Raw genomic sequence first — 144179 nt, 5'->3', positions numbered from 1 at the left:
TAAGTAAAACACTAAGTGTGCAGTGTGTTCACTAAGTAAAACACTTAGTGTACATTGTGTTCACTAGGTAAAACACTAAGTGTTCAGTGTTCACTAAGTAAAACACTAAGTGTACATTGTGCTCACTGAGTAAAACACTTAGTGTACATTGTGTTCACTAAGTAAAACACTAAGTGTACAGTGTTCACTAAGTAAAACACTAAGTGTGCAGTGTTCACTAAGTAAAACACTAAGTGTGCAGTGTTCACTAAGTAAAACACTTAGTGTACATTGTGTTCACTAAGTAAAACACTAAGTAAAACACTAAGTGTGCAGTGTTCACTAAGTAAAACACTGAGTGTACAGTGTTCACTAAGTAAAACACTTAGTGTACATTGTGTTCACTAAGTAAAACACTAAGTGTACATTGTGCTCACTAAGTAAAACACTAAGTGTGCAGTGTTCACTAAGTAAAACACTTAGTGTACATTGTGTTCACTAAGTAAAACAAATAATATACAGTGTTCACTTTGTATAACATTAAGTGTACATTGTGTTCACTTTGTAAAACATTAAGTGTACATTGTGTTTACTAAGTGAAACATGTACATTGTGTTCACTAAGTAAAACAAATAATATACAATGTTCACTTTGTAAAACATTAAGTGTACATTGTTTTCACTAAGTAAAACACTTAGTGTACATTGTGTTCACTAAGTAAAACACTAAGTGTACATTGTGTTTACTAAGTAAAACACTAAGTTTACATTGTGTTCACTAAGTAGAACACTAAGTCTACATTGTGTTCACTAAGTAAAACACTTAGTGTACATTGTGTTTACTAAGTAAAACACTAAGTGTACATTGTGTTCACTAAGTAAAACACTTAGTGTACATTGTGTTCACTAAGTAAAACACTTAATGTACATTGTGTTCACTAAGTAGAACACTAAGTCTACATTGTGTTCACTAAGTAAAACACTTAGTGTACATTGTGTTTACTAAGTAAAACACTAAGTGTACATTGTGTTCACTAAGTAAAACACTAAGTGTACAGTGTTCACTAAGTAAAACATTGTGTACAATGTTCACTAAATAAAACAGTTACAGTTTTCACTAAATAAAACACTAATTGTACATTGTGTTCACTTAGTAAAACACTAAGTGTAAAGTGTTCACTAAGTAAAACAAAACAAAAATACACAGTGTTCACTTAGTAAAACATGTGTACATTGCATTCACTAAGTAAAACAAAGAATATACAGTGTTCACTTAGTAAAACATGAAGCGTACATTGTGTTCACTAAGTAAAACAAATAATATACAGTGTTCACTTTGTATAACATTAAGTGTACATTGTGTTCACTTTGTAAAACATTAAGTGTACATTGTGTTTACTAAGTGAAACATGTACATTGTGTTCACTAAGTAAAACAAATAATATACAATGTTCACTTTGTAAAACATTAAGTGTACATTGTGTTCACTTTGTAAAACATTAAGTGTACATTGTGTTCACTAAGTAAAACATGTACATTGTGTTTACTAAGTAAAACAATATTCAGTGTTCACTTTGTAAAACATTAAGTGTACATTGTGTTCAATTAGTAAAACAAAGAATATTCAGTGTTCACTTTGTAAAACATTAAGTGCACATTGTATTCACTTAGTAAAACGTTATATGTACATTGTGTTCACTAAGTAAAACAAAGAATATACAGTGTTCACTTTGTAAAACATTATATGTACATTGTGTTCACTTAGTAAAACATATGTACGTTGTGTTAAGTTATTATAGTATGCTCCCTACGTATAGTTTGTTCACTTAGTATAGTGTGTTCACAACTTTGGTGAACTCTCTCCGATTACTGTGTTGCTGGTGTTATTTGATGAATACTCCCAGTTTCGTGTTGAACAACAGCTACCCTTTAAATGTGTGCCCATGTGTGTTTTCATCAGCATGTACACTGTTTCAAGTGATGGTTTAGATATAATAGGAATATAATCAGAATATTTGAATATGCCAAAGTGACAATCAGTTGATCTCAGTTTGTTTTGTTTAATATACTCACAAAACTAATGTTTAAGTTTCTGTATAAGGAACTCATTTCGTTTTATATCTGTATTTTACAGTTTCATTCATTTTAATTTTATTGATCTAGGTATCCCTATGTTATGGCACAGTTTAGATTAAATCATTCATTTGGTTATCACAATAAGTGAGAAGTGTTTGATTGCAAGCTAATATGTTTCATGAATAAGAGACCGGCAGTATAAAAGTCCGGGTTCTCACAGCATTAGACTGTTCACCTGTTCCAGCCAAACACCCCTTCTCACAGCATTAGACTGTTCACCTGTTCCAGCCAAACACCCCTTCTCACAGCATTAGACTGTTCACCTGTTCCAGCCAAACACCCCTTCTCACAGCATTAGACTGTTCACCTGTACCAGCCAAACACCCCTTCTCACAGCACTAGACTGTTCACCTGTTCCAGCCAAACACCCCTTCTCACAGCATTAGACTGTTCACCTGTTCCAGCCAAACACCCCTTCTCACAGCATTAGACTGTTCACCTGTACCAGCCAAACACCCCTTCTCACAGCACTAGACTGTTCACCTGTTCCAGCCAAACACCCCTTCTCACATCATTAGACTGTTCACCTGCCCAAGCCAAACACCCCTTCTCACATCATTAGACTGTTCACCTGCCCAAGCCAAACACCCCCCAACCTTGTATTACATGGTCTCGAGATCTGATGTGCCTTTGTTCCCAATGTTGCAAATATTTGTTTTAATGCATCAAGGTGTATTTTAGATTGCAGTTGGTATTTGATATATGTAAATTACAAGATTACAGTGAAGCAGACCGACTGTCGCTAAGTTGAAGCTCTGAGCTTACGCAGAATAATCTCAGCACTGTTATGACTGCTATTCCTTGACCGACTGTCCCTAATTGAAGCTCTGAGCTTACGCATGACAATCTCAGCATTGTTGTGACTGCTATTCCTTGACCGACTGTCCCTAAGTGGAAGCTCTGAGCTTACACAGAACAATCTCAGCACTGTTGTGACTGCTGTTCCTTGACCGACTGTCCCTAAGTTGAAGCTCTGAGCTTACGCAGAACAATCTCAGCACTGTTGTGACTGCTGTTCCTTGACCGACTGTCCCTAAGTTGAAGCTCTGAGCTTACGCAGAACAATCTCAGCACTGTTGTGACAGCTATTCCTTGACCGACTGTCCCTAAGTTGAAGCTCTGAGCTTACGCAGAACAATCTCAGCACTGTTGTGACAGCTATTCCTTGACCGACTGTCCCTAAGTTGAAGCTCTGAGCTTACGCAGAACAATCTCAGCACTGTTGTGACAGCTATTCCTTGGCCTATAATTATGGCTGTCATGTTGATATGCTGCATATTTTGGTGTATTTCTCTGACAAACTCCGATTTTCTCTCGCTGGACAGGCAAAAACATGATTTGGCCCTTTACCCCTTGTTGATGTTTTTAGCCCTGAAGACTTCTTTCATGCACTGAAGGGCTGAAGGGCCATAACACTTATAGTATTTATGTACGATGCTCACTAATAAGATTGATTGTGAAGGTTCGGGTTAAATACATTACAAGTGTAGTTGCTACCTTCCAACTTCCGGTTTGGCATGGGCAGCGCTTACACTGTGATAGTGATCACATATGAATCTGCCATGAACAAATTATCAGAATCATTATCAGAGATATTAATTGTGTGTCTATTTTGTTTTTATACAAGACATTGGAATAAATTTTGTACATTTTTATACATATGTGACCGTTTTAATTTGTAAAGCTGAACTGAGATATTGCCACAAGCAATATGGTGGACAAGCCATCAGTGCCCAGGAACATTGCCATCATGGCAAACAAGGGACATAATTCTGCGACTCAGCAGTGAGTGAGTGAGTGAGTGAGTTTAACGACGCTTTTAACATTATTCCAGTCATATCACGGCGTGTCAGCGTAATGTGGGAGGAAAGCCCGAAGTGATGCAAGTCTCAGATGTTTACCACTTCGGTGAAACCCACAAGCACCGGTGTGGTGCTGACAAACCAAAAAACATAATTGGGGCGAACTGGGACTCGAACAATCATAGGTTTCTAGCGTGCCCAAAGGACGCAACTCTGCACAGCCAATCGCGGCGCCTTAGAAGACTGGGCCACCCGTGCCCCCTCAAGTAGCAGTGCCTCAGTCCACAGTGGGTGAGGCATGTTGTTCTCTGCATGGGCTGGGTGGTGCCTTGTGTTATAATCACGTGGACCTGGGTTCGATTCCCTAGTTGGTTCCATCTGTGAAGCCCAATCTTGGTGTCCAGCACTGCCAGTATTGCTGAGCAGCATGAAATACAGTTAATGCACTCATCCGTATTGACCCCACAGCAGTGGGTCTCATGTGGTTCGAATCCAGTAGACCACAACTGAGAACACAATCAACTCCGTTATCTGTGGAGATATCTAGGTTATCTTGTTTGTTGTTTAACACCGCACTCAGCAATATTCCAGCTATATGATGATGGTCTGGATCAGACAATTGGGATACGATGACATTCAATAACCAAGTCAGCAAGTCTGACCACCCGAGCCTGTTAGTTGCCTCTTATGACAAGTGGATTCGCCTTTTCCTTTTAAGGCAAGCATGGGTTGCTGAAGACCTATTCTGACCCGGATCCTAGGTTATCTCACTGGTAATTTAATGGACAAGCATTTCCAAATGTATTTTGTATATTTTACATATGTCCCCATGGAATTTTTAGTTTTAGCCAGAATAGGTAGCCAGTAATCTCTGTAAGAGTTAACACATTAGGATTAGGCGGCAGTGTGTGGTTGCCTGGTGGATTGTTGCCATAGCAACACGATGGCGTGGATAGTTGCTGAAGCGGTCCACCAGTGGTTTACCCGACCTAACCAGGCCTTATACAAGATAAAATTCAGTATGTTGTTTTGCGAACATCTGCTACATTTTGGGCTAGTTGTTTGTGTTTCATAAACACATCTCATGGAGCTAATCTGCAAGCAATATTTTCATGTTTTACTTCAGCAAATTCAAAGCAGGTTCCTTAAAACAAAGAAAAGATTTGAAACAAGGTAGGGGCCAGTTCTGGGCCATAGGTCAACAGGTCAACGGTGATGTTATGTAAGACACAAGTGAGTTCAGCATGTTATCTTTCAGGGTCGTTCCACCGAGTGATGTTAGTGCTAGGTCAGTGGTAAGGTAAAGAAGTCCATGTCCCTCTTATCCTGTGATCAAGGTTAGGTACTCTGATCTCCATCAGTGTGGCTGGCCTATCTTGGTGAGACACAAGTTGGACAGAAACAAAAGCCTCTCAAAATTAATTCAAAGTTGTCTGTCCACACAATCTCAAATAAACAGCTTGTGGAGATCATTAATATCACTTTCAAAGTAAGTTTGGTATTCAAAGATGAAAGTGTGCTCCAGATGAAGAGACATTACCTTTGATTAACACACAGTCACACAGTAATGTTTGAGGATGTTTTCTGGAATCCCAAAGGGTAAACAAGCATGGGGTTCTGGGGACCTGTTCTGCCCTGGAAACCCCACAGGGAGACAAGCATTGGGTACTGGGGACCTGTTCTGCCCTGGAAACCCCACAGGGAGACAAGCATGGGGTACTGGTTACCTGTTCTGCCCTGGAATCTCCACAGGGAGATAAGCATGGGGTACTGGGGACCTGTTCTGCCCTGAATCCCCACAGGGAGACAAGCATGGGGTACTGGTTACCTGTTCTGCCCTGGAATCTCCACAGGGAGAAAAGCATTGGGTACTGGGGACCTATTCTGCCCTGGGATCCCCACAGGGAGACAAGCATGAGGTACTGGGGACCTATTCTGCCCTGGAATCCACACAGGGAGACAAGCATGGGGTACTGGGGACCTATTCTGCCCTGGAATCCCCACAGGAAGACAAGCATGGAGTACTGGGGACCTATTCTGCCCTGGAATCCCCACAGGGAGACAAGCATGGGGTACTGGGGACCTATTCTGCCCGGGAATCCCCATGGAGTCAAGCATGGAGTACTGGGGACCTGTTCTGCCCTGGGATCCCCATGGAGACAAGCATGGGGTACTGGGGACCTATTCTGCCCGGGAATCCCCATGGAGTCAAGCATGGAATACTGGAGACCTATTCTGCCCTGGGATCCCCATGGAAGCAAGCATGGAGTACTGGGGACCTGTTCTGCCCTGGAATCTCCATGGAGACAAGCATGGGATACTGGAGACCTATTCTGCCCTGGGATCCCCATGGAGACAACCATGGAGTACTGGGGACCTGTTCTTCCCTGGAATCCCCATGGAGACAACCATGGAGTACTGGGGACCTGTTCTGCCCTGGAATCCCCATGGAGACAAGCATGGGATACTGGGGACATATTCTGCCCTAGGACCCCATGGAGACAAGCATGGAGTACTGGGGACCTGTTCTGCCCTGGAATCCCCATGGAGTAGTGTGGACCTGTTCTGCCCTGGAATCCCCATGGAGACAAGCATGGGATACTGGGGACCTATTCTGCCCTAGGACCCCATGGAGACAAGCATGGAGTACTGGGGACCTGTTCTGCCCTGGAATCCCCATGGAGTACTGGGGACCTGTTCTGCCCTGGAATCCCCATGGAGACAAGCATGGGATACTGGGGACCTATTTTGCCCTCGGACCCAATGGAGACAAGCATGGAGTACTGGGGACCTGTTCTGCCCTGGAATCCTCATGGAGTAGTGGGGACCTGTTCTGCCCTGGAATCCCCATGGAGACAAGAATGGAGTACTGGGGTTACATTCCCACCAAAGGATCCTCACAAAGCATGGGGTTCTTGGGCTGTATTCTGTCCTCAAATCCTGGCAGTGGCTCATACATCAACAAAAAAAGAATTGCAACACATCTTAATATTCATTTTTTAATTGTTTAAAGATGATATTTTCAACAGGTTAAGAATAGGTTGATGCAGCATCTCTCTCAATCCAAGCCTCACAAACACTTGATAAACACGATTCACACAGTGTAACCATGGTAACTTTCAATAAACATTTGTTATTTTAATCTGACTAGTACTTCTTGCATCATGACACGTCTCACATTTTGATTGAATGGTTCCTAGGATACTACAATGTGTCCCATGGGCCTATTGCTATACAGATTCAAACTGTTTCCATGGTAACAGGGTACATAATGATTAACCATGTACAACTAATATACCTCCAATCTGTAAAGATGACATTCGTATAAAGATCTCCCTGATATGTAATTAGGAATATTTCATTTGGCACTGCATACATTCCTTTCTTCAATTTGCTATATGACCGAGTCACCATCTTGACATTTAACGATAATGTTTGTTTCGCCCCACTGTTCCCAAGACATCCTCAAAAGAAATTCTATTCACTGCTTGGGCGAGTTAGTTGGGCTTATTGCCACTTTGAACAGTATTTATTCAAATTACAGCATGTCAGCTAAATGTGTGAAGAACAACCGAAGTAATGCAGGTTTTAGCCGTTTACCACAATGGTGAAAATTATGAGAACGTTACGATATTGACAAACCAAGGAATGGAATTGGCGTAAATGATTTAAAGCCACAGCTAACTAAGGGATGCAACTCTGCACAGCAAATTACAGCATCTTCAATCATTGGGCTATTCAGTGAGTGAGTGAGTGAGTGAATCAGTTTGGTTTAACACCACATATTTCACTTTTTTGGTTCTATTAAAGCGTATCAGAAAAGCCAGAAGTGATACAGGTTTTAGACACTAACAACCACTTTGGTGAACCAAAAGAGAATTGGTATGGTGTATCAAACAGAGACACTTAATCAGAGCAAATTTTGGATTTAAACCAGTTCTCATAGGTTTCTGGCATACCTAAGGGAGGCAACTCTGCAGTCAAATTGTGGCCCCCTAGGACAACCTGTGAACCTCTTATCTACTTCAAGTAAACTACATTATAAGTTGTCAACCGATCTTTGGGGGAATATGGTGTGATGTACACTGTGAGTGAGCTAATGTACCAACATGGAAAATATTTGCCCGCTCCTTAACCAATCAGTAGCTAGTATTTTAATGTAAGGCGAGATAAAAGCCAATAGTTACAGAGGAGAATGCTCTGAGAAGACCCATGGGACTCATTGATGGCCATTCAATACCACAAGTAGGCCTCGTGCCTAAGTTGGAAATATGAAATCAGTAATTTCTATTTACTAGTGAATTCAATAATTTCAATCTCATCAAAAGAATGGCAAAATAATATTCTAAACTATTCACTTGATACACTGAAATCACCCGACACATTCCAACTTTGATACAACAGAGAAATTGTACACATTCATATTGCAACTAGCATGAAACTAAGCAGCTTCATAAAAGAAAATGACACCTCACCAAATGCTTTGTCTCTTGTGAATGAACAATGGCTTCTTGACCAATGTAAGACTGTACAGCAGGACTGAAACCATTCACCAACAAATGTAAATGCTACTTAGTTCGTGATATGATATGCAAAAATCTCCAAACTTCAGTCAAGTGTTAACAGAATCAGACTTTAAAATGGCGTTCAACATTCACTGAGTCGGATATCATGGTGCATTGGTGAATGGTTTCAGCTTGAATCACATGACCGATGAATGACAGGCTGGACAATGTGCTTTGTGAAAGGTGGGATATGAATTTGTCATGATATACGATAAGTGCCATTTGATTCAGTCAAAACACACATCACTCTCACTTCAAACACACCTTAGCATGTGCAAGTAAGTTGCTTCAATCCAAGACTTGAGAAAAAAACAACATATTTTCACTTACAGCTTCTGGATCTATAAAACCTTAGGAGTCTGTCTAAGGACATCATGTAAGCATGGCAACAGTCAGCTTATTCCCCCGAGGAAGTAGTGAGCCCCCATTAATGGACGCACTAAGTTGCCTTTGGTGGGAATAGCGGCCATTTCATGCAAGCCAATCTCTCGAAAAGTAATCAGAATATGTCTAAACAGAAAGTATTTAACAGTTCTTAATCAATGTAAATTACTAGAAGTTCTGAAGTCTTTGAAAGGCATTTAGACACGATACACATAAGAAAGAGAATTTATGGATGTTTTTTTCTTTATAAGTATATCCTTACTCCTTCATCAGGTGAAAGCAAAATTCATTATCTAATGAAGGAGTAAGCATATACTCCGAAATGTGTTCCTAATAATACAGAAGTTGACATCTGTAAATTCTCTTCCTTAGAAGTTCTACTCATGATTTACATTTAATATGTAAAAACACTTAGATCTCCAGCTACAACCTTTGTTTAAATTGTAAAATTTGTTTGTTATTAATATCCATTCTCCTGTCTCCAGGCATTGAGCGATTCATCCACTCAGATAACAACACCAAGGACCAAAGTTTGAACTACATGCAACATTTCCAAAAAGTATCCATTTAAACAATATTCCCCACTTAAACAATATTAACCACTTAAACAATATCACCCACTTAAACAATATTACATATTGATACTAAACTACACAGGAAAATCAGCCGGGGTGCTACTCCAGAGGAGTGTTTGGCTAACGCAATGCGACTGAGTGAAAGAACTTATGATAGTTTGAATTTCGTTACTGAACTTACAACATGGAAAAGGCACTCGTAACATCGCATACTGAAGATATGCTCACACAGGCACACAGACAGACAACATGAAAAGACATTAACAAAATGGTAAAGAATGAAATACTGATGAATGGATTTGACATTTCCATTAACAAATATCTCTACTGACAAAGAATCAACATGCTGTAGTTAACATGGTTACCAAAGTAACGTAAAATAAACCTACATCTCTTCAAAATATCGGTACATTTTGGCAATACTTTCGTTGTGTTTGCACTCTTTCACCTCCAGTCAGTCATTCTGTACACATATATATCTGGACTCTTCTATTCACAGATTATATACAGTATGTACACATTTACAGCCTTGTGGACGTACATCAACATACGTCCCATCAACATGCGCCCACTAGGACACACATCAACATACGCCCACTAGGACACACATCAACATACGTCCACTAGGACACACATCAACATACGTCCACTAGGACACACATCAACATACGCCCACTAGGACACACATCAACATGCGTCCACTAGGACACACATCAACATACGTCCACAAGGGCACACATCAACATACGTCCACTAGGACACACATCAACATACGTCCACTAGGACACACATCAACATACGTCCACTAGGGCACACATCAACATACGTCCACTAGGACACACATCAACATACGCCCACTAGGACACACATCAACATGCGTCCACTAGGACACACATCAACATACGTCCACAAGGGCACACATCAACATACGTCCACTAGGACACACATCAACATACGTCCACTAGGACACACATCAACATACGTCCACTAGGGCACACATCAACATACGTCCACTAGGACACACATCAACATACGCCCACTAGGACACATATCAACATACGCCCACTAGGACACACATTAACATACACCCACTAGGACACACATCAACATATGTCCACTAGGACACACATCAACATACGTCCACTAGGGCACACATCAACATACGTCCACTAGGACACACATCAACATACGCCCACTAGGACACATATCAACATACGCCCACTAGGACACACATTAACATACACCCACTAGGACACACATCAACATATGTCCACTAGGACACACATCAACATACGTCCACTAGGACACACATCAACATACGCCCACTAGGACACACATTAACATACGCCCACTAGGACACACATTAACATACACCCACTAGGACACACATCAACATACGTACACTAGGACACACATCAACATACGCCCACTAGGACACACATCAACATACGTACACTAGGGCACACATCAACATACGCCCACTAGGACACACATCAACATACGCCCACTAGGACACACATCAACATACGTCCACTAGGACACATATCAACATACGCCCACTAGGACACACATCAACATACGTACACTAGGGCACACATCAACATACGCCCACTAGGACACACATCAACATACGTCCACTAGGACACACATCAACATACGTCCACTAGGACACACATAAACATACGCCCACTAGGTCACAGATCAACATACGTACACTAGGGCACACATCAACATACGCCCACTAGGACACACATCAACATACGTCCACTAGGGCACATATCAACATACGTACACTAGGACACACATCAACATACGTCCACTAGGACACACATCAACATACGTCCACTAGGGCACACATCAACATATGTCCACTAGGACACACATCAACATACGCCCACTAGGACACACATCAACATACGTCCACTAGGACACACATAAACATACGCCCACTAGGTCACAGATCAACAAACGTCCACTAGGGCACATATCAACATACGTACACTAGGACACACATCAACATACGCCCACTAGGACACATATGAACATACGTCCACTAGGACACACATCAACATACGTCCACTAGGGCACACATCAACATATGTCCACTAGGACACACATCAACATACGCCCACTAGGACACACATCAACATACGTCCACTAGGACACATATCAACATACGCCCACTAGGACACACATCAACATACGTACACTAGGGCACACATCAACATACGCCCACTAGGACACACATCAACATACGTCCACTAGGACACACATCAACATACGTCCACTAGAACACACATCAACATACGTCCACTAGGACACACATCAACATACGCCCACTAGGGCACACATCAACATACGTCCACTAGGACACACATCAACATATGTCCACTAGGACACACATCAACATACGCCCACTAGGACACACATCAACATACGCCCACTAGGACAAACATCAACATACGCCCACTAGGACACACATCAACATATGTCCACTAGGGCACACATCAACATACGTCCACTAGGACACACATCAACATACGTCCACTAGGACACACATCAACATACGCCCACTAGGACACACATCAACATACGCCCACTAGGACACACATCAACATACGTCCACTAGGACACATATCAACATACGCCCACTAGGACACACATCAACATACGTACACTAGGGCACACATCAACATACGCCCACTAGGACACACATCAACATACGTCCACTAGGACACACATCAACATACGTCCACTAGGACACACATAAACATACGCCCACTAGGTCACAGATCAACATACGTACACTAGGGCACACATCAACATACGCCCACTAGGACACACATCAACATACGTCCACTAGGGCACATATCAACATACGTACACTAGGACACACATCAACATACGTCCACTAGGACACACATCAACATACGCCCACTAGGGCACATATCAACATACGTACACTAGGGCACACATCAACATAGGTCCACTAGGACACACATCAACATACGCCCACTAGGGCACATATCAACATACGTCCACTAGGACACATATCAACATACGTCCACTAGGGCACATATCAACATACGTCCACTAGGACACATATCAACATACGTCCACTAGGGCACATATCAACATACGTCCACTAGGACACACACCAACATACGTCCACTAGGACACACATCAACATACGTCCACTAGGGCACATATCAACATACGTCCACTAGGACACACATCAACATACGTCCACTAGGACACACATCAACATACGTCCACTAGGACACACATCAACATACGTCCACAAGGGCACACATCACAACAAAGATAACCTTCACATCTTTGGGTAAATTTCACATCACCAAGACTTTCCTGATCTTTTGATTTAGTCTTTGACAGGCATTAAGAAGTAGGGAGAACATGAGTGAGTGAGTGAGTGAGTTGAGTTTAACGCCGCTTTTAACAGTATTCCAGTTATATCACGGCGTGTCAGCTTAATGTGGGAGGAAAGCCTGAAGTGATGCAGGTCTTAGACGTTTACCACTTCGGTGAAACCCACAAGCACGGGTATGGTGCTGACAAACCTAGAAACATAATTGGGGCGAACCGGGATTCGAACCCACAATCATAGGTTTCTGGCATGCCCAAGGGACGCAACTCTGCACAGCGAATCGCGGCGCCTTAGACGACTGGGCCACCCGTGCCCCCCAGGGAGAACATGAATACATGACACTTTTATATTGATAGCAACTTCTTTTATTCTTTGTACAACATTACGGGGCTACTTCTTGCTCCTTCTTAAGGCAAAGGATGCCAGAAGCAAGAAGTAGCTCTGAAACATCGTACAAAGAATAAAACAAGTTGCTATCCATTAAAAAGTGTCATGTTTTTTATTATTAACAATTAATTTAAAAAATGAAAGTATTACTGATTGAGTTTATGTTCAATACAGATGTTGCCACATACACAGGGCTAAAATCACTAGTTGTGGCTCATGGTGTGACACAACAATAGCCTGGGGCTTGCATCCACCAGGCATTGTGGGGGACACTATCACAGGTGCCCTGCTTGTCTAGCCTAATTACAACTAGAAGTGAAACGATACAATATGATACACGATACATTTTTTCTGTATCGATACAAGACGATACACTTGCTAAAATACATTCATTGCTGCTCGTATAATGACCCCCGGGGCATTTTTGTCAGACAAAAATCACAAAATGTGTTGTTATTAAGTTCACTACTAAAAAGAGCCACAATGAACATGTGCCTACAGCTAGCTTTTCCTTTTGAACCTGCTCTGAAACCCTTAAAGTCTCGACTTTTTCATGGTTTGATGAAAATATGCATATTGTGATGCATATTGCATTGTGACCCTTGTATTGTGATACGTATCGTATCATGACCTTGCTGTATCGTTTCACCCCTAATTACCACTGGTTTTATTTGATCCCTTATGAACTTGACAGTTAAATGTAATACTTTTCATCAAAGAAACAATATAGTCTTTAAAATTAATACCTGCTCAGGAATATTCCAGCGAAATGATAGAGTCCTGTAAATAATTGAGCCTGGATCAGACAATCCAGTGATTGACATGAGCAATGATCCATGCTGTTGGGCAGCTGGGGACCTATTCTAACCCTTCCAAAGTAACATGAAGACACAGCCTTCAACACGTGTAGTATTTTAAGGCTAAAGATCCTAAGGTTTAGCTGTGTCCAGAGATCAGTCCATTATGTCCAGCTGTCGGACATCGAATAACGCTAGCCAAGTTTTTGCCCCATGTTCGATAACACTAACTTTACAAAAAAAACTGACAAGTTAAAATTCTTACTGTTTCTTGTTCTACCCCCAGAAAAGGAGAATTTCCTCTTATCCTGGAACTGGAGCCACTTAGTATCACATCCTAGAAAACTTGATTTTTAACTTTTCACACTTAAACAAATTCAGTATTATTTCCAAACCTCAAATTCCGAATTATCCTTAACCACAATCATCAGCAAAAATAATTTCATTCTTTGAAAGAGCTTTATCTAATTTTACCTGAGAAACTTTTCTAGTATTCATTTTCAATATAGTCTTCCAGGAGTCGGATTACTGATAATAAGTAGTGAGAGCCTATCTTTGTACAGTGGAATGAGTTGCCAGAAGAAACAGATGCTCCTAAATACCTCATTTGCAGTCACGTCAATAAATTTAAATGCAGCCACAACAAAATATTGGATTTCAATCCCTTCCATAACAGCCAAACAAGAACTTAAGAGGGTACAGTGCACAAAACAATTCCACAAATCCTGAACAAAGTACAAATGACTATTTGTAACAGTAAGTAATATCAGCTTTCAGCTGCTCACCTGAAATGTTTATAAATGAAAGTACATAGAGACCTGATATGATGGATGGCATGTATTGTGCGCCTTCGATACAAATATGACAATGATGGAGGTAGTAACTTGTCCAGGATTCCAAACTAACTGTAAGTGCCCTTGGCAGGCAATTTGGAAAAAAAATGTCATTTTGCTCAAATAGGTCAGTGAAACACAAGTCACTCCTGCAAAGCCATGAAATTATTACACAACATTAAATGGGAATTTTGTAATTACAATTTAGGAGATTTTACTGACATTTGCTGCGGACTGGGGCCGAATATTGTCCTCGGAGCAGATCTTGATAAATCCCTGGTGCCATTGATAGAAATAGGACAGCTAGGGCTGTAATGATTCAGTTAATAATCAGTAAAGGTTCATCCCCATGACAATGTGAGGCCATGTGTTTATATGAAACAAGTAGGACAGTATTTCGAAAATTAGATGTAGTACATTTGTCACTTTCTTTTCACCCTCAAACTAACAGTGTCGTAGCCAGCTGGGGAGAGGGGGGGGGGAGAGGGCAACTCCCCCTAGATTTTTCATAGAAAACAGTTTTATTTTAATCAAAATTTGGCCTTGAATAATAGATGCATTACAAAATTGAAATGTTTAATTCGTACATCATCCCCCAAAACACAAAACCTGGAGGACTTAGTTGTCTGCCAAATACAACAAATGTTATATTTAGGATAACACTTTCTGAGTTAAGTACAGTTTCTAGTACTTTTGGGTTGAGTCCAACCGGAATTCGAACCCACACTAGTGGAAGCCTTGGTGGCTGAGTGGGTTAGATCGTGGACTTTGTGTTCTGACGATTAGGTACCTCACTCAAGGAGTGTGGGTTCGATTCCCAGAAGGGACTCAACTCCTAATACGTCAGAATATGTACTTTACAAAGAAAGTGTTATCCCAAATATATTATTTGTTACATTTGACCACTTTCTAAATGGTAGTGTGTGTTCACTGCCAAAAATGTCAAAATCTCTCACATTCAGCCCTTGTTGACAGCTGCAAACTACACAGGGTTTTGTGTCTCGTGTTGTATCTAATATTGTTACAACCTTAATACACTGTCCGAAATAACTGCCTGCCCGCCTTTTCTGTCAGCCTGCATGAAATTTTCTTCCACCTGCCCGGCAGAGAATTTTAAGACGATTTAGTAACATATTCAGTTTTATTATCTTTGAGTGAGTGAGTATGGTTTAAAGCCGCTTTTAGCAATATTCGAGCAATATCACGGCGGGGGACACCAGAAATTGGCTTCACACATTGTACCCATGTTGGGAATCGAACCCGGATCTTCGGCGTGACGAGCGAACGCTTTAACCACTAGGTTACCCGACCGCCCCTTTATTATCTTTGAAGATGGGCAGGCAACATGTATGGGTCACCTGCCCGACTGACTTGTTGGGTTTTAATATTATTTCAGACATTACAGGCTTGGAATCTGGACAATTTGTTACAGCCCTCATATGAACATGTCACAACAATGATCGTGAAATGTATGCAGATGATGGGTGATGGCAAACTAATGGAAACAAATGTTATATTTGGAATAACACTTTCTTAGTAAAGTACAGATTCTCGTACTTTTGGGGGGTTGAATTCCATCAAGGAATCAAACCCACACTGCCAGAGTGAGGCACCTGATCGCCAGTACATGATCTAGACTATCAGTTGTCGGACTATCATTTTGTGGAAGCCTCGGTGGCTGAGTTGGTTAGATCGCTGACCTTGTGTGCTGATGATTAGGTGCCTCACTCTGGCAGTGTGGGTTCGAATCACGGATGGGACTCAACCCAAAAAGTACAAGAATCTGAACTTTACCAAGAAAGTGTTATCCCCAAAATAACATTTGTTACATTTGACCACTTTCTAAATGGCATTGCGTATTCATAATGGAAACATGGTCAGTAAAACAATTACCAAGAACTAACAATCCGCGCAAGGACACTACACGGATGGACGATGAACAAACCCCACAAGGACTTCGCAAAATGGCTGAAGAAATCCCCTTGTAAGTAGATGTGGAAAGGTACAATGATATTTCAGTGCTCCTTTTCAACAACCAATGAAAGACAGTATGAAGCCATGAAAATTAAAAAAGTGTATACCATTATCCTGTAAATTGCATTTTTTAGGGTGACCAATACTTCTTGGCTATGTCTGGCTAAAACTCTGGTTGTAATATTTTATCATGAACATCAAAATTGTGCTTACTTGGGATTTGTCTTTCCTTGCATACATTTTCTCACCATGGTTGCCCACAAGTCTGAAGAAGGTTTACACCAACTAAGAGAAACTCTGAACCTGATGCACAAAATGATCTTAGCGCTAAGGTGATCGTAAGTCCCATACTTAAACATAGGCTTACGATAATCGTAGCTATAAGATCGCTTTGTGCAAGTGGGCCCAGTGTGCCGTTGTACAAAGTGACCTTAGCGCTAAGGTGATCGTAACTCCCATACTTAAACATAGGATTACGATAGTCATAGCGCTAAGATCGCTTTGTGCAAGTGGGCCAAGGTCACTGTGCAAGTAAATGCCTGATGAAAACAAATAAAATGGTTCTGCCTTCGACACAAATGTGCAGACAGTACTCACAGTTAACATAAAGATAGTTACACAAGATGTTATCAAGATATATACATGTATATCTAAAAACGAAATCCATCAAGGATATGTAGATTTACAATTATTTACTAATGGCATTTATGGACTGATGATGAAAGTAAGACGGTATTTGGACAAAGTAACCAAACCTGCCAAGTTTATCACAATCCAACAGTCCAGGGTGTCGTTGTACAAAACAACCTTAGCGCTACTACTGTCATAAGTCTATGTTAAGGTATGGGAGTTACGATCACCTTAGCACTAACATTGCTTTGTACAACAGTCCAGGTGAAGTACATGATAGAACACCATGAGAATACAAGCTACCTTATGATTGGTGCATCTTACAAGACCAAAGCACTACTTCCGTCGTACCCAACAATCTGACACAGGTAAGATGGTCGTAATCATCAGACTATGACGGTCACGCCACCAAAATGTATCACTGACTTAAGATAATGACTTAAGCACCATTCAACCTTGACTTCTGATATTCATAGCACTATGATCTATTTGTGCCCGATGCTTGTAACCACTACATAATGCTGCTTTCCTGAAAACTGCCCCCCAACACTATATGTACTGACACTAGCATTCACAAACCATCCAAAACCCGGAAGCATGTTTCATGCAGTGTTGTCCCTTTAAACTCAAATTTCTATGTTCAAAATATATTTAGTCTAAAATTGAAAGCAATAAAAACTGCAATCTAGATTTCTTGTGGGTATTTTGTATGAGTAGAAATTAAGGGATGCTTGAATACACCTTTTACCACTAGATTTGTATTTACGAAAACATTGACACCTTTTCAGTTTATCTTGTCTACTTAAACTAAATCAATAATTTTGAGCAAGCCTTATGTCCAATCAGTAAACTTGTGAAATCTAAAGCTATGCCTATATGGCCATGTCGTCATGGTAACCATTACCAATTCATGCATATTTTCCCGTACTATCTCCAAGCATATTCATGCCTTCCAAAGTATCTAATGCATTACAGAATGTTCAATGTTCAACTAAGGCACTACAACCCAAACAGAATGGTCTTGTTTTCAGGCAGCAAAATATCCCATAATAAGCCTCCTATTTGTTCTATTGACAAAAACAAAATCTTGTCATCCATATAACCATGGTAATCATGCCAGAGAACCAAGAACAGTCTGTTACTTTAGCTCTACTCCCATTCATATTTCATTTATTCAATCGAATAAGCTCAGCTGATATTATGTACGTCTTTCTTAAATCGAAAGAACTGTAATCCAAAAATGGGTTTGGGCAAGAAGATTTAAAAGTTTTAAGTTTGAAGAAAATAATTTTGGAGGCTACTCTACTGTCCTTGGATTCAGTGAGTTTGGGGTTATCTCCGCTTTGAAATTAGCGAGCAAGATTACATGAACGCAGTTTTAAAGTTAAACATAACTTCAGTAAACCAAGGCATGTCTCCTTCATTTTGTAGGATTCAGGTCTTTCATCGCAACCACAGGTACAGACAGAGCTGACAAAACACATATTCCTGAGGCAAGTACGTTAACTGACTATAAAAGTCCAGTTTTCACCCTTGCCGAACTGGGCTGGAATTTCTTGGCTCAATCATCACCAATTGCACCTACGAGTTAAGTCCCTTCAATGTCCCTCCCATTGACCAATCAGATTTGACCTCTCATATCACATGCATTTGCTTCAAACAAAATGGCGGCACCCAGTCAAGACGATCTGATTGATAATAAAGATCTATATTGTAATAAAAGTGGTCTTACCTCGCGAAGTGCATGAAATCACTTGAGCACCTTGATTAAAATCATGAAAACATTTGGAAAATATCTGTTGACAGTACGCATGCTTTGCAAATCCTGCAGTTGACCGAAATCTGCAATTTGAAATCCATGCCCGGATGACTAGTTCGTAACCAGATTATGATTGGACTATGCATAGACTCGTTAGTCCAGCCAAACTGTAACTCCGGAATTCCAGCCCAGTTAGACAAGAATGGAGACTGAGCTTTTATGGTCAGTTAACACCCTTGCCTCGGAAAGATGACAAAACATGGAGAATAATCCGCTTGAGTCCAGGATTTAAACTCACGATCAAGGCCACTAAGGGACACAACTCTGTACAGCACCCTACCCTTCTATGACGGAGTCAACAGAAAATTATTGTTAATATCAATGAGCGCATCTCATCAATGATAAAGGCTGGCTGCATTTTCTAACAAGTTTCCAAACATAGTACAAATAAGGTCCATTTTATCAAAATACATCACCATCCACATTGTGGCTCACAAACAATCCTCACAATGACGATGCCATGTCATAACGTTCTAAAATAATCTACCGGTAAATACCATATATTGAGAAATATTTCTGAGCAAAAAAGGTGTAATCCCTAAGCTTAGCTGTAGGTTACAAAGCACTTATGTCACAATATATATCTAGCCATGTCTTTAATATTTGACTATCAGTGGACCAAAAAACTGGACCTGTCAATGGCGCTTCCTTTCTTACAGCACTCTATAGACATTTTCATGGAAAATGTTCCTAGTCTTTGCAACACCCCACAATCAGGTTCATGTACCTAACTTGACTTGTACTCATCCAGATCTTCCAAATCAATGTGGTGGCCTGAGTTACTATAGTTTGACTGTGCCGCTATTGTGGCCTGTTTAATGGCAATCCGATATGGACCACGCTTTTTCTTATTAAAGCGGAGCTTAAAATCCTCCAGAAATGGAAAAAGTTCTGAGCACTGCATATGAGACATAGTTGACGAGCCGAACCAGGTCACATGGGCTATTTGTGCGATGACGACACCACTGTCTTTCTGAGTGACTGTAATGGAGAGAATCCTGCCTGGCCACCACGGAAAGCCCTGAATCTTCCCCCACACAATGTCCCCCACATGAAGCTGTCGACCCGTCTCCGTCACACACTTCACCACTGTCTGGGTCTGAATTTTCATCATGAGCGGTTTCATGTTTTTCACATCTGAATCTGTCTGTGGTTCTTCCACACTGAGTTCTCCCATCATGGTGCCGAGCCCGGGCGGGCCATACGACAGACCGTCATGCAAGTCAGTCGGGTCATCTGAGGGTTCACTCGCGGAACTTATCGGACTGTAGGGACCTACTCCAACAATCATGGGAGGAGGGGAAGCCTCGTATGTTAAAGATGGCTCTGGGTTCGGAAACCTTTGTTCCACAGGGAATTGTTCGACTTCAGGGAAGTGTTCTTCTGGCTGAAACCGCTGTTCTGGCACAAAATTTTCTTCAGGAAAATTTTCCTCAACTGGAAATCTTTCTTCTGGGGGAAATCTGTCATCTTGGTGAATTATTTCTTCGGGAGGAAATCTTTCTTCCGAGGGAAACCTTTGTTCAGGGGAAAATCGGAATTCTTTTGGACTTGCTTCCACACGTGAAAGACCTCTATTGTTGTTCCATGTGTAGAGTAATCGTGGCCGTGGATGTCGAACCTCTTCTTGAGTTGGCACCGAGTTCTCATTGTCCTCATCTTCTCCATTGCTAATCTGATCAACCCAATCACTGATACTTTTGTTTTCCATTTCCAAGGATTCTTTGTCTAAAGAATCTTTGTCAAAAGTTTCCTTCAAATCTTTCTCTTCATTAGCATTCCAGTCATTAATAATCACATTTGTGTTTGATTCCAGCGGACGACTCTCATACGGACTAAGATGGCGATGCTTGTGTTTCCGTTTGTGCTTCCTATGATGTTTATCTGATTTTTCATCCAAACTCTGCGCTCTGTTTTCATGGTCACCTGACTTGTTTCGCACTCTTTCCTTTGACTTTTTCATGGCCTTTTTCAGTTTCTTATGCATAACATAATTCCTATTTTCTACTGGAGGATCGACATGCTTTTCTTGAATTTCTTCCGAGCTGCTTTCCACATGATCATCAATTTCAGCACCAGGTAGACGGGGAGGTATTTTGAGCACAGCCCCATCTCCAAAGGATATCTTTATAATAGGTGTCGCTTTTGGATTCAGAGCTTTTGTTCCACAATCACTTTGTACTTGAGATTTAAGCGTAGCACTGTCGACTTCATCACTCTGCTCCGGCAGCTCAGCTTCTCTCTGTGATCTACTTTCGACATTCTGAGCCCCACTTTGAGCAGCCTTTGTTTCATTTCTAACATCCTCTAATTTATACAATCTTACTTCAGGAAATGACTCTTTTGCCTGGGCAATCTTATTGTCCACAGAACTACGTGTTTGTCTCTCTGGCCTCTCTCGTGTTTTCGCACTTGTAGATTTTGCAGGTGCAGGTTTTTTCACCTCATTTTCATTTGTTTCTTCTTGTTGATATTTTCTTTTTCTCAAACCCCATTTCAATGTGACCATCGGCCGATTTAAATGTCGTGAAGGACTCAGCTGAGGCTTTGTGATGTTCGTAACTGGTTTCGATTGTTTTGGGGAAGAAGATTTCACGGCTGACACCTTTCCATTTTCATGGATCATGTTTTTACATTTAGAACACAGAGTCTGACGGGGTCTAAGGCGAATATCACGCACTGCTTTGCTGCGAACTGGTCGCAGACTGCCTTTAGGATGCACCAACACAACTTTTTCTGTCAAAGAAACTGGATCATTGTTGTATGTGTATCTGTGTGTAGATGCTGACACACTAATTTGTCCATTTTCATTTTCTCCAGCCTCATTTGAGGTGCTGTTGACGCCTTTTTCTGCAGATTTATCAGGAGTTTTGGGTAATGAAGAGAAGCAAACGCCGTGAGGAATGTTTCTGAAATAAATGAAAACAATGAGCTTGAAAATCGGTCATTATTTGTTGACAAAATGCCTAAAATTCTAAATCCAGTTTGACAGATGAGTAAAAAATCGGTCACAAATTCCGTATTTTTGACCAACTTTAACGCATGATTTTAGGCATACCTCTTACTGCAATCCAATAATACTCCACGAAATTCTTTATTTCCACTTTTCAAGGTCACAATTATAACATCATCTAATGCTTCTTCGATCAATACAGGCACTTTATCCCCTTTCGAAAGGCGGTGGTGTTTCCGTTTTAGGTCGGCCATATTCTAAGGGGATTTTCGCCATTAGCAGGTACTTGGTACTAGTACCCTAACAACAAGTTTTAGTCCATTGAGGCCCTGAAGTGAGTTGCTGAAAGCCGGTCAAATATCTGTCCCAAGTTAACACATTTATAGGATACTTGATATTCATAATTGTAACAGTTAAATCTGCCAATATACACCACCTGTGCAAATTGCTTAAAATAAGGCTGAAAAAATGAAATTGCAGCGAAGATGAAAACTATAAACAATCAGTCCCTATATTGAGAGCATTTCACCGACAATTAGGTTCCTATTTATTACGCTTCTGTTTTGATTCAGTTTTGTACTAGTTTTGACATTTTAAACATTGGCAACTTCGTCGACGTCTGATTAAAACTATAACTGATTTTCGAAAACTTGTCATTTTAGGGAAAGAAAAGAATATATTATCCACAGGTTTTGTCACTTTTGTGCACGTGACAGACGACGCATTCAGTGAATTGTCAGTGAGAAGAAACAAATTTGAAGAGGAGGTCGTAAAATTTGTTTGATAATTTAACGAAGATTAAGTGTGGTATGCGAAAATCGAACATTATTTAAGATCGAAACTATTCATAACTTTCGAATCGTTCGATCGACATGAGAAAACATCCAATGAGTATAATTTTCAACTTATTTCTGTCCGCGTGTATATCTGACGGATCGTGAAAACAACTTTGTATACCGTCAAACCTCAAAAGGTGTTTTTTTTCACTTTTTAATCTAATACCAAGACAGATAAAATTCAATTTGTTAACCTATTGTTTTGCTTGGGTATCTTGCAATAAAATGTGAAACAAATATATGTCATAGGCTATTATGAAGTGTTTGTAAAACCCTAAAACAATAACACTAATTTGAATTTTAGAATACATTTTAATCAATCGGTATCATATCACATTGTACTGCTTTCGGGGTTTGGTAGAGTGCATTTGAATTGCTAACTTTGTAACATAACGAATAATATTACCCTTTACTTAACTGATTTCATCGAAAAAACGAATAATAAACGTTTTTGTGGATCCGAGGTTATCCGAAAATAGTTGTTTATATAATTTTAGATTGCACTCAGCAGTAGTTGTGTTTAAAGTAGTACAATTTAAGAGATCGTTGGTTCTGATTTTATAGCTCATAACACACTTCCTGGCGACTTTTGAACAATCTAATTGTGGTTATTATTTCATTTCATTGTCAGTCCTACACTAGGACGTATTAGCAAGTCTTTTTTACGTCAGATTTAGTTTGTAAACACGTGGGAATTTCCAGCTGAGAAAGCCAAGGGACGTAACTCTTTTAACATAAACATTAGCTGGAAACTCAAAAGCATCGGTTATATTTCGGGTTCGAATCTCAACATGCCGAGGCACGCACAAAGAAAAGGCTAAAGTAACACGTATGAACATGTTTTCTGTTTGTGCGAGTTTTATTAATATTTTAGTTCGTTAGAGGTTATAATGAAGTTAGCCTTTAGATTGGTTGGTTGGTTGGTTTGTTTAATGCCACACAATATTACAGCTATATGACGGCCGTCTGTAAATAATCGAGTCTGGACCAGACAATCCAGCGATTCATATCATGAGCATCGATCCACGCAATTGGGATCAATGACATGGTTCAACCAAGTCAGCGAGCCTGACCAACCGATCCTGTCAGTCGCCTCTTACGACAAGCATACTCGCCTTTTACGGCAAGCGTGGGTTGCTGAAGACCTATTCTACCCCGGATCTTCATGGGTCTAGCCTTAAGAAAGGAAGAAAGAAACAAAAAAAACAACTATAATTATTTTTCCTAAAGATGGTTATCTGAAAATACCAAAAATTATATAAAGAGTAAAGACCAAACAAATAAGTAATCTTAAAAAGAAATATATATTTCAATAAAATCAGTCGTGACATTTCAGAATAACTCTTTACATGATATATGGACAATCAACCTCTTTCTTACAGGTGTAGTTTGAACTAGTTTCAGTGCAGGTTCTAACACTTTTATCAAGCAAGTCATTTGACCCAGAGATCACTGAAGAAACAAGTGCAAGACTCCAGAATCTCAATATTTGACGAAGACTGATTTACGCAGGGTGCACAGTCACCATCTGAATGAAACTGAATGAAAATGAAAAGATCAGCCTCAATTATCTTGTGTTGGATATATCCATTCTAGGATCATACTCTAGACCATTTGCTAAACATAGACTTGAGTCTGATTCTACTGACACAATGCTAACAATAGATAGACACAATGCTAACAAGAGATAGACACAATAGATTGACATGACACAATAGATTCATACGCCAAAAATAGATTGTGCTATTTGTTATTCATACTGTACATTTGGCTTCATTCAATTATCTGCTTGTTATCTATTGCTGTTGTTGTCAATGTTAATCTGCTGCTTATCACATGTCCTGCATATATATATCTCTCATCACTTGGTTCTTGTCACTTGATAATGGTGTAAGAATCTACATTGAAACATCACTATATGCAATAAACCAGAAGTTGTTATCTTACTTATTTGTTATCAATAAAGTTGTACAGTTATCTTACTTATTTGCACACTTCTAGAATGCCAATTAACAGTTAGATTGACATGCTAGAAATGGATTGAAAAAACAAACAATAGATTGACACAATGCTATAACAAGTAGATTCATACAACACTTACAATAGATTCACACAATGACAACTTTTTTTTTTAATAACACATTAATGTTCATGAGATGTTTATCCTGGATGTGTGAATCTGGGTTAACATAGCTTTAAACAGTATTCCAGTTGACTGGGCCACTGGTTTCCCCTTGGTGTGGTGTGGTGGGGTTGCCAAGTGGTTGAAGTGTTCCACGTCATACTAAAGGTCTAGGTTCAATTTCCCCCAGGGGGGCACGGGTGGCCCAGTCATCTAAGGCGCCGCGATTCGCTGTGCAGAGTTGCGTCCCTTGGGCACGCAAGAAACGTATGATTGTGGGTTCGAATCCCGGTTCGCCCCGATTATGTTTCTAGGTTTGTCAGCACCATACCCGTGCTCGTGGCTTTCACCGAAGTGGTAAACGTCTGAGACCTGCATCACTTCTGGCTTTCCTCCCACATTAAGCTGACACACCGTGATATAACTGGAATACTGTTAAAGTGGCGTTAAACCCAACTCACTCACTCACTCACTCAATTTCCCTCAAATAGGTACAATGCGTGAAGCTCATTTCTGGTGTCCCCTGCTGTGAGATTGCTGGAATATTGCTAAAAGTGGCGTAAAACTACATGGGTAGAATTTGTAGTGTTATTGAGTGTCATTTTTAGTGTCACAAATTCAACCTAAAGCTAAACTTGTTTAGTGTTTCTCTGTTACTTGTCAGTGATGCAAAATATATACATCAAAATCAACAGTAACAACAAGATATATTACACTGTGTCTGAGTAATGTGAGAGAAGAGCTCTCTGTTGTAAAGAAGAGATCAGCAATGGTATGGTGCAGACAAACCACTCCAATCTTGGCAACGCTGGGATTCAAAACAACAGTCCTGCACAAAAAGCTCCATGGTCTTAGAGGTGAGGTGAAATGGGCTTTAACTTTGCGGCTGAGATTATTGCACTTATACAGCAACATGCATGCATGTGTGTGAGTGTGTGTGTGGCTGCTTGTACTAGTGCGGACTGTTGCTGATTTATAGCCCTAGCCGACTGAGATACCATGCCGCAGTTTAACATGACTACCCAACTCAGACACAGTATACTGACTCAAAGCTGACTAGTCCTTGTTTTAGCCCCTTAATGCCGAGCGCCAGTCAGGGTATCAAGAAGTATCATCTTTTAACGTCTTTTGGTATGATGCAGCCGGGGATCGAACCCCAGACCTCCCGCTCTCAGGGTGGATGCTCTACGACTGGACCACAGAGGAGGTCCATGGTCTCAGACCATGGAGTCGATTGTTGTGACTAAGGTAGGTTCTCATTAGGCCACAATAAACTGATTATTCTAAAATGAGGGTGAAAACGATGACAGTTTCACTTTATCATTGCACCTCCCCAAGTTAGATCCATTTCTTGTAGCCGTTTACTAAGCCGTGGTCAGGCTCGCCGATTTGGTTGATGCATGTCATTGCAGGTGAGGTGAAATGAGGTTGAACATCAGGTCTAAGATTATTGCACTTATATAGTGATGTGCATGCATGTGTGTGTGTGTGTGCGTGTGGCTGCTTGTACTAGTCCGAACTGATGCCAATTTATAGTGCTAGCACACTGAGATACCATGCTGCAGTTTCACAAGAATACCCCACTCAGACACAGTAAACTGACTCCGAGCCGACCAGTCCTTGTCTAAGCCCCTTAATGCCCAGCGCCAGACAGGGTAACAACAAGTACCATCTTTTAATGTCTTTTAGTAAGACGCGGCCGGGGATCAAACCGCGGACCTTACGCTCTCTGGGCGGATGCTCTACCACTAGACCACGGAGGCGGTTAGTGGTTATGTTGTAAACAAGCTGATTAAACGTCACTGCACACTGGTCAGGTGAATTGTTGCTCATGCTATCAACAGCTGGTTTGTATCGACCAGGCTCATTTACAGGTTGCCATAGTGATATAGCTTGAAAAATGCTGCTTGTGGCTCAAAACAACATTCACTCAATTCTTCATTCTTCACTGAAGTTGAATGTCAACATAGTAGAACTGCAGATATATCTTTGCAGAGGAATTCGATGTATACACACGAAAACCAGTACACCAGCCAGAACAGTGGGTCTGAATTGTTTATTTACAATAATTAAAGACAAAGACATAAGTTAGTTTAACAGAAATACACACTTTCACAACTTGCAGTCAAACAAATATTGATATAACACAAAGGCATCCACATAAGTGTACGTTTTAGTGCTTTTCATCCAGTATTCATCCATCTAATGAAAATTGGTTTCACAGAGAAATTTCATTTTCTTAATTATTAGCATTGAATGAATACTTAAGTGATGGCAAATTGACGTAACTAGACATCTATTACATCTTTATCAAATTTACAAACAGACTGCTTTTATACCGCTACAAATTGTTAAATGTTAAAAAATAATTCAAGATTGGATTCAATGTTCAATTTTATTGCACCTACCCAAACAATAAGGATATACAAGAACATAGATAATTCATGAATACTTGATGAACATGCCATAGTCTACCACAGATACATGTCATACACATGGAGATCAGGGTAGAATAGGTCTTCAGCAACCAATGCTTGCTGTAAAATTTGACTATGCTTGTCGTAAGAGGCAACGAATAGGATCAGGCGGTCAGGCTTCCTGACCTGGTTGATGCATGTCATCGTATCCCAATTGCATGGATCGATGCTCATGATGTCAATCACTGGACTGCCTGGTCCAGACTTGATTATTTACAGAAACTGTTCTGTCGACTAAATCAGTACACCTTCAGTTTGTGTATCCTTATTCCTTTGATACTTAGCTTGGTTTGTACAAGGAATGTCCACAAACCAATAAAAAATGTGCAAATCAAGAAAATATGCCACAGACCCTAGAATCTGCTACAGTGTCGCAAGACGATCTCAGTCCTACCTTATCTTCAGGAAACTAGCATGTTGGTCAGACTAGCTTCAACCCTCAAGACATACATTTGACTAATATGCAGTTGAGAAGTTTTCTAAATAGTTTGCTCTGATGTCCCATCGTACACAATGCACAGATTTACACATAGCATTCACAGACAGTTATATAGGGGTAACCAATGGTCACTGGTCCGGTTTGTTTTGTTGAAACTGTACTGAGTAAGAACCAGATGTTGGATCTTGCTGAAGGTTAAAATTGTCTGTAGACATACCGAACGGTTTCAAAATCATGTTGCCCAAGTCTTTCAACTTTCCTGAAATGATAAAAAATAATAATGTAAAGCTCATTTGAGAGTGTCCCAAACTTCCAACAACTGAATCCAGTCATCATTATCTAAGGATGCCTGTAAGTCGAGGTTTTCAACTTCTACAAAATACACCCGTCCAAAGACATTCTACATATTCACTTTGCCTGCACAAATGAATGTCTAGATAGCTGATCATCATTTGCAAGGGTCGTATGGGTGACACTATTGTCCCACCAGGAATGTGCTGCACTAACAGCAGTTCATACAAGTATCACAACTCAATGACACCGACTGCTAGTAATATACTCATCATTGATGGACACCAAAAAATAATGATGATGATGATGATGATGATGATGATGATGATGATGATAAAAATATTATTATTATTTTATTTTTGTTCCTGGTGAATATACGACACAAACATATTTAAAGAGGTAGAATCAAATAAAATTATCAACCCAGTCCCATGAACTTCCCATTTGAGTGAACAATGGAATTGACATATGTTTATACAATATTGCATCTGTTACAAAAATATCCTACAACATGATTGTCATAATTAACACATTGAAAAATCACTCATATTAACATACCCAACATTTCTGTCTTGAGCTTTTCATTTCTCTCCTTTATTTGGTCAGCTAGTCTCTGAAAGAAAATAATAGAGAAGTAATGTAGGTTGAAAAGATGAATAGGTCTACCCAATAGACTGGACAGTGGTCAATGACATTTTTGAAGAAACCATGCCAACAAATCCCTACATAAAAACATTATCTCCCACATCACATTCTTTAATGTATTTCTTGAACAAGCATGTAATACTCATATCCCCCGCCAATATGACATGTCCGGTTGTGTGCAAGGCAAGAAATATTTACGGTTTTCAAGGTATGCTCTGGAAACGAGCACTACCGCCATATTCTGTCTCAGTCAAAATCGTTGCCATGGAAACTTAAAAAAATACATTTTTCAAAATTACCAAACTATCAAGAGGCATTAGACCAAGTTTGGTGAAGAATAATCGCATGGACCTCAAGATCATTAATGCCATTTTCAGTCTAAGTCAAAGTCCTTGCGATGGAAACTTGAAAAGTAACTTTTTTTAAAATACCAATCTATCAAAAGGCACCAGTTCACCACAAGACCTATCTATGTGCCAAGTTTGGTTAAAATATCTCTCATGGTTTTTGAGTTCTGCTCTGGAAACGAAACGTGACGGACGGATGGAAGGGCAGCACCCATTCCTACGAGTATCCCCCTTCCACTTTGTGGCAGGGATAACAACGTGAAGGGTCTTCATGCTTCTCATTTAAGATGGTATAAAAATTCATGCCCCCTTTGGCTTTTGACTTGGTCAAGCATCCATTGCACAAATATTGCAGGATTCCTGCACTCAGAAACACTAAACAACCAGACTTACAACAGCGGAATGTCTAGCAGCATGCTGGGAAGGATCCAACTCTACAGCCTTCTGATAGTCAGCCAGAGCCTCGTCCAATTTATCTGTCCTCTCGTACAGCTCGGCTCTCCGCAACAAAGCCTTCATGTAGTGGGGATGCAGCTCCAGTGCTTTGCTGCAGCTCTTGATGGCATCTTTATTGTCATCCTTGAAACAGTGTTATAAAACATGAATAGAGTACCCATAAGAGTCATTAAATGTTTCACGAAACGTTATTCATTAGTGAGTAAATGAATCTTATCTATCTGTTACCATTGTTACAATTACACTATTTAAAGGACAGCAGACTGTTATTGAGCAGTTGTTTGTACCATGATCAGACGAAGCTGTATGGTCAAAAAATTGTATTGTGAGAAATTTGGGCCATAACAAATCAGTCATTTTTTACAGCAACTTAATGCCAGATAAAAAAGTTTGTTTATTGTTCATCAGCTTAAACCATATATTTTTCAGTTTATTTTATCACATTAGAAGATTGATTCTGTGAGTGAGTGAGTTAGATGAATGTTAGAAATGGGCTTCACACATTGTACCCATGTCGGGAATCGAACCTTGGTCTTTGGCGTGACAAGCAAACGCTTTAACCACTAGGCTACCCAACCGCAACTTCACATTGTGTTATTTTAATATGTGCATTTAACTTTGATTCCTACACATGATGCACTTCTTACAATAATATTTCAGGGCAGGTTCAAAAGGAAAAACTAGCTGTAAACACATAATTGTAGTGGCTATTATAAGAAGTGAACTTGATACACTAATAACAACATTTTTGCGATATTTGACTGTCAAAACTGAGCAGTAAGTAACTTATTTTAGCAAGTTTATCGTCTTGTATCTATATAGAATTTTTTTTGGTGTATCATATCGTATCACAATGTACCAGTACACCGATGTATCATTTCATCCGTACTGATCACCATTAGTGGACTCTTATCTGGATACCTTCTACAAGGATCAGGTTTACCCCCAGAATCCTAAATACTGAAGAAAGACAAAGTATATTTACCAGTTTCATTTGACAGGCTGCCTTGTTGGAGAACATGATGGATCTCTCTCTAGGGAAGGACAGGGGGCAGATGTGTAGAGCCTCAGTGTACAGCCGAATGGCCTCCTTGTAGCTTCCCTCCCGGAACGCCTGGTTCCCCTTCTCCTTCCCCTCCTGGGCCTGGTCCTTTCGTTCCTGAAACAGATGATTTGGGTGGTTGGTTTGTTGCTTAACGCCTCGATCAGCAATATTAAAGGTATATGACGGCGGTCTGTAAATAATCGAGTCAGTTGGTTGGTTGGTTTGTTGTTTAACGCCACACTCAACAATATTCCAGCTTTATGACGGCGGTCTGTAAATAATCGAGTCAGGACCAGACAATCCAGTGATTGATATCATGAGCGTCAATCCACGCAATTTGATCGATGACATGCTTCAACCAAGTCGAGTCTGACCACCCGATCCTGTTAGTTGCCTCTTACGACAAGCATGGATTGCTGAAGACCTATTCTACCCCGGATCTTCACCGGTTGAAACAGATGAAAGAAGAGTAAGAAAATACAACAAACATGATTGTTTCCAACTGATTCCAACTAATACATGAACTGTCCCCTATAGACTCTATGCTGCTGGTGGATAATACATATATATACATGGTTAGCTATGAGATGAAGGACCTTTCGGGTGAAAAATTACATTTTGACTGCTTATCATATTTTAAAACTACAGTATCTTAGGACCAAACTAATACAATTTATAAGTTTCAATTCACATTTATTACAGAAACACATGACATCAAACATTTGGACTCATTTTCAGCTAAGTCCTATTTTAAGACTTATGTAATAATTGCAGTTTTTTGATATATTGTCTGATTAATTGAAAGTAGACATGTATGCTGAAATGCTTTTAAATGATGTCTTTCTTACATTACGAACTATTGAAAAACACATGGCGAATTTTACAGAGGTAAGTTGACGTCAAACGTCTTTCTTTATGATGTCACAGCACAATTGTATCCCAGCACCATGAAACCCCTTTTCTCCAGGTGGGTCACATATGTCATCTATCAGCCTATAATACAATGTAATGCAGTTTAGATGCAATTATTATATATCATCATGATTATGATGTAGTCGAATAGTGATCTAATAATTCAAACAGACATACTTATTTGCATGATTTGTGTACTCCAAAACTTGCAAGGTAAATTACTTGTGTCTATTCTCAACTTGTATGCATATATAGAATGCAATATTTTGCATCCAGTAAAATCCTGCAGCTGCAAAAACAACCTGACCATGTGTTAGTTTGTCTACTCCTGCGACATGGTCCTGACAAAATTGGAGACTGTTGTTACCAAGAAAGAGTCAAACAATGATCATTACCAATTTCTCATCATCTGAAAGACTTTCTTCCACTTTCTTCCTTAATTCTTCATCATCAACTTCTTTCTTATCCTTTTCTTCATCGAGCTCCTCTTCGTCACGTCCATTTCCCCCACCCTCGGCACCTTCACTGTCAGTCTTTCCATCCCCAGCACCTCTCTCTCCACCCTCATCAACAGCAATGTTTGCCCCACCACAACACACATCGTCAAATTCTTCATCACTCCCATCATCAGCAGACATAAATTCATCATCGCTTTCTAGTCGCTGTTCGGAGAGTCTATCAGAAACTTCAGCTACAGTGGTGCCCCCTGTCCTTTTACACACTTCTCCACTCTCTTCAACCGGAGTTCCAATTCCATCCGAGTTCCCATGAATGTCAATAAATTCCTGTATTCTTGGTTTGTTTTGGGTGTTTGTGTCCCCTTGCGCGGACAGATCCAGGGAATCATTTGCATCACCTTCACAGCACTGTCCTCCTTCTGCCTCCACACATGAATCAGTCAGTGAGGTCTCAACTTCATCTCCTTTCTCTTTCGACATGATATCAAATCTGTAATAGAAAGATTCTACATTAAATGGAAAATTTAGAACTGAATATGTTTGTGTGAACAGATATTATCAATGTATATATAAGTACAGGCTGTACAGCAATTTGCCGGCCTCTCTATTTTCTATTTTAGAGGATCGACCATGATAGGCTAATGAGCGCATCTAATTACCATGGGTGCTATTACAAATAATTAGTGCTCACTTATCTAGTGATCTGCACCGGATCGTTTACCTTAATGTGCATGCGCAGCAGCCATTTTTCACTATTCGACGTAATAAGGGCCCCGCTCTTATAAGCGCCCACGGCGATATTTGCTAATATATTGGCTAGTGAACAATCCCAATTAGCACCCCTTCCGATTGATCCATGTACACAAGACTTATTTATTCGCGTATAATACGCACTCGTGTGGTATATGCATTCTTAATTATGGGCAATTAAATTCTGGAAAAATATATGTCACATATTACATTTCAGTCTGTCAGCAAAAACCACGAAATTTATCTTTCAACTCTGTTCTTTCCACCAAAATAATATTCTAATAAGAGCCCCCCTTTTTCTAATTTTGAGAGCACCCTGGGCGCTTATTACGCCGAATACGGTATTCCATAAATTTTGCAGATTTTCCAAAAATGATATTCTACGAATTTCATGACAAAAGGTGAGAAAGCTAACCCATAACCTCACAACAAAGCCTTTGGATCGTAAAGGGGTGTTTGATCAGTTAAGGGATCGGAAAGGGGATCTAAGGGCTAAGGATAGAGTTGGGGGTAACCTACCCCAACTTCATCTTTAAAGGATCAAATGAGCAAGCTCAGCAAAGCAAGAGCCACAGTCTGACATCTTGCCTAAAACAAAATGTGACCAATTGGGGAGGCAAATCTCTCCACTCATACTAGGTAAGCACAACACAAGATAATCTCCAGTTCACAGCATATTCAGTAAATTTCAGTGTGGTGAGGCACATGGGGCAGTCTCCCAATCTAACAGTTCACTCTCTCTGCTCACACACACTCTCTCACTGCAGCACTTGACAAGTATTTCTTACTTTACCCACAAACACTAGGGACATTAACCAAACACAATGACTTCTGAAAGTAATAATAATGTAGTTGTAGATGTTCCCATAGTATGGTTTACTAAGCCATAGCTGTCAACTCCTGGATGTCTAGATGAATGAGAAGTCCCCCCCCCCCCCCCGCAAAAACTGGTTTTGAATGATTTTAAGACTATCTTAATGGCCTTAGAGAGCATGTATTCTGAAAAAATATATTTGTATCTACATTTTCCAACCTTGCGTGTGAGCGTGACATAGGTGATAAATGCGTGAGAGTTGACAGGTATGACTAAGCTAATATAATATCACCTGGCCACACATATTTGGCTTGCAATTCGTCTGCCAAACTGGATTAAGCACATTTTATTGAGTTTAATTTATCTCTGGACATGGCCTGTGTGTTAACTTTTCATTCCATATAGAAATGAAGAGAAATTGGTTTCTTTTCTTATCCCAGACGTCAATTGCAGTGATTTTGTGAAGTGACTGATGTAATAATGGAGAAGAGTTGTACAGTGACTGCCACTGAAATGAAAGTCATTGACATCGTAACTGAAGAAAGTAGGCAACTAGGCCCTATTTCCACAACATTTCCATTTCTTAGACCGCTTTCGACTACCAATACAGGCTACCGGCGATGAATAGTTGCCCATCACAGAATGAAAAGAAGACTTTTTTATATCAATGTGTTATTTGCCAGAAAAAAACCCATTATGACATCATTATGAATATTGAAATAGTTACTGACATATTTCCACAATGTTCAAACAACGTAAATTCGACGAATATTCCGGGGCTTTTTACTTCAGTCCACTTCAGATATATTCAGGCTGCTCAACAAACCATTTTATATCTTAAAATATTTTTACTATACTTGTCCAAACAAATAAAGAAATATTATTTAAATGTCTTTTAAATATAAATAATAATGTCTCAAAGGTGATCATGAGAATTTCCAATACACATCCAGAAAATATTAATGATTTCTCTACATTCCTTAACTTCAATATATTATTAGTGTTACGACAAGTACGATCTAACCGGAAACGGAAACAAGTGCAAGAAGCGCCCTCTACTCAAAAAGCGTGCGTTCTCCAAACGTGAAAACACGACACAAAAGTAAAGAGCACAAGTTGGATTTCTGTACCTATAAAGTGCATCAGCCATGGCGGATGCTGCGGCTCGATCGCTTCAGTATGAATACAAAGCTGTAAGTTTTTAGATACAATGAATTAGTCGATAAAAAACATTAATGCACGAACCGCCGATTCTGACGAAGCCTAGGAACGACCTCAGTTTTCGTGCAATACGTAAAATGATTTCATTATGCTGTGCTTTTGATGATCAAATAGTATGCGTTTGACGTCCAGAGTCTCATAAGTGTAATACATTATTCTTTGTTCCGGTGTGGTTAGTTAACCAACGGTGAAGTAATAATCTAAATTTGTTAACACATCCCTTACATGGAGTCGGTTAATATATTCTTTATTAGGCCTACAATGCTCATGATACAGATGATGATAACTGCTTCACAACTGTGCCTTGTCGACCTGTTCAGGCAGTTCTTGGTGCTAGTTACTTATAATGTTCTCATATCACTCCACCAATGTCCAATTCTAAACCCTATTGCCTACTTGTATATGGGAATTCCCTTTCATTCACGGCTCTGTTTTACTGGTAGTGTTTCGATTACCATCACCCCTTTTGATTTGTTAGGACCTAACTTAGTGTTTTTGGGAGGAGTGCACTCTGCCAGTCACACTTTTTTGGATATCAAAGAGCGCTGTGTGAACTCAAGCAGCTTGAAGCTTGACTTAGGAGTTTATCTGGTTATTTAGCCAACACTTTACCATGAGACCACAGACGTTATCGCAGATAATTAGTGAATTAAATTTGATATACTTTTTACCTAGTGTCAGCACCTGATTGTTTAGCTTGATACGCATGTACAGTAGCCATTATTTCTGCTTGAAACTTGATAAAAAGTATATCAAATTTTTCTCAGATTACCTGGAATTAATTCATTAAAAAGAGACAACTAACACATACCCTACCTAATAACCTAAGGATAGTAAAGGGTGCCAAACCCTAAGGATTGTAAAGAGGTGTCTGACTGGCAAGTGGTGACCAACCGTAAGGATTGTGAAGGGTTGTTCGATCAGAAAGGGGTACCTAAACCAGCCCTTATGATTGAAATTGATCCGAGGGCTAAGGATAGAGTTGGGGATAACCTACCCTAACACAGCTAACCCCAAGAATTGAAGAGGCATACAAGATCTGTGAAGCAGAACTACAGCCAGCATTCTGAGCCAGTTAGCGCTATAGGCATGATAGAAGCTGTGCTATTTGTGGACAAAACATAACTGAACATATACAAAAGTGAATGAAATGTCATTCCCCATATACCATGATAAACATGTATATATCAATCACTGTTTTCTGTTTTACTTACTTTGAAATGCCTTTCAGCTTGTGCAATCTTAGAAGTATAGTAGACATGAAGAATATTTATGTCCATGACAGCATGAACAGATACAGTGTATCATTTTGGGTATGATCTTTTTCCAGAACTCCAACCTTGTATTGCAAGTTGATCGTTCTCTCATTGACCGAAGAGCTCGAGATGAATCAACTGGTGAAGTTATGTCCCTTGTGGGAAAGATCACAGGGACAAGAATGGGAGACAGGGCCCAGAAAACTAAACCACCACAGATGGAGGAAAGAAAAAACAAGTAAGACTCTGAAACTTTAGTGTCCATATAAAGGACAAGTAAAGTGAAAGAAATAAACATGATAAACAGAAACCAGTTTTAACCTCCAATAGGGAGATTCCCTGCCGTAGAGGAATTTTTCCTTGATGGATCAATATTTTTCTGTCCCTTTTTTGTGATCAATTTACGCTATTTCTATTTAAAAAAAATAATTTTGATCAGCATTTGTGATTAAGTATGATCTTAAGTATTTATATGTGCAAAGCTGCTACGTTGACTTCACATGTCCTTTAAGGGATGAATGTGCTGTGTTTTCGATGTATTGCCAGGTTACCCGTATATTCAACCATGCTAATTTGAATTTGGAACCAAATGTGAAGCTCTTGACTGAAGCATCATTATTTGAGTTCAATATTTTGTTTGTTGTATTTAAAGAAACACTGTATGGCGCTGAAATGCTCAAACATCATTATCCTTTATTTGCATATATTTCATTGGACGAAAATCGAAAGATACCATGCTAAAAATAGCTGTCCAATCAAATAACTCATTCTATATATCCTATGTCCCACTATGCATTTCATCTTTCTTCTTTCAATCCTATGTGGAAAAGTGCTTAAACAAATCTTATGTTAGAATCCTTCAACAAGTGCCACATACGGGAAATGGAACGGCCCTTGAAATTTAGTTACTCGCAAAAGCATGGATCGTCTTCCGCTTAGAAGTCGACCAAGCCAGTTGTCTCTACTTCCGGTATCCTCTTTGCCAGCTCTATCACTGGCATCTCAGACAGTTTTCCATCAGATGGCATCCCTACTGTGTCGGTTCAACAATCCATTCCTGATGCGCATGTCTACATCGGAACCGCCAGCTATGTCGAATGTTTGCAAGGTTCTGTCTTCACCCGGTCGACTTCTTAGCGCTCTTAGATCACCCGCTACCAGTCGTCTTTTGTCCCCCACTCTTTTGCATGATGTTCTGGCCGATGGCGATTGCTCCACTTCGTCCAAAGATACTGGCGTTCCTCCATCGACGATGACGAATAAGGCTTCCCCTGGAACTAGTAGAACAGGTTCACAATCTCCTAAGGATCCATGTAGGAAAGGCTGATCTCGCACTTCTTCCACAGGTTGCGGTTCAAAGGATAGTCGATAACACGACTGGCACTCAAAGGATTGCTTATCTTGAGATCGACTGCCTCATGATTAGGGGATCGACCTTCTAGAGATCTACACTCTCGCAAGGACACTACCACTTGCTCATATACCACACCTGTTCAGCATTACTCTCAGGATGACTATTATACAGACCTCAAATAAGAGTTCTTTTACTTTTGGACGTCCCAGTCCTCCAGTTACACAGATCAATGTCATCCACGGGGTCTTTCACACACCTATGAATATCATGATTTTCGACTAGACCTTCCCGCTTGGGATGACTTTCGGTTCAGCGATTACGGAGACCACCCACATGGCTGGAAGAGCTACACCCCGCACTTGGTTACCCTTATGCTTCATCTGATCTTAACTTCCACACCTTTGCTGCATCAGGATCAGCCCTTTGATCACCATCGCTGTGATGATGGTGTTTGTGGCCAGTGTGTGTATTGTCGTTCCCTGTCATCATCTCAGCCTGTGGTTTAGATACCTCCTTCCTCAACTGTGCTGACTCCTTCTGTGGTGCTTCTTCCATCCGTGCATCTGCTGCTTTTCTCATGGGACCATCAAGACCAGGCTAATGATCAGGTGCCGAACCAAGAACCATTTCTACAGGCACCGGCTCTCACACAGACCGTTTCTCTTGGCTCGGTTCTTCTTGGTGTGGATCCTGCCCCACCTTGTCTGCTGTTTTTTTTCTAGAACTCTGAATGGCGTTTCCCCCGATGATCTTCCCGTTGATCTGCCCAGATGTTGACCTTTTCACAATCAGGTTCACTGCTCTACTCTCCTGGTACACCTGTCCCATCCCAGATCCTCAACTATGGGACCACAATGTTCTGGTGAACTCATTGCTACTACAACTGGATTGAAGATACTTATGGTTGCTGAGCTTGAGTACCCCATTCTGTTGTACGTTTCCGGCTACCTACTTGGGATCTTAACGTCAGACTCTTCTGGATCGATTATAAGTTGTATGCTGTATAGATTGTTCTTAACAGATACATAGTTGTTCATTTAATGATGTCATACATGAAAACACACGTTTTATTTCCAACTACATGCTGTTATGTCTGCCATTTGTTTGGGTGGTCACCATGGTGATGCTGGTATGTGTTCATGTGATTTGTATTTTAGAAGCTGGAAACTTATAGTTTCCACATTGGATCGAAAGAAGAGTGTGAGATAGGATAAGTATATCAATATACAATTTAACTTTTTACCACTTTGAAGTTTGATAATGATATGAGATAACGAATAATCAACGATTTGTTGTTGGTAGAATATTGCAGCGGCATGGTTTCAGTTTGAGACTTCAGCCACTGGTCTGAAGTCTGGGTCTAATATGAGATGTATTTCTGTTTAGTAATATTAGGTCTTCAGTGTGTTAAAGTTGTAAATGTTCAGATTATCATGAACTGAATCAGAACTGCAGCACATATTGTAGTACTAGTAAACTGGCATTTCACTTTCAGACGGCGTAAGCGTGACGAGGCTCAAAGAGACATGATCAAGATGAAGGGCACGACGCTGTTGTCCGAGGGAATTGATCAGATGGTGGGAATCCTGTACAGACCAAAGACAACTGAGACCAGACAGACATACGAGGTTCTCCTCAGTTTCATTCAGGCTGCCATAGGAGACCAGGTAACCAGGACACAATTCAAAACTATCAAGGGGCAGTGGGGTAGCCTAGTGGTTAAAGCGTTCGCTCATCATGTCAAAGGCCCAGGTTCGATTCCCCACATGTGGTACAATGTGTGAAGCCCATTTTCTGGTGTCCCCCATCGTAATATTGCTGGAATATTGCCAAAAGCGGCGTTAAACCATTCTCACTCACTCAAAACTATCACAATACACATTCCACTTGCCTAAGGACATATTACTAATACAAATCGACTTGTCATGATTCTAGTTGCCTGAAACTTTTCATTACCTTATATGACAGTAGATAAACCAATCTCATAGATATGCCAAGGCATTAACTTGGTTCTTGAAATCTGTATCCAAATTTTATGTGTGGTAGATAAGCCGGACCTCCAACCTAAAACTATGTCTCGTCATGATGTGTCATCGGAAATAGAATATCAACAAATCTGTATTGAATTATGTCGTTTCACCATCAGTAATAAAAAAGTGTTGATGTATATCTGCACTTGTGTTTGTAATCTACTTAATATATAATATTTTGTTTAATCAAAATTTCATTCAATAATATTTACAATAGTTTCGGCTATACTTACCATTTCCGTGGTTTGAATATGTATCCTTTGTTTGACAACAAGGCTGAGTGGGTTAGATCGCTGATTTTGTGTGCTGGCGATTAGGTGCCTCACTCTGACAGTGTAAGTTCGAATCCCGGATGGGACTCAACCCCCAAAAGTACTAGAATCTGTACTTTTCTTGGAAAGTGTTATCCAAAATATAGCATTTGTTAGAGTTGACAGCTGTCATCATTGATGTCACACTTCATGTGGCTATGGACCATTTGGAGGTTGTTTCTCACTAAGGCTTACAGTTTTGTATGTGTATCACTCCAGCCCCGGGATGTGTTGTGTGGAGCGGCAGACGAGGTTCTGGCTGTGCTGAAGAACGACAGGATGAAGGACCGAGAACGGAAGAGGGAGGTCGAGGGACTGCTGAGTAATATGGCGGAGGAGAGGTTCGCTCTCCTGGTCAATCTTGGAAAGAAGATTACCGACTGGGGACAGGAAGAGAAGAGTCAAACATGTGAGGAAGAAACACTGTCTCTGTCCTCGTAGAAGTATACCTGTTGCATTTAAGAGTTGGTCTACATATCTATATTGTCAGTAGGGGAAAAACTGTCTCTGTCCTCGTAGAAGTATACCTGTTACATTTAAGAGTTGGTCTACATATTTGTATTGTCAGTAGAGGAAAGACTGTCTCTGTCCTCGTAGAAGTATACCTGTTGCATTTAAGAGGTGGTCTACATATCTCTATTGTCAGTAGGGGAAACACTGTCTCTGTCTTCGTAGAAGTATACCTGTTACATTTAAGAGTTGGTCTACATATCTATATTGTCAGTAGAGGGAACACTGTCTCTGACCTCTTAGAAGTATACCCCTTACATTAAGAGTTTGTCTACATATCTATATTGTGAATGGAAGATACTCTGAAAGAAGAACCCAACACATTCAATTAATGAAAAATGTGTAAAAATATCACTGTTTAACCTTTGTTATCTTTGTTTCAGCTGAAAACATTGATGAAACTTATGGTGTCAATGTGCAGTTTGAAGAATCAGAAGATGAGGTATGCCACTGCTATATTGTGTCTGCAAAGTGTGTTATGGATTTGTATTACTGTAGTAACCAGGCCCAAGTACTTACGACAGTGCAACAATGACTTTGTAAAATCAGTCCATACCCTAACTGTAATTGCTCATGCAACAGGTCCTTGATTAAATATTTAATGTGTGTACTTATGTTGCACTTGACTCCATACACAAGGTGCTTCCTCAAAGCTCAAACATTAGTACCCCAGTCAATGGATCAGTGTGCACCCGATTTCCATTCTCAGCTCCCTATACAACCAAATCTCCCTATTCAGGGGCTAGAAGGTTAACAGTCACAGCACCGTCTAATCCTGCCGGGTACCCAATTTTTACGCCGGGAGAACAGAGGCACAAATCAAGGCTGAATGAGACAGCACATGTGCTACACGTGCTTCTGGGGCAGGACCGAAGACTGACATTGCTTAGCTTGACCTGTTTTGTGACCTGTGCTCTCATACACCTGTTTTATTGTACACTGGGGGTCCAGGGGACCCTCTATGACTAATTTTAAGGGTCCTTGTAGGCAGTATGAGGATCCTGTTAAGAAATGAAATGATGTGTACTGTACCGTTTTGATAATTACTTTAGAGTCTGGAATGAATCAATGATCGTGTGGACAGTGGTCATGGTTGATGGATGAAATGACAGACACACATAACTGCTCTTGATGCACTACAGGTACAATGAATATTATTGTACGTCCTTCGGGAAGCAGTATGGGTTATTTCTGCGTCAATTCTCATCTTTTGTGCGTATTGGATGCTCATTTGTGTTACGTAAAATCCTTGTCGATGTTGGTGCCCCTACAAAACACCAGACAGGATTGAAAAAAACATCAATGATCTGACTTAAGTGAAAACTGTTAAATTCTTTAATGCTCTTTATGTCTCCTAGGACACGGCTGACGTGTACGGAGAGGTGCAGGAGGAGGAGGACGACCAGGAGAACGAGGGGGAGGAGGCCGCAGTGGATGCCACGCTACATGCAAACGTGAGTTCTCCTTGTCACACACAAACACCTAGTGACACGTAAACATCTAGTGACAACCTGTGTTCTACTGATTCACCCTACACACAAAGTGAGTTCTCCCTGTCACACACAAACACCTAGTGACACGGAAACATCTAGTGACAACCTGTGTTCTACTGATTCACTCTACACGCAAACGTGAGTTCACCCTGTCACACGCAAACACCTAGTGACACGTAAACATCTAGTGACAACCTGTGTTCTACTGATTCACCCTACACACAAAGTGAGTTCTCCCTGTCACACACAAACACCTAGTGACACGGAAACATCTAGTGACAACCTGTGTTCTACTGATTCACTCTACACGCAAACGTGAGTTCACCCTGTCACACACAAACACCTAGTGACACGTAAACATCTAGTGACAACCTGTGTTCTACTGATTCACTCTACACGCAAAGTGAGTTCACCACGTCACATTCAAACACCTAGTGACACGTAAACATCTAGTGACAACCTGTGTTCTACTGATTCACTCTACACGCAAAGTGAGTTCTACCTGTCACACACAAATACCTAGTGACGCGTAAACATCTAGTGACAACCTGTGTTCTACTGATTCACTCTACACGCAAAGTGAGTTCTACCTGTCACACACAAATACCTAGTGACACGTAAACATCTAGTGACAACCTGTGTTCTACTGATTCATTCTACACGCAAAGTGAGTTCTACCTGTCACACACAAACACCTAGTGACACGTAAACATCTAGTGACAACCTGTGTTCTACTGATTCACTCTACACGCAAAGTGAGTTCTCCCTGTCACACACAAACACCTAGTGACACGTAAACATCTAGTGACAACCTGTGTTCTACTGATTCACCCTACACACAAAGTGAGTTCACCACGTCACACACAAACACCTAGTGACACGTAAACATCTAGTGACAACCTGTGTTCTACTGATTCACCCTACACACAAAGTGAGTTCTCCCTGTCACATGCAAACACCTAGTGACACGTAAACATCTAGTGACAACCTGTGTTCTACTGATTCACTCTACACGCAAAGTGAGTTCACCCTGTCACATGCAAACACCTAGTGACACGTAAACATCTAGTGACAACCTGTGTTCTACTGATTCACTCTACACACAAAGTGAGTTCAGCACGTCACATCCAAACACCTAGTGACACGTAAACATCTAGTGACAACCTGTGTTCTACTGATTCACTCTACATACAAAGTGAGTTCACCACGTCACATGCAAACACCTAGTGACACGTAAACATCTAGTGACAACCTGTGTTCTACTGATTCACTCTACACACAAAGTGAGTTCAGCACGTCACATCCAAACACCTAGTGACACGTAAACATCTAGTGACAACCTGTGTTCTACTGATTCACTCTACATACAAAGTGAGTTCACCCTGTCACATGCAAACACCTAGTGACACGTAAACATCTAGTGACAACCTGTGTTCTACTGATTCACCCTACACGCAAAGTGAGTTCACCACGTCACACACAAACACCTAGTGACACGTAAACATCTAGTGACAACCTGTGTTCTACTGATTCACTCTACACGCAAAGTGAGTTCACCACGTCACACACAAACACCTAGTGACACGTAAACATCTAGTGACAACCTGTGTTCTACTGATTCACCCTACACACAAAGTGAGTTCACCCTGTCACACACAAACCCCTAGTGACACGTAAACATCTAGTGACAACCTGTGTTCTACTGATTCACCCTACACACAAAGTGAGCTCACCACGTCACATGCAAACACCTAGTGACACGTAAACATCTAGTGACAACCTGTGTTCTACTGATTCACCCTACACACAAAGTGAGTTCACCCTGTCACACACAAACACCTTGTGACACATAAACATCTAGTGACAACCTGTGTTCTACTGATTCACTCTACACACAAAGTGAGTTCACCACGTCACACACAAACACCTAGTGACACGTAAACATCTAGTGACAACCTGTGTTCTACTGATTCACCCTACACACAAAGTGAGTTCACCACGTCACACACAAACACCTAGTGACACGTAAACATCTAGTGACAACCTGTGTTCTACTGATTCACCCTACATACAAAGTGAGTTCACCACGTCACACACAAACACCTAGTGACACGTAAACATCTAGTGACAACCTGTGTTCTACTGATTCACCCTACATACAAAGTGAGTTCACCACGTCACACACAAACACCTAGTGACACGTAAACATCTAGTGACAACCTGTGTTCTACTGATTCACCCTACACGCAAAGTGAGTTCACCACGTCACACACAAACACCTAGTGACACGTAAACATCTAGTGACAACCTGTGTTCTACTGATTCACCCTACACACAAAGTGAGTTCTACCTGTCACACACAAACACCTAGTGACACGTAAACATCTAGTGACAACCTGTGTTCTACTGATTCACTCTACACACAAAGTGAGTTCACCACGTCACACACAAACACCTAGTGACACGTAAACATCGAGTGACAACCTGTGTTCTACTGATTCACCCTACACACAAAGTGAGTTCACCACGTCACATGCAAACACCTAGTGACACGTAAACATCTAGTGACAACCTGTGTTCTACTGATTCACCCTACACGCAAAGTGAGTTCAGCACGTCACACACAAACACCTAGTGACACGTAAACATCTAGTGACAACCTGTGTTCTACTGATTCACCCTACACGCAAAGTGAGTTCACCACGTCACACACAAACACCTAGTGACACGTAAACATCTAGTGACAACCTGTGTTCTACTGATTCACCCTACACACAAAGTGAGTTCTACCTGTCACACACAAACACCTAGTGACACGTAAACATCTAGTGACAACCTGTGTTCTACTGATTCACTCTACACACAAAGTGAGTTCTACCTGTCACACACAAACACCTAGTGACACGTAAACATCTAGTGACAACCTGTGTTCTACTGATTCACTCTACACACAAAGTGAGTTCACCACGTCACACACAAACACCTAGTGACACGTAAACATCTTGTGACAACCTGTGTTCTACTGATTCACCCTACACACAAAGTGAGTTCACCATGTCACATGCAAACCTGAGTGCATCTTGTCTTGTGACAAGTTGTGTACAACTTTATCCACTCTACATGTAAACGTAGACAACTTGTAGACACTTTTTATCTTGTTGGGTTAGATTGTGTTGGATTCAATGTTAAAAGTGGATGGACATGGTTGCTGCACACGTTATGGCAGTTTGTTCTTTATGGCTTCCGTTACTCAGTATGTGCAGCTCATTCTTTGCATCCGTCTTGATATTTGTAAAGTAATGCTAATGCAAAACATGCTAAAGTGGTGCAAAATGAAAACCTCTTTCAAAGTTCAAGATATTCAACCTGGATGTTAAGGAGGATGTGTTTTTGTCTTCTGTGATCTAGATATCAGAGGAGTCTGGTGGCAAGTCAGAGGGGGGCCTCCATCCGCGAGACATTGATGCCTTTTGGATTCAGCGTAAGCTTAGCAAGTACTATCCTGATGACCCTACCACAGCTCAGACCAAGGCAATGGAGGTGGTAGAAGTGTTGAAGGTCAGTGAAAGTGTACATTTATGTGTATTCATCTTAGTGGGCAGACCCTTGAAGAATAGGTCTTCAGCAGCCGATGCTTGTCGTAAGAGGCGACTAATGGGATTGGGTGGTCAGGCTTGCTGACTTGGTTGATGCATGTTAGTTGATGCTCATGATGTCGACCCATGAAGACCCGTGGTAGAATAGGTGTTCAGCAACCCATGCTTGTAAGAGGCGACTGCTTGTCATAACAGGTGACTATCGGGATCGGGTGGTCAGACTCGCTGATTTGTTTGATGCACGTCATTGTATCCCAGTTGCGTGGATCGATGCTCATGATGTCAACCACTGGATTGTCTGGTCCATACTTGATTATTTACAGACTGCCGTCCCACAGCTGAAATATTGCTGAGTGTGGCATTAAACAACAAACAAACAAAAACAAACAGTGGTAAGCCATTCACAGGAAACTTTCCACAAGGGAGCAATCAAAACTCTGCTGGAGTTACCCAGCAATCCCTGTACAGAAAGCTTTCCCTAAGCTCTATGTCATTACCAGCAACAGAATTTAGCATTAGCATTGTTAATGTTAAAGGTATCCTAAAAGGTTATTAGAACTTCTAACATTTTGGGTCGGTATTGCTATATGTTATCCCTTTTTAGTCTACTAGACTTTCTTTGTTAATTTCCTTCGCTGCATGATTCTGCTATTACAGATAAATACAGGATTAAACTTTCTTGAACTTGGTTTTATCCAAGGTGTATTTGTTAACAGTTTCAAAAATGTCCGTTAAATCAGTGTTTGTTTACAATTTTAATGTGTCTGCTTCATAGTGATGAGCATGTTGAGTGCCCAGACTGTATGTCAGACATGCTGATGTTACTCATGAACAAAGAAAGAATAGGTCTTCAACAACCCATGCTTGCCATAAAAGGCGACTATGCTTGTCATAAGAGGCGACTAACAGGATTGGGTGGTCAGACTTGCTGACATGGTTGATGCATGTCACCGTATCCCAGCTGCGTGGATTGATGCTCATGATGTCAATCACTGGATTGTTAGGTCCAGACTCGATATTTAGAGACCGCCTTCATATAGCTGGAATATTGCTGAGTGTGGTGTTAAACAACAACAAACAAAAATCAAACAGGACATGCTGGTGTGTTTCAGATTGCTGGTGACGACCGCGAGTGTGAGACACAGCTGGTGATCTTACTCGGTGTCAACCAGTTTGAGTTCATCCGAGTTCTCCGCCAACACAGACAGATGAGTGAGTGTACATTTCATATTCGGGATAAGTGTTGAAAGACTTCAAATTCATTTGCACAAATTAATTTTTTACTTTTCTGTTACACCCGTGAAGATCCAGGGTTGAATAGATCTTCAGCAACCTCTGCTTGCCGTAAGAGTTGACTGACGGAATCGGGTGGTCAGGCTAGCTGACTTGGTTGATGCATGTCATCGTATCCCAGCTGTGTGGATCGATGCTCGTGGATTGTCTGGTCCAGACTCAATTATTTACAGACTGCCATCATATAGCTGGAACATTGCTGAGTGCAGCGTTAAACAACAAACAAAGAAACAAAACTTTTCTGTTGACAGAATCAGTATGAGTTAGTGTACATTTCATATTCAGATTAAGTTTTGAAAGACTTCTTACTAATCTGCACAAATGATTTTTTTTTTTTCTGTTGAGTTTGCGTATCCTTGTTCCTTTGATTCTTAGCTTTGTTTGTACAAGGAATGTCCACAGAGGTTTCTCAAAACAGACCGTAACTTATTACTTTTTGGTTGATGGGGCAACACTATTGGAATTGTATTGTATTAAATTGAACTTGAAACAATAGTTAAGTCTGATAAATCTGAAACCTTTTCATTCCATTCAGTGTCACGTATCATATATGTGTGTTTGATGTTGCACAGTTTTGTACTGCACACTGCTGGCGTCTGCTCAGAGTCAGTCCGAGAAGGCTCGTGTGGAGGAGAAGATGCGAGCAGACTCTGAGTTAAAGCGTATTCTCAGCTCCCTGCAGGAGACGGACAGAGAGGACATCGTCAGTGAGGAGAGGACACGTCGACAGCAGGCCAGACAAAACAGAGTAGCAGCCGATATAGAGGACATGGAAATTGATGGATATGTGGTGGGTGTCATTAATGGGGAAGATCGAGGTTGTGCTGTTTCTTGTGACCAGTGTTGTTCATATTCAGACAGATATCAGTCAAAGTGGTGTTAGATGGCACAGTGCTATATGGCGAATGAGATGTGCTTTGCAGTGTGTTTTCACAAGCATGCTTTCCTTGTGGGTTTCACAAACATGACCTTTGTCAGTTTGGTCCCCATTGGCATTGCTTGTAACCTAAATTGCGACTAAATTGGATGGCGTAGCATTGGCTTTGCTCAATCACAAGTTTGTCTTGACCTGTGAATATCTGAGTTAGAATATGTCTTCAGCAACCCATGCTTGCAGTAAAAGGCGACTATGCTTGATCGTAAGATGTGAATAACAGGATTGGGTGGTCAGATTTGCTGACATGGTTGATGTATGTCAGTCAATGTCCATGATGTCAATCACTGGATAGTTTGGTCCTGACGTGATTATTTCCGGACTGCCGCCATATAGCTGGAGTATTGCTAAGTGTGGTGTTAAACAACAAACAAATTAGTTTGTCTGGCTCAAACCTGATTCATAACAGGCTGCAGTGATATGGATGAAATATGTCTGACTTGTTAACCACCATTCACTTCAAGCTTTCACCCCACATAAAACAGACTGACTGACTCACTTAGTTATGTCGTTAAGTGACTCCCTTGCTTGTGCAGGACATCGGTCAAGTGGAGACGCTGGACCTGGAGGAGCTCATGTTCAGCCAGGGCAGCCACCTGATGGCCAACAAGAGATGTCAGCTGCCTGACGGGTCCTACCGCAAACAGAGAAAAGGTGAAATAGGATAGTGTAGAATAGAATAGAATAGAATAGAATAGAATAGAATAGAATAGAATAGAATAGAATAGAATAGAATAGAATAGAATAGAATAGAATAGAATAGAATAGAATAGAATAGATTAGATTCCAATTAACTGCTCAAATGCGCAAACAGTTCTCGTGCAGAGCTAAATTTGATGCTATCACCCCGATTGGCGCTACGAATGACTGCTCTCATCCAGGAGACAGTTGTTCAGGAGACTTCAGAATACAGCTGTGAGAACACATTACTCCAATATTGAACTACACTGCCAATCCAATAAAGAGTGCAACTTAAACTGCTCACTATGGTTTACAAGGCAATGCAGTTTGGCTCCTGCATACTTACAGAAACTGATAGTACCATACAAGCCAGCATGCTCTATTTCCGCCATGCATTATGTAAGGTTGTCTAAAAAAATAGTGTCAGTCAGACGGTTTGGTCACATGGTTCCGGCGCACCTGCACATTGGAGGAGTATGTTTGGTTGAGATTTTTTCTGTTCTCTGGGAACACAGCACAGGAAGTTTCCTCTACGATTTGGGAATAAGAAGAGATGGGCAATTAATCAGGAACTGGTATGGCATGTTATGGATTATATCCTAAAATATGTTTTGTTGATGTTTTATGCTAAAAACAACATGTCGCTAATGTTGTCCAACTTTTTTCAGGTTATGAAGAAGTGCATGTTCCTGCTCTGAAGCCCAAACCGTTTGAAACTGATGAGGTACGCTGTTGCTCACATGCTTGTCAAGTGCAGAATATATTTAAACAATTTTTGGTTTCATGAGGAAGAGAATTTATGGATGTCAACTTCTTTATTATGAGGAACACAACGTTTCGGAGTTTATATTGTTCCATAAAATAAGGAAGTTGACATTGGGTATCACTTCTAAATGCCATTCACCCCTGAAGTTACAATAGGTCTTCAGCAACCCATTCTTGCCGTAAAAGGCGACTATGCTTGTCGTAAGACGTGACTTACAGGATCGTTTGGTCAGCCTCGCTGACTTGGTTGATGCATGTCATTGTATCCCAATTGCATGGATCAATGCTCATGATGTCAATCACTGGATTGTCTGGCCCAGACTCAATTATTTACAGACCACTGTCATATAGCTGGAATATTGCTGAGTGCGGCGTTAAACAACAAACAAATCAAAGACTTGATTTTGTCTCACTCATGACAAGGAAGTGTGGATCAGGAACATTTGGCTCCAGTCCATCCTATCCTGTCATTGGGGCGGTTGGGTATCCTAGTGGTTAAAGCATTTGCTTGTCACGCCAAAGACCCGGAGTAGTATAGGTAATGGGGTTCGATTTCCGACGTGGGTAAAATGTGAGGAGCCCATTTCTGGTGTCCCCCACCGTGATATTGCTTGAATATTGCTAAAAGCGGCGTAAAACCGTACTCACTCACTCACTCACTATCCTGTCATTAGTTATATATCCAACCTGTTAAAGCCACTTAAATAAATATCTCATTTAGTCTCAGTTCAAACGGATATAAACATCTTTACAAATTGCATTGCTAACAATGATAATTCTTTTTTCCAGTCTCTTGTTCCGATTGACCGACTACCTAAGTATGCCCAACCTGCATTTGAAGGTTTCAAAAGTTTAAACAGAATCCAGAGTCGACTGTGTAAGGTTGCCATGGAATCCGATCAGAACATCCTGCTCTCTGCTCCCACGGTGAGTGGCACAATTCTTAAAGATTGTTGAGTGATCTCAGTTTAATTGTTGCATTTTGTCTTAATTCATGAACTAATGGTCCTTTTCCAGCTGATGTGTGTCAGTGGAAAATTCCAAATCATTTAAGGATATAATTTATTAAAGAAGATTAAACCTCATATTTACAATTTGTAGTAAGGTACAAAAACATTTGAATCACCAGTAGAATTACAGAAGATATATATAGTAGAGGATTGAAAGCATGCAGCTAACATGCTGGAGTTCTATTTCAGGGAGCTGGTAAGACAAACGTAGCCCTGCTGTGTATCCTGAAGGAGATTGGTAAACATGTCAACGAGGACCACACCATCAACACAGACGACTTCAAGATCGTGTATGTCGCACCGATGAGGTCCCTGGTACAGGAGATGGTTGGAACATTCAGTGAAGTAAGCATGGTTCATGGGAACCTCTGTCCACTGACACTGTGGCATTCCAGGTCACCATGACCCTGATGGGATACTGGGACCAAATAGCATCCCATGCTTGTTGTGAGAGATGACTGATAAAGATATGGTGTTTCCACCATGTGGCCTGTCTGATTGTGGCTCATGCCGTCACCCACTGGTTTCTTATACCCTGGGGCACGGGTGGCCCAGTCACCTGCAGAGTTGCGTCCCTTCGCACGCCAGAAACCTATGATTGTGGGTTCAAATCCCGATTTGCCCTGATTATGTTTCTAGCTTTGTCAGCACCATACCCGTCCTCGTGGGTTTCACTGAAGTGGTAAATGTCCGAGACCTGCATCACTTTGGGATTTCCTCCAACATTAAGCTGACACGCCATTATATAAGTGGAATACTGTTAAAAGCGGGGTTAAACTCACTCACTCACTCACTCACTCACTCACTCACTCACTCTTATGAAGATCCGTGGTAGAATCGGCATCCCATTCTTGCCATTAAAGGCGTCTATGCTTGTCGGAAGAGGCAACTAACAGTTTTGGGAGGTCAGGCTTACTGACTTGGTTGATGCATGTCAAAGAGCAAACAAGTGCTATAGTTTGATAGTTTAACATATCGTTACACTCCAACGAAAGAATATTCACTCCAGTTCCACAAAGGAATCAACATGATCCTAAGACTAAGTTATAAAGTACGGGACTTGGGATGCTGATGGTGAGGAATGTCTATTAGATTAGCTCTATATCTAAAACCACAATTAATCCCTCACACATTACCATCAAGTGTGTTATTGCGTTTGACTATTTATTGGAGGTTGTTAAGTCTGAATTGCTGCTGTTACAGAGACTGAAGTCGTATGGCATCAAGGTGGACGAGTTGACCGGTGACCACCAGTTGACCAGGGAGCAGATCTACCAGACCCAGATCATTGTGTGTACACCGGAGAAGTGGGACATCATCACAAGGAAGGGGGGAGAGCGGACCTACACGCAGCTTGTCAGACTCATGATATTTGTAAGATTTTACACCATTCTTGTCTCATATTGGCTTGGGTTCTCTGGATAAACAGGGTCCCCAGTTTGGGTTGGATGAACTTCGCCCTTGAATTGGGTTCTCTGGATGAACGTGGTCCTCAGATTGGGTTCTCTGGATGAACGTGGTCCTCAGATTGGGTTTTCAGGATGAACTTCGTCCTTGAATTGGGTTCTCTGGATGAACGTGGTCCTTTGATTGGGGTTCTCAGGATGAACTTCACCCTTGAATTGGGTTCTCTGGATGAACGTGGTCCTTTGATTGGGGTTCTCAGGATGAACGTGGTCCTTTGATTGGGTTCTCTGGATGAACGTGGTCCTTTGATTGGGTTCTCTGGATGAACGTGGTCCTTTGATTGGGGTTCTCAGGATGAACTTCACCCTTGAATTAGGTTCTCTGGATGAACGTGGTCCTTTGATTGGGTTCTCTGGATGAACGTGGTTCTCTGGATGAACGTGGTCCTTTGATTGGGTTCTCTGGATACGTGGTCCTTTGATTGGGTTCTCTGGATGAACGTGGTCCTTTGATTGGGTTCTCTGGATGAAAGTGGTCCTTTGATTGGGGTTCTCAGGATGAACTTCACCCTTGAATTGGGTTCTCTGGATGAACGTGGTCCTTTGATTGGGTTCTCAGGATGAACGTGGTCCTTTGATTGGGTTCTCTGGATAAACAGGGTCCCCATTTTGGGTTGGATGAACTTCGCCCTTGAATTGGGTTCTCTGGATGAACGTGGTCCTCAGATTGGGTTCTCAGGATGAACGTGGTCCTTGAATTGGGTTCTCAGGATGAACATGGTCCTTTGATTGGGTTCTCAGGATGAACTTCACCCTTGAATTGGGTTCTCTGGATGAACGTGGTCCTTTAATTGGGTTCTCAGGATGAACTTCACCCTTGAATTGGGTTCTCTGGATGAACGTGGTCCTTGGATTGGGTTCTCTGGATGAACGTGGTCCTCAGATTGGGTTCTCTGGATGAACGTGGTCCTTTGATTGGGTTCTCTGGATGAATGTGGTTGTTGTTTTGAAAACCGAGTGCGTAATAATTATCATTAGAAAGATGCTTTTGAATGCAGCACACATTGAAAGTCAGGGTAGTCCCTGATTATCTTGATACACGATTTGCATTCATAGGAACCCATTTTTCATGAGCAGCTTTTTGACATGAGTGTGTATGGTAGCTTTGACCTTGTTGCAGGATAGCTAAAGATTCGATTATTTTACATGTAGCTGGAATATTGTGAGTGTGGCGTTAAACAACAAACAAACACTTCATGATCAGGGGGGCATTTCCAACCGCATCTTAATGAGCAGTGTAATTTTTTGACTGGCATTTAGGGGATGTTGGAGTGATGCATCTGTTGTCTTCAGGGCAAAGCAGATCTGCATGAAGGACATGGAAGGGTGGGAAGTCGTTTACATTTTGCACAGCGCTACCTATTTTCAGATGACCCAAAATTCTCTTGTCATCTCATTCCGAAATGTATGAAGCTCTATGTGTATTGGAATCAGTATTAGTGGTGTTTGTTTCTTGGGCAATTGCTTTCTTTGGTGAGCGGTCAGTGGGGTATCCTCGTGGTTTAAGTGTTCGATCATCCTTTCCACGATATTGCTGGAATATTGCTAAAAGCATAGTATAAACCATACTCACTCACTCCTATGGTGAGACCAAAGGATCTGTGGGTTTGAATCCCTGATTCACCCTCATTGTTTGTCAGCACCATATCCATGCTAGTGAAAGAGGTGAAATCTAAAACCTGCAGGGCGGTCAGGTAGCCTAGTGGTTAAAGCGTTCACTCGTCACGCCCAAGACCCGGGTTCGATTCCCGACATGGGTAAAATGTGTGAAGCCCATTTCTGGTGACCCCCGCCGTGATATTGCTGCAATATTGCTAAAAGCGGCGTATAACCATACTCACTTACTCACTCGCTAAAACCTGCATTACTTGAGGCTTAGACCCAACTAACTCGCTTACTGACTCCTACGGATCCAAATTTGATTTTCTTTCAGGATGAGATCCATCTTCTCCATGATGACCGAGGTCCGGTACTGGAGTCTCTGGTTGCTAGGACGATCAGAAACATTGAGACCACACAGGAAGATGTGAGACTTGTTGGACTCAGCGCCACTCTGCCAAACTTTGAAGATGTTGCCACATTCCTCCGTGTTGATCCCAAGGAGGGCCTGTTCTTCTTCGACAACAGTTTCCGCCCAGTGCCCCTGGAGCAGCAGTTCATCGGTATCACGGAGAAGAAGGCTGTCAAGAGGTTCCAGCTCATGAATGACATTGTGTATGAGAAGGTCATGGACCACGCTGGCAAGAACCAGGTTAGCTAACAAATGTTTCCTAATACTGACCAATGAGTAGGACTGCATGGCTTATGTAATCCAGTGCTGGTCTTGTATTCTTGCCAAGAGAAGTTATAAAATTGTTATGAAGCAAAGCAAAGTGTTGTCATGCGACCATGTTTTGAGAGAGGACCAACACTTTTTTTAAAATATTTTAGTTGGTGCTCAGCTTGTTTTCCATGGTAGTCTCTCTTGCATCAAACCCTGGTGTTCTAGAACAAATGAAGCCCTTTTCTAATTCCTTCTTTTTTTGACCTTATTGGGAAAGTTGGGCATAATTGGTCATAAGCGCCAGCTTAGATAAGGATCAAGTGCTTGTGTGTTTCAAGTGGTAAACATTTAAAACCTTCCCTCACTCACTCACTCACTCACTCACTCACTCACTCACTCACTCACTCACTCACACTCTGTTTCCAGCTGCTGATATTTGTGCACTCCCGGAAGGAGACGGGGAAGACAGCGCGGGCGATCAGAGACATGTGTCTGGAGAAGGACACCCTCGGAGTGTTCCTGAAGGAAGGCTCTGCCTCCACGGAGATCCTCAGGTCCGAGGCGGAACAGGTCAAGGTGAGACTGGTAGACAAGGGCACTCTGGTCAGCTGGTCCTCTGAATGAAACTCTGAACGTTTCACTCCATAGGCAGAAGTCTGACTCCCAACAACAGCAACTTACTTTAATAGCATCTGAAATATTGATAATACGCTTGCATTCGAAAATGTTAAGTTCAAGCAATAATCTTTCATCTTTTACTTATCCTGCATTACTACATTTTAGGAGTAATGCAGGATAAGTATACTAATGTAAAAAATATTTTGATTTTACTTAAAAAAATTACTTATCCTGCATTACTCCTTAAACGTAGTAATGCAGGATAAGTATACAAATGTAAAAAATATTTACATTTTACTTATTCAGTATATGTTTTGAAACTTTAGCAATATACAAATAGTTATTTAGGGATTTATTGAGCTAATAAGCATGTAGTTTGTACATATTAGCTGTGTATGTGTCAGATCAGTTAAAATTCATGATAGACTTCTGACAACTATGAAAAAATCTAACACCTGTCGTTGTACAGTGATAACAAGGTTCTCATTTAGTGTGCAGTCCATCTTCCTAGTATGTTGTTAGGTTCATTTTAAACATTGTTTGTAAACTAAACACTTTATAACACTTTTAAGGATGTTACATAATGTTGCTTGCAGAACCATGAGTTGAGAGACCTCCTACCGTACGGATTTGCTATCCATCATGCTGGCATGAACAGGTATGTACGATGTAAGCAGGGATGTAGACTGGCTCGGTCAACTGGCTTCAGTCTAATGTTCAAGGTATCCTGTGAACTAGTAGAATTTCACCCTTTCTAGGGAGTGTCCTAATGTCATCACTATTTCGACAGGTAAATGTTGCATAGTTTCACTGCTGGGGAAGTCAGACAAAGGCTAACTCCAGATACCCAGAAAGTATGTAACCTTCTCGCAGTGTGAAAGTTCTTCCTTCGCTTGCTATGATACACCTATTTTGGGGTGAAAATATTTTTCGTTCCAATGAAACATTGCCACCACAAAAGAGTGTGAGTTTGGTATTACGCCGCTTTTAGCAATATTCCAGCAATATCACAGCGGGGGACCCCAGAAATGGGCTTTACACATTGTACTCATGTTGGGATTCGAACCCGGGTCCTCGGCGTGACAAGCGAAGGCTTTAACCAGTAGGCTACCCGACCGCCCAATACCACAAAAGATGTGTTTGTGATTCAGAGTTGACCGAGCACTTGTGGAGGATCTGTTTGCTGACCGACACATCCAAGTTCTAGTATCAACATCGACCTTGGCTTGGGGCGTCAACCTCCCAGCACACACTGTCATCATCAAGGGAACACAGATCTACAGCCCAGACAAGGGAAGATGGGTGGAGCTGAGTGCTCTCGATGTCATGCAGGTGAGGGCAGATGGCTGGAGCTCAGTGATCTCGATGTCGTGGGTGAGGGGAGATGGGTGATCTTGATTTCATGTAGATGGAAGATGGTTGATCTCGATGTCATGCAGGTGAAGGAAAAATGGTTGATTTTGATGATATGCATGGGAGATGGGTGATCTCTTTGTCATGCAGGGGAGGGGAAAATGGTTGATCTTGATGTCATGTGGGTGAGGGGGAGATGGTGATCTCAGTGTCATGCAGGAGAGAGGAATATGGTTGACCTTGATGATATGCAGGGGAGATGGGTGATCTCTATGTCATGCAAGGGAGGGGAAAATGGTGATCTCAGTGTCATGTTGGTAAGGGGGAGAAGGATGATCTTGATGTCATGTGGGTGAGGGGAGAAGGATGATCTTGATGTCATGTGGGTGAGGGGAGATGGTGATCTCGATGTCATGTGGGTAAGGGGAGATGGTGATCTCAGTATCATATGGGTGAGGGGGAGAAAGGTGATCTCGATGTCATGCAGGTAAGGGGAGAAGGGTGATCTCGGTGTCATGTTGGTGATGGGAGATGGTGATCTCGATGTCATGTGGGTAAGGGGAGATGGTGATCTCAGTATCATATGGGTGAGGGGGAGAAAGGTGATCTCGATGTCATGTGGGTGAAGGGAGAAAGTTGATCTCGATGTCATGCAGGTAAGGGGAGAAGTGTGATCTCCATGTCATGTGGGTAAGGGGGAGAAGAGTGATCTCGATGTCATATGGGTGAGGGGAGATGGTGATCTCGATGTCATGTGGGTAAGGGGAGATGGTGATCTCAGTATCATATGGGTGAGGGGGAGAAAGGTGATCTCGATGTCATGCAGGTAAGGGGAGAAGGGTGATCTCGGTGTCATGTGGGTGAGGGGAGAAAGTTGATCTCGATGTCATGCAGGTAAGGGGAGAAGTGTGATCTCCATGTCATGTGGGTGAGGGGGAGAAGAGTGATCTCGATGTCATATGGGTGAGGGGGAGAAAGGTGATCTCGATGTCATGCAGGTAAGGGGAGAAGGGTGATCTCGATGTCATGTGGGTGAGGGGGAGAAGGGGGATCTCGGTGTCATGGAGGTAAGGAGAGAAGGGTGATCTCGGTGTCATGCAGGTAAGGGGAGAAGGGTGATCTCGGTGTCATGGAGGTAAGGGGAAAAGGGTGATCTCGATGTCATATGGGTGAGGGGGAGAAAGGTGATCTCGATGTCATGCAGGTAAGGGGAGAAGGGTGATCTCGATGTCATGTGGGTAAGGGGAGAAGGGTGATCTCGGTGTCATAGAGGGGAGATGGGTGATCTCGATGTCATGCAGGTAAGGGGAGAAGGGTGATCGCGGTGTCATGCAGGGGAGATGGGTGATCTTGATGTCATGTGGGTGGGGGGAGAAGGGTTATCTCGATGTCATGCAGGTAAGGGGAGAAGGGTGATTTTGATGTCATGTGGGTGAGGGGGAGAAGGGTGATCTCCATGTCATGCAGGTGAGGGCAGAGGGGTGATCTCGGTGTCATGTGGGTGAGGGGGAGAAGGGTGATCTCGATGTCATGCAGGTAAGGGGAGGAGTCCACATCTATGATAACTAACAATTGCATTTGTGATGGTTACCACCAAATCCATCATATTTTGTTTAAACTATGGCATTGGCAGCAACATTTACAGAGATGTTTTGATTGACTTGCAGATGTTGGGTCGAGCTGGTCGTCCCCAGTATGACACGAAGGGCGAGGGCATCATGATCACCAACCACAGCGAGCTTCAGTACTACCTGTCCCTCATGAACCAACAGGTAATAACGTAGATATAGGCAGATCAAGATCATGGTTAAAGGGACTGAACAGGGATCAGATGGACAAATTGTCTCCCTTAGTTGCTGCCAGGATCAGTAGGTTATCGATTTGAATCTGTCCCAATTCTTATTCATGGTCTGTCAGTACAACCCGTTCACAGGTTTCAGGATCTGTGTCACTACAGGTTTTCCTCCCATATTAAGCTGCCTAGCCGATTTGAGATAATGTCAAATTCATTCACGCAATATTTCTGATGACAGTCCCTAACTCACTCCAGCTGAGATGGAGGTGTACATCAGGTACAGCAACATCATCTTCTGTCAAGTATATCATTGGTAGATGTAAGGTGTTGGTACTACTAAATTATTTTCTGCTCTGAATGAGGAGTATCAAAATATTTAAATGATGCTCTTGTGTCAAATGTCTGTAGTGTTACAAAACTGTATTCCAGTTTATTTCCTTACTGTAATTGGCCCGTGAAGATCCAGGGTAGAATAGGTCTTCAGCAGCCCATGCTTGCCGTAAAAGGCGACAAACGGGATCGAGTGGTCAGGCTCAGTGACTTGCATGATGCATGTCATCGGTCTCAATTAATACAGTTTTGTAACACTACAGACATTTGACACAAGAGCATCATTTAAATATTTTGATACTCCTCAATCAGAGCAGAAAATAATTTAGTAGTACCAACACCTTAGATCGATGCTCAAGTTGTCAATCACTGGATTGTCTGGTTCAGACTCAGTTATTTACAGACCGCCGTCATATAGCTGGAATATTGCTGAGTGCAGCGTTAAACAGCAAACCAGCCAACCAACCTTACTGTAATTAAAGGAAAATATTTGGTGAATGTTGTCAGATAATGAGATAGACAAGCCATTTGACAAGAAAAGCCAGATATTCTCCAATGGTAGTATGTGTGTTCTCCACCATCTAATTGTGACACCAGACTTTTAGAATGAAAGTAGTTCTTGCATTAATAGTGATATCAGAGTGAAATATCAATTTATTTAATGATGTTGTACATGCCACTCCTTCATCTTGCAACAGGGGGGTAGCCTGGTGGTTAAAGCGTCCCTTGTCACGCCGAAGACCCAGGTTCAATTCCAGACATGGGTACTATGTGTGAAGCCCATTTCTGGTGTCCCTGCCATGATATTGCTGCAATTTTGTTAAAAGCAGCGTCAAACCATACTCGCTCACTCCATCATGAAACATCCGATCCTGTGTTTGTTGCAGCTTCCCATCGAGAGTCAGTTTGTGAGCAAACTAGCGGACAACCTGAATGCAGAGGTGGTTCTGGGCACTGTACAGAACATGAAGGAGGCCATCGACTGGATCGGTGAGTCAGTAGTGCCAGTCAGTACCACATCAAGAGGTTCACTGGAAGACTTGGGACTTTAGATGCATACCTAATTCATAGTACATATCCAAACATATATCCTTCAACACCAGGGGACACAGGTGGCCCAGTCGTCTAAGGCACCGCAATTCACTGTGCAGAGTTGCATCCCTTGGACATGCCAGAAACCTATGATTGTGGGTTGGAATCCTGTTTCGCTCTGATTATGTTTCTAGGTTTGTCAGCACTTCGTGGGTTTCTCAGAAGTGGTAAACATCTAAGACCTGCACCACTTCGGGCTTTCCTTCCACATTAAGCTGACATGCTGTGAAATAACTGGAATACTGTTAAGCGGCGTTAAACCCAACTCACTCACTCACTCACTCACTCACTCACCCACCCACCCACCCACCCACCCACCCACTCACTCACTCACTCACTCACTCACTCACTCACTCACTCACTCACTCACTCACTCACTCACTCACTCACTCACTCACTCACTAGCTGTAATATTGCTGAGTGAAGCGTCAAACAACAAACAAACAAACATACAGCATCACTGCCTTACCTGAATTACTGCAGATGGTTTAACCTATACAATGTGTAAAAGCCTTTTTCTGGTGTTTTCCACAATTATAATGCTCCAATATCGTTGTTAAGTCTAATAACATTCTCGTTGTTTAACATGTTTAATGTAGCTATGACTACAGATGATGTGAATAGGTTCACGTTGTTCCAGGCTACACGTACCTGTACATCTGTGTTTAATGTAGCTATGACTACAGATGATGTGAATAGGTTCACGTTGTTCCAGGCTACACGTACCTGTACATCTGTCTAATGTAGCTATTACTACAGATGATGTGAATAGGTTCACGTTGTTCCAGGCTACACGTACCTGTACATCTGTGTTTAATGTAGCTATGACTACAGATGATGTGAATAGGTTCACGTTGTTCCAGGCTACACGTACCTGTACATCTGTGTTTAATGTAGCTATGACTACAGATGATGTGAATAGGTTCACGTTGTTCCAGGCTACACGTACCTGTACATCTGTGTTTAATGTAGCTATGACTACAGATGATGTGAATAGGTTCACGTTGTTCCAGGCTACACGTACCTGTACATCTGTGTTTAATGTAGCTATGACTACAGATGATGTGAATAGGTTCACGTTGTTCCAGGCTACACGTACCTGTACATCTGTGTTTAATGTAGCTATTACTACAGATGATGTGAATAGGTTCACGTTGTTCCAGGCTACACGTACCTGTACATCTGTCTAATGTAGCTATTACTACAGATGATGTGAATAGGTTCACGTTGTTCCAGGCTACACGTACCTGTACATCTGTCTAATGTAGCTATTACTACAGATGATGTGAATAGGTTCACGTTGTTCCAGGCTACACGTACCTGTACATCTGTGTTCAATGTAGCTATGACTACAGATGATGTGAATAGGTTCACGTTGTTCCAGGCTACACGTACCTGTACATCTGTGTTTAATGTAGCTATGACTACAGATGATGTGAATAGGTTCACGTTGTTCCAGGCTACACGTACCTGTACATCTGTGTTTAATGTAGCTATGACTACAGATGATGTGAATAGGTTCACGTTGTTCCAGGCTACACGTACCTGTACATCTGTGTTTAATGTAGCTATGACTACAGATGATGTGAATAGGTTCACGTTGTTCCAGGCTACACGTACCTGTACATCTGTGTTTAATGTAGCTATGACTACAGATGATGTGAATAGGTTCACGTTGTTCCAGGCTACACGTACCTGTCCATCTGTGTTTAATGTAGCTATTACTACAGATGATGTGAATAGGTTCACGTTGTTCCAGGCTACACGTACCTGTACATCTGTGTTTAATGTAGCTATTACTACAGATGATGTGAATAGGTTCACGTTGTTCCAGGCTACACGTACCTGTACATCTGTGTTTAATGTAGCTATGACTACAGATGATGTGAACAGGTTCACGTTGTTCCAGGCTACACGTACCTGTCCATCTGTGTTTAATGTAGCTATGACTACAGATGATGTGAATAGGTTCACGTTGTTCCAGGCTACACGTACCTGTACATCTGTCTAATGTAGCTATTACTACAGATGATGTGAATAGGTTCACGTTGTTCCAGGCTACACGTACCTGTACATCTGTCTAATGTAGCTATTACTACAGATGATGTGAATAGGTTCTCGTTGTTCCAGGCTACACGTACCTGTACATCTGTCTAATGTAGCTATTACTACAGATGATGTGAATAGGTTCACGTTGTTCCAGGCTACACGTACCTGTACATCTGTGTTCAATGTAGCTATGACTACAGATGATGTGAATAGGTTCACGTTGTTCCAGGCTACACGTACCTGTACATCTGTGTTTAATGTAGCTATGACTACAGATGATGTGAATAGGTTCACGTTGTTCCAGGCTACACGTACCTGTACATCTGTGTTTAATGTAGCTATTACTACAGATGATGTGAATAGGTTCACATTGTTCCAGGCTACACGTACCTGTACATCTGTGTTTAATGTAGCTATTACTACAGATGATGTGAATAGGTTCATGTTGTTCCAGGCTACACGTACCTGTACATCTGTGTTTAATGTAGCTATTACTACAGATGATGTGAATAGGTTTACGTTGTTCCAGGCTACACGTACCTGTACATCTGTGTTCAATGTAGCTATGACTACAGATGATGTGAATAGGTTCACGTTGTTCCAGGCTACACGTACCTGTACATCTGTGTTTAATGTAGCTATTACTACAGATGATGTGAATAGGTTCACGTTGTTCCAGGCTACACGTACCTGTACATCTGTGTTCAATGTAGCTATGACTACAGATGATGTGAATAGGTTCACGTTGTTCCAGGCTACACGTACCTGTACATCCGCATGCTGCGTAACCCACCACTGTACGGCATCTCCCACGACATGGTGAAGGAAGACCCACTCCTGCAGCAACGCCGCAAAGACCTCATCCACACCGCGGCCACGCTCCTTGACAGACACAACATTGTCAAGTATGAGAAGAAAATGGGCAACTTTCAGGTAAATAAGACTGTTAAATATCTGGAGAGTATCCTGTTTACTCTTATGAAGGCGTCGTCTTGGCGAGCCGTCACTGTTGGCGGAACAGTAGATTTAGTCATGAAAAGATGACAGTTATTATTGAGGACAACATTGTATCATGGAGACCTATGTACAGGTCATGTAGAGTGACGACTCAATAATTTTGTCATTTTCTGAAGTTTTCAGCTTTATTGCAGTCAAGTATATTCACAAGTGTTGCAATAAAAGTGTCAAAACACTTCATTTAGTGTGTGTCACAATATAAGATGCAGAAATTCCTTTCATAAAGAGAGTATTGCTCCAGCATGTATGTCATACTGATTTAAGAACTCAGTTATTTCTAACCCTATGGGTCATAACCTTTAATACTGATCTCATTGAAACAAAGCAGGAACAGTGGATTTGTTTGATTTCTGAAGTCACCATCTGTACTTGATAGGCTTCCTTTAGATTGGTCACTCATTTTCTCAGCAACCCATGCTTGTCGTAAGAGGCGATTAATGGGATTGGGTGGTCAGGCTCGCTGACTTGGTTGATGCATGTCATCGTTTCCCAATTGTGTGGATCAATGCTCATGATGTCAATCGCTCGGTTATCTTGTCCAGACTCGATTATTTACGGATCGCCGTCATGTATAGTAAACTATGGTTATAACAAACTCAAAGGGACCTCTAATTTTAGATCATTATGACTGTAGTTTATTATGAACATATATACAGCAAAAGGCCAGGACCAAAAAAAACCTGGTTCTTTCTATCTGCCAGTTAGTTATTAACATAGTTTACTGTAGCTGGAATATTGCTGAGTGCAGCGTTAAACAACAAAGAAACAAAAGAAAAACAATCATTTAGGTTGGTCACCCAGTTTCTCAGCGTTGTCATGATGGAGAAGTTCCTAGAGAGACAGCTGTATTCTGTCTGTGTTTCCAGGTAACGGAGCTGGGTCGGATCGCCAGTCAGTACTACCTGACACACGAGACCATCGCCACGTACAACCAGCTGCTGAAGCCCACCCTGAGTGAGATAGAGCTGTTCCGGGTGTTCTCCCTCTCCTCCGAGTTCAGGAACCTTACTGTCAGAGAGGTAGGTACAACTTTATACAGTTCATGATCCAGTTGTGTTGATCAACCATTTATTATACCATACTCAATGATTCCTAAAATGTGAGTGGAAGTTGTATAGCACAGATGAAAGGTTCATTGGTTATCCTGACCTTAGATTATTTGTCTCCTTTTCTTGAAATCATTGCTACTCTGATCTTTGTACTGTCAACTCGAAGAGTGTTGTACTGAATTGTGGTTGAAATGTTGCTTGCCCTGTATAACAGCTGTGCAGTGTGTGAAAGCCATGCTTGGTGTCTTGCGCTGCGATACTGTAAAGCTTGAAATTAACGAGAGCATGAACAAAACGCGAAAAATGTGGTTGGTCTTTGTTTGCGTTAACTAAACTTTGCATTTATGTCTCCAAAATGACTAGCAACAGTAATACGGCCTAACTGCACACTTGGGTCAGTCGGGTAGCCTAGTGGTTAAAGCGTTCGCTCGCCACGCCGAAGACCCAGGTTTGATTCCTGACATGGGTATCATCTGGATACCCATTTCTGGTGTCCCCCGCCATGATACTGCTGGAACATTGCTAAAAGTGGCGTAAAACCATACACACTCACCCACTGCACACTTTGGATAACGGAAATACCAACATGCATTTTTGGCGAGGGGTCAGCAGTCGTATTAATTTGGAGACTTTTAATTTCAAGATTTACAGTATGTCTGGAATATTGCCAAAGGCAGAATTTGAACACATTCTCATTCGCCCTGTAAAATAACTGCTCAATGTGTGAAAGCCATGCTTGATGTCCTCTTCTGTGACATAAGGCAGCATTTAAACACATTCTCACTCGCCCTGTATAATAACTGTGCAATGTGTGAAAACCATGCTTGATGTCCTCTTCTGTGACATAAGGCAGCATTTAAACACATTCTCACTCGCCCTGTATAATAACTGTGCAATTTGTGAAAACCATGCTTGATGTCCTCTGCTGTGACATAGGGCAGCATTTGGACACATTGTCAGTCACCCTGAAGGCTTAAAACTATCAAGGATTTTTCTTTTCCAGGAGGAGAAGCTGGAGCTGTTGAAGCTGCTGGAGAGAGTCCCTATCCCCATCAAGGAGAGTATCGAGGAGCCCAGTGCCAAGGTGAGACATGCCGCCATTCAGATGCACCCAGGTAGACCCAGCTGCATGTCAGATATTACACATTATCTCAATGTGGGTATTCCCCAGCAAAACAGGTCCCAAGCACCCTTGCTAGACTGAAATAGATGATGTGTGACATGGCTTTATCATTACGAGAACACAAGTTACTTATAGGTAAGGTGATGAGAATTGTTATCCCCTGGTTTGAAAACTGGTGAACTGGTGCCTTTTGATGATTTGGGATATTGAAAAATACTGAACAGCATTATCGTTTTCTTTACTGAACTGAAGGTATCTAATGGCAATGAACCAACAGTAGCCAAACTCCATTTCCGAATTGCACCAGACTGGGGGAATATGTCGTCTCCTGATGACTGTTTTATGACTTTGATCTGTCTTCAGATGAAAAAACCCCAGCAAGGTCACGATACGATACGTATTGCGATATGCATATTTACATCAAATTGCGTTGAAATGTCTTGAGTATAAATATTTCAGAGCAGGTTCAAAAGAAAAAGCTTTGCTGTAGAAACATGTTCGTTGTGGCTATTTTAATAGTGAACTCATTTTGCAAGTTTTGACTGACAAAAGCTCTGAGGGGTCATTAAACGAGCAGTTATGTAGTTTAGCAAGTGTGTATCGTCTTGTATCAATACAGAAAAAATGTATCGTGTATCGTATCAGAACATGAAAACTGACGTTTCACCTCTATGATCTGTTTCCAGGTGAACGTCCTACTGCAAGCCTACATCTCCCAGCTGAAGCTGGAGGGTCTGGCGCTGATGGCCGACATGGTGTTCATCACACAGTCCGCGGGCCGGCTGATCCGATCTATCTTCGAGATCGTGCTCCACAGAGGCTGGGCCCAACTGGCTGACAAGTGCTTGGCTCTCTGCAAGATGGTGGACAAGAGGATGTAAGTACATGCAAGCAGACACAAAGTATGTTAAGAGCACCTGTACCATGAAGCTACATGCTGCAAAAGCTTGATGTATGTGGACAGGTTCCTGTTTTGGTCTATGCTAATGAGTCTTTTGCTGCCTGGTAGGCCTGTTGTGATTGTGGTTGTTTTTGTTCAATGCCAAATAATTTTACTATGACTCCCCATTTCTTATTGGTTTCAATGAGGTTTCAAACTTTAAATAGCCACCTGTTATTTCCATGACCATAGACTGACAGTGTACGTGAACACGGAGCGAGCCTTTTGTTGATTAACCTTTTACTGATTAACCCTTTTACTGATTAACTCTTCTGGACAAATAGTCCAAATAGTAGCTTCTCATATGTTTAAACTTGAGTCAATTATGAAACAAAGTTTGATTTATGTCCCTGAAGGTGGCAGTCTATGTCTCCACTGCGTCAGTTCCGCAAGATCCCCGAGGAAGCCATCAAGAAGATTGAGAAGAAGAACTTCCCTTTTGAACGTCTGTACGATCTGAACCACAACGAGATAGCCGAACTGATCCGTATGCCGAAGATGGGGAAGACAATCCACAAGTACATCCATCAGTTCCCCAAGCTGGATTTGTCCGTCCACATCCAGCCAATCACCCGTTCCACCCTCCGTATCGAGCTGACCATCGTGCCAGACTTTCAGTGGGAAGAGAAGCTGCATGGTGGCTCTGAGGTGAGAACACTGACTGCCTCTCTCTGTACATGTGTGTCTGACGCTCTTCGGGCGGTCGGGTAGCCTAGGGGTTAAAGCGTTAGCTCGTCACGCTGAAGACCCGGGTTCGATTCCCGACATTGTAACAATGTGTGAAGCCCATTTCTGGTGTCCCCAGCCGTGATATTGCTGGAATATTGCTAAAAGCGGCGTAAAACCTCACTCACTCACTCACTCACTCACTCACTGACGCTCTTCATGTAGGGACCCCCCCCAGCAGCTCTCTGATTGGTCCTCCCTCCGTGGACCAGCTATGCTATTTTCTATAGAACATGCTTTTTTTAAATGCATGTTTAATTACAGAGTAAAGTACAATGTGTGTATCTAAGACTTAAGACTAGCTCATCACTTGGTTCTTGTCACTCCAGACTGATAACGGTGTAAGAATCTACATCGAAACAATGCTATATGCAATAAACCAGAAGTTGCTTTCTTATTTGCAAGCTTCTAGAATGCCAATCAAACAGTTAATGTGTGTATGATCTTATGGTTCTTGTTGTAGGCGTTCTGGATTCTGATTGAGGATGTGGACAGTGAGGTCATCCTACATCATGAGTACTTCCTCCTGAAGAGGTAGGTGTAGGTTTACTGACTGTAGGGGCCATCTAGACTGAGCACTACTTCCTGTAGGGGCCATCTAGACTGAACACTACTTCCTGTAGGGGCCGTCTAGACTGAACACTACTTCCTGTAGGGGCCATCTAGACTGAACACTACTTCCTGTAGGGGCCATCTAGACTGAACACTACTTCCTGTAGGGGCCATCTAGACTGAACACTACTTCCGGTAGGGTCCATCAAGACTGAACACTACTTCCTGTAGGGGCCATCTTGACTGAACACTACTTCCTGTAGGGGCCATCTAGACTGAACACTACTTCCTGTAGGGGCCATCTAGACTGAACACTACTTCCTGTAGGGGCCATCTAGACTGAACACTACTTCCTGTAGCGGCCATCTTGACTGAACACTACTTCCTGTAGGGGCCATCTAGACTGAACACTACTTCCTGTAGGGGCCATCTAGACTGAACACTACTTCCTGTAGGGGCCATCAAGACTGAACACTACTTCCTGTAGGGGCCATCTAGACTGAACACTACTTCCTGTAGGGGCCATTTAGACTGAACACTACTTCCTGTAGGGGCCATCTACACTGAACACTACTTCCTGTAGGGGCCATCTAGACTGAACACTACTTCCTGTTTGGAATAGGTCCCAGCAACCTGTGCTGGTCGTGTGAGTAGTCCAACTCTGTGACTTGGTTGATTGCATGTCAATGTATCCTGACTGCATGGATCATTGCATGCTCTTTATATCAATCACAGGATTGTCTGGTCCAGATGTGATTATTTACAAGCTGCTGTCTTATAGTTGGAATGTTGCTGAATGCAATATTAAACTACAAAAACGAATTGCAGTGAGATAGCCTAGTGGTTAAAGTGTTCACTAGTCATGCTAAAAAACCTGGGTTTGATTCCTAATTTGGTAATAGTGAGGCCCATCCTTGGTGTGCCTTGCTGTAATCATGCTTGAACTCATTCACCAGATGATATTTCCAAGACCATGTACAACAGAACAGGTGACAGAGGAATTGGAAACACAATATGAAAGGTTTGTTTACAATATTTCCACCTTATGTTTCCAGCAAGTTTTCCCAAGATGAGCATGTAGTGAAGTTCTTTGTGCCAGTGTTCGAGCCGCTGCCCCCACAGTACTTCATCCGAGTAGTGTCGGACAAGTGGATAGGTACGTCATGCCTGTTGTTAAACACTCCCATGCACCACTATTTCTCATTTCTTGCACTAATATGAACTACTGTAATTGCTGTCTTTGAAGTCCATGACTTTCATGGTAGGAAAAGGGGCGATGGCCTTGTGGTTAAAGCGTTTGCTCGCCACGCCGAAGACCCGGGTTCAATTTCCCTCATGGGTGCAATGTGTGAAGCCCTTTCTGGTGTACCCCGTCGTGATATTGATGGAATATTGCTAAAAGCGGCGCAAAACCATACTCACTCACTCATGGTAGGAAAGATTGTGATAGATGGTTAAGAGGATATTGTCTTGTTGATTTTGAGACACATAATATTGACCTGTTTTCCATGTGTAGAGCACTCAGTCATCAAAGACACAACCAGGGCCCTGTAATTCTCGTCATTATGAATAGTTTTTGCTCCACATGTTAACAGAATCCACTTCTCATGATTTTCTTATGTTTCAAAGAGAAACTATCTGTTAAAAATGTTAGTTAAGTGCTGAAAAGTCTGAGATATGCATGAGTTTTCTCCCTTGCAGGCTGTGAGACTCAGCTGCCGGTGTCCTTCCGCCACCTGATCCTCCCCGAGAAGTACCCGCCCCCCACCGAGCTGCTGGACCTGCAGCCCCTCCCCGTCTCTGCCCTGCGGAACTCTGCCTTTGAGAGTCTCTACAGCGACATGTTCCCCTTCTTCAACCCAATCCAGACTCAAGGTAGTGCTGACAGCATGCAGCAGTTACTATGTTCAACTATGTTGCAAGTCACAGGGTCCTTGTTATAACTCTATTTATCCCCATCCAGACTCAAGGTAGTGCTGACAGCATGCAGCAGTTACTCTGTTCAACTATGTTGCAAGTCACAGGGTCCTTGTTATAACTCTATTTATCCCCATCCAGACTCAAGGTAGTGCTGACAGCATGCAGCAGTTACTCTGTTCAACTATGTTGCAAGTCACAGGGTCCTTGTCATAACTCTATTTATCCCCATCCAGACTCAAGGTAGTGCCGACAGCATGCAGCAGTTACTCTGTTCAACTATGTTGCAAGTCACAGGGTCCTTGTCATAACTCTATTTATCCCCATCCATACTCAAGGTAGTGCCGACAGCATGCAGCAGGTACACTGTTCAACTATGTTGCAAGTCACAGGGTCCTTGTCATAACTCTATTTATCCCCATCCATACTCAAGGTAGTGCCGACAGCATGCAGCAGTTACTCTGTTCAACTAGGTTGCAAGTCACAGGGTCCTTGTCATAACTCTATTTATCCCCAGCCACCACAAAGTTGGTTGGTGATATTGAAACGGTCTCCGTCCGTCCCTCCGTCACATTTCGTTCCGTAGCAGAACTTGGAAACCATAAGAGATAACTTTACAAAACTTGGTACATACCTTTTGCTATTTATGATTCCTCCAAATTTTTCTTTTCTTTTATGTAAATTTTATGAATTTGAACTTGGTCCCTGAATGGAATGAAGGCAGTGGGCTTCATGTCCGGAGCAGAACTGAAAAGTATTTAGGAGATATCTTAGAAATTAGGTTTGCAATTCAAAGGGTCTCTGGGAGCAGGGTTTCTGGGACCTGGTGTGGCAAGGTTTTAATGAAATCAGTGTATGTTCGTACATAAAATGCTGCAGAATTAATGGATAAACTGTCTGTTGTTGTCCCCCGCTGCGCGAAAGCTCGAAGCGGGGGATATAGTATTCACGACCGTCCGTACGTACGTCCGTACGTCCCACCTGTTTGTTACCGCGATATCTCAAGAACTAAACACTGGATTGTCTTCATATTTGAAACCATTGTGTATATACAGATTCTGCAGACACCAGTCGGTTTTGGTGACCTTGACCCCATTTTCAAGGTCACAGCAGGCAAATCTGCTTTTGGAGTTGGAAAACGGTGTTGCCGCGATATCTCAAGAACTAATCGCTGGATTGTCTTCATATTTGGAATAATGGTGTATATACAGACTCCGCAGACACCAGTCGGTTTTGGTGACCTTGACCCCATTTTCAAGGACACAGCAGGCAAATCTGCTTTTGGAGTTGGAAAACAGTGTTGCCGCAATATCTCAAGAACTAAACACTGGATTGTCTTCATATTTGGTACTCTGGTGTATATACAGGCGGGGGACATTTCGTCACTTTGTGACAAATACTTGTTGTATTCTGATTATGACCACATTGATTCTTGCCATGATGTTGTGAAGCTGGAAAATAGATCTTGTTAAGTGCCACTTGTTTTATATAGGACAGGATGTTATGTGAGATACCTACCTTAGTATCCTAACTTCCTCCCAAGCGATCTGCCAAATCTAGGGCATTTTAGGCTTTGTCATCATGTCAAACAATGCAAGACTTAATATTGTATTAGTTTCACATTAGTCTTTTAATTATACTCCCAACCTAAAAGGGTACGGTATATCACGTCCTCACGTCCAGTGTGAAAGTTAGTAGAAATTTCCAAACATGCCTTTATGCTGTTGCATATTTGTTTCCATGGTAACCTTGTTGACAAGCACCTGTAGTGAGGAGGTTCTTTCAGTATCTGATATAAATGTTGTTTCTTCAGTGTTCAACTCCATCTACAACAGTGACGACAACGTCTTCATTGGTGCCCCCACTGGCAGCGGCAAGACTATCTGTGGAGAGTTTGCCATCCTGAGAATGTTGTCCCAGACCCCTGACGGCCGGTGTGTGTACGTGGCGCCCATGGAGGCTCTGGCACAGCAGGTGGGGCAACAGACATTGGTTCAATACGACCCGTGAAGATCCGGGGTAGAGAATAGGTCTTAAGCGACCCATGCTTGCCGTAAACGGCGACTATGCTCGCTAGAGGCTACTAACATGATCGGTAGGTCAGACTCGCTGACTTGGTTGATGCATGTCATTGTATCCCAATTGCAATTCTGTTTAATTGGGATACAGTGACATGAATCAATCACGAATCAACGAGCCTGACCACCCGATTTCATTAGTCGCCCCTTACGACAAGCAGTCGTGGGTTCCTGAAGACCAATTCTGTTTCGGATCTTCACGGGTCTGTTCTACACCTGTGAAATGAAGGAAGGTCACTGATCTTGATGCTTACTGGATTTAGTGTTGTTTCTCTTTTAACCAATCACAGCCAAACTAGCTGTGATTAGGGCCGTTTCACTGTTACCTATGTTATCATCGATACTTAGGTACACACGATACTTAAATCGCCAGTTTGTGAGATCGTGATACACTATAAATAGAACAGGGACATATCTGACTAACTGTTACATTTAATAACCATCCCTTCTCTTCAACCTATTTTGTTCTTGTGGTTTTCTTTGTTAAAGGTTTTGAGATAACAATAAATATATGTATGAAGAAAAAGGTTTTAGAGCTGTATTTCAGTGATTTGAAGATTTCTTGCTATTCGATGTGGTGTATCGTGATACCAGTAGTAATGTCAGTCCATATCGTCATACGAATCGTATTGCAAAAAAACAGGCGATACTCAACTCTAGCTAGGCCTGGGATGAAGCACCAACTGTGCGGTCCGATACGTATCACAATACCTTGCTCACTATCCAATAGGTGCCGCGATACTTGCATGTGCCCTTATCTGTGGTGTGGAATCCATCTATTTCTTAGACAGGATAGCCAAATACCTGGCACACTAACGATTTACAGTTGGCAGTGTCAATGGATATAAATATGTACGTTTACACAATGCATTATGACAAGTAATTGGAGTTTTGATAGAATTGATACTCTTTACTTAGTGTGTGACCATGATCGATACTTGTATCAGACCCATGAAGATGCGGGGTAGAATAGGTCTTCAGCAACCCTGCCTAAAAGGCGACTATGCTTGTCGTAAGAGGTGACTAACGGGATCGGTTGGTCTGACTTAGTTGATGCCTGTCATCGATCCCAAATGCGTGGATCCATGCTCATGATGTCAATCACTGGATTGTCTGGTCCAGACTGGATTATTTACAGACCGCTGTCATATTGCTGGAATATTGCTGAGTGCGGCGTTAAGCAACAAACCAACAAAACAAATACTTGTATCGAGAAGTAAAAAATCACAATCCACAATAAATATCATACTAACTAAGCCCCTGTTTCCCTCGTGTAGGTGTACAATGACTGGTACAACAAGTTCGCTGTCCAACTGGGGAAGAAGGTCGTCCTCCTGACTGGGGAGACTGGCACAGATCTCAAGCTCCTTGCCAAGGTAGGCAGCAGTAGAAACTAACATGTTTAGTCCACTAGTCCTTATAATGATAACATATAGAAAAACCCTTTAAAAGGGCAAATTTCTACTTGTCCTTATGATACCTTTACCATTGGGCAGTTTGGCAAGGACTATAGGACTAGTGCCAATTTTTAACGCTGCTAGTCCTATTTATGATGACATACAGCAAAACCCTTAAAAATGGCAAATAACTAGCTACTAGTCCTCATGATACCTTAACTATTGGTCAGTTTGTCAAGGACTACAGGACTAGTGCCAATTTCTAACGCTTGGCAGGTTACCACTGTGGAAAATAGTTAACAGGTGGCAAGTTTCCACAAACAAGAATTCTACAGTAGAACAGGTTCTCAGTAAGCCACAAGACCTCACTGATGATGTCAGGCTGGTCTCCACGATCTATCATGTCCAGGCTGCCATGATATAGTTAAAATAATTTAATTGTTGAAAACAATCCCTCATGTCATAAGTATAAGAGTAAGTAGCCTTACGAAGAAATATCAAACGTTTCCACATTCTGATGATGATTGTAAATGTTAATCTTCTCACAGGGAAACATTGTGATCAGCACTCCCGAGAAGTGGGACGTGTTGTCACGGCGATGGAAGCAGAGGAAGAACGTTCAGAATGTCAATTTGTTCATTGTGGATGAGCTGCACCTGATTGGATGGGAAGTCGGGGTAAGTTTAGATCTAGACTTGTTGGCAGAGTCACCTGTGTCGGACCTTATTGTTGTGTGCTGGAGTCGCTGATATGACTTGTTTGTGTCAAATGTGGTACAGCATTCATCTTCACAAACACCACCTCCACCACAAGTGACAAATCATATTCATAAGCTGGCACCTGTGAAGATCCAGGGTAGAATAGGTCTTCAGCAACCCATAATTGCCGTAACAGGTGACTTTGCTTGTCGTAAGAGGCGCCTAATGGGATTTTGTGGTCTGGCTCGCTGACTTAGTTGATGTATGTCATCGTTACCCAATTGCATGCATCGATGCTCATTTCACTCACTGGATTGATTGTCTGGTTCAGACTTGAGGATTTACAGAATGCCATCATATGGCTGGAATATTGCTGAGTGTGGCGTTATCAAATAAATAAACAAAAAAACAAAACAAACAAACATCATAAGCAGGCGGCAAAGACATTTTCACTCAAAATTTAGTTTTTCCTTAGTAGACTGTCGTTTGTTGTTTAGCCATGATAACATCTTGTATCTCAGTGTGCTATCTCTAGGTGATTTATTTAACAAAACTTTCCTGTAACCATGGTAATCAACCATTGTGTTGCAGCCGGTGCTGGAGGTCATCTGCTCCAGGATGAGGTATATCTCTTCTCAGCTAGAGAGGAACATCAGAATCGTGGCCTTGAGCTCCTCGCTGTCCAATGCCAAGGACGTTGCACAGTGGTTGGGGTGTGGCACCACCGCCTTCTTCAACTTCCATCCCAACGTGAGACCCGTCCCCCTGGAGCTCCACATCCAGGTCAGTGACTACAAGCTTGGGTCCATCCTGACACATCATTGTTCCTCTGGGCCAAGTTTCACAATCTTTGTGCTACGACAATCCTCAGTCTGTGTTTGGTGTTACAACAAGCCCGAGTCTGTGTTTAGTGTTACGACAAACCTGAGTCTGTGTTTAGTGTTATGAAAATCTGGAGTCTGTGTTAAGTGTTACGACAAGCCGGAGCCTGTGTTTAGTGTTACGACAAGCCTGAGTCTGTGTTTAGTGTTAAGAAAATCCGGAGTCTGTGTTTAGTGTTACGACAAGCCTGAGTCTGTGTTTAGTGTTATGACAAGCCGGAGCCTGTGTTTAGTGTTACGACAGTAGGGTACTGCTATGTGCTGGGCCAGTCCTATGAATGAGTTTGGAAATGCTTGTTTCTGACTGATCAAGCAGAGGTTTCAAATCACATTAACATAACATTAAAACAGACTATTTGAAATATGCAACACTGTGGTAGCTAGTACTTATTTCTCAATTATTGTAGTAGTATTTTCCAAATAATAATATTAACTATTGTAGGATACAGGGTATGTGTGTCGATTCATTTTTGGACTTAACAGATCTATTAAATGTTCGGTTCCATATGTCATTGAGCATTGTCAAATCATTAGATAACATAGCTCAATATTTCTAACTCTATGTTTATCTCCTAACTGATGCAAGAATGTGTGTGTGGGCAGTTGTATATCAGTAAGTCATATGTTACTCTTGCAGGGATTTAACATTTCTCACAATGCCTCACGGATCATCGCAATGGCCAAGCCAGCGTACCAAGCCATCTTGAAGTACTCTCCCCGGAAGCCCGTGGTCCTGTTTGTGCCATCCAGGAAACAGACAAGACTGACAGCTATCGACATCCTCACCTTCGCGGCCGCTGACATCACACCAGGGCCTGACGATAAGCCGCAGAGTCGCTTCCTCCATGTTGTGGAGTCCGACCTGGAGCCCTTCCTGGAGAAAGTGTCGGATAAGGTTGGTGCCTGCTACCATTTGCTTCACCAGGATATGGACACCATAGCTACAGAATGAGTATCATTGATGTTCTCCCAATGGTGTTTGGGATTGATGAATATTCTCCACTGTTTTTATGTAGCTTGCAAGGTTATTCCTTTACTTTTGGACCACATCCGTGGGCTAGTGGTAGAGTGTCCACTCGGAGAGCAGAAGGTCCAGGTTGATCCCCGGCCGCGTGATACCAAAAGACGTTACAAGATGGTTCTTGGGGCAAGGACTGGTCGGCTCAGAGTCAGTATACTGTCTGAGTGGGGTATTCATGTTAAACTGCGGCATGGTATCTCAGTGGGCTAGCATTATAAATTAGCATCAGCCTTGACTAGTACAAGCAGCCACACACACACGTGTATGCAGTAATCTTGGAGCAAGTGAGTCAGGTTTTCTGGAACTTTGAGCAATATTCCAGGTAGATCATGCCTGGGGACACCATATGTGAATTTTACACATTGTACCCATTTGGGGAATCAAACCTGGGTCTTCTGCATGACCAGCCAACACGGCTACATTACCGAACCTTAAATGAATTATTTAGTACGTCTCATTTCAAAGTGTTACAGTAACTGATGATATCATGTAGGAATTTCTTGTTTATGACCTTGTCTAACTTTCTTAAGACACAACAATCATTGTAGGAATCATTATTTCTTAAATCCAACATGGATATTTTTGTCATGGTTATTTTTGTGTTGTCGACAGACACTGAAGGAGACGCTGACAAACGGAGTTGCATACCTTCATGAGGGTCTGAACGAGATGGAGCGTAAAGTTGTGGAGCAGCTGTTCAACAGCGGAGCCATCCAGGTTGTTGTAGCGTCACGGAGTCTGGCCTGGGGCATGAACATGGCTGCCCATCTTATAGTTGTCATGGATACGCAGTACTACGATGGAAAGACACACTCGTGAGTATCTGTGTGGTTCTGTACAACTGAAAATGCCAGAAGATCATGTTGATGAACAAGCACATGCTGGTTCAAATTCGTTTTGGTAGTCAATAAAACATGTCTGTACTGATAGTGGGGTTAAGGGGTTGAGGATGGTTTGGATGGGATCCGTTGTGGTTGGGATTGGGTGGGGTTCAGTTGAGGATGGGTTTGGGTGGGGTTCCGTTGAGGATGGGTTTGGGTGGGGTTCCGTTGAGGATGGGTTTGGATGGGGTTGAGGTTGGGTTGGGTTGAGGACGGTTGAGGATTGGTGGGGTTGAGGTTGTCTTGGTTTGGGTTGGGTTGAGTATTCGGGTGGTTGAGGTTGTCTTGGGTTGGGTTGAAGATGGTTGGGGTTGAGGATGGATTGGGTTTGGTGAGAATGGGTAGGGTTGAGAATGGATTGGGTTTGGTGAGGATGGGTAGGGTTGAGAATAGTTTGGGTTGGGTGGGGTTGAGGATGGATTGGGTTGGGTGAGGTTGAAGATGGATTGGGTTGGGTGAGGTTGAAGATGGTGGGGTTGAGGATGGATTGGGTTGGGTCAGCATGAAGATGGTGGGGTTTAGGTTGGATTTGGTTGAGGATGGATTGGGTTGGGTGAGATTGAAGATGGTGGGGTTGAGGATGTTGGGGTTGAGAATGGGGGGGGGGGGGGGATGGATTTGGTTGGATGAGGTTGAAGATGGTTGGGGATGGATTGGGTTGGGTGAGGTTGAAGATGGGTTGGGTTGGCGATGGATTTGGTTGGGTGAGGTTGAAGATGGGTGGGTTTGGGGATGGGTGGGGTTGAGGATGGTGGGGTTGAGAATGGGGTCGAGGTTGGGTGGGGCTGAGGAGGGGTGGGGTTGAGGATGGGCGTGATTGAAGATGGTTAGGTTTGGGTTTGGGATTGGATGGTGATTGTCAGTGGTAGGGAAAAGGAGGTGGGAAAGACAATATTTCATGTTCCAGTAAAACAAATTGCTAAGAACACCAGACAGCTTTCTTTTATTGTGGGGTTAAGGCTATGAAGATGCTTCAGGCTATGATCATGCCCGTTTGACTTGACTTGCAGGTACGAGGACTACCCCATCACGGATGTGCTGCAGATGGTGGGCAAGGCAAACAGGCCCCTGTCAGACAAGGAAGGTCAGAAATGATGACATTGTCATGTTGCGAATGCCCTCCACTGCTCTAGATTAATATGTGTAAATTTTGAATAAATGAAAATCTAAAGCAGGGCTAAAAACATCCCCTTATCCGCTTGTATTGACAAGTAGCAGCATGTGTAGGGCATGAAAGAATTAAAGAAATGCTCGTCCTAACAGCCAAATACATATGTCTGATTCGTATCAATTCATCTTTAATTGTTTTCAGTAAAATATGCAAGATAATTTCTAACTTAACCATGATTGCTAGACCATCAAGTATGGAAGAAATAACTCAGTCACTGAAGATGTGAAATATTCGGGTTGAGTGCAGCTTAACTTGTAGGGGTAGTAGAATCTTTGTAGATAATATGGTTTTATATCCACGGTCAGCTTGTCTCATACTATGAAACCAAAGTATTTTTGGTATGGTCTCTGGGCCTGTGAGTCCAAGAGGTTGTTCTGTATATTAAAGAAGTATGTGAGTAAAGTAGTTAGACCCCAGTAACAATTTAGAGATATTTATGTATGCAGGTAAAATAATAATAATATTATATAGCCCTGTTAAATAAGTGACATGTTGTGTCTGTTCCAGGCAAGGCCCTGATCATGTGCCAGAGTTCGAAGAAGGAGTTCTTCAAGAAGTTCCTGTACGAGCCTCTGCCTGTGGAGGTGAGTTTCCCATCTAAAACCCCAACCCCAAACCCAACCCCAACCCCATGGAGGTGAGTTTCCCATCTAAAACCCTAACCCTAACCTAACCCCAACCCCAACCCCATGGAGGTGAGTTTCCCATCTAAAACCCTAACCCTAACCCTAACCCCATGGAGGTGAGTTTCTTCTGAAACCCTAACACTTACCCTAACCCAACCCTTACCCTATGGAGGTGAGTTTCCCATCTAAAACCCTAACCCTAACCCAATCGAGGTGAGTTTTTCTTCTGAAACCCTAACCCTAACCCCCATGGAGGTGAGTTTTCCTTCTGAAACCCTAACCCTAACCCCATGGAGGTGAGTTTTACTTCTGAAACCCTAACCCTAACCCCATGGAAGTGAGTTTTCCTTCTGAAGCACTAACCCTAACCCCATGGAGGTGAGTTTTCCTTTTGAAACCCTAACCCTAACCTCATGGAGGTGAGTTTTACTTCTGAAACCCTAACCCTAACCCCATGGAAGTGAGTTTTCCTTCTGAAGCACTAACCCTAACCCCATGGAGGTGAGTTTTCCTTCTGAAACCCTAATCTTAACCCTAACCTTACCTTTGCCTGTGAAGTTAATTCCTTCTGAAACCCTAACCCCCCCTAACCCTAACCTCTGCCTGTGGAGGTGAGTTTCCCTTCTAAAACTCTGTACAAATAATAAGCAGAAACAGAGTGACTGCTTTCAGGTTTGGATGGAATTTGACAACCGTTGATAATTTTTTGCATGGATTTTTATGGACTAAAAATGGACCATGGACTGGTGTTAAACCCCAACTCACTTACTAACTCACTCCAACTTTCTGTCTCAGAGTCACTTGGACCACTGCCTGCACGACCACTTCAATGCAGAGATCGTCACCAAGACGGTGGAGAACAAGCAGGATGCTGTGGACTACCTGACATGGACGTTCATCTACAGGAGGATGACGCAGAATCCCAACTACTACAACCTCCAGGGTGAGCAGATGAAGTCCAGTCTCACCCCTTGAGCTTCCTGGGCAGAACAGACCTCAGTTCCCCATGCTTGTCTCCCTGTGGAGATTCCAGGCCAGAATAGGTCACCAGTACCCCCATGCTTGTCTCCCTGTGGGGCTGCCAGGGCAGAATAGTCCTCTGTACCTCATGCTTGTCTCCCTGTGGGGATTCCAGGACAGAATAGGTCACCAGTACCCCATGCTTGTGTCCCTGTGGGGATTTACAGTGCAGAATAGTCCTTAATATCCCATGCTTGCCTCCCTGTAGAAATTCCATTATTTTATTTTAGGATGATGTCAAAAGCTCAACTATTTTGAATTCTCTTCTGTCTGACCTTACAGTCAACCTAAAAGTACTGTTGCATTGAGAGTTAACACAGATGGAATAAACATAAACTTAGTCTCATCAAAAACATGCCATGTTAGTTTTGAGCAAATTTATATGTCCATATTCTTTTGTCATGAGCCAGCTCCTTGAAGGGATATGTGAGCTGTGCTTGGTGCAGGGCCATGTTTTTCTGTAGTTTCTTTACTCAATCTGTTGTCTCCCCAGGTGTGTCTCATCGTCACTTGTCAGACCATCTGTCAGAGCTGGTGGAAAACACCATCAACAATCTCGAACACTCCAAGGTAAGACACTCAACTCTTTACCTTAAACATTATATTTCTGCATGGCTGTGCTCCTCAGTATTGTGAAAACATCACATCAGAGCTAGTTATTAGTTTTCTTTGACCTGAGTAGGCAGGACATGATTTAGTTACAAGCTTTTCATGCCGGGAACCTTTTTTTTAAGGGTAGTGATGTTAAAATGCACCTTAACGTTTTTTATTTTGATTATTTCAGTGTATCAGTGTTGAGGATGACATGGACGTGGCACCACTTAATCTTGGCATGATCGCTGCCTACTACTACATCAACTACACCACCATAGGTGAGGGGTCCTTGAGACATTGCCACTGCAGTAGTGTTACATAGCTGTCCCATTGTTACAGTAGTGTTACATAGCTGTCCCTTTCTTACAGTAGTGTTACATAGCTGTCCCATTGTTACAGTAGTGTTACATAGCTTTAACATGGCTCCACTCATTCACTCAACCATGCAAGTAGAACAGGATCATGTGGAAATGTCCAGTTTACTGATAACAATTTGCTGAAGTCGTAATCATTTCTTGAGTTTAAAATTGGAACTGATTTGTATGCAATGTGTTGTTTGCAGAGCTGTTCAGTATGTCTCTGAACAACAAGACAAAGATCAAGGGCCTCATTGAGATCATCTCCAATGCTGCTGAAAATGAAAACATTCCCATTCGGCATGGTGAAGATGCCATCCTCAGACAGGCAAGTTTCTCTCATTCTTACATTTGCTTTTGGAGTATCTAGTCTACTTCCAACTGTATGATAAAGACATACATCTATCTGTCCTGAGCCAAGCATTGCTTTGTGGCTGCCATGTATAATGAAATGAACCTACCTATCCAGATACCCGTGAAGACCTGGGTTGAAAAAGATCTTTAGCAACCCAAACTTGCCATAAAAGGCGACTATGCTGGTCGTAATAGGCGACTAATGGTTAGGGGTGGTCAGGCTTGGTGACTTGGTTGATGCATGCCATCATATCCCAATTGCGTGGATCGATGCTAGTGATGTCAATCACTGGATTCTCTGGTCCAGACTTGATTATTTACAGACCGCCATCATATAGCTGGAATATTGCTGAGTGCAGCATTAAACAACAAACAAACAAACAATCCTATACTGAGGAAAGCATTGCTTCATGTCTTCAATATAATAAGACATGAACCTACCTATCCAGAGCATATTTCCTTATGACTGCAATTTGTGCAGACCTGTCATTGAGTGTAACTAACTAGAGGACATGACACTGAGTAAATCATGAAGATTCATTTTGAGATATGGATGAGTACCTGGTAACTGTAGGGCAGTGAGTATGGCAGTTGATATTGATAGTCAAGGAGATGGTTTACAAACACTCTGTTCTAACTATGAAACGGTTGGATGTTCACATTTCACGTTATGTTTTCATACAGCTTGCTCCTCGGCTGCCCAACAAGGCCACCAACCCCAAGTTCAACGACCCCCACATGAAGACCAACCTGCTGCTCCAGGCTCACTTGTCTCGCATGCAGCTCTCGGCCGAACTACAGTCGGACACTGAGGACATCCTCAGCAAGGTACGACATGCTTCACATTTGTTTCACATGTTGGTTCACATTTTGTTACACATGTTGGTTCACATTTTGTTACACATGTTGGTTCACATGTTGGTTCACATTTTGTTTCACATGTTGGTTCACATTTTGTTTCACATGTTGGTTCACATTTCGTTTCACATCTTGGTTCACATTTTGTTTCACATCTTGGTTCACATTTTGTTTCACATGTTGGTTCACATTTCGTTTCACATGTTGGTTCACATTTCGTTTCACATTTTGTCTCACATGTTGATTTACATTTTGTTTCACATGTTGGTTCACATTTTGTTTCACATGTTGGTTAAGGCTTCAGCCAGTACTCAAGACGAGAGTCTCAGCAAGACTCGAATACTTACTCAATACTCGACGAGGGGAGATCACTCTAATTGCAGATATATTTTTAAGAACATGTGACTATTATGTACTGTACATGTATGGTCATTTTCATCTTCTCTCTCTGCATAGTGTATTGTTGCTATATGCTGGTGTGTGTAATCGCTAGTTGCAAGTATTAACTACATTTAAAATTATCAGGGTTCAGTAATGTTATGAAATTCACTGTGCAGAGTTCGTCTCTTGGGCACACCAAAAACCTTCACAGATGCATCACAGGTTACTATTTAAAATGAGAATAATATGAAGGAAGAGTTTTTGTTGTATTTCCGGAAATACGCGGATGGCAGTTGTAAATGTGTTATTCCTTGCAGGCGGTGCGCTTGATCCAGGCCTGCGTGGACGTCTTGAGTAGCAACGGGTGGCTGAGTCCCGCGCTGGCGGCCATGGAGCTGGCACAGATGGTCACCCAGGCCATGTGGGGCAAGGACTCGTATCTCAAACAACTGCCACACTTCACAGCAGAGATCATCAAGAAGTGTCAGGAAAAGGTACAAAGGGGAAGGATGAGCCAATGACTACATACAGGTGGCCATGAGAGAACGTTGGGGTTGTATGAACCGATGACTGCATACAGGTGGCCATGAGAGAACGTGGGGGTTGTATGAACTGATGACTGCATACAGGTGGTCATGAGAGAACGTTGGGGTTGTATGAACTGATGACTACATACAGGTGGCCATGAGAGAACGTGGGGGTTGTATGAACCGATGACTACATACAGGTGGCCATGAGAGAACGTGGGGGTTGTATGAACCGATGACTACATACAGGTGGCCATGAGAGAACGTGGGGGTTGTATGAACCGATGACTACATACAGGTGGCCATGAGAGAACGTGGGGGTTGTATGAACCGATGACTACATACAGGTGGCCATGAGAGAATGTGGGGGTTGTATGAACCGATGACTACATACAGGTGGCCATGAGAGAACGTGGGGGTTGTATGAACTGTTGACTGCATACAGATCACCATGAGAGAACTTCGGGGTTGTACGAATTGATGGGAGAATGTGAGGGTTGTATGAACTGATGGGAGAACATGGGGGTCGTATGAACTGATGGGAGAATGTGGGGTTTGTATGAACTGATGACTGCATACAGATGACGATGAGAGAACGTGGGGGTTGTATGAACCAATGGGAGAACGCGGGGTTTGTATGAACTGATGGAAGACCATGGGGGTTGTATGAACTGATGGAAGACCATGGGGGTTGTATGAACTGATGGAAGACCATGGGGGCTGTATAAACTGATGGAAGACCATGGGGGTTGTATGAACTGATGGAAGACCATGGGGGCTGTATGAACTGATGGGAGAATGTCGGGGTTGTATGAACTGATGGGAGACCATGGGGGTTGTATGAACTGATGGAAGAATGTGGGGGTTGTATGAACTGATGGAAGAATGTGGGGGTTGTATGAAGTGATGGAAGACCATGGGGGTTGTATGAACTGATGGAAGAATGTGGGGGTTGTATGAAGTGATGGAAGGCCATGGGGGTTGTATGAACTGATGGGAGAATGTGGGGGTTGTATGAACTGATGGGAGAATGTGGGGGTTGTATGAACTGATGGGAAAATGTGGGGGTTGTATGAACTGATGGGAGAATTCGGGGGTTCTATGAAGTGATGGAAGACCATGGGGGTTGTATAAACTGATGGAAGACCATGGGGGTTGTATGAACTGATGGGAGAATGTGGGGGTTCTATGAAGTGATGGAAGACCATGGGGGTTGTATAAACTGATGGAAGACCATGGGGGTTGTATAAACTGATGGAAGACCATGGGGGTTGTATGAACTGATGGAAGACCATGGGGGTTGTATGAACTGATGGGAGAATGTGGGGGTTGTATGAACTGATGGAAGACCGTGGGGGTTGTATGAACTGATGGAAGACCGTGGAGGTTGTATGAACTGATGGAAGACTGTGGGGGTTGTATGAACTGATGGAAGACCATGGGGGTTGTATGAACTGATGGGAGAATGTGGGGGTTGTATGAACTGATGGAAGACCATGGGGGTTGTATGAACTGATAGAAGACCATGGGGGTTGTATGAACTGATGGGAGAATGTGGGGGTTGTATGAACTGATGGAAGACCGTGGGGGTTGTATGAACTGATGGAAGACCATGGGGGTTGTATGAACTGATGGGAGAATGTGGGGGTTGTATGAACTGATGGTAGACCTTAGGGGTTGTATGAACTGATGGAAGACCGTGGAGGTTGTATGAACTGAGTATCTTTGTCCTAGGGCTTGGGATATATGGGTTTAAAATGGTGATCTTCAGATGTATTTGTGGCCAATACTTGCTTATTTTTTGGTGTCTGATACAATGGGAACTAATGCTGTGTACTGTTTTTCAGAATAGTGAAACAATTTTTGATGTGATGGAGATGGAGGACGAAGAGCGGAACCAGCTGCTGCAGCTGACCGAGGCAGAGATGGCGGACGTGGCACGCTTCTGTAACCGCTACCCCAACATCGAACTGACATACGAGGTGCAGGAAAAGGAGCAGATCCACAGGTCAGCAGAACTCTCATTAATCATACGCACTACCTTAACGGGCTGGGGTATATTGTTCTACCAAGGAATTCCATCCGTCCTTCAACCTTGTAAAACACTTTCTATACCAATAAGAGGGTGCAGTGCGAAGTTTGATTTCAATATTTGTATTTTCTATTTAAAAAACCCCAGCTATTTTTCATTTTTTTACATGGGATTTTTTTACTCAAACATTTGTCTGATCTATAACTTGAAAACTACTGCATGGATTCTTTTCAAATTTAGCGAACATTTTCAATGCTAAAAGATTGTAGCCTATATATTGTGAACTACGTCCAGTCACTACATGGTAGCTCGGTAGGCTACAGGTTAAAGAGTTTACTGGCTGAATATTGCAGAAAGTGGGATCATAACTCACTTATTCACTGTAGATCTGTCATTACGAATAAATGACATAATGACATGTGACAATTGTTGTGTCAGTTGTAGCAATGGTGTGACATGTGACGATTGTTGTGTCAGCTGTGGCAATGGTGTGACATGTGACAATTGTTGTGTCAGTTGTAGCAATGGTGTGACATGTGACAATTGTTGTGTAAACTGTGGCAAAGGTGTGACATGTGACAATTGTTGTGTCAGTTGTGGCAATGGTGTGACATGTGAAAATTGTTGTGTCAGCTGTGGCAATGGTGTGACATGTCACAATTTTTGTGTCAGGTGTCAAATGGTGTGACATGTGACAATTGTTGTGCCAGTTGTATCAATGGTGTGACATGTGACGATTTTTGAGGCAATTGTAGCAATTGTGTCTGTTTCAGTGGCTCCACCGTCAATGTAGTTGTGACTCTGGAAAGAGAAGATGAAGTGTCCGGGCCCGTCATCGCACCTTTCTTCCCTCAGGTAAATATATACAGGATGTTTGACTTTTCTTGTTAATAGGCATGTTATTTGACAAGAATGGCAATAGTGTATTTATTTGTTGTTTCTTACTGACCAGGTGGATCCAGGTTAGAATAGGTCTCAGCAACCGATTCTTGACGTAAAAGGCGACTATGCTTGTCGTAAGAGGCGACTAATGGGATTGGGTGGTCAGGTTTGCTGACTCGGTTGAAGCATGTCATTGTATCCCAATTGCTTGGATCTATTCTCATGATGTCAATCATTGAATCGTCTGTTCCAGACTTGATTATTTACAGACTGCCGTCATATAGCATGAATATTGCTGAGTGCGGTGTTAAACAACAAACAAACCAACAAAACTGTAGTGGAACAGTTGCATCCCTTGGGCACGCTAGAAACAAATGATTGTGGGTTCGAATGCTGGTTAGCCCCGATTATGTTTCTAGGTTTGTCAGCACCATATCCGAGCTCGTGGGTTTCACCGAAGTTGTAAACATCTAAGACCTTCATCACTTCGGGCTTTCCTCCCACATTAAACTGGCACCCCGTGTAATATATTTGGGATAATGTTAAAAGCAGCCTTATACCCAACTCACTCACTCACTCACTCTTACTAACCGTGGTCTGCGCTACACTGAATGTAGTCATGGCTTAAAGTGTTATTTCAAGTAAAATATCCGTTTTCTGTTTTCAGAACTATATATTATTTCATCACTAAATACATAAGAGTATAGAGTTGATTAGGTAAGGATAAGAATTTATGGATGAACAACTTCTTTATTACAATTAAGAGCGACGTTTCGGTGTAGGTTCTAACATCGTTATCAAGCAAGTGTCAGAACCTACACTGAAACGTTGCTCTTAATTGTAATAAAGAAGTTCATCAATAAATTCTTATCCTTACTTAGTACTCCAACTTCTAAATGCCTATCAAAGAAGTTATAGAGTTAATACTGATGAGACACACAATCAGAACTGCAGAAGAAAGGTCCGTATGGGGACAGGGAAATGGATGTTTTCTGTCCAAATATATGTTGTGTTCTCGCCTTCTGGATCCAACGGTGTCATATCAAAGACATTTACCCTTGACTCCATATGTAGACTGCATGTATACTGTCACCACTGTTTTGATTACACTCAGTGATGGTCTCATGAAGCATCCACTCACTCACGGACTGAAGTCATATCACCTGTCCCCAGGACGTAGATCTCATCAGATTCATACTCAGATAGTGTTCCAAGCTATTGAGTTTTTTTCATAATCAGCTTTTCAGAAAAAGTAGTTGAAAGCAATCTTGTTACTTTCAGAAACGTGAGGAGGGATGGTGGGTAGTGATTGGCGACCCCAAGAACAACTCCCTCCTGTCAATCAAGCGTCTGACCCTGCAACAGAAGGCCAAGGTCAAGCTGGACTTTGTGGCGCCCTCTGTTGGTCACTACAACTACGTGATCTTCTTCATGAGTGACGCCTACATGGGTTGCGACCAGGAGTACAAGTTCAACATCTCCGTCCGCGAGGGAGTCAGCGGCAGTGAAGAGAGCGACAGTGATTAGGGAACTGGGATTAGATCAGTAAAAGTGATTAGGAAACTGATAGGATAAGGGAAGACAGTGAAAGTGATTGGTAAACTATGAAAAGATGGATCAGGATTATACAGGGAAGATGTTTGATCATGATGGGATTTTCCCAGGGAAATGATTTAGCAATAGTACTGTTGCATCATTAGACAGAGGGAGCAGTGGGGTCAGTGAAGAATGTATGTTTCAAGTTAATTCAAGATTAAATACATGGAAAATAAGATGTATGTTCAAAAACATTGAATGTTTTATATATTTCTTCAGTGAATGCTATATGCTATGTTTGCAACAAGATACAGTGTATCACATTGTACATGAGAATCATGCATCATTATTCAATTTAGAAAATGTCAAAGAGGAATCTTTTCTTTTTTTATCATGAAAACAGTACAAATATATGTATTTCATATTAAATTAATTTCATGCGTCCTCTTGCTTCATCAGCATCGTGTATAGGATTTGTATAAACGTGTACAAAGATGAAACATTTGAAATTTCATATTGTTATTTAGCACGCATCCTTTCAGATTGTTATGTTGCTACTTTCTGCTTTGTGCAACGGAGGTTGGGTGTTCACAGGACTGTTGGGGGCGGGTGATGAGCACACATGCTGACCTCACTATCCAGTAACACTGGAATAGAAACTATGGCTCTTTAATAGTTCTGTCTCAAGAAACACTCACCAGAATGGTTCAGGATACAAGTGATCTTATGTTCACACACACCTGCTGTGCGATATTTCCAGAAGGTGTGATTGGTAATTTGAATGGTTACTGGTGTAAGATATTACTGGCATGGGAAACTGAAGAGGAGGTTGTAGGGAACACTGAGCCACACACAGAAAGAATTTGTGCATATTTTATCTGAATACATATTTTACTAATGTAAAACGTTACATCTGATGTAAAATGTAAAACGTTACATCTGATGTAAAATGTAAAACGTTACATCTGATGTAGAATGTAAAACGTTACATCTGATGTCGTTTTCCCAACAAAGAATTAACTCTGTACATGAGAAAGATGTATTTGCCTTCAAAAAATTTCATATACAGTGATTCCCTATATACCGCTGCCATCGGGGTCCAAGATCACGATCCAGCGTTCTAGGAAAGAGCATTATACACATTCATTTCTGATGATCATCTAAATGCCAAGGGCAGTTAATGATAATGTTGTGGTTGGAAGGAATGGGCTGGGGTTGCCTCCCTTTGATACAAGTCATCACTCAACAAGGAGGACTAGGTGTGAAACATGTGATGGAGATGTCATCATTTGAATCAGATGAAGTATGCCATGTCCTGCTGTAGCTGCTTGTTGCTGTCGGGATCAGGTCTTGTGTAAAGTAGTGCTGTGAGACCCCATGTATGTCTGCTCACTGACAACTCTTCAATCACCAAATAACATTTGTTATTTGTGTATAATTCATTGTAAATATATCATGATACATTTGTCAACAAAATAAACAATATCTCATAACATGATTCCTCTGTTGTGTTGAGGGGGCGGTCGGGTAGCCTAGTGGTCGTCATGCAGAAGACCCGGGTTCGATTCCCGACATGGGTACAATATGTGAAGCTCATTTCTGTTGTCCCCCACCGTGATATTGCTGGAATATTGCTAAAAGTGGCGCAAAACCATACTCACTCACTCACTGTTGTGTTGAGTATGAAGATTTCACATTGAGGTCACAGCCTGGAGGGTTTTTAGCCTCATGGTCAGAGTGTTGGCTTCTCACACAGGTTACCCTGGTTACCCAGGTTCTCCCACAGAGGTCGTATTGGCCCTCCGGTGCTTATGCGTGCTGATTTGAGCGTATTACGGACAGTTGATCGAAGGGGTAGCTACAGGTCACCGGAATATAGCTGTAATATTGTTGACTTCAGGCTTCCGTGATAAAGCTGTAATATTGTTGACTACCGGCCTCTGTGATGAAGATGTAATATTGTTGACTTCAGGCCTCCGTGATAAAGCTGTAATATTGTTGACTACAGGCTTCTGTGATAAAGATGTAATATTGTTTACTTCAGGCCTCCGTGATATAGCTGTAATATTACTGACTACCGGCCTCTGTGATATAACTGTAATATTGCTGACTACCGGCCACCGTGATATAGGTGTTATATTACTGACTACAAGCCTCCGCGATATAACTGTAGTATTGCTGACAGGCCACCGTGATATAACGGGAATATTGCTGTATATTAGTGACAGCCAGCTGAACGTGATAGGGTCCAAATGGACACAGAAATGGAAAAGAACGAGTACCTAGCTATCATCAAGTTTTTGACTTTAGAGAAGAGTACTCCCCAAGAAATTCATGACCGCATGTCACAAGTGTATGGAGATAAGTGCCCCAGCTATTCCACTGTTAAACGTTGGGCAGCTATGTTTAAGGCTGGGAGAACAAACCTTGATGATGACCCTAGGCCTGGATGTCCTTCCTCTTCCATCAATCAAGAGTTAAACAGGGAGATAGAAAAACTTATTCTGATAGAGAGACGTATTACCATTGCTGAACTTGAGGAAGACACAGATCTAAGCCATAGATACATTGAAACTATTATTCATGAACACTTACAGATGAGTAAGATGTCTGCTCGAGGGGTGCAAAATTTCTAAATTCTGAACGTAAGGAAAAGGGAACTGACGTTGCCAGAGACAATTTAGATCTAATTGAGGAGGATTTCGTCAAATTCAAAAAGAGATTAGTAACATGGGTTACCACTATGATCCCGAGTCCAAACGCCAATCCATGGTCTCCGGCACCAAAGAAAGTCCTCAAGATCAGTGAAGAAAGTTATGGCCACTGTATTCTGGGATGCAAATGGTGTGGTCCTTGCTGATTACTTAGAAAGTCAAAAGATCATTACAGGTGCCTGCTATGCTGATTTGCTTTATCGCCCGAGAGATTCTATCAAAGAAAAGCAGCGAGGAATGCTAACTGCTGGAGTTCTACGACTTCATGACAATACTCTCGATTTGCAAAGGCTGCTGTGCGAAAATATGGTTTCGAAGCGCTTTCTCACCCTCAAAGGGTGAAGGTTGATCCTGAAGGTTGGCTTCAGAAAACGTCGTCCTGACTGGAATGGAAATGAGATGTATATTAAATAGCAAGGAGTGTTGAAAAATAGAATTAAAAACACTTTCACAATTGTTGGTTTTGTTTGTTAGGCTCATAATTTTTTTGACCAGACATGAGGACAAGGGACATGAGATAGGACAATGTTTTACCGTAAGATAAACCACGCTTCGTTTTTCATTGTTCTTTGCGATTTATCGCGTAGCTATCTATACTCATATGCAAAAGAAACGCAAGTGGTTTTAAGCAAATAGGTAACAAACACGGAACCATAAATTGATACGAGTTTTAGCATGTAGTGAGGCCTGATGGTGTTATCAATATTTTTGGTTGCATTTTGGAAGCATAACAAACGAATCGCCAAAACGCACCATTTCAATGAATGTGTAGGTATCATGCACCAATTTCTGTAGTGGGTATAAAACTGTGGCCGATTCTTGGACCTACCACTCCTTGGTCAACAATGCCACACATAACTCAAATTCAGAGAAACCAGACTATCGGACGTTTGGAAGCTGGAAAGTCTGTCCAAGATGTTGCCCGTCATTTCAACGTTAACATAACCACAATTTACCGCCTCCTGCATCGATACAATGCTACACAGACCACAGATGACCTTCCTCGGAGCGGTCGTCCTAGGGTCACCACACCTCGACAAGATCGGCAGATTACCCGTCAACACCAGCGACATCCTTTCTTTACTGCAAGTGAAAGTGCTCGACAGACCATAGGAACACATAATCGACACATTAGCCGGGACACTGTGATCCAACGTCTCCGTTCCAACAACCTCAGATGTCGCCGACCAGCACGTCGTCCTGTTCTCCAACCACGGCATCGACAAGCACGACTTCAGTGGGCACAGGATCATCGCAATTGGCGTCATCGTGAGTGTAGGGGTGTCATCTTCTCTGATGAAAGTCGCTTTTGTGTCTCCCATGCAGACGGAAGAGTCAGAATTTGGCGGCGTCGAGGTGATCGTTTCGCTGACAGAAACGTTGTGGAAAGGGATCCATGGGGTGGACCTAGCGTCATGATATGGGCAGGGATTGGACTTAATGCGAGACTTGGACCCATGTGCTTTCTGAATGTTGGTCAAGGTCGGGGACAAGGCGTTACTGCTCAGCGGTATATCGACCAAGTGATCAGACCCCACGTTGTTCCTTTTTTTGCACAACATCAACAACACATTTTCCAGCAGGACAACGCTCGTCCCCATGTTGCCAGAGCTACCATGGCCTTTCTGCAACATCACAACATCCGTGTTTTACCGTGGCCAGCCCTCAGCCCTGATTTGAACCCCATCGAACACTTGTGGGATGAGGTTCAAAGGCGTCTGCACAATGTGCGCCCAGTCTCTACAACTGCCGATGAACTACGCACAGCTGCTCTGGATGTGTGCAGGAGGATCCCTAGGGCCTTCACAAATCGTCTGATCCACTCAGTGTACAGGAGATGTAAGGGAGTGATCAATGTTAATGGTCGTCACACCAGGTATTGACTGACATTTTGGGTATTGACCCGAAACTGTGTAAGCCCTTAACATTTGAAAAAAAACAATTATGTCATCTGCCTTTTAATCCATTAAACTGTCCTCAATCAAATTTCTGTCAATCTTGCCCTATTAGTATGTCTTGTCTTTACTGTTGAAAATAAATAACATGTATACTGCATACTCGACTTGCGTTTCTTTTGCGTGTGAGTATATATGAATAGGTCTTCAGCAACCCATGCTTGCCGGAAAAGTAGACTATGCTTGTCATATAGAGGCTACTAATGGGATCGGGTGGTCAGGCTCGCTGACTTGGTTGATGCATGTCATCGTATCCAAATTGCGTGCATCGATGCTCATGATTTCAATTGTCTGGTCCAGACAGCAAACAAACAAACAAAAGGTATATATCTTGCATATTGCTGAATGCGGCGTTGCACAATATAGAATCTATATATAAATGTATCAGGTTGCATACGTTCTAACGTGTGTATGCGTGACGCTGGGTACATTCTACGCCGTTAATACTATGTAGTTACTAGGAATGTTGCCACTGTTTGGAGTGCCACCATAAACATGTTCCAACACTTCTGTGCGTGTTGAAATATACATACCCTTCAGATAAACTTTTTAAAATACTTAACTCAAGTGCTACGTGCGAGGTCCTGTGACGTTGTCTGTCTAAGAACACACCATGAACTGGCCCACGACGTGAACCGGCCCACGACGTGCACGTCCACATACACTCGTTCCACATAAAACCTCTATAAAGCCACGTGATCTCGCCTGTACCGTACAGCGCTCCTTTATTGCTTGAACAATAACACAGTCAGCACTTATATTAAAATGATTTGCCATCCCTGAGTGGAATAAGTAATTCATGCTTTACAGCTGGCTTGCACTTACGGTTAAACTGTTTTTTCTTCAATGTTAGTACTTTCCCCCGTCGTACCTCGTAATCTGAGAACGAATGTAAATTTCAACGAGATCACAGAGCTCTCTCAAATACCCTAAGACCATAAAAATTGCTTGTTTGTTATTAGTTTTTCATACATACACCAACCAGCGTTTGAATACCCACCATACTCCGTAATATATATTTTAAAGTCCTTCAGGTGGACTTGTAATAAAACTACGTGTGAGTATGTTTTATGACATTTACAACATAATTTACCGAGTCTACGAACAAATCCTGGGAGCACGGGTGGCCCAGTCGTCTAAGGCGCCGCGATTCGCTGTGCAGAGTTGCGTCCCTTGGGCACGCCAGAAACCTATGATTGTGGGTTCGAATGCGGGTTCGCCCCGATTATGTTTCTAGGTTTGTCAGCACCATACCCGTGCTCGTGGGTTTCACCGAAGTGGTAAACGTCTGAGACCTGCATCACTTCGGGCTTTCCTCCCACATTAAGCTGACACGCCGTGATATAACTAGAATACTGTTAAAAGCGGCGTTAAACCCAACTCACTCACTCACTCACTACGAACAAATCCTAATCTGAGTTGTTCCTGGTTGTTTGTTGGTCTACATCTCTGTTTGTTAGTGTATTATAGACGGCCAGTGTATCAATGCAGCGGGCCGTGGAGATGTCACCCTCGGTCCCATCACGGGAAATTGTATGACCGCTTTCTCAAATTGAGTGAGTGGGTGAGTATGGTTTTACGCCGCTTCTAGCAATATTCCAGCAATATCACGGCGGTGGACACCAGAAATGGTCTTCACACATTGTACCCATGTGGGGAATCGAACCTGGGTCTTCGGCGTGACGGGGCGGTCGGGTAGCCTAGTGGTTAAAGCGTTCGCTCGTCACGCCGAAGGCCCGGGTTCGATTCCCGACATGGGTACAATGTGTGAAGCCCACTTCTGGTGTCCCCCGCCGTGATATTGCTGGAATATTGCTAAAAGCGGCGTAAAACCATACTCACTCACTCACTCTTCGGCGTGACGAGCGAACGCCTTAACCACAAGGCTAAACCTCTGCCCCTTTCTCAAATTGAGAAGTAACCATGAAGAGTAACAACAAACATGTGTCATATATATGCTACTAAAAAAAGGTTAAGGATCACCCGATTCATTCATGTTACTATAGTTAATATTTCATGCCATGATAGATTAACGATAGTAATATGAAAAAATCGGTCGGTTCTCAACTTTAGTTTACCAGTATATGTTCAACTTTCATTGTATGAAACAATGTACTCGTCTCCACAATACCCCCAGAAAAATCTTTCCTCCACTATAGCAGTTTCTCGAGAAAATCCAAATAACCACGGGTATTTTTGCTTGTGAGTACATGTATATTGATAAACCTGCATGTGCAAAATCATTATATACACAGGGGTGTGTTTGTTTGTTTGTTTGTTTGTTGTTTAACGCCGCGCCCAGCTATATGACGGCGGTCTGTAAATAATCGAATCTGGACAACCCAGTGATTGACATCATGAGCATCGATCCTCGCAACTGCATGGAATGCGATGACATGCATCAACCAAGTCAGCGAGCCTGACCAGCCGATCCCGTTAGTCGCCTCTTACAAGCACAGTCGCCTTTTACAGCAAGCATGGGTTGCTGAAGATCTATTCTATCCCGGTATCTTCGCTGGTAATATATATACACACCTGGGAAAAGGGTAATATACACCACTTCTTTATTCTCATGTATTCCGACCTTCCATGTTTGGTGTTTAACGCCGCACGCAGCAATATTCCAGCTAACTGACGGCTGTCTGTACATAATCAAGTCTGGACCAGACAATCCAGTGATTGACATCATGAGCATCGATGCACTGAATTGGGAAACGATGACATGCATCAACCAAGTAAGCGAATCTGACCCCCCGATCCCATTAGTCGCCTCTCACGACAAGCACAGTCGCCTTTTACGGCAAGCATGGGTCGCTGGAGATAAATACCTGATACGACTTTATTACATTTTATGAAAATATTTAGTAAGAGATGCTTAGTAATGTGTCGGTTGTCTATATAATGCGGTGGTGGTTGGTATAGCGTAGTGATATAAGGCTTTGCTCGTGACAAAGAAGGGGCGGTCGGGTAGCCTAGTGGTTAAAGCGTTCGCTCGTCACGCCGAAGACCCGGGTTCGATTCCCGACATGGGTACAATGTGTGAAGCCCATTTTTGGTGTCCCCCGCCGTGATATTGCTGGAATATTGCTAAAAGCGGCGTAAAATCATACTCACTCACTCGTGACAAAGAAGACCCAGGTTCTATTCCCCACGTGGTTATGACTTGTGAAGCCTGCGGTCGGTGTTCCCCTCCAAGACACTGTTGCATGTTGCTGAAACATGGCTGATTGGGCAACGCACTGGCTAAAGCGTTGGAGCATCACCCCATATTGGATCGTACGATATGGACACAGTAGCTACTCCTTACTGCATGCAAACCTGCAGTGAGTGGTCCCATCAGCTACAGCCATTAAACTGAGCTGAAAGCACTTTTTACAGTTAGCAATATTTTAATTTCAGTTGAACGCAGTTGAGTTTAAGGAATCAAATACATTGCAAGTGTAGTTTCCGTGCTTCATCTCGTTCTACTTTATTTTCGTGAGGGGTGGTGGGGTAGCCTAGTGGTTAAAGCGTTCGCTCGTCACGCCGAAGACCCGGGTTCGATTCCCCTCATGGGTTCAAATGTGTGAAGCCCGTTTCTGGCGTCCCCCGTCCTGATATTGGTGGAATATTGCTAAAAGCGGAGAAAAACCATACTCACTCACTAATTTTCGGGAGCACTGAAGAAGTCATTTTGATTAAATTGTCTGGTTAGGTTGAGCATGGCACCGAACTATTAACCGGCCATTTAGTCCCCACATTGTCAGTATGGCAGTTGCGGCTCTATTGTTGTCCTGATCCACATTTCGCGTAATGGAGACGCCGAATGCTTCATTAAAACGTCAAAGTCAAAGATATAGCCATGTTCGTCACGTGACAAGAACAATAGCCCAAAAGAAGATGGAAGGCAACGATATCATTCATGGGTGCCCCGCGGTTTATGTGTCACAACTCACTATTGAGAGTTGCGCGACTTTGGGATACCAGGATACGCTGCTCGTGGGTTCGATGCCATATTCGCATTGTTTCCTTGGTCTGTCAGATCCACACCCGTATTCCTGTGTTGCGCCAAAGAGGACAACGTCCTCGACCCCGCTTACCTTTCTCCTGTGAAAGGCCGACTCATTGTGGTGTATGTTTGTTGTTTAAACCGAACCGAGTTAGTCCAGCTATATGACGGCGGTCTGTAAAAATTCGAGTCTGGACCAGACAATCCAGTGATTGGCTGTGTGAACCTCGATCCACCAATTGGGGTAAGAGAACATGCACCAGCCAAGTCAACCAGACTTACCACCCCACCCATATCAGCCGTTGGGGACAAGCATTATTACCCAGATTTCCCACCCATGCTGCCCATACCACATGCCCATGCCGTTCTACAACTAAAAGACTATTATCTGGTGCCAAATGTCTGCCAATTCTCGATTTTGTAATCTATACCGAGTGTGAAACTGTAACAAACTGAGTTTGTAATGAAGGCAGTCTACCCATTTAAAATGAAAGCAATAAAAGAATAGCAATACACCACATTTCAATACAAAAACCTGAGTGATATTTGCTTCTCGTGTTCAACATTACTTTCTCTTGAAAGCGGTAAAAAAAATATTTTATACCATTCACACAATAAAAGCTGTTCGTGACAAGAAGGCATAGCTGTAAACTGCATGTCATGTATTGTTTGTGTATTTTATGTGTGGCGACAAGCACCATTTCTTAATCATGAAATGTTTGTTTGTTGGTTAACGCCGCTCTCAGCAATATTCATGCTCTATGACGGCGAGTCTGACCACCCGATCGCGTCAGTCGCCTCTTACAAGCATGGGTTGCAGCAGACCAACTCTAATCCGGATCTTCGCGAGGGGTCTCAATACATGCGTACAACTACCCCATCAACATACCGTGCATGGCCAAAAAACTCCTAAGGTATTCGACACCGCGCACTTAAAATGAATGATGAGTTGGATATTATAATGTTTCACTATTTTTGTTTTACTGGAATTTACGACCACGTGATCTAAAATATGTCCATAACAAAACAATGAACTTTAGCAATCTTACATGGACAAACATTGTATTTACATGCTTATTCCAATCAGAAACACCATACTCGATGAAAGTTGAATATTTGTTTGGAATTGAAAATGTGTCCTCAATCCATCTTTTTCCTTCAACAAAATAAACATCATTTACCAAAAATAATTACTGATAAGTGCACGCTAATATTATTTCGTTCAAAAGTAACAAAGTTGACTATGTGCACCAATCCAGATCTGATTTAGCTGTAGCTATTTGTACAGTTAAGTGAAGTCGTGCCAGTCTGCAAAATCCGTGGTCTATATATCACGCACCGCCATTGAATAAACATTTACTATACACCGAGCACCCCGAATAACACGAGTATGCGAGAGTTACCTGCCTTTCCTGACATGTGACCTATATACGGTGTCTTGATTGGATGATTGATTAATAATCCCGTTGAGCTCGACAGGTAAATACAATATGACGTTTACAAGGCAAAGATGTAGTTGAGCAGGTATCGGCATGTTTATAAGCCAATATCCATCCGTCCATGTTTTCGCCTGTGAAGATTGGATCAGATGCGCGTAAAGTGTTGGAATGAGAGAGAATGGGGGTGATTCTCGACAGGTGCAAGATCCACGCACGAACACTATGAATAGGTGCTTGTGCTGGATTATCGATGTAATTAGCGACAAAATGGTGTCCCCGTCTAAATCTCAACCTGTTTTTATTAGCTCGTAGTTTCTCAACAAATCCAAGAACAACCACCGATGATGACTTGAATCAAACTTGAATGGAAAGTGTTCATTAACCAAGATTGGTCTTTGACATGGAATATTTCACAATACTAAAAGTGCTTTGGTCATGTCAGGAAGACAGTGTTGTGAAATCGTATTCTAGTTTCTCTAATTCGGATCACGAGGAATAATGGAACAAGTTGATTCAGTGAACATGTCAAGGAATTCATCACTGCTTGAAAATCTCAACTTGAGTATTATGGCTAAAATTGACGACAACAGTCGCACACCAAGGATTGTGTTTCTGGCATTTTTCATATTAGTCACTCTCATGGGAAATATATGTCTGATTATTGTAATTGTTCAGAACAAGAAATACAGAGGAACTATTTCGAATCTCATCATCCTAAATCTAACAGTTGTGAATATAGTGGATTCTGTGTTAAATATGCCGCTTGTATTTGGCTCCTTGATAGCCACCGATTGGGTGTATGGAGACCTCATGTGTCGCTTTAATACTTTCTTCATGAATATTGTTATAGTGGAAACAGTATTAACTTTAACAGCATTGACAATTGACCGATTTATTGCTGTCAAAATAGTACCGTCCCGACACGGAAATATACTCAGTCCCTCTCGCACGTACATTGCAATAGCCTACACATGGCTTCATTCTTTTGGATTTAGTCTACCAATATTGGCTGGCGCCGTTCCGTCCACTTTCAGGAACCAACTCCATCTTTGTTCAATTTCCAATTCCTCATCATTATCATTCATCTGTCTTACATCAATTATTTGCTTCGTTATTCCAGTTATTGCAATGGCTGTTTTATTTGCACTTATATTCAAAGCTGCATACAAGGACCGATTTGTTGTTCGTTCAAAACTTGCTGAACACACTTATACAGAGAAGAGTGAAGGGAAGCCTCAGATATGGAGAGAGATAGCCATGGCCAAATATACGGGTGTGCTTTTGATCATTTGGTTTGTGTTTGAAGTTCCCTATATTGTGACAGCATACATAAAGCAGTATCAGTACAGCCAGGAGTTCCAGGACAATCCCAACATAGGGGAGATCGATTACCCTTGGGTGGTCGACGTTACTTTTGTTTGGGTCAGGTTTGCATTTTCAGGCATTTTACCAATTTTGACATTTGCATGGAAGAGAGAGCTTTGGAGAAGTTGGAAAGATATGATTTTATGTCGCCGTAGCAACTCAGTGACTGATTTAGAAACTTCTTCAAATCCTCGTTTAAAGAAGAATAATCTGAATGTTGCAAATATCAAAACTAGAGAGAGAGAAAAGGTTGAGTCACCAACTGCTTTGACTTTCAATGTTCCCGTATTGTTTGCAACAGCCAATGGCATTCATGTACAGACTGATGAAGGCAACATGGCTGACTCGGACATTTTCTATGCCGAAATGCCATCAACAACCAGGTCCTCATCAGAATTGAAATTTCTGAAGGGGAAGAAGTTGGATGTCAGTGCGTTGGAGTTTATTCCGCCCGACACAAGTGACTACGACTCCAACAGTGAGGATGATGTGACCGATCAGTATTCACTTTCGCAGCCGATATCAACACGGCAGTTAGATCACAATGACCTTGACAAGGTCAGCAGGTCGTCATCCCAACCTGATGTACAGACCGAAAAGAGAAACAGCAGCAGAATATCCAGTGGACGACCTTTTGAGGGCAAACTGACTGCTTTGTCGTATGGGACAGACTCTGGCCTTGACCTTAGTGGCACATCCCGATGTCATGAGGCTTTGACTAAGAGAAATAAGCTCAACAAAGACAATCTGGTTAGTACGACTTCAGACAATGGGCAAGAACTACAGACTTATGTAGTTTCAGGGGGGAATTCAGATGATTCATGTGATAAGAAAGACTCTGCTAAGTCAGATACAGCTCAAGATGTCAGCTCAACTTTTACTGTTCGGGATTCTACTGTTGAACAGAAATCCACTGGAAACTCACTTAGTGCAACATTTACTCATTCAGAAGTGCCTCAAAGGAACAATTCAGATACAACCAGGTCGTCACAAGCCTCTAATGTCGCCAAGAAACCACCATTGCACTTGGAGCCTTTAGCTTCCCCTACAAGGGTTGCTAGAAATGACCTCAAACAGATCCGGAAGAAAAGAGTGAAATCTCCACAACATTCGGCAAAAACTGGGAGTGAGCGGGAGTCCATTTCAGGAAAGGATCTGGATGGTCAGGAGTCCAGATCTGGGAACAAGAAGTCTTCCAAGCCTGGCCACAAGAGGCAGGGAACAGCAGAGAGTCAGAGAGCCCTGCTTGGGTCGTCCAGTTCAGCTGAACTCAATGACATGAAGACTGAGTTGCAGAAGATGGAATCTAAGGCTGTGCAGGAGTCCGTTTCGGGGCAACATTCAGGTGGAACATCTGACTTGCCAGACACCTCAACAGGGAGCACATGAACATCTTGAAAGTCTCTCCACGGTAAGCTATGTGTTGTATTAGTTGCAACTGTGCGGTGTCCACATCCTCATGGAGACTCTATGGTGGAATAGGTCCCCATAATTTGTTGTTTGTTTGTTGTTTAAGTAAGGATAAGATATATGGATGAACGACTTCTTTATTACAATTAGGACTTATCTTATCCTTACTTAGTACTCCAACTTCTAGATGCCTCTCAAAGAAGTTGTTGTTTGTTGTTTAATGCCCCCTCCAGTTATACGACAACCATCTGTAAATAATTGAGTTGATCTGGACCAGACAATCCAATGATTGACATGAACATCATCTACTCAACTGGGATAAGATGACATGTGTCAACCTAAAAGGACCACCCAATACCATCAGTCTTTTTATAACAAGCATGGGTTGCTGACGACCAATTCTCAGAATACACCATGCCTTTTAGAAAGTGGTCAAATGTAACAAATGTTCTTTTTGGGATAACACTTTCTTGGTAAAGTTCAAATTCCAGTCCCTTTTTGGATTCGAACCCACACTAGACACATAAACAGCTTTCGAAAATCTTGTCATTTTTCTTGTTCACATTAATTACACAAGTTTCTGAATACCTTATCAAATATACATATCTACAGGTAATTACTGCTTGAGTGTTTGAAGTCTAGGCTAGACACTGCATAAAACTGGTCATCAGCATTCCGATCGTGCCTATGACCTTTTAGATCTTGTTTGAGCAGTCATTTCTGTGTATGTCACAGGCACAGATGGAAACACAATACATTACAGCAAGTTAATTATTCAGCAACTTGTCATGTCTATGAATGGAAAAATATCGGTTTCATACTTGTAAAAATTGTATCAATTTCAGGTGATAAGTTCTATATATAGCATGTCTAGCTTTGCCTAGGGTGGACGGGGAGGGGTGTGTGTGGGTGTGTGGGTGTGTGTGTGTGGGGGGGGGGGGGGGGGGGGGGGGGTTGGAAGGGAAGAGTAGTGCTGTGATTTGTCAGGCTTCATTATTGATTATTGGTTATTGATAATATTTTCCAAGTGATCAATCGTTGATTCGGGGTTTCAGATTGGTTTATTTCCTTGGATGACTGTTATCATGCTTATCGAACGTGTCCAAATTTTACAAATTTTGTAAGAATTTACATGATTTAGACATGTTAGAAATTGATAAAATCATGTCACGGTCAAAAACCTTTTGTCACCAGCAAATTAACCGGTCAAAACCAAGGTTCTAATCTTTATCATGTTTATGAAGACATGAAACTTTTATGGATAACAGTTTGTGTCCATGTTCTTCAACTTCTGAAAAAGACTTACTATTTTTTAGTATTTTGTCTTTTGACTTCAAAATTTCATGTCGAAGTACTCATATTGATAATGATTTGAGAACTATGATCCTCTTCCTAAAATAAAATGCCAGAGTTTTCATATTGTAATTGTTAGCATAAATTTGTTTGTAACTTCCTATAACACTGAATGTGTGGACCACTGTGGACAGTGAGAGTAAACATCTGATGCTTAATAAACATTTTGCCACTTTCAAATATTTACACACTAAATTCATGAACTCATTTGTGTGTGTTCAAATCTCACAGTTTTTCTAACAGCCATACTGATCACTGCTTATGAACTCATGAAAGACTGGCGTTAGCATGGTTAGGTGTTCCCTGGAGTTTTTGTCAATAACCATAGTGCATGTGTTCACTCTAAAAATGTTTGCTGACATGAAATAATTTTCAAATTGAGAAATTCCCACTTCACTAAGAATAATGGGTCGCTCACAAGCGATTTTAAAATGTAAGGCCATATGTATTTTGTAGTTGGTTTATGAGACTGACCGACAAAATAGTCCTGAGATTAGATAAAAAGCTTTATGACTTTTGACTAAACAATTTGGCAACCTCTATTTTAAAATTAGATGAATTGAAAGAAACACACAAGATTTTGTCACAAGTCTTCGTACGAAATGGTTAATAGTACGTATGGAAATCTTTATTCTAACAAAATACAATCAATTTTCTTCTCATTATCTTGTCACGTTAAGCTTGAAGCGCCAATCTGGAAGTTGAAAATTATTATTATTATTTTTTACCCCCAACATTGAATTTTAGGCCCAGAGTTTTGTAAACCAACTGATAAAAAACCAAAGACCTAAGCTTGTGCACCATGAACTGGGTGAGTAAACTCGGAACGATTCAATGGCAAGTGCTTCTGACAGAGCACTGAGGTAACAAAACAGTTGTGTTGCAATGTACATAGTTTATGGCTGCATGAGAAGGTGAATCGACTTTCAAATAACTGCAGTGTTGAGAGGTGGACAGGGTCGTTGCTGGTACATGTGACAAGCCTTTCATAGGATTGTGCAATGTGTTCAAAGAAACTAGAGTTTATTACTGTAGGGTAAGACTTACAGAGAACACTTATTGCAACTACTGTGCTGTATTTCTGAACTTTAACCGCTTTGAGTCACTGGTGTCTACCGTAAATCCTTGAAAAAGCTTGATGCTAACACCTGCCTTGAAGTAATACTTGGCATAATGACCTACCCAAAGACACAAACGTACATCGCTTATACTTGGCAGTGTCAGTGCTTTTAACCGTGTTTACCACAGCTCTTAACCTGCAGGAGCGCAGTTAGACATATGTAGGTTTTTTAAGTAGGTGTGTGAGTGTGTTTGTGTGCAACTTTGTGAAAATAGGCCATTGCAAGTGTAGGTTCAGCACTGGTTGTCTTTGGCTCTGATTGATATTTTTAAACACCTAGAAATTTGATTTTATGATGTCTGTTTTATGACATTTTATTGGAAATGAGAACATGTTTGTTGTTTAGATTTGGTGATTAGACAGGTAACAATGTTATTAAATCAGGATGACCAGTGAAGTGCTCATTTTGAATTTTTTAGAAGTTTAAAAAATAATAATTAAAGTGCCCATTTCCATATTCATAAGAAATCTCTGCCAATAGCAGAGTTGACAGTAAGATTCCAACTATATAATGAGCATCTGTTCATGAATCAAATAGTGATGATACCTTTAAAAAAATGCTTTTCGCAAATTCCCAAATTCCAATTTCTATGAAATTCTGAATGTTGATTGCCAGGTCAGTCGTGCAACTTGAAAAAGAAAAAGCATTTCCAAAATAGTCCGACGCACTCAGCAGAATAAATATCAACCAAAACATTGTTAACATAGCAAAAAAGAAAACAACAATAAAGTCGAAACAGTCAAGCTTTTTCCAACAGCAATAATATTCTTTGTTTACTGAGGCCTGTTAGCATGATAGGATGAAGATAATTCACCCTGGAATAGAAACAAGTTCATTGATCAAATAATAATCACGATAATTTGCAGATTAATTCTCAAGGATATTGTGTTTCATGTTCACTGCCCGATTCAGACATCACAGATTCAGGTGATGTCCTCTGATATGCCTCAATAAGTTCGTGGAAGTCAAAAGCATTGGTCACAGAAATAGCATAGGTATTGATTGTATTCATAAGAATGGTAAATTATGACCTGTATCGCTACTTGTTATAGAATCTAGTTATCTAATTGGCCAGCCCTGTCTTGTAAAAAGATATATGTGTTGATTTGTTTGCCTGTTGTACAACCATGACGTCATTCTGTAGGATGTGACTTGATCTTAATTTTGTTAACATTTTGACTTCATTTTAAAAATTCTTATATCTGATCTTTACCTTAACATGTAGGTGGTATTGATCGCGATGAGATGGGATCCACAAGCAAGTGTTACCATTCTTATGTCAGTGAGATGTCATATGCTAAAATGTCTCTTAAAGAGCCTATAAACACCATTTAAGGCCAATTTTATCGGTTTCTATGACTGTGTCTGTCATTAACATAAATAATAGGTGAGTCTAGGTATCGCGTGTCAACCTAGCATATAGCCAGGGTTAGACAAAGACAGCACTACATGTTTATTGTCCCCAAGCTGTTAGATCTATCTGCTTCTTATCATGTTTATTTGGAAAGGTTTCTAGTAGGAATGGTCTCAAAACTTTGATGTCTATTTTTGCAAAATAGTAAATGAATTCATTTTTCATTTTGTTTTGTGATACTGTTATATTTATTACCATAATAACAAATTAAACTGCGAATGTCGACTGTCAAAAGTTTTTCAGGTTAATGTGTTGTTACCCCGTCATGATGACTGGCCTTTTTGAGGCGACCCCAACTGACCTGCTTCCAAATGACTGCCTGCGACAGACCTACTGGGTGTCTGTTTACAATAAAGTGGCCTGGTTTTTGTGTTTTACAGGCCTGTCTCGTGATTAAGTCTGTGTTTCCAAGTGCAAGGAGTAACATTGAACCATTTGTAATTACACTGCACCCTGTTTAACCTCATCAGAGACCATATATTGATATATTTTCTCTGACCTCATGCTGTGGTTCTGCCATGGGATTTTCTGGATATTAACATGAATGGTTTAGACTAACATCTAGTCTCTTAAATGAACATATGTTACAGAAAAAAACAGTTGTTAAAATATAATAAACATAATAAAAAGGAGCACAGAGACTCTCTTTATTATACTGCAGTTATCTAGACTTGCCAAACATTATAGACTTGCATGGGCTGTATTGGATATATTTGTTTCAGGGTCTTTATGACAATCTAATGAATGCTTTGAAATAGCTGTATTTGTACTTTGATGAAAGGCTTGCAGTTGCTTGTACATCGTTGACATGTTTTCAGTTTCAAATGATAGTTCTAGGAAGTTACGTTCTTCAAGAAGTGAAATATGCTGTTCAGCTTTAGATAAGGATGTGGAGTATCAGGGTGGGATCTAAATGTAATGTGCTGGGATATGTTGTCGTATAAATAGTATTTGATATTGCCACGGACCTGAAGCATGTGCAGCTCATTTCAAGTTGATTTAACTTCAACACAGTTCAATAAGTTGACGTTGTGTTACGTTACATTATGAAATATCTCAGTATCCCTGCCAAATGTTGAGTAGTATTTTCTTTATCTTGTGTAAGACAGTTTCTTTCTTTCAAACAATTGTTCGTGGCCTCATTCCAAAATGTGATTAGGTCTTAGACGATTGTAACTCCCATACTTTAACATAGAATAACGATCATCTTAGCGCTAAGATCGCTTTGTGGAACGGGGCCCTAAACACTGTGAATTAAACTCAGTCCATGTACGAAATGTTGTTGAGCACTGTTTCACAAACTGTTCTCAAGACAACTAAACGTAAGTCTTCGTTAAAAGTGTTGTTGCTTTTAGACAACTGAACGCCATATAACCAAGCGTTCTAGACACTATGAATAATATAAATCAGTGTTATCTCTGGTAACACCCGTCTCCGTGCTGTTATTGTGTGTAGAGATATAGACTGCAACCAACATTGATAATACCGTATTCGACGTAATAAGCATCCCGTCCTAATAAGCGCCCACGGCAATATTTGCTATCACATTTGCTTTTTGATATCATTTCATGCTGTCAGCATAAACCACAACATTTACGATCTTTCAACTCTTTTTTTTCTCACCAAAATTATATTCTAATAAGAGCCCCCTATTTCTAAGTTTGACAGCGCCCTGGGCGCTTATTACGTCAAATACGGTATGTCTGTAGTCTTCCACAAAAAAACTCTCTAATTATTGTTGCTGATTTCAGAAATGGACAGTTTTAACTTGAACTTTTCATAAAAGAAATAACAGTTAAACCTTTTGTGAACATGGTGAATGCTACAAATGAATTACCTTTGATTATTCAGACTGCCATTTTTGTGCATAAAGAGAGCAATAATTTGCAGTCATTTGCTTCTTCAACAACCAAAATCCATGTTTAGTATGCTACTCAAAAGAAGGTAAGAACACCCTTGTTCTCATGTGACTCCAGTTAGTCTGTCAAGGTCATGACGTTATCTATAGTCCTGTGACAAAAATAGAGTGTACTTTAACTGGTTTTGAGTAGTACATATATATGGTAATGTTGCATTGTGGGTAACATGGAGTAGAGCCCTTAGAACATGTAGAACAGTAAGGATGTTTTGGACAGATGTCTTCAGTACCCCATACGTCTTGTAAATGTCGACTAATGGAGGCAATAACATGATTTGTGATCTGGATGATGGTGTGTCAACTTGTCTGGACATTGCAGATTACTGTTCATGCTTTCCGCCGTTGGGTTGCCTTACCAGTCTTGATTCTCTACTGGTGGCTGTGATTGGCTGGAATGCTAATGGCTGCAGTGTCAGACATTTTTCGCTCAGTCTCATTATGGCGACAATAACGCCAGAAACCTATGATTGTGGGTTCGAATCCAGGTTCACCCCGATTATGTTTCTATGTTTGTCAGCACCATACCCGTGCTGGTGGGTTTCACCGAAGTGGTAAACGTCTGAGACCTGCATCACTTTGGGCTTTCCTCCCACATTAAGCTGACATGCCGTGATATAACTGGAATAATGTTAAAAGCATTGTTACACCCAACTCACTCACTCACTCACTCACTATCCATGTTAAACTGTGGCATGTTACTTCCATGGGCTGGCACTATTAAACGGGCATTAATCTGAACAAGTACAAACACACACACACACACACACACACACACACACACACACACACACACACACACACACACACACACACACACACACACACACACACACGCATGCATATAAGTGCAATAAACGTTGTTAACCTCCATTGCACCACCCCACGTTACCATGGTTACTGCAACAAGATACTTGTCTGAATAGCCAGGTTGCTATACGATTGCTCGATACTTCTCATGTCAAGGAGACTTGTTCAATTATCAGAGGAAATGAGTGGAGATGGACCCAAAACTTTCTAGTAAATCTAATTAAACTAACAATGAAATATGTCGTAATTTGGCGTGAAGCGGAGATAAATCTACATAATAAAATTGCTCACTCGCGCTGAATTTAAACTTTAATGGGAGAATAATCGCTAAACCAACTGGCCTGTCGTGCATTTCTACCATCGTGTTGCGGGTCTAATTGACATAATTAAAACTATCTTCACGGATACAAATCCACAACAAGCAAACTTTCGGGATTTGGTAAAGGAAGTAATCAAGCAGCCAATGAGAAAGTAGTTAACATCATGATCTCATCGTTCAGCCATCCTCACCCTTTTCCGTGTCGGGCAGTCGGGTAGCCTAGTGGTGAAAGCGTTTGCTCGTCACGCCGAAAACCCGGAATCGATTCCTGACATGGGTACAATGTGTAAAGCCCATTTCTAGTGTCTCCCGCCGTGAAATTGCTGGGATATTGCTAAAAGTGACATAAAACCATACTCACTCAATCACTAACTTTTCTGTGTCACCAAACCTGAAATCTGGTTCATTTAGTCGCCCCTTACAACCAGCATATGTGGCTGGGGACATATTCTAAAATAGCTTCATGGCATTGCATACTAGGAGACCTGTAAAGATCTGGGTAGAGAATAGGTCTTCAGGGATAGAGTCCGAAATAATTCCCTGTAGGACTGCCATGAAATTTTCCTCCACCTGCCCGACTGTCTGGCAGATAATTTTAAGACTTCTTATGTATTCAGTTTTATCATAACTCATTGTAGATTCTCAAGTAATTGTTTGCAAGTTTTCTATGTTCATAATGTCTGAATGTGGGCAGACAGCTTTGAAAATGGGCAGTCAATATTTATTGGTCACCTGCCCTACTGTCTTGTTGGGTTTTGCAATTATTTCAAACACACTGTTCAGCAACCTAAGCTTGAGGTGTCATAGTGTGTCATCTGATCGACGTCACACATTCCCGTAACTTATATTTACGGGCATTAGCTCAGACAAGTACCAACCCATTCCAGAATGTTTTCGAAGTCGCTATATTCAAAGTGTGATTACAATGAATATTACGTTAAAACCCAGTTCACCTCGCCTGTGTCATATTTACATACATACTGTGTTATCAAGGTGTCATGATTCTGATCTCCGTCCAGGTTGGTTGGGTAACCTAGTGGTTAAAGTGTTCACTCGTTATGCCAAAGGCCATGGTTCGTTCCTGCCATGGGTACTTGTCTGGTGTCCTCTGCCGAGATTGCCGAAAATTGCTAAAAGCAGCATAAAACAACACTCGCTCACTGATATCTGGTCATGGGAGAAAAGGGACATAAGGCACTTATCTTGATTAACTTGTGGACGTTCTCCAGTCAGTGTACGAGGCCCATTGTTCTAATTCATCAATTATGTAAGTGTACGATCAGACATGGTGTTACAGGATATTGGGATACTCTTCCCATGCTGATTATGAACATTTTGATTGAGGTTAAATTATGCATTTGTTCTGGACCCCCTGGCTATTTGTTGTACCATGACATGTTAGGATGCTGCATTCTGATTGGTCTACAGTATCATATGTACATGAATTTGGAAATATCTCGAGTCTAATTGGTCAATCAGAGGTTGTCAAATCACAATAATCCCCCTCTAATTGAAATACTCTAATTCTTATAATTAACGCGAGCGTGAATTAAATCCGAAAAATTTGAGGGGTCCTTGCTCGCATTGTTAAACATTGCATTTATATCAACAATAAGACATTTTGGATAGCAGAAATACCACCATAGACATGTACGCTGAAAACAAACAACTATGTATTCCACATCACTGTTTATTGAGCAGCACTTGTAACAAGTATATAAACATTGTCATTCAAACACTTATTACATCCTGTGAATTGTCACTGCTGGGGTCAAGACAAGAGTTCTACTCACTAATGTCATCACTGATCACACCTGCAAGTCCAGACAGACGCCACCCACGCAACACAGTGACTTTGTTCTTTGGGACTGCGTCAAAGGCCGACATGAGCCAGCGTGCATGTATTGTTTTAGCGGAAGTACTCTACTCATCGCTAATAAGCGGTGCTATTTGGTGTGTGATTGGATTAATGTAAGGTTGGATTAAGGTGAGGATTCTCCTGTAAACCTGACAGAGGACATTTTCTTTAGATATAAATCCACTGATGCTTGAGAGGAGGGGGTGTTGCATTCATATTGAGTCGCATTTTTGGCTAGGGGCCAGTGGTCTCATTCTTTTGGAGACGCATTAATTTCATGATTTACAGTAGCCGCGTCTGTCTGGACTTAAAGGCCGTTTCGACTACTGGATCACCATGGAAACTAATATTCATAGAAAAGTCCTTTTTTCAGTCATTGCTGGTAGGCATATTTAAATAATTATATCTACAAAGTTGCGATTACTAGAATATTCAAAGGATTTGTGGCAATACATTTCATGCAGAAAACACATAGAAATCTACAAAGAGAATGTATTTTAACAGAGAGCTTGGAATTTGGTGCTTTTCTGTATACGACTGTGACATCATATCTTTTGTGTCACAATGAGCGATATGACGTCATAATGGTGACTTTGCTGTAGAACAAAAGCTTTGCAAAGCTTGCTTAGTTTTCTATAGGGGTGCCCACCTCATGTCAGCTTACCAAGTTGCCTGGTTATATGCTTTAAATCCCTGTCATGTTTGAGTGTAGGGCGGTCGGGTAACCTTGTGGTTAAAGCGTTCGCTCATCACGCCGAAGACCCGGGTTCGAATCCCGACATGGGTACAATGTGTGAAGCCCATTTCTGGTGTCCCCCGCTGTGATATTGCTGGAATATTGCTAAAAGCGGCGTAATACCAAACACACACACTCGTGTTCGAGTGAAGTATCAGGAGTATTACGGTGTAAACAAACGGCTGGAGTATATACAGCACCATGTTTTGTTTAAAGGCTGTTGTTGGTGATTCCGTAATTCAGATCGACAACCCACTCAAAACACAGGACTCAACCCATGCCGCTTCACTCAATACATTTGCTAACGCCAATGAGTTTGCGTTTTATCATAGTCATGGTTGAATAGAGATAAACATACTGTGTTGTCAATGAAAGGCTAGGTTGCCTGTAGATTTAACCACGCTAAATTTAACATTTGAAACCTCATGCTGCGCCTTTGGTTCCAAATTCAATTAAGCACGGTTAAGTCTGCAGGTAACCATTGAAAACACAGTATGTTAACATGGTTAAGGTTGTGATTTTGATGATGACCATAAAAAAATAAATATTTGAAAGTATTTCTTTCACAAACTCATCGCATTTGCTTTTGAATGAAATTACAGGTATTGAATCTACTGTATGTTTCCAAATTGAAAACACAGTAGGTTTACCTCATGAATATTTTCAGCATAATTACTTTGAACATGTTTTTATTTATCATATGCAATATTTTTAGAAGCACGAGCTCTGTTACTGGTATTTGATTGGTGAAAGGCTATACACCCATAGATCTTTTGAAGATTTTATTTTTTACATTTGAATTTAAAGAGCATCCATATTCTAGATTGAAATTCTGCTGAGCAATTGTACTCTTTACAGGAACTGTTTATTGCCTCCACGAGAGATATGGAACAGTTGAAAAAGAATAAATATTTGACAGTTGATTTTCTTTTGTACCCAAATGACATTGGTTATCATGGCAATAAATTCATGTTGGTATACTTTCAGTTTTTAGTTCATAAAAGTCGTTCACTTAAGGAAACATGCCATTTTTCTTGGTATGTGCTTGATTATGTTATATCATGTGTGTCAGGTAGTGTGTGTTTTACAAGATAGATTAATGTTCCACGACTGATTGAGACTTAAGGTAACAATGAACTTATTGTCTGATCATAAGATGTGTAAGTGTAAGGTCATTAGAAATGACGGCATTATGTCATAAGATGACATGCATCAGCCAAGTCAGCGAGCCTGACCCACCCGATCCTGTTGGTTGCCTCTTACGACAAGCATAGTCGGCTTTTAGGGCAAGCATGGGTTGCTGAGGACCTATTCTACCCGGTATCTTCCCAGGGGGGAGCAAGCATGGGTTGCTGAGGACCTATTCTACCCCGGATCTGTGACAGCCTGCAGTAAAGGCAGTGATACGTATTATATGTATTACCAGGAAGCACCTTGGTATGTCATTGTATTTCATGTGTCATCTACCCCGTCTAACTCACACTACCCTGTCTGTCTCATCTACCCTGTCCCGACATCAATACACTAGCTGATAAACATCAAGGAATGTCTGCCATTATATTCAATCATGTCAGGACCCTTTTAACCATTTGAACACTGGTAATTAAACATTGTCGTTCCTTGTGAAGGCTCACGTTACCTGTGAACACTGATAATATTTGACTTCCATTACATGGAGGTAGCTATTTTGTCATCTTAATTCACAATGTGTAGTCTGCAATAAAGTTCCAATACAGCTTAAACTTAGAGCAGTTGTTTCAGATCAATAAGAATCTGGCTAGCTTGTCAGCTGTTTATGAGAAATAAGAAACTTACAGGTACTGTTAAAGCCTTGTGAGCTTATCTCAATGAACTAATTTTGTCAGCCATAGGGAGCAGTTATGTGTGGACCTTATTGGTTTTGCGATAGAAACTCGTCCCAGAGGAGGCATTCATGCATGAATAATAGCCGTCGGTTCAATAGCAAATCGATCTATCGGACTCTTAAGGTGTTTTTGCCGTTACATTTCCCCATTATAGGCCAGCAGTACTTTCACCATTCAGCGAGATCATGCTGTATAGCTTATGTGAAAACCGTTGTAGCCAGATCGACTGAGTGGCTAGTTTGTGTGAAAGATGTCTTATCTTGAGTTTAGATTATTGATTTACTTTGATCAAAAAGATTGCAGGGCACATCATTGTTGTGTTGTCAGTCGAAATTGATAGTTGAATGAATAGATTTCATGACAATTAATATGATATGATGTGACATGTCTCAAGAATTGAGACTATTGTGAAATAATAAACTTTCATGTTACTTATCAACAGGTTTTAAAATTGAGAAATATGGGCCATTAAATAATAAGTGTTGTTTAATTGGTATTATTATTGTAGATTCCGGGTTAGAATAGGTCTTCAGCAACCAATGCTTGCCGTAAAAGGCGACTATGCTTGTCGTTAGAGGCGACTAACGGGATCAGGTGGTCAGGCTCGCTGACTTGGTTGATGCCAGCCTTTGTATCCCAATTGCGTGGATCGATGCTGTTGGTAGTAATCACTGGATTGTCTGGTCCAAACTCAATTGTTTACAGACTGCCATCATACAGCTGGATTATAGCTGAGCGTCAGTATATATGCAGATCTCTTACAGACATATCCTGATATCAGAATTTCTTTATTCAAATACCAAAATCTCAATCACATATATCTGTTGACATTACTTGTTACTAAATATTGATATATTGATATATTGATATTATCATGGATTTATCTAGGATGTCAAACAAGGTACCCTTGGAAGACAAATTGGGGAAAAAAAGTAATTTTGTTCAAAATTTGGGATTTTCTTAAAAGTCCTTATTTTCATATACAGGAGCATGATGAGATGGGGGAAAACATTGTGTCATTGGAAAACTTGAGTTTATTAAAAATGTTAGTAAAATTTGGGATCCATGCTTTACTGCACGCTATAACCATTATAACCGAGTTAGCGCTATATTGAAGTGCACAAGAGCGAGGGGACACTGTACTCAGGGGTATTTTAACATTTCATTCAATGGAATAATGTAAAACTAAATATTACAGCAGCTTCTCACTATCAGTGAAATACAAGTCACCAAAGCAATAACATGACGTGTCAAGTTTTTAATTCCAATTGGTGAATTGTTGCTGACTTGTTCGTTACGGCCTCTGAGCAGGCGTTGATAACTCCATGTATGAATGTTTGATAAGCTGTACCAATATGGTCTGTCTAATGTGTGTTATGTCTACATAGTCCACATACTTTAGTTCCAGGTACGTAACGCCAGCCTTTTCAGGCTTAGCATTGGGTATAGAACATTAGACGTTATCTGCCTATCCTTGTGTTACAGACTGTCAAGACAATTGGTCATACATATTCATGGGGGCCACCTGTCATAAGGCAGTAATTAATCTTGTAATGAGAATGACTGATAAGAACAGTATCTAATAGCTTCATGCTGGATTATCTTTGTTATACCACAGTCATGGTTTATATGAACACATTCTGTTCAGTCAAGGTCATAGGTGGCCCAGTCGTCTAAGACTAGTCCAAACTACATCATTTACAGACTGCTCTCATATAGCTGGAATATTGCTGAGTGCGGCATTAAACAACAAACAAGCAAGCAAGCTAGATTCCTATATCATCTTGGGTTTGATCACAGATCTGATTATGATCCTTGGTTTTTCACCAGCCTTTTGAGGATCTTGTTTTTATTTAAGCAGTAGAATTCCATAGGCTTGAAACCAGTAATAGATAATGCCTAAAATAACATGTTTGCAGTGTAAGTTTCCATTCCATGCAACAGGCCCCGATTATATTTCTAGGTTTGTCAGCACCATACTCATGGATTTTGCCGAAGTGGTACATGTCTAAGACCAGCATGGCTTTGTGCTTTCCTTCCACACCAAGCTGACCTGCGGTGATGTAACTGAAATACTGTTTGATGCAGATTTAAACCAAACTCACTCACTCACACTTCTTTGTAGGGGTGGTGGGGTAGCCTAATGGTTAAGGTGTTTGCTTGTTTCGCCAAAGGCCCGGGTTTGATTTCCCACATGGGTACAATGTGTGAAACCCATTTCTGGCGTCCCCTGCAGTGACATTGCTGGAATATTGCTAAAAGCGACGTAAAACCAAACTCACTCACACACTCTTCCTAGGCTACTTGCGCCATTTTTGGCTTTTGTGATAGGTATGTTTGGCATGGTTATTAGTGTATATTACTTGGATATCTATAAACATTGTTTTTAAAATCTGGCAATATTAAAAAACTTAAAAATAAATTAAATTAAATTAATACTAGGGCCCCATTTCACAAGGCTATGGTTGCGCTATGACTATCGAAGTTCTTTTCTCCAACATCAGTCGACAATCGTAGAACTATGATCACTTGGTGAGATGGTAACCTGTTACCTATTATGATTATGATATGATTATGCTGTATTATACAATAGACAGTTTTATTAACTGCTATTTATGTTGAAATGTTAAACATCAACAATAGTCACGGGGGTCACTCCCTCAGTGGGAGTTGGACATGATGGAGTTCCTCTACACCGTCTGACATCCATAGATCTTGCTTCACTGTGTAAATATGGCATCAAGCACATTCATCTGTGAAACGCTTCAATTATGCCAAGGTATGAAATCGAAGACTCAATACCCATTTTGGATCTGATTTAGTGGCGGATTAGAACAGCCTTGATCCTTATCAATACATTTCAATCCTGTTGTGACATTACTGGGAGAGTTGACAGAATGATTAGCGTATTTCTGAAGATGGAAACCTGTCAATCAATGCTATTGAGGATTCTTCAGTAGTTGTTGATTTGCCCTGCAAAAAAGAATCAATAAGTATGTACGGATTGGTCGTCATGGTTCTCCGCTGATGAAAGGGTTGACCTCGCTTGAAGGAACAGCATTTATTATGAGTTCAAGATGAGACGGAAAGGCCTGTTTATAACGGAGTCGTGACATTTGTGTCAATACTTTGATGGTGTTGTTCATTATTGTCCTACAAGGATATCTGTAAGAATGATAATATGTAGCTGATTGAAGTGATGAAGGTTCAAAGGGGAAGAAGATCAAAGGTTATTAAGTTCAAGATGTTTATAAATGAAAGTCAGTTGTTACTTCCTGTAAAGATTGTAGTCATCTTATTGTGCAGTGTTTCACTGGTTGACTTCTCTGCATAATAGGCTTCACGTTATTATTCCATCAAGTGTGTTTGATACTGTTGAATCATTGCTGTAGGGGTTCAGGGCACCACTGGCCTTGTCGTCTATAATGATAATAATAAGAAGAAGAAGAAGAAGAAGAAGGAAGAGAATACATGATGGAGGATTAAGCATATACTCTGAAAAGCATATACTCCGAAACATTGTGTTCCTCATAGTAAAGAAGTTGACATCCATATATTCTCTTCCTTATGTGGGGCGGTTGGGTAGCCTAGTGTTTGATTCCCGGGTTTGATTCCCGACATGGGTACAATGTGTGAAGCCCATTTCTGGTGTTCCCCGCTGGGATATTGCTGGAATATTGCTAAAAGCGGCGTAAAACCACCATACTCACTCAATCTTCCTTATGTGTATCACTTCTAAATGCCTTTCAAAAACCTAATAATAATAATTATCTGGTGTTCAGAGCTGAACGCTTGCAATAAAGTCAAAGCCAGAAATATTTATGCTGTACCCATTCTTCGTATTCTTGTTGTTGATTGGACGAAACAAGAAATTCAGGGTATTGACACCCTCACACCAAGAATCATGTCAGACAATAGATCCACCACCCTTGCTCTTCCCTCAATCGCTTATATTTACCAATCATAATGGGAGGCCGTGGTTTGATTAATGTGGAGGCTCTTCATGATATGATTATATTGTGCACTTTTGCACGTATTTGGCTGTCTGATGATCCTCTTGTGAAGCATACCAAGGCATTCCACAGTTTACGTAAATGAGCCAAGGATGTGGGACATAATCTCAATGTCAGTGTTGATTTTGTTGATGGTCCTGTACTGCTGGACAGTACGGAAATGAGTGTCAACTGTTGTGTATGTATTATGTTATTTGTCCGACCCGCACATTGGAGGAACATCAAATCTTCAGTACATAACAAAATCGCAGTTGGCTCAATCACTGTTTAATGTGGAACTGGCACTGCCTCACACAGCTGCCCAGGTTACAACAACATAATGACGTCACACCTAAAGTGACGTCACTGCACGTGCGCATTGGCGCACTTACAATGTAAACATACCTAACATGCACAACATTTCTCCCCCTTAAAAGAAATTACTTTCTACTTCTCTAACCAATACATTTACAATATTCAGAACACAGTACTATGAGCTATTTTCTAAAGTTATAATTTAACAATGTTACAACTTTCAACCATAAATGATAAACTCATATATATATATATATATAATATCTGCTACACATTGCTGAATACTTTATTCTACATTGTGTTCTCACAGGGTTAGTCTATCGGGAGGTTTTCTCACTCTTTCTGAACGTCTCACGGTTTGTTTTGCCGGTACATTTGCAATTGTCACCTCACTGTCTTCACACTGGCGTTCATCACATTGCTGTGATGCACTAGGTATTCCTATAGGGTCGCCTTTGTTGACCCTGATACTTTCTACAGTCCCTGCACTACAGTCACTTTGAACAATCATGTTCTCGTTACCATGGTTACTAGTTGCATCTCTACACCTCAATTGATCAATATGACGCTTGACAGTTCTATTGCCAATGTCAACATCATAATGTCTTTCACCACATTTTGTCATCACCTTGCCAGCCGTCCATTTGTCTTCTTTGTTGTACTCACGCACCCACACCTTATCATTGTCATTTAGCTGTCTTGTGTCGCCAGGTTGACACAATGAAGAAGACTGTTTTGTAGCAACAACATCAGCATGATTAGGCTTGATTAAGTCAAGTCTACATCTTAGTTCTCTTCCAAGAAAAAGTTTTGCTGGAGTTTCTTGAGTTGTGCAATGGGGACTAGAACGATAGGCTAGCAGAAACCTATCAATCTTCTTCTGTAATGTTGCATCATCCCCTCTAGTTGATTTCATAGCTTGTTTGAAGGATTGAACAGCTCTCTCAGCCAGTCCGTTAGTAGCAGGATGATATGGAGCAGATAAAATGTGTTTTACACCATTACTTCTCAAGAATGTTTCAAACTCATTTGACACAAATTGTGGACCATTATCTGTAACAACTTGCAGTGGTAATCCATATTTCGCGAACAAACCTCTCATCACTTTCACTGTCGCATCAGCAGTAGTTGAATTCATAACAATCACCTCTAACCATTTGGAATGAGAATCTACAACAATCAGGTACATGTGACCCATGAAAGGACCAGCAAAGTCCAAATGAATGCGACACCATGGTTTTGATGGCCATGACCAATGATGAACAGGAGCTTTTGTTGGATCATTTTGAACATTCTGGCATGTAATACACATTCTTGCAGTACTTTCAATATCAGCATCTACTCCAGGCCACCACACATAACTTCTAGCAACTGATTTCATTTTCACCATTCCAAAATGACCACCATGTAACTCATTTAGAACACCGTTTCTGAGTTTAGAAGGAATCACTACTCTCATTCCCCATACAATGCATCCTAATTGAATTGAAAGCTCATATCTTCTTGAGTGAAATGGTTTCATTATTTTGTTCTCACTGTGATCTTTATCCCAACCATTCATCACTGCCATGTACACTTGTGAAAGAACAGGATCTCGCCTTGTCTCATTTCTCACATCACCTGCTGTAATAGGCAGATGTTCAAACTGACTTGCATAGAACAATTCTACATCATCACTCACACATTTCGTAGTATCAGGTAGAGGTAAACGAGACAACACATCAGCATTTGCATTGGCAGAGGAAGATTTGTACAGAATTTTGTAATCATATGCACTGAGAATCAATGCCCATCTCTGTAGACGAGCAGCAACTAATGATGGTACTGACCGTCCCTCACCAAACAGGGCAGTGAGAGGTCGATGATCTGTCACGAGAGTGAAATGCCTACCATACACATACTGATGAAATCTTTTCACACCAAATATAATCGCTAGGGCTTCTCTGTCAATTTGTGAATATCCCTTTTCAGCCTTGTTCAGTGTTCTTGAAGCAAATGCAATCGGTCGTTCAGTACCATCACTCATCACATGAGACAACACAGCACCCACGCCATAGGAGGATGCATCACATGCCAATGTTATTGGCAACAATGGATCATAATGACACAACACATCGGAACTTGCAATTTTTGCTTTAGACATTTTGAAAGATTTCTCACATTCAATTGACCATAGCCATTTCTTGTCTTTCTGCAACAGTTCGTTTAACGGGTGAACGATTGTAGAAAGGTTCTGGATGAATCTGCCATAGTAGTTGACTCCACCAAGAAAGGAACGTAGTTGTGTCACATTTTCAGGTCTTGGAGCACTGATGATAGCTTTCACCTTATCTTCTGAAGTATGAAGTCCTTCTTTGTCAATAACATGACCGAGATACTTGACTGAGTCTACAAAGAATTTACACTTACTTTGTTTTACTCTCAAGCCAAATTGTTGTAATCTTGACAAAACTGCATCTAAGTTCTGTAAGTGTTCTTCATCATTTGAACCGGTCACTAGAATATCATCTTGATGACATAATACTTTCTGCAAACCTTGAAGAATTTGGTCCATTGTAGCTTGAAAAATTGCAGGAGCTGAAGCAATGCCGAAAGCAAGTCTTGTGTACCTGTAGAGTCCTTTTGGAGTATTGATGGTGAGTAGTTTCTGTGAGTCTTCATCCACCTCCATTTGTTGATAAGCATGAGCAAGATCAATCTTTGAGAATTTCTGACCTCCGGCAAGTTGAGCGAACATGTCTTCAATCTTGTTTTGTGGATACTGGTTCACATTTAAAGCTGGGTTTACAGTAGATTTGAAATCGCCACAAATTCTGACAGATTTGTCAGGTTTGACCACTGGAACTATTGGTGTAGCCCACTCAGAATGTTCTACTTTGATAATCACGCCATTTTTCTCCATTCTTGAAATTTCTTCACTCACTCTATCATGAAGTGCATAAGGAACAGGCCTAGCTTTCATGTATTTAGGAGACATGCCATCTTTCACTTCTAAATGGGCTTTGATTCCATTAATTGTACCCAGTCCATCAGAAAATACATCACAGTATTTCACAAACATTTCACTGAGTTGATCTTCATTTGACATTTTGTGACACGTGTTGACATTATTTCCTAATGATTTCCAGTCAATATTTACGTATGGTAACCACGCCCTTCCCAGTAACGGAGGACCTTTTCCCTGCACGACATGTAGTGGTAACTGGTTGACTCTTTCACCGTCACGAACGTCAACATGTATGATACCAAGATTTGTGACAAGCTCACCTGTGTATGTTTTCATTGGGATTGGCGATTCTTGTAAGCTGCATTCTGAAAAGTTCTGTCTGTAAACGCCTTCAGTAATGATAGAACTTCTTGAGCCAGTATCTAACTCCATCTTAAGATCACGTCCATTTACATTCACTGTCACCCATATGACATCTGCAGCACCGTGAATAGCGAGCAAATGATTTAGACAGTCACCTAAATCATCTAGAATGTCATCTTCATATTCATGGGTTGAACAAAGTTCTTCATTGATAGCATTTACACGAAAAGTTTGACGCCTACCGTTTCAAGTAAAATGCCATATTAAAACAGCCCAGAGGAGAGGCTATCTGAACGACCACTGCATTGAGTTTATGTGCGGTGTGTTGAGAAGATCAACAACTCTGCAGAGTCCTTACCTTGGATGAAGTCGACTGGCCTGAAAAGTGAAACAGAAGGTTTTCTGTTTGCTGCTCAGGACCAGTCACTTCCCACTCGAAACCGTCAAATAGAGACAGGTAACTCTGGTACTCGGGTACTCGAGTAATTCGAGTCGGGTGGTTCCTGAGTAGGACCATGATACCCACAGGACAACCCGGACCCGTGGTTAGTCACGTGATATATTGTTTAATGGCAAAAATGATCTAGAACTTTCACAGTTGAACTGTAAGTGACAAATGTTCGAATTCCTTTCTGAATATGCACCCATTCCTTCTGACTTTATATGTTTGAATAGAGATAAAACTTCAGTCAACTTCATTGTATGCATGACCAGATCATTTTCTTTGAGTATCTAATTACATTTTGCATGGGCTACGGTCAAACTATTCCCAACCTGACATTTGTAACCATATCTTGAGACCTACAGCGAGTACACGGGTAGGGTCGGGTAATAGTGGGGTGGGTACCCGGGTAGCAAAAATTTGGAATCGTCAATGTAAATGTGAAATGTATATGCAGTGAATTTATTGAGACTGTCCAACACATTGTCAGTGGATGCTTTGGCACAAATACTGTTTCTTAAGCGACATGATGGTGTAGCTCGATCATTTTATTACCGTCTTCGCCATGCTTGAGGTTTTGACACAGAGGTCCATCCATGGTACTACCCAGAATATGTAGATGGTGTCATGGAAAATGATAAATACAACATTCTTTGGAATAGGCCCATTTACAGCCTAGGATGTATCCAGGCTAACATACCTGATCTTGTCCTTTTTGATAAATCCAATTAAATCATTTATGATATTGAATTTTCTGTCCCTTTGGACACTAATGTAATTGACAGTATTCATGAAAAGCTTGGCAAATATGCAGACCTCCCTAGTTCCAAGTTGTCCGACTCCCCATTGTCTTCGGTGCCTTAGGTTTGGTACCTCCCAATCTGTTGACTGACATTGGGAGAGTACCCGGGAATAAAGCCCTTCTGACAATCTGGGTAATGCAGAAGGCTGCAGTGTTGGGGAGTCTTCACATTTTCCAAAACTTTCTGGTTGGTTTTATTAATAATAATAATAATAATAATAATAATAATAATAACAGGCCATTTTTATTGTGCATATTTCCACACCTCTCGGGGGCATGCTCAAAGAGCTATTATTACCCCGGTCACTGGGTCAGTGTGCACTCAACTATTATTCTCAGCTCCCTGGGGAGTTATACAACCAAAGCTGTCTGTTAGCTGCTAGAAGGTTAGCAACCACATTACCATCTCATCCTACCGGGTACCGATTCACTGCTGGGTAAACAGAGGCACATTTCGAAAAGTCACTTGCCCAAGGAGACACCACATGTGGTACATCTGCTTCAGTGAGGGGCAAGACCGAAGCCCTAGAAACTCCCAGGAGCCGAACCGCCAAAAGCGGTCACCCATCCAAGGATACTCCACGACTGACGTTGCTTAACTTCACCTGATTTGTGACCTGGACCATGTGCCACCACATGGAACCCCCATCGGATCCGCCTATGATAGTTTAACAACCATTCTGCAGGACTTCAGATTGCAATGACCTCCATTTCTGAGCAGTTGCATTGTCTCTGAACCTTTCATTTCCTGAGTAACGGCTCCCGTCCAATCAAGCCATGCTTTGTGGAATGACCCAGGTGATGCATGCCCTTGAGCAATGCATTAGTCCCGAGTGGTGCTTTAGTATGCTTAAGTATCACGACCTATCATTAAGTCCACACGTGTCCAGGTGTTCTCTAGGCTCACATCCTACTAATCAGGCAGTATTCATTACTATTTTATACACGGCTACAGTGGCAACATCAACATCTGGCTGCGGGTAGGGTGGGGTGGGGGGGGGGGGAGGGATAAGTCATGAGGTTAAGAAATATTGCTTTTAGTATTTTATCCAAACTTTATGCATCAGTGCAACACAAACTGATCGGTGCAATTGCTGATTTTTCCTTGAACCACTGTAATTTTCTCAGGTGAATAATTGACTTGCCTTTGCATGTGTTTGTGTTTGTGATGGGAGCCTGCAGTGTTGTGGCAACTCTCACTTTTTCGTCAACGCCTGGTGTCCTCCCTATTTCATAGTGATTCATAAACACATGCTTGTGATATAGTTGGAATCGTACAATTGACTCATCGTAAATAGAGATTTCTTGTGATTATAGAACTGTTTTTGTTGCTTTATATTGACAGTATACAACAGTCAAATCATCAATATCAGGGGGAGGGGGGGGGGGACACCATTTCCCTGGGGAACAGATATGGGGATGAGTTAGGGGTGGGTCTTATAAAAAAGTTTAGTCTAGTCTGAAGTTTCTCTCCGATAGTCTGAAAAAGTGTATCATATCATTAACAGTCCAAATTTCCAAAGTATATTTCCTAGGAACAGCTGCTCCAGCCCTTATAGTATTCCTGTAATAAGTGGGTTGGTAATTATCGGGTCTGTATTATCATGATTATGTATGGAATTCATATTAAAAAAAACCAATTCCAAACCTACTGACACCAAGTTAGAACTCTGTGTGATCAGAATGTTTTTTGAGGCCTTATGTATATTGATTATGCAAGATTTGGATTGTACAAATGTCATGAATATTTCAAGGAGCAAATGCTTTCAACTGACACTTCTGTTGCGAAAATACAGCTCTGTAGCCAAAGTCATTGTTTGGTTAATTTAACCTACATTTGGAATGCGGATCATATGCAGGCCATTCATTATTGATTTTGTATTAAATCATTATTAATGCCACTGCTCGTGTATACGTATCTAATTGTCAGCTGAACTCCAGTCACACATTGGTCCAGCAGTAGCTGAGATTATGCAAGATTAATCACCGGCATACATGCAAGATATGTTAATCAAAGCGTAGGTCTCGGGACCGAAGTGGTGTAACAATCTACCTGAATGTTTAATGATGATTAAGAATATGTGGCATTGTGATTTCTTGTATCGAGCTGTACAGGCAATTGTTACATGAAGTTTGGATCAAATCAGGTTCAGAAAAAAGGGTAAGCAGTTTCAGTTTTAGAAAATAAGTATTATAAGTAAAATAAGTATAAATATCTACATGTATAAAGTAAAACTGTATATACCGCAAGCAATCGTCTCCAAGTTGTCACTTCCTACAACGCGTGTGGTCTGACGTTGATTAATGAATAATTTGCATACTCGTATATGCAAGGGGCCGACGTATGGTTCTCAGTAGGAAGTGACAACTTGGAGACGATGGCTTGCGGTATATACAGTTTTACTTTATACATGTAGATATTTACATACAAAAGACACTATGTGCCAGGTCAGCACATAGTGGTAGTGGTTGTTTTCTAGGTGCCCCGGAGCACCCAGCCTAACCCTAGCTAGGCTAAGGGTAAGACCTTTTTTTCTTTCTCTGGACCAAGGCTTATATAGCCAAGGTCACCTGACATTTAGTAAGTAATAAATATAAAAATATAAACAGTAATTCATCAGTGACATACTTGCACATCTCGTTCAGGATGGCAGACAGCTGATGTACACAAAAATGGGGATTAACAATTAGGATTAGCATCTTATAAATAACAGCAATTAAGTGTTTCAAGGCATATAGATGTCATGGCTCCAGGGTAATGAGCCTTTGCAATTAAATGTTCTTCAGACAATTGGTGTCGTAAATCAGTCGCTATGACAGGTTAATCAACATGGGAATTGTATGATAAAAATTAATCGATAATCTTGTAAAGTATTTAACACGTAAACAACCAAGCTTGTTATGCAGGGACGTTTCACCACCTCTTGTAATGCGACTTAAAAAGTAGTTCCGTGTTTGCAAAATCATAAGTATAAACAAAAGTAAGAAAAAATGTTTGATGACAATAGAATTCTTTTTCATGCATTTGGATATGATTATATGCAAAAATCTACTTCAACAAAAAATATTCTTGAAATCTACAAGACTGTTGTTGTAAGTGAAAGAATACACACCGGTCAAGTTACAAAAATGGTACTTTGTGAAATGAACAGTCTTGATTCACGAGTTGAATGAGAAATTTACAGTGTATAACAAAACATTTTCAACATATGTTGTTCACATTGGAAACATCTCTTCTTAGCGTCCATACTTCTCTATATGTTTCTTTGATGTGTGTTTCTTTTGGCCGGGGATATATGTGTCCATGATTGTAGCCATAGGGCCGAGTGGTCGGAAGAAGTGCCTGACGTTGTTTCCTGTCTGGGTGACTAAATTGGATATGGTTGTCAGACCTTATGATAATGTTGAGTTTGTGTAATCATATCCTGATGGCATTGATCATTGACTTCCCCCGACTCCACGATGTACAGTCCGCCTTCATATAACATCAGTATTGATGTCCGAGTTATTTCTAGTCCGTTCATTACTTGCCATGGGGCAAGTGGCAATTTCTAGAGGCTACTCAATGGTGGTCCACTTGATCAAACATTCAAGGATCGACTATTTTTTTCTGGGCTCACATTGACAGAGTCAATATGAGTTTATATCATATTTTGTCCATCTTCCATCTTCCGTCCATCAATCTGTTCATTTTTTGGGGCTCACATTGACAGAGTCAATATGAGTTTATATCATGTATTGTCGATCTTCCGTCCATCAATCTGTTCATTAGCACAGATCCAAAAACTCTTGTCCTCTACATGCTCTATAGCTTTTGAATATGTGAATGTCATTACATGACAAGAATCAAGTTGAACACCTGACCTAAGTTCTGATTTATCTGATAAAGGTGAGCTTCTGTACCTACATTTCTCTGGGGTTTACAATCTGTTTTTGTGTTTCAGGCAGCTGCAAAACTTAACATGGAGAGAAGACTGAAGGTGGTTAAGTACAGATTACCTGATTTTGTGCCATCCTCCCCACCCAGGGCTATATTCTACTGCTACACCCGTGCATCCCGCTGTCAACAGACAGGGCAGTTCTTCACGGAGATCTGATGCAGTGGTACTCATACATAGACTTGTATAAATAATATATGTAAATATTTTATGAATTATCCCCTTGCAATGATGTAGGAATAGGACAAGCTTTTTTCTGTGTATATTGTTCATGTTTGGTATGGTTGCTGTTAGATATGTTTAATTTGAAGCATATATTTTGTTGCAATTATTGGTTAATGTTTTTGGAATGCACTGGTAAACAAAAAGGTGTTTGGAGCAGTCCATTATGACGACAGGGAGATCAGGGCAAAGGTGATTCTATTTGGAGGCATTGTGTTATGGGTCACTGTGTCAAAACATACCTCAAAATGCAGGAGGTGGACAAATTTGCTATTTTCACAGGCCACCCACTTACAATATCGGTAAAAAGCTCCCCTCCAACCTGTTCGTTGCGATAATCGAAAAACAATATTTTATTATTTTTCTAATGTGCATGTTACCTTGACAACAAGTTACTTGGTGATAAGATGGTGGGTAAGTCTAATTACCAGAAACAAATGTAACGTTGTGTTGGCCTCGTGCTAGTGCCATTAACATGACTGCTTATGTGGAAGTGGTCCACAAGCCTTGAAATGTACTTTGTAAGTGCAGAGCACTGATTAACTCCTGCCAAACAAATGTATCTGTATACTAGGAATTCCCACAGTGTGAACCTGTTTTCCGTATTGATCAGCACCTGCATAGTTAATTGTAAGTAAATACCTGTATGTATTTGCAACATTGCCACTACAATCGCCTGACGCCACAGAAGTCTGTGAAGCTTACTTTTTGTACAAACTGTTACTCCTGATGTTGCAATGTTGCACTATAGACGTGTGATTTTATAAGGTTATACATAATACAATGACAAGATTCTAGTGTTCCTGAAGTACAATGTGTTGGAACTACAAATATTTGTTTTGGAATGTCAAACTGACATTTCTGGGTAACAGGGTATGCCACAGATTACTTTGTCCATAAGCTTCGTGTGTGATTTTCTGAGTGTCAATATTGTCTTGCTAGTTGTATGTTAAAAAGATGTTATGATATCTGGGTCATTACAGAGATCGAAGTTGATGCACTCTACTGAGTTGATGAGATCTTATGATTCATGGTAAGATGTGTAAGAAATCAAAAATGACATTTTTAAGGATACCCCTTCTGAATATGACATACTGTATTCGACGTAATAAGCGGCCATGGCAATATTTGCTAATATATTGGCTAGTGAACAATCCCAATTAGCACCCCTTCGGATTAATCAATGTACACAAGACTTATTTATTCACGTATAATACGCACTCGTGTGTTATATGCACCCTTGATTATAGGCAATTAAATTCTGGAAAAAAATATATGTCGTATATAAACATTTCAGGCTGTCAGCATAGACCACAAAATTTATCTTTCAACTCTGTTTTTTCCACCAAAATAATATTCTAATAAGAGCCTCCTATTTCTAATTTTGAGAGTGCCCTTGGCGCTTATTACATCGAATACGGTATTGCATGATCATGAACATTTAAGGTGTACACGTGAACAAAGCCATGAACGAAATTAAGATGTTGCAATACCAGTCATCATGGTGATGTGTGATTTAGATCTATTTTTGATACATTCAAAATAATTGAATTGGATATGGAATTTCAGAATTGGTTACAGACTTAGTATAGTCACGCATGTTTCAAGTTGTCATGTTACAAGTATATGAAATACAGAATGACATAGTCAATAAACATATTTGTACTCATTTTTAAATGAATCAAACATTGTTTGTGGCAACACGAAGGAAGATATAAAAGTTAAACCAAGATTGCAACAGACATGATGTAAACGCAGATCTACGTTTATGCTTCCATGAACGCAAAATATATATTGAAGCCAAGTCTTATAAACAAATAAGTCAACAATAATAACTTCACAGACTGCTTATTTAATCAGTAACATACAGATGTAGACAAGGATAAGAAATCAGTGACATGGTTCAGCACAATAATGCAACACAAGTTCCACCCATTCTATTATCAGCCAATCAGGAAACAGTAGACAACTAGTGGGCATTTTCAGCTTATGGAGGTATAAACGCACAACTAATTGCAATGCTAGCCAATCAGATGACATGGAATCACTTGCAATTTACTTTTTTTATCATAGCTTTGAACATTATTAGGTCAAAAATTAATCATCAAAGGAAATTAAACATGATAGATTTTAGTTTGAGGTATTATCAACATGCACATGTATATATTTCACAATAAAACACAAAGTCAGTTTAAGAAAGTGCCAACACAAACTTTGAGCGTTTAGTTTGGTAAATTTTAGTTAGTCATGACTTTTCAAAAGTTACTTGTTGATGTAGCCATCAGGGTTCTTTATTTCATGATCACGTTATTAATGTTCCGTCCAACTTTTTAAAATGTTGATGCAGCTCTTTTGTTGTGCATGTATATTATTTTTGTTGTGTTTACATTATGATAGTTGATGTAACTAGCATCCTGTGTATTTTACTGTCACAGAAGCAGCATTGGGATGTTATTTGGATGTTGTTGGTAGAGTGGGGTGCGCTTAGAATCTGTTTCTCCGAAGCTGTTTCTCTGAATGTGTTTCTCTGAAACTGTTCTCTGAATGTGTTTCTCTGAAACTGTTCTCTGAATGTGTTTCTCTGAATGTGTTTCTCTGAAACTGTTCTCTGAAGCTGTTTCTCTGAAGCTGTTCTTTGAAGCTGTTTCTCTGAAGCTGTTCTTGGAAGCTGTTTTTTGGAAGCTGTTTTGGGGGGGCTTGCTGTTAATGTTGATTATGTAGCCTGCTAATTATTTCAATGGGATTTCATTTCCTGGTTGAAGAAGACAAATCTGTTGATAGCCCATTAAAAATTGGCATAAGAATTTCTGACCGATGACTAAACAAGGATTCTGGGGGTTTGCAATATTCTCCTTGTCAAAGTTAAGAGAGTTTAGATAAAAACAAAACTAAAAAAATAAATTCACAGTGCTCTTAGAAATTGATACCCATGGATAGTATGGTGTCCCATGTTGAATAATTAATCAGTAGGAGATGATATAGTGTGTAATATTTCTGATTAATTATTCTAAAAATTGTCAATTGTCAAATTTCTTGCATTTTAAGTGATTATTTATTGTGTTCCTTGATTCTGCATTTTTATTGTTAGTCATGACTGGTGCACGTGTTCCCTGTCAGAAGACGTTTACACTGACATTGCACTTTGTTGCCAAAATATTTCACATCAATTGTTCGAGACAACTCCCATACCTCAGATGTTAATAGAGAATGCATTCCTCCGACAGTACTGCTTTGTATAGAAATGATACCAGTGCTACTCCAAGTGGTCTTGTGATGGTGTGTTCCAGCACTCATTCATTTGCAAATTTGTTTAACTGTGCTTGACAAAAATAAATTTATTTGAATTTTGTGTTAATAAAGAATTCCTGCATTTTAGTTCACAAACACTCTCTACAGATGTTATATGTGTGAAGCCCATTTGTGGTGTCCCTCGCCGTGATATTGCTGGAATATTGCTAAAAGCGGCGGTGGGGGGGATCCAATCTGAAAGGAAATACTGTGAACTTAATGCTGTCACAAAAACACTACCAATTTGTAGTTAATATTGAGCTTACTTTCAATTATTGATTTTCCTTTTCCTAAATGGATTAAGGTGTTCAATCAAGCTGGGCCATTCCTATTTCCTCCCCACTACCAAAACATGACATGTTGACAGTGTTAATGGGGTAGACTCTAAAAAACTGTTTATTCAAGAACACAACTGTGCTTTCCCAACTAAATGCAGAGAATTAATCAGAATATAGAATTTCACCAATCTTTTTTACTGTTCAAGAATATTATTGCATTTCATTATTTCATTTGAGCATAAAATCATAAAACTGCCATTATGAAGACAGCAGGACTATTGTTTGTTCTATGTAGTGAATCTCTCTATTGTTCATAGTTACTGTGTTGTTATCAGAATTCTATAATTATATGCTACAGTGTGTGTGTTTGTGTTTGTTTGAGTGTGATAGCTTTTGTTAATATTCACTATGTGCAGTCCTGTTGACGATTTAATTGTATGGTATCTCATTCCCTATTGAGACTTATGATGAAGAGGCGTTTCTGTGTTTAATGATGCCAATGCCTGTACAGTGTCTCGTTATATTGGAAACTAGAGAGAAGCAGTGGTATATTTGCCCATATCGATCGCACTAAAGAAATTAGAGAGAAGCAGTGGTATATTTGCCCATATCGATCGCACTGAAGAAATTAGAGAGAAGCAGTGGTATATTTGCCCATATCGATCGCACTGAAGAAATTAGAGAGAAGCAGTGGTATATTTGCCCATATCGATCACACTGAAGACATTAGAGAGAAGCAGTGGTATATTTGCCCATATCGATCGCACTGAAGAAATTAAAGGGAAGCAGTGGCATATTTGCCCATATCGATCACACTGAAGAAATCTGAAGAAACTTGAGAGAAGCAGTGGTTTATTTACCCATATCGATAACACTGAAGAAATTAGAGAGAAGCAGTGGTATATTTGCCTATATCGAATGCACTGAAGAAATTAGAGGGAAGCAGTGGTATATTTGCCCATATCGATCGCACTAAAGAAATTAGAGAGAAGCAATGGTATATTTGCCTATATCGAACACACTGAAGAAACTTGAGAGAAGCAGTGGTATATTTGCCCATATCAATTGCACTAAAGAAACTAGAGAGAAACAGTGGTATATTTGCCCATATCAATTGCACTGAAGAAACTAGAGAGAAGCATTGGAGGACAGGTTATGTTAATGACAGGTAAATGTGTGAAATGACCATGAAATGTATTCTGGTTAATAATGAAGAAAATAATTACCTATTATAATATTTATTAAAAAACAGAAAATTTGATGAAGAAAACTCTTATGATAACCTTAAAATTGTTCTTTGGAAAGCATAAGTCATTCCCACTTCGATTATGGTGATGGAATACGGCCAAATGTGGGATTTAGCCAAACTGCCTCATCCTGACTATCTCTTTAATACTTCAAGGTATACACATGGCTAGTTGTTGTGAAAATGTGGCAATAGACTATTTTCCTGATGACTGTGGTTAGGAACAGATGTCTTAGGTGTTTTAATTTTAGGCATGACAAAGTGTGATGTTTTTGTGTGAGATTTGTTTTGGCATTAAATGATTTGTCAAATTTTGTGCAATATATGAAATTATTGTTGTAGATTTTATTAGATTTAATGTTGGTATATACCAAGAGCTCAAATGGACATACAATATTAGTGTATCATGTTTTAAGTAATACCACAATATTATAAAACAAATAATCCATTTGTGGACAAACTTTGTAACTTGGCTTGACATTGATATGATTAAAAGCAGAATAAATAAATATTTATTTGAGATTTATTCTCTGATATTATACATATTGTGTATATGTATGTGTATATTAAATTAAGAACTTGGCATATTGGTGTTTGTGGGTAGTGCTCTTTTTATGTTTATACAAAAAAAGAAATTACAAACTTGTCCACCGAAATCTCTTTGACACAAGGCAGAACTAATATGTGTTTTCCTGAAGTGGGCAATGACTGGAAGATAGCTTGTTTGATTTTTTTAGGTGAATAATTGATTATATGCGTTCATGGTGGATTATGGTGTAGAGTTGACGAGGTGAAGTATTACACTGTGGAAGCATTCTTATAAAGGTTTTCTGTTGTATTATTAATGTCACTTCATTTTGGTAGTTCCCTTGGGCATGCCAGAAACCTATGATTGTGGGTTCGAATCCCGGTTCGCCCCGATTATGTTTCTAGGTTTGTCAGCACCATACCCGTGCTCCTGCGTTTCACCGAAGAGGTAAATGTCTGAGACCTGCATCACTTCGGGCTTTCCTCCCACATGAAGCTGACAGGCCGTGGGATAACTGGAATACTGTTAAAAGCGGCGTTAATCCCAACTCACTCACTCACTCACTTTGGTAGTAGTAATAATCCTGCCACAATGGAAGACAAGTGAGTCAGCCTCTTGCTGCATCCGTCTGTTTCATTTCCAGATCAACTCTTACAAACTGGAATATCACTATGAAACATTTTGGAATTTTTTAATAATACTTTTAAAGCAGGACTAGACTTTTTGGAGTAGAAGACTAAACTGAATCAGGTATCTCCATGAAAGTCTCCCTCCTCCTTGACCATGTGTCAAGTGGTGCCTTGTGACACCAACAGGTTTCACATTTCACTGTTTTACAGGAGGTTCGTGTACCGCAGACATTGTGTTATTATATATTTAGTTAATTGAATGTTTTCATGAAAACAGCTGATTTTCAATATTCATATATACACCAAATAAAGATACATACATGTTTTGACTTGGCCAAGTCTGTCTGGCAAATATTTTCTGTCACAATATATGTTTTTTTCTTGGCCTTATACTAGATTTGCATGTTATCACCAAACCAAATGAAGCGCCATAAAATCTCCCTTGTCTGCCACATGGTCAGACCTGTGAGATGCACTTATTGGGTCAACGCGATTGATGTCTGGATAAGAGGGGGCAGAAAGGTGTATAGGCCTCGCAACTTGAAATGGACTCACAAACTACCCATTCTTACCCAGATAGTAACCACGTTATCCAAACACAATGATGTTTAGCGCTAGCAAAATGGATATTTCTTGAAAAGTAAACTTTGCATTTTTTGTCATGACTGTAAGTGACATTCCTTATCGGTGGAATGGCTTGTTTCACTTCATAAGTATTGGCACACATTTGTTAAGTAATCATCGCGATATTTCATGATTCTATTTCAAGTAGCGAGGACTGTAGTAGTGTTGGGAACTGCATGATGGGAAGTTTAAATGCATGTTTATGTGTACTCCTTTCTGTACAACTTGATTTCAATTATGAATCAATTTAAATATCTTAAAGGGTGTGCATTGAACTACATATGAAAAACACCAGCTTCTTCAGTGAATCTTATATTTATTTTATTGAAATACATTCTTAACCAATGTTGTAATTTGTTCATTTTTGGAAAAGAAACTGATTTTTGTATAGCTGAACATTTGTTTTTCTGTTCAAATATTATTTATTTATTTATTAAGAAGAAATACATTAATTTAACCTATAGTCATTCTCACTAATTGGTGAGTAGGTTCACCATGTCCAGTTGCCCCAAAATTGTAAAAAGAAATATTTTTGTAAAATGAGCAGAGATCAATAAAGCCATTTATCAACTGTTTTCTTTGTCTCATCTTCTTTTCATATTGAGCAGGCACATGTGGTCCAGTAGTCTATGGTACCTCTGCTTGTCATTTTCATGCTTGGTTTGGCAGTACCATACCATTCATGTTGGTAAAATTGGTTTTCAGCAAAGTGTCTATCTGCATGACTTCGGGCCTTCCGACATGCTGAAGACCCGGGTTTGATTCCCGACATGGGTACAATGTGTGAAGTCCTTTTCTGGTGTCTGCCGCCATGATATTGCTGGAATATTGCGAAAAGCTGCGTAAAACAATACTCTCACTCACTTGGGCTTTCCTGACACATTAGGCTTACACACTGTGATATAACTGAAATACTCCCATATCATGCTGACACGCCGTGATATAACTGCAATACTCCCTCATCAAGCTGACATGCTGTGATATAACTGGAATACTCCTACAAGCTGACATGCCGTGATAAAACTGAATACTCCTACATCAAGCTGACACACCGTGATATCACTGAAATACTGCCTCATCTAGCTGACAACCTGTGATGTCACTGAAATACTCCCTCATCTAGCTGACATGCCTTGCTATCACTGAAATACTCCCTCATCTAGCTGACATGCCTTGATATCACTGAAATACTCCCTCATCTAGCTGACATGCCGTGATATCACTGAAATACTCCCACATCTAGCTGACATGCCGTGATATCACTGAAATACTCCCTCATCTAGCTGACACGCCGTGATATCACTGAAATACTCCCTCATCTAGCTGACACGCCGTGATATCACTGAAATACTCCCTCATCTAGCCGACATGCCTACTCCCTCATCTAGCTGACATGCCGTGATATAACTGAAATACTGTTCAAACCATAAATCCCCACTCATTCAAAAGTTTCTGGCATGCCCAAAGGATACAACTCTGCACAGCAAATTATGGTGCCTTAGACGACTGGGCCACCCGTGCCCCAGGAAGTGACAAGAATAATGATAAGGTAGTCACATGGCATGTCACCAAGCATGAAAGCGACAAAGGTCATAGACGTTTACAATCTCATTAATTATAAACAGATCTATACCTTGATCTCTCAATCAAGCTGGCATATCATGTTACCTGCTATGGAGGGTGTGTCCAAGTCTGCCAAGGGTTCACCTAATGTTACCTGCTGTGGATAATATGTGACCCTGATGGGTGGTAATCATTACCCAGGGTATATTCTAGCATGCTGAAGGGGCGGTCGGGTAGCCTAGTGGTTAAAGAGTTCACTTGTCTAACCGAGGACCCGGGTTTGATTCCTGACATGGGTACGCTGTGGTGTCCCCTGCTGTGATATTGTTGGACTCTGGCTAAAAGCGGCGTAAAACCAAAACTCACTCAGTCTAGCATGCTGAGGTCTTTTGAAAGAAACATACAAGTCAGCAAGTCTTGCTTGACAACGGTATAAGGATCTATACCGAAACGTCGCCGAAGCAAGTCTTGCTTGACAACGGTATAAGGATCTATACCGAAACGTCGCCTTTTACAGTATTAAAGAAGTTGTTATCCATAAAAATTGTGTCTATCATACAAGTCAGCGTCAACGTGCAGGTCCAACTGAAGCAAAAGTAAAGTGGGTCTCAACCATCACCTAGATCCTGGTTGCCTGGTGATGACCACAAGTTAGCTAGTTAATTCAGAAATGAATACACAATGGGAGCCGTGCCAATTTACACTTGTCAGAGGGGTACTCAAAGTATGTGATCTTTCATTTTTTGTGGAAGCCTCGGTGGCTGAGTGGGTTAGATCGCTGACTTTGTGTGCTGGCGATTAGGTGCCTCACTCTGGCAAGTGTGGGTTCGAATCCCGGACAGGACTCAACCAAAAAAAAGTATGAGGATCTGTACTTTACTAAGAAAGTGTTAGCCCAAATATAACATCAGTTAAATCAGAAAAGTGACATAAATATTGTTTAGCTATTAAGAGTGGCCTTACCTCCAAGTGCTTGACTGTGGCTCTCTGGGAACACAACATTAAAGTGTTGTCACAGCACAGCAAAGACTTCTGAGGAGTATCTCAATGGCAATGGTCGTGTTGAAAATTGGTTTTTAATCTTAACCTCGCTTGCAATCATTGCCAACATAGTGGGAACAAGCATGCTTGGGTTGAGCGGTTTCTGGGGAAAACTTATTTCCAGACGCTGAACACCAGACAATGAAGAAAAGACAAGGCAATTTGACTTTCAGTCAGGTGAGCTAAAAATGCATATATTTTTTTTTTGCTCAAAAGGCCAGCTTGAAAGTCCTGAACATGAAAACAAAAGAAAACATCTTAAAAATGTTTATTTCCATACATACATTACTAATTACGTAACAGGCAAGTATTGTGTCTCATTCGCCCTAATATTACCACCGATCACAAATCACCCCTTCAAACCACACACATCTTCACATTCAAAGGACGTTTAAATCTACTGTCACTGACAGTCTTCTCATGAACAACTTGAGGTAAATCTGATTACAAGAGATTCTGATCAGGTAGTCACTTTGTAACACAGTAACACTTAATCAAGTCTGTCTGATGACTATCAGTGTCTGTTATCACCACTGTCGATAAAAAAAGAAATACTGCTGAGTTTCTGTATACATGAATTTGACTGTAATCACAGATAGCAGGGTAATATGACTTGGTAGTCATTATTCTGTTGTCAGCTCATACAACAAAGTATATGTGGCGACGAAACAGCGATAAAGGTGTTGTTTCCAATACGAGGCCCACCATACAAAATATCAATTTACAACCCCTATATTGTGGTAAATACAATACATTAGATTACAAGTTATATTGGTTAAATACACGTGAATAATAACTGAAGTCAAATAAATGAAACTGGACAATAACCAGCCTATGCAGATTCTCTAGTATTTCATGGTTTGACATAAATAGCATAACATTCACAGTGCCCTCTACCAATACATTTCTGCCTTACGATATCCCATCTTCCATCTTTTTTTTAATTCAGGGTTGTTATTCACATGCAAAAACAAAGAATATAAACTTATGAAATAAAAGTACTGTTTTGGAATACGAATCGTATCACACCCATAGCATCGGGATATATATTGTATCGTTACCCCACCGCGTTGTTACACACCTCTACAAAATACGAAGTCATGAAAAATACTCCCTCATCTAGCTGACACGCCGTGATATCACTGAAATACTCCCTCATCTAGCTGACACGCCGTGATATCACTGAAATACTCCCTCATCTAGCCGACATGCCTACTCCCTCATCTAGCTGACATGCCGTGATATAACTGAAATACTGTTCAAACCATAAATCCCCACTCATTCAAAAGTTTCTGGCATGCCCAAAGGATACAACTCTGCACAGCAAATTATGGTGCCTTAGACGACTGGGCCACCCGTGCCCCAGGAAGTGACAAGAATAATGATAAGGTAGTCACATGGCATGTCACCAAGCATGAAAGCGACAAAGGTCATAGACGTTTACAATCTCATTAATTATAAACAGATCTATACCTTGATCTCTCAATCAAGCTGGCATATCATGTTACCTGCTATGGAGGGTGTGTCCAAGTCTGCCAAGGGTTCACCTAATGTTACCTGCTGTGGATAATATGTGACCCTGATGGGTGGTAATCATTACCCAGGGTATATTCTAGCATGCTGAAGGGGCGGTCGGGTAGCCTAGTGGTTAAAGAGTTCACTTGTCTAACCGAGGACCCGGGTTTGATTCCTGACATGGGTACGCTGTGGTGTCCCCTGCTGTGATATTGTTGGACTCTGGCTAAAAGCGGCGTAAAACCAAAACTCACTCAGTCTAGCATGCTGAGGTCTTTTGAAAGAAACATACAAGTCAGCAAGTCTTGCTTGACAACGGTATAAGGATCTATACCGAAACGTCGCCGAAGCAAGTCTTGCTTGACAACGGTATAAGGATCTATACCGAAACGTCGCCTTTTACAGTATTAAAGAAGTTGTTATCCATAAAAATTGTGTCTATCATACAAGTCAGCGTCAACGTGCAGGTCCAACTGAAGCAAAAGTAAAGTGGGTCTCAACCATCACCTAGATCCTGGTTGCCTGGTGATGACCACAAGTTAGCTAGTTAATTCAGAAATGAATACACAATGGGAGCCGTGCCAATTTACACTTGTCAGAGGGGTACTCAAAGTATGTGATCTTTCATTTTTTGTGGAAGCCTCGGTGGCTGAGTGGGTTAGATCGCTGACTTTGTGTGCTGGCGATTAGGTGCCTCACTCTGGCAAGTGTGGGTTCGAATCCCGGACAGGACTCAACCAAAAAAAAGTATGAGGATCTGTACTTTACTAAGAAAGTGTTAGCCCAAATATAACATCAGTTAAATCAGAAAAGTGACATAAATATTGTTTAGCTATTAAGAGTGGCCTTACCTCCAAGTGCTTGACTGTGGCTCTCTGGGAACACAACATTAAAGTGTTGTCACAGCACAGCAAAGACTTCTGAGGAGTATCTCAATGGCAATGGTCGTGTTGAAAATTGGTTTTTAATCTTAACCTCGCTTGCAATCATTGCCAACATAGTGGGAACAAGCATGCTTGGGTTGAGCGGTTTCTGGGGAAAACTTATTTCCAGACGCTGAACACCAGACAATGAAGAAAAGACAAGGCAATTTGACTTTCAGTCAGGTGAGCTAAAAATGCATATATTTTTTTTTTGCTCAAAAGGCCAGCTTGAAAGTCCTGAACATGAAAACAAAAGAAAACATCTTAAAAATGTTTATTTCCATACATACATTACTAATTACGTAACAGGCAAGTATTGTGTCTCATTCGCCCTAATATTACCACCGATCACAAATCACCCCTTCAAACCACACACATCTTCACATTCAAAGGACGTTTAAATCTACTGTCACTGACAGTCTTCTCATGAACAACTTGAGGTAAATCTGATTACAAGAGATTCTGATCAGGTAGTCACTTTGTAACACAGTAACACTTAATCAAGTCTGTCTGATGACTATCAGTGTCTGTTATCACCACTGTCGATAAAAAAAGAAATACTGCTGAGTTTCTGTATACATGAATTTGACTGTAATCACAGATAGCAGGGTAATATGACTTGGTAGTCATTATTCTGTTGTCAGCTCATACAACAAAGTATATGTGGCGACGAAACAGCGATAAAGGTGTTGTTTCCAATACGAGGCCCACCATACAAAATATCAATTTACAACCCCTATATTGTGGTAAATACAATACATTAGATTACAAGTTATATTGGTTAAATACACGTGAATAATAACTGAAGTCAAATAAATGAAACTGGACAATAACCAGCCTATGCAGATTCTCTAGTATTTCATGGTTTGACATAAATAGCATAACATTCACAGTGCCCTCTACCAATACATTTCTGCCTTACGATATCCCATCTTCCATCTTTTTTTTAATTCAGGGTTGTTATTCACATGCAAAAACAAAGAATATAAACTTATGAAATAAAAGTACTGTTTTGGAATACGAATCGTATCACACCCATAGCATCGGGATATATATTGTATCGTTACCCCACCGCGTTGTTACACACCTCTACAAAATACGAAGTCATGAAAAAGAGGTATAACAAAACAAAAGAAAACCTTAATGTGTGTTGGAGAAAGTGGATCAACAAAACCAGTACCAGTTAAGATTAATTGGTTCTTTTTCAGTCCTGAGGACAAGTGTAAGTACTAGTAAGAGACGAAATAAAAATAAATATTTTTATGTTTAATTTATTTCTTTTCCAGTTGCTTTTGATAAGGGCCGATAAGGGCAGAAAATAAAAGATGTGTGGCCCAAGGTTTCTCTGTAAACATGGTAAAGTTGAGATAATAATCTAATAATAAAGAGATAGGCTGAAATGATAAGCCATGACACACTATGTTCATGGTAGGCAAATTTGGAGTACATGTGCGTGAGTGAGTGAGTTTGGCTTTACATCCTATCGAGCAGTATTGCACTTGCAGTGTCAGTGTTTGGGAGGCAAGCCTAATGTGATGCAGTACGAGTATGGTACTGACAAACCCAGAAACATTCAGGGCAAACTGGGATTTGAACCCACGATTTTAAGTTTCAGACACACCCAAGGGACACAACTCTGCATAGCTACTTTCATTGCTGTGGACAACTGGGGTGACTAGAGTCACAACTGTGGAGTAAAATGGCAAAACCGGAAATGGATTCATTTTATGATATAAGGGATAAATAGATTTCTTTTCCAAAGCCATATGATGATATCAATATCAACGCAACGCCTACACACGTAAGTTGAGGACAAATGGTGTACAATGTCAGATAACTGTATAACCATGTGTCCTTAATCCTGTTAATCAGGAGGTCTGATTTTAATTAGTTGGGTCTACGCAGCATTAATTATTATAGAACACAGACCAGTAGTTACTGCAGCACCTTGATGAACCAGTTCAGCTCTGATAAATACAGACATATGGATCAATCCATCACAACTACAAGCTACCATGTGAAAAAACTCAGTTTTATACTTGCAAAACACGTTCCAGAATTTGCATTAAACTAATTCTGTCTCCAAATAGGGATCCGGTTTAAAATACCCCCCTCCACCACCCCCCACCCTGTCAAGTCGGGTGTTGTTCATTACATCAACCACTGGTTTGTCTTGCCCAGGCTGATTATTCACAACCCTGAATAGTAAACACAAATAGCACATACCTGGCATGGAAATGTTTGTTGAAAACCCTGAATAGTAAACACAAACAACAATATCTGATATGGAAATATTTGTTGAAAATCCTAAATAGTAAACACAAATAACAGTATCTGATATGGAAATATTTGTTGAAAACCCTGAATAGTAAACACAAACAACAATATCTGATATGGAAATGTTTGTTGAAAACCCTGAATAGTAAACACAAACAACAATATCTGATATGGAAATGTTTGCTGAAAACCCTGAATAGTAAACACAAATAACAGTATCTGATATGGAAATATTTGTTGAAAATCCTAAATAGTAAACACAAACAACAGTATCTGATATGGAAATATTTGTTGACTAGAAGACTATCACACATACAACTCCAAACCTCGAACACAACTGACATGTTTGGATTTTAAAACACAGCTCTGATGTGTCCGGTTTGACTCGACATTATCTGCAAAACGTCTCAGTATCAATACAATAAACTTCACACTGAGTACAATACAATACAATACAATACCATAAACTATAAGAAAGCATTTTGATTATAAATAGAAACTTTGACATATTATGTCTGACTAGACAATGAGCTGTATGAACTTCAATCCTGAGTTTAATATGTAATACTATATAAATATCACTGTATATTGCCGTCTATAAAGCGAACCCACGTATAAGGCGACCCCCTGTACAAGCCTTCAAAATAGATGCTAATTTACATGATTAGTTTGCGTAATTCAGTTACCATTTGTTGACATGGTATTTCTGGTGCTGCTCACAGTAATGACTTTGTGTTGGGGAAAAAACATCAAAACTCTTCAACCCTGTGTATAAGACGACCCCCCTTGACAGCCCCCAATTCTAGGTACGAAAAACCCGCCTTATACACAGTGATACATTATTTCACTCCTGAGCATTAATAGGCAAGATTACATAAATACATTATTATTGTACCCTTTGAACACTACAAGGTTGACTTGGCACAGATAACAAGGGAACACTACTTCGGTTTTACGGTTGACACAATTAGAAGATAAATACTATGTGTGTGTCTATTTCCGGGATTTTATCGAGTATTTGCATCTTTGAAATTCATCTCGAGACCCGCATGCTTCTGATTACTTACGTGACCCATTTATTTGTATACGATCCCTCAATCAATGAAAATCCTCCCCTGGAAATCCCGCGTACTGTTGTCAGTGAAGATGCCATTTTGTGAAAGTCGGTCACCGGTAGAGAGGTCATACGGAAGTAAACATTGTTGTACATCAAGTTGTTTTCGTTAGTTGGTAGAGGGAAATAACTGGTATTCGTGTACTAGACATTTTACTGTAGTTTCATTCATAGTTACTGGTATCTTTTTTGTCAGAGAATGCTTTGTACTCTGAATATTACTGAACAAAAAATATCTACATGGTGGAGAGTCCATTTGTTTTATCACCTTTCAAAACATTAAGAATTACGTTTTTGTGTCTTTTTCTTTTAGTAATCCATCAATGATAGAGTGGACATGCAAACCAAAATATTTGTCCTCTGTTTGGTTTATTTCATAATTTTGCTTTTGGCACTGGTTGGTCTAAACTGTAAACTGGAAAACAAGGGATGGCCATCGTCATGACACAAGTGAGAGTCACTGTTCACAGAATGTTCAGTAAGGGGCCCGTAGAGGACACTGGGAGAAACACAAAGGACTAATGGGACACTAAGTGCAGCGAGATTTCCACGACCTCTGACTCTGAGTGAGGCTAATTCTGATCTACACGTTACATATTATACATACCGTATTCGACGTAATAAGCGCCCAATGCGCCCTCAAAATTAGAAATAGGGGGCTCTTATTAAAATATTATTTTGGTGGAAAAAACAGAGTTGAAAGATAAATTTCGTGGTTTATGTATATTTTTCCAGAATTTCATTGCCCATAATTAAGGGTGCATATAACACACGAGTGCACGAATAAATAAGTCTTGTGGACATTGATCAATCGGAAGTGATTGGGATTGTTCACTTGCCAATATATTAGCAAATATCGCCGTGGGCGCTTATTAGATCGGGGCGCTTATTACGTCAAATACGGTAATTGTAATAAAGAAGTTGTTCATCCATGTATCTTATCCTAACTTAGTACTCCAACTTCTAAATGCCTCTCAAAGAAGTCATATCAGAACCTGAATATCTTGGTATCCTTGGTATCTGGGTTAACATAACACATGAATGCAGCAACAGTGTTGTGACACTTAGTTAAATCAGCTAGAAACATGAAAAAAACACCACACACTCCAGACCACAAAAATAAACACACACATGATCATAAAATAAACAGTTGATAAATGCCATATCAAACAATACAATTCTGACACAAGTCCCGTAAGGCATAATACTGTAGAAAAGCCCTTTGTCTACATCTTAAATATAACTTGAATAAATATGTCTTATACTCAATGGCCGAGAGATGAATTGCTTGTTTAATTAACTTTTGCAAAGTACTCCTTGGAATCTTCTGGAGAGGGCTTGATGGTCGGAGAATCAGGCTGCCAGTTCGCTGGACACACTGAGAAAGAAAAACAAGAATAATACACAACAATTGTTTAATAAAATAGAAAAGCATGTTTTTTCTGTAGCAAGATTGTTGCATTATCACTGCATCAAGAGCATGGGTATGGTGCTGAGAAACCTAGAAACATAATCGGGGCAAACCTGGGATTCGAACCCACCATCATAGGTTTCTGGCATGCCCAAGGGATGCAACTCTGCACAGCGAATCGTGGCCCTTTGAAGACTGGGCCACCCGTGCCCCCTCCTGTTTCAACGAAATGTATCCATGTTGGGAATTGAACACAGGCAGTGTGGCAGCTGATGTCATTACCCTCTGGGCCAATTATTTCAGGAAGACGACATTCAGGAGAACTTGGAACGATAGTTTGATAATCATGGGACCCTATGAACCTGGTCTTCATCACACTCTGCATGGGGTCACAAACATGGGGACATTGAGATTCTTCCCCAGAATCCTCACTGGAAAAGAAGCATTGGGCACTGGGACCTATTCTGCCTGGAATCCCCACAGGGAGACAAGCATGGGGTACTGGGAACCCATTCTGCCTGGAATCCCCACAGGGAGACAAGCATGGGGTACTGGGAACCCATTCTGCCTGGAATCCCCACAGGGAGACAAGCATGGGGTACTGGAGACTTATTCTGCCTGGAATCCCCACAGAGAGACAAGCATGGGATACTGGGAACCTATTCTGCCAGGAATCCCCACAGGGAGACAAGCATCGGGCACTGGGAACCTATTCTGCCAGGAATCCCCACAGGGAGACAAGCATCGGGCACTGGGAACCTATTCTGCCAGGAATCCCCACAGGGAGACAAGCATCGGGCACTGGGAACCTATTCTGCCAGGAATCCCCACAGGGAGACAAGCATGGGGTACAGGGAACCTATTCTTCCTGGAATCCCCACAGGGAGACAAGCATGGGGTACTGGGGACCTATTTTGCCTGGAATCCCCACAAGGAGACAAGCATAGGGTACAGGGGACCTACTCTGCCCAGAAATCCAAACAGAGAGACAAGCATGGGTCACTGGGTACCTACTCTGCCCAGAAATCCCCACAGAGAGACAAGCATGGGGTACAGGGGACCTACTCTGCCCTGGTATCCCCACAGGGAGACAAGCATGGGGTACAGGTGACCTACTCTGCCCGGCAGCTGAGATGATGAAAGGACACCCACCTTCTCCATGTTTCTCCACAAACTGGAAGGCCTGGATCAGTCTCACCGTCTCCTCCACGGAGCGACCCACGGGAAGGTCGTTGATGGTCATCTGTCGGACTATACCAGCGGGATCAATGATAAACAGCCCCCTATGGTCAGAAAAAAATACATTGAGAAAAGACAAAAAGTTTTTTATCAGATTTTTATTTGTGCTTGTATGTGATCAAGACCTAAAGACCGTTTACATAGTAGAACCCATCACCACTTTGGTTGGCTGTTGTCCAGCAACCAGCAGTTGTCCTCTACCCACTTGAAACTGACTGATGCTCCTGGTTCCAAACCTGTGCTTATGAGTCACATGTCTACAAAATTAACTTTGTTTTTTATATTTGCGGAATTTACAGCCTGAACACCTGGGCCTTGATCTACAAAGCGTTGGTAATCACCCACGACGCAACTCTATAGTACAGCAATTGTAGCCTCGATCCCAAATAAAACAAACTATATCTTTGGTTTTTTATATCTCTTGAATACAAACTTGAATTTTGTAATCCTCTCATATTTGTTGAAGTTCTGAAAGCAGTCCAAACCTAATTTTGGCATCATGTGACTTTTGACATCTTGGATATTGACCAATTTGGCTGACATTTGAACTTGACTACATCAGTATAATACCTGTGCACTCAACATGTCTGTCACCAGCTTAGGTTAAAAACCCTGTTGAGGTTTTAGTCTTACAACATTTCTGTCAAGAGTGAGTTGGGTTTAACTCCGCTATCAACAGTATTCCAGTTATATCGCGGCGTGTCAGGTTAATGTGGGAGGAAAGCCCGAAGTGATGCAGGTCTCAGACATTTACCACTTCGGTGAAACCCAAGAGCACGGGTATGGTGCTGACAAACCTAGAAACATAATTGGGGTGAACCGGGATTTGAACCCGCAATCATAGGTTTCTGGCGTGCCCAAGGGAAGCAACTCTGCACACCGAATCGCGGCGCCTTAGATGACTGGGCCACCCGTGCCCCCTCCTGTCAATAGGGAGATTTTGATGTGATCTAATGGTGTGACAAAGAGATAAACATGTTAAATATTCCATGAAAGATTGAATGATGGTACTGATGTGGTTGATAATTAATGATTTGAATCAATTAATGGTACAGTCAAAGTTGAAATAATACATTTACTTATGTGACAATCTAATCTTTGACTAAACCATGTTGAAACTGAGTTTGCGAAACACATCAAGGGAGACAACTCTATACTAACCTAAGTGCAACCCCCATGTCCTCCACAAGCACACCGTAGTCCCTGGCAACGGACTTGTTGAAGTCAGCCAGGAGGGGGTACTTCAGCCCTCCCAGACCCCCTTGCTATAAACAGAGGACACAGATCATTGTACCACAAATATATGACTGTGTCTTATCCAACATGTGGCAAACAACATAATATAAACAATTCAACATAACCACTGATATATTCTCAAATTTCACGGCAATACATTTTCATCATAAACATTGAAAAGAAATACCTTGAGAAAAAAGGGCACAGTATAGGCATGGCTAAAATAAGAACATGTACGGTGTACAACATAGTAAATGCTCAGCTAATACTAACACCCCATGCACATATTTTGAAAACATTTCATTTGTAACATAATTTCATTTTCATAGTTTTAAATGTTTTCATGTTGTAGTGGAATATTCAGGTCAACCTAGCTAGTTACACTGTTTAATAGGCAGCCACCCTTGGCAACATTGGTAATAAGCTGAGTATTGTATTAAGTAGAACATGTTAACATAGTTTATAATATCCACCCATACTTTAGGTAATATATACAGTATATCCCACCTTCCTGGGAGTGTTGATCCAGGCGAGATGACTGAAATGTGAATCTGTGGACACGCCTACCACCTCCGTGTTCAACTGGCGGAAACGATCCATGGCATCACTGAACGCAATGATTTCCGTGGGACACACAAACGTGCTGAAATACGACGGGATGTGAAGTAAGAACATGTAGAAAGAGCCAACACCACTGAAGATTTGTCCTCATATTGTTGTCAAAATGTTCAAATATGTTATCATTTATGACGCAGGGATTTATCTAGGATTCCAAACAAAGTGCCCTTGGGGGGCAAACTGAGAAAAAAATGCTACATTGTTCACAATGGGATTTCTTTTATGTTCTTATTTTCATAAATTCTTTAGAATTGGGAATTTAAAAATTCAAATTGGGAATTTTTATTGTCATTTGCTATAGACACCGGGTTGAAAAACTCACATGCTTTGAGAAGAAAAATACATAGCATTGGATTTATTCATGTTGCTGAACGTGCTAAAACTGGTTAAGGAGAGTTATAAAAGATTCTTACAAATCAAGAGGGTAGAAGAACAGGACGAGGTACTTCCCCTTGAAATCACTGAGTTGAATGTCCTTGAACTGACCATCAACAACCGCTGTTCCTTGGAAATCAGGTGCCGGGTACTGCACTCTTGGACTCAACAGCTTTGGGGCTGAACATAAAGATAAAAAAATATGTAAAATCTTGAATCCAGCAAACTGAACCTGTGTCCCTGTCAGAAAAGGGATTAATGGACAATAATAGAAAAACAAATTTACTCTTCCAAATCAGACTGGTAGGAATTTTCAAATGTTTCCATTATTTCAGTCAAATTTTGAAATAAAGTGCATCTTTTATTTGAAAGCATGAGCATGAGTCAAATTGTATGTTTTAAAAAACAGATGATCATAACACAGATGACAACCCTGAATTGTTCATGTTGAGGCAATTGGGGTTATTTCGGATAATAGGCATGATTACCAAAGAAAAACATAATACATCCTGAACCTAGCAAACTGTCACTGTCAACAGAGGGATAAATAGACAATAATAAACAAATCAACTCTTCCAAATCAGACTGGTAGGAAGTTTCAAGAGTTCACATTATTTCACTTGTATTTTGAAATAATGTGCATATTTTGTTTGAAAGCATGAGTCAAATTGAATATTTGAACAACCAGATGATCATCTAAAGAGGAGCCAGAGATGACAACCCTAAATTGTGCATGTTGAGGCACATGGGGTTACCATATTTCGGATTATTGAAAAAAAAGAAAAGAATTAGTATGAATAACTGAATGGTTTTGACAAAATGAAATAATATCAGGGTTTGAAATTAACATACGTCTGCTAGTCCGAAAATTGAGAAATAACTAGATACATTTCCTTGCAGACTAAAACTTTTACCTGATGGTAGATGGCAACTCTGTAACACATTAGCTTGTCGACTTGTGCAAAATATATAATACCTTAATATATTTTAATTTTTCATTGCATTTAATCAGGAAACCTCATCAAGATGTTATAACAAACAGGCTTTTAACAAACTGATCAATATAACAAACTTGGTTTTTAGCCCAGGCCATTTGTTGCAGATATGCTTATATACGAACTATGGTTAGCCTATTACAAA

At 41.0% G+C, this 144179-nt stretch overlaps 5 protein-coding genes across 7 annotated transcripts in view; 2 read left to right on the top strand and 3 right to left on the bottom strand.

The window, feature by feature from the left end:
* Positions 1–19567: 19567 nt before the first annotated feature.
* LOC139452637 (PWWP domain-containing protein 2A-like) lies at positions 19568–22483 on the bottom strand. Its single transcript, XM_071234175.1, has 2 exons — positions 22327–22483; positions 19568–22177 (listed from the first exon to the last, which is right to left on the bottom strand). The coding sequence occupies exons 1-2, from the start codon at positions 22473–22475 to the stop codon at positions 19996–19998; spliced, it is 2331 nt and encodes a 776-aa protein (XP_071090276.1). The 5' UTR covers positions 22476–22483; the 3' UTR covers positions 19568–19995.
* Positions 22484–27665: 5182 nt separating this feature from the next.
* LOC139452385 (tetratricopeptide repeat protein 1-like) lies at positions 27666–34620 on the bottom strand. 2 transcript variants are annotated; one of them, XM_071233845.1, is made up of 7 exons: positions 34545–34598; positions 33519–33587; positions 32187–32739; positions 30820–30993; positions 29772–29957; positions 28945–28999; positions 27666–28354 (listed from the first exon to the last, which is right to left on the bottom strand). In XM_071233845.1, the coding sequence occupies exons 2-7, from the start codon at positions 33527–33529 to the stop codon at positions 28224–28226; spliced, it is 1110 nt and encodes a 369-aa protein (XP_071089946.1). In that variant the 5' UTR covers positions 33530–33587; positions 34545–34598; the 3' UTR covers positions 27666–28223. The 2 variants fall into 2 exon arrangements, with proteins under 2 accessions (XP_071089946.1, XP_071089947.1); XM_071233846.1 differs by lacking the exon at positions 33519–33587 and having other exon boundaries at positions 34545–34620.
* Positions 34621–34877: 257 nt separating this feature from the next.
* LOC139452118 (U5 small nuclear ribonucleoprotein 200 kDa helicase-like) lies at positions 34878–87325 on the top strand. The gene is made up of 45 exons (XM_071233443.1): positions 34878–35006; positions 36365–36528; positions 39140–39311; positions 40205–40394; positions 40879–40937; positions 41854–41949; positions 45397–45546; positions 46697–46796; positions 47450–47667; positions 48348–48465; positions 49161–49216; positions 50047–50184; positions 50457–50612; positions 51471–51641; positions 53667–53984; positions 54423–54572; positions 55211–55272; positions 55766–55946; positions 57635–57739; positions 58980–59082; positions 61988–62166; positions 63117–63269; positions 64303–64383; positions 65109–65299; positions 65719–66010; positions 66552–66622; positions 67696–67796; positions 68342–68515; positions 70371–70531; positions 71913–72011; positions 72581–72709; positions 73322–73513; positions 74249–74506; positions 75245–75447; positions 76524–76597; positions 77192–77268; positions 78106–78253; positions 78824–78900; positions 79115–79202; positions 79487–79608; positions 80319–80462; positions 81191–81367; positions 83248–83408; positions 84206–84287; positions 85596–87325. The coding sequence occupies exons 1-45, from the start codon at positions 34962–34964 to the stop codon at positions 85839–85841; spliced, it is 6432 nt and encodes a 2143-aa protein (XP_071089544.1). The 5' UTR covers positions 34878–34961; the 3' UTR covers positions 85842–87325.
* Positions 87326–95996: 8671 nt separating this feature from the next.
* Positions 95997–124131, top strand: LOC139452439 (uncharacterized). The gene is made up of 2 exons (XM_071233915.1): positions 95997–98722; positions 122918–124131. The coding sequence occupies exon 1, from the start codon at positions 96445–96447 to the stop codon at positions 98698–98700; it is 2256 nt and encodes a 751-aa protein (XP_071090016.1). The 5' UTR covers positions 95997–96444; the 3' UTR covers positions 98701–98722; positions 122918–124131.
* Positions 124132–138888: 14757 nt separating this feature from the next.
* The window catches only part of LOC139452263 (peroxiredoxin-like), a 5843-nt gene continuing 552 nt past the window's right edge, over positions 138889–144179 (bottom strand). The window contains exons 3-8 of one of the 2 annotated variants that reach the window (XR_011652358.1): positions 143078–143219; positions 142554–142689; positions 141972–142075; positions 140724–140854; positions 139273–139538; positions 138889–139223 (exon numbers count right to left, since the gene is read on the bottom strand). Coding sequence is in view for 1 of the 2 variants with exons in the window: in XM_071233662.1 (XP_071089763.1) it covers positions 139453–139538; positions 140724–140854; positions 141972–142075; positions 142554–142689; positions 143078–143219 (599 nt within the window). In the remaining variant the exon portion in view is untranslated. Of the gene's footprint in view, positions 139539–140723; positions 140855–141971; positions 142076–142553; positions 142690–143077; positions 143220–144179 lie in introns of both variants that reach the window. The other variant, XM_071233662.1, reaches the window with a different exon arrangement.

The sequence above is a fragment of the Haliotis cracherodii genome, unplaced genomic scaffold (genome assembly GCF_022045235.1).
Source record: "Haliotis cracherodii isolate W230 unplaced genomic scaffold, xgHalCrac1.p SCAF_9, whole genome shotgun sequence".
NCBI lineage: Eukaryota > Metazoa > Mollusca > Gastropoda > Lepetellida > Haliotidae > Haliotis > Haliotis cracherodii.
The sequence above is the reverse complement of the archived record's forward strand: the minus strand, read 5'-3'. Positions and strand labels throughout refer to the sequence as shown.

Excerpts from the sequence above, each read along its gene's own strand:
- LOC139452118 (XM_071233443.1), top strand. The coding sequence starts at position 34,962 with ATGGCGGATGCTGCGGCTCGATCGCTTCAGTATGAATACAAAGCT. Across the intron at positions 67,797-68,341 it reads AGTGTCGGACAAGTGGATAG|GCTGTGAGACTCAGCTGCCG; the intron begins GTACGTCATGCC and ends TCTCCCTTGCAG. Across the intron at positions 78,901-79,114 it reads ACAATCTCGAACACTCCAAG|TGTATCAGTGTTGAGGATGA; the intron begins GTAAGACACTCA and ends TGATTATTTCAG.
- LOC139452637 (XM_071234175.1), bottom strand. The coding sequence starts at position 22,475 with ATGGCCGACCTAAAACGGAAACACCACCGCCTTTCGAAAGGGGATAAA. Across the intron at positions 22,178-22,326 it reads TTATTGGATTGCAGTAAGAG|AAACATTCCTCACGGCGTTT; the intron begins GTATGCCTAAAA and ends CATTTATTTCAG.
- LOC139452385 (XM_071233845.1), bottom strand. Across the intron at positions 30,994-32,186 it reads TTTCAGATGATGAGAAATTG|GAACGAAAGGACCAGGCCCA; the intron begins GTAATGATCATT and ends CATCTGTTTCAG. Across the intron at positions 29,958-30,819 it reads CAGCCTGTCAAATGAAACTG|GATGACAATAAAGATGCCAT; the intron begins GTAAATATACTT and ends CACTGTTTCAAG.
- LOC139452439 (XM_071233915.1), top strand. The coding sequence starts at position 96,445 with ATGGAACAAGTTGATTCAGTGAACATGTCAAGGAATTCATCACTGCTT.